Source organism: Aphis gossypii, chromosome 3, assembly GCF_020184175.1.
Source record: "Aphis gossypii isolate Hap1 chromosome 3, ASM2018417v2, whole genome shotgun sequence".
Classification (NCBI taxonomy): Eukaryota; Metazoa; Arthropoda; class Insecta; order Hemiptera; family Aphididae; genus Aphis; species Aphis gossypii.
The window spans coordinates 4,943,711-5,066,306 of NC_065532.1; the positions used below are offsets into that span (position 1 = coordinate 4,943,711).

The 122,596-nt window shown below is 27.9% G+C and overlaps 2 protein-coding genes and 1 long non-coding RNA gene across 4 annotated transcripts; 1 reads left to right on the forward strand and 2 right to left on the reverse strand.

The window, feature by feature from the left end:
• Window positions 1-1,531: 1,531 nt before the first annotated feature.
• LOC114120057 (uncharacterized) lies at window positions 1,532-11,617 on the reverse strand. Its single transcript, XM_027981841.2, has 22 exons — window positions 11,337-11,617; window positions 10,641-10,700; window positions 10,051-10,101; window positions 9,724-9,972; window positions 9,228-9,463; window positions 8,635-8,839; window positions 8,223-8,312; window positions 7,364-7,480; window positions 7,153-7,293; window positions 6,739-6,876; window positions 6,517-6,653; window positions 4,640-4,826; window positions 4,482-4,552; window positions 4,101-4,353; window positions 3,896-4,014; window positions 3,572-3,767; window positions 3,354-3,493; window positions 3,019-3,184; window positions 2,651-2,889; window positions 2,491-2,563; window positions 2,205-2,416; window positions 1,532-2,057 (listed from the first exon to the last, which is right to left on the reverse strand). The coding sequence occupies exons 1-22, from the start codon at window positions 11,425-11,427 to the stop codon at window positions 1,845-1,847; spliced, it is 3,384 nt and encodes a 1,127-aa protein (XP_027837642.2). The 5' UTR covers window positions 11,428-11,617; the 3' UTR covers window positions 1,532-1,844.
• Window positions 4,853-114,876, forward strand: LOC114120056 (uncharacterized). Of its 2 annotated transcripts, XR_007604969.1 has the most exons (23): window positions 4,853-5,274; window positions 24,570-24,640; window positions 29,774-29,964; window positions 30,071-30,194; window positions 30,277-30,394; window positions 31,379-31,540; window positions 31,630-31,759; window positions 35,146-35,270; window positions 83,442-83,681; window positions 83,878-83,964; window positions 84,031-84,128; window positions 84,187-84,526; window positions 84,606-84,791; window positions 84,864-85,148; window positions 85,228-85,707; window positions 85,773-85,916; window positions 85,978-86,089; window positions 99,192-99,370; window positions 99,464-99,630; window positions 100,983-101,274; window positions 101,346-101,473; window positions 103,401-103,480; window positions 112,462-112,611. XR_007604969.1 is itself a non-coding variant. In XM_050203513.1 (22 exons), exons 1-22 carry the CDS (start codon window positions 5,257-5,259, stop codon window positions 112,697-112,699), a joined length of 3,915 nt encoding a protein of 1,304 aa, XP_050059470.1. In that variant the 5' UTR covers window positions 4,864-5,256; the 3' UTR covers window positions 112,700-114,876. The 2 variants fall into 2 exon arrangements, 1 of the variants encoding a protein (XP_050059470.1); XM_050203513.1 differs by lacking the exon at window positions 103,401-103,480 and having other exon boundaries at window positions 4,864-5,274; window positions 112,462-114,876.
• Window positions 100,180-100,653, reverse strand: LOC126550929 (uncharacterized). The gene is made up of 3 exons (XR_007604970.1): window positions 100,632-100,653; window positions 100,342-100,438; window positions 100,180-100,273 (listed from the first exon to the last, which is right to left on the reverse strand). It is a non-coding gene; the product is annotated as an uncharacterized LOC126550929 (long non-coding RNA).
• Window positions 114,877-122,596: the final 7,720 nt, after the last annotated feature.

The following is a 122,596-nucleotide window of genomic DNA, read 5'->3' on the forward strand; positions in this document are numbered from 1 at the left end:
TTGAGTTAGTACTGGAAAATAAATTGTAATATTTTCTAGAAATGAAAATCATGATTAAAAATGAGATTTTCATTATTCGTTAGTGCACAATTATTTTGAATCTTAATATACCTGTTCAATATATTATATAATAATGTATGTATAAGTTTAGAGAATAAAATATTACAATTATATGAGTTAAATATAAGAATATTCGAATTTATAATTCACAACAATTTTAAAGGTATTTTAGAATTTAAATGAGTATCAATTCGTAAATTGAATATTATTTTTTATGAATATATTTTAACGAATTATAAAAACGATTCTGAACGGAGATGATTTTTCAGCCTAGGATATATTTTCCAGTGACTGGTGAAAAAAGTGGTTTATGTTTTAATGACCTGACTGCCCCAAAATTAAGTCATGCACAGAAAATTCCAATTTAAAGAACTGGTGTATGTTTCAAGTTTCTGCAACTAGTAATTTTTAACTTAAACAAAAATCTAAAATTATTGATAAAATAGATCGTTTTTTTTACACGTAAATTTAACAAAATTTAAACTTCAGATAAAATTTTTTTAATTTGCTAACGCTCAACTTTTTTATAATATTATTCTAAACCAAGCTTATGAAAAATCTTGTACTAAATTTTCAATTCTTAGTTACTTATACAAATTTTATATTATATTTATAATAATTTGCAAGTATTCATGAATTTTGTCAATATTTTAACTGCAAATGCTAATAAAAAAAATTGTGCCTTTGTAATTTTATCGGTGTGAGTCATTTGGTCGAAGTCAATTTAGACAACTGTTTAGTGATCAATAAAATATGATCGAATCGTTTTATAGTCGAAAAACGAATGGTCGAGTATTTTATTAATATATGTATAGCCGAAATGTTTGTGCCTGAATGAGTCTTTTGGTCGAAGAAAAGTTAATCATTAGATACTAAATTACTTTATCTATTATCTATAATATTTTTATAGATGTTGCCAGAAATACAATCCTCTAATAGTATAATAGGTATACGTTTAAAATAAGTGCAACAAAGACTCTTACCTAATCCAGGTTATGATTTATTAGAGACTAGAGTACTTTAGAGGAATGGCTCAAAATTTAAAATTTAAATTATCTATACAGTTAAATTTAAACCAATTATTTTAATATTTTAATATATGTAAAAAAAAAATATTTTTTATCTACTTAATAATAACTTGATTAATTTGTTTTAAAACAACATTTTTATTTGTATGGTTTTTAAAAATATTTATTATTATATTATTTTTAGCTCAAAGTGTATGTTTTCTACTAAATATAGGTATATTTTGATTACATAACATTTCAATCACTTTTTTTCGAACACTAGACTTTCGGCCATTCACTTTTTTATGATTTTCCAGCGCTTTTGAAAAATGCTGTAAACTTCTTACTTTTGACCTATATAATGCACCAAAGATAAATTTGCTACCGAAAACCACCCCTGAAGTTTTAAATTGAAGCATTATTTCTACGAGTTATGGTGTACACAGACACAAAAAATACACATGTAGAATCAATACATTTATTACTCCATCTAATATACATATATGTATTATGTATACTATATACATATAGGTATCTATAGGAAATATATATCAAATGTAAAATAAAGTAAACCTATGAGTATGAATAATATGTATCATACGTTCTTATTGTCGCAGTTTGGTTTTCTACTAAATTATAAAGCTTGGTTAACATAAAATAATAAAAATTTAATTATGCCAAAATATAAATTATATCGACGAGCGAATCTAAAAATGTAAACATATTTTAAAAAGTTACTTAAAGAATTATCTCAATGATCTTCTACGTTATAATTTATTATCTATTATCATCATCATACTCATTTACAGTCGTAGAGTCGTAATATTGGGCTGTTGTACTTTCTTCGATTTGTATTGTCTGTTCGTCTTCAACGTCGCTAGCAGCCGAAAATGGCAGAGTTGTCACGTGTATTTTACTAGTTTGTCCATATGACGAAGTCTTTGATAATACACCGATCGAATAAGTGGACCCAGGCTTTAAATCATTTATCTGAAATATGTCATATTTTAATATAATGTTTATAATTTAGAAAATAGTTTCCAACGATCGGCGAATAACTTTTAATACTAATATATTTACCTAAATTTTTCATTGCGATTGATCAATAATCTACAAAAAGTTTCATATTATAATTACCGTGCAGTTATAAGTTGGGAGTTCTTCTGTTACCGGAATTTCTACATCTGGTTTGCTTTCACAACATTTATCGATGTCTTTAGATGATATCTCTTCAATGTTCACTATGAACGATTTCAGTACACCATTGTGTATCCATGGAATGTCCCATTCAAAAGAAACGTATGTAGGGCCTACGTTTGTTGTTCTGAGATTTTCCGGTTTATCTGCAACTGTTTATATTTTTGTTTATCACATTGTCGTTTAGCGTTTTTAAAACATGTAACATTGTATAACATATAATTACATCCATCGTTGAAATTAGTGAAGACTGATGATGTCGAACCACCTGTTGGATAGTCTAGTGACTTGGCTTTTATCTATATAAAATACACATTATTACGTAGTTTTATAATTGAGCTAACTACTAAAACTTAAAATTCTATATAAGCAAAGTAAAACAATACTTTTATGGTGTACTGGTTGTTTGGTATTAGATTATCAATAGTAGTGCAATAAAATGTCGGCCAAGCAATACATCTTTCGGGTTCTATGATAATTTGTTTTGTACTACTTAGATTCTCGTCGATTACGATGACGATAAAACCATCGATGATGTCCGTATCGTTAAAACTCCACCGTATCCCAATTGATTTGCGCTTTAAGTTTTTCTTGTAAACTATTAATTCATCCACTGGTACTAAATCTGAAATGTACGACAGATTAATTGTTACGAGGCTACGTTTAGTGAGTGCACTCAGTATTGTATATGTGTAGGTATAGTATACAGTAAAACTATTTTTGTAGGTACATTAATTGGAGAAATTATTATTACATTTAGATTTGGTTTTAAACGGTATCAATAATCCTTGTTCCAAGTTGTATCCATAATTCGTCAGTACGTGTACTTGTAATTCGTATTTGGTGTCTGGTTTTAATTCATCAAAGGTTATCGTGTTTTCTTTAATTGATTTTTCTTCTTGTGTTCCTTTGATTATATCCTATTCAACACGGTATCATATGTTTTTTAAATTTAATAAAATATTAAAATACTTTTTGATGTCTTGTGTATAATTAAGTCAAGTAATGTTGTTTTATATTTTATATGAAACAAAATAAAACTCAAAATGTATAATAGATGTGTATATTTGCTGTGTGTATTATACTTACTTTTAGTATGATCTGATATCCTCGAAAGAATCCATTTAGTTTGGAACATTCTGTGTTGTTTATCTTCCAACTGAAATATGCACTCTGATTGGTGATATACCAACTATTATTTTCATTGATGATGGGTGTTAAATTTGGTTCTAAAATAATAACAACCATTTTAAATGTTACACAATTTTGGGAATATATTTAAAACGGAATTTATGAATACTACTAACTAGAAATCGGTGTTTTTACAAAAATTATATTAGCATTGTCGTCGTAAGTATATCCTTGAATTTTGGGATCAACTTTTATAACATACTGCGTATTTGGTATTAAATCCGAAATTTCTTTTCTTTTGTAGTAATAAACTAACACCGATGTCCAATTGTTTGTAAGAACTTTGTTAGAACAACTAAAGTGATTGTTAACCTATCGACATATTTATGAACATATTATTTTTAAACTGATATTACTATTTACAGCAGTATAAACTTTTTGTTTTTCTACCCGTATATAATTAAAATGTTAATTTATTTAAAATTATAACATCATTATACCTTGTATTTAATTTCATAACTCAATGAAAAAAATGCATGGCTTTGTTCAACGTCCCACGTTATTATTATCGATGAATTCTGATTCAATTCGGTTTTTATGTTTTTTATTTCAATATATCCTACCAAAAATTTTGATTAATTTGTATTTTTCGGTAAATATGAATAATAATTGTAAATATTATGTAATCAGAAATGTATTACACACCATAAGGCTCAGTATTAATGTATGACAAGCTCGATGAATTAGATTGGCCTGATGACGTTATTGCTGTTACTTGTACGGCGTATCTTTCACCAGGTAATAGATTTTCAAATATATATCCCTGATTATTATTGGATTTTACTTCTTCTACATAATTTAGTGGTTGAAAAGCTGTATTAAAGCTATATGTATTGGTATATATTAGTTTCAATAAGTATTCTGTTATTTTACAGTCCTCTTCATTTTCATCGTTTAGCTACAGGTAATTATTACAAATAGAACCAGATTTATTGTTTTAAAACAAACAAAAAAAAATAAATAACATAATTATAATGAATGACAAGTAGAGGTATAATTGTATGCAATTAGTATTAAATAATTTACCTTGTTCCAAGTAACATTGATGTAATTTGTACCACTCAATAACTTTACATCATAATTTGTACTTCTTGGCACTATATTTCACGAAAATTAATAATTATTACTTTATGTTCTAAAACATAAAAAAATGTCAATGAAGATAGTGAGTATATTGTTTATACATAGGCATTTGGTGTAATAATCGGCTGTTTTGATGTTTTTTATATTGTAATTTCCATCTTCTGAAACTAGAATCGCACCAAAGGTGTACAACATCCCGGGTTTGAGGTTTGTGATTTCAATTACAGAATCTTGTTCTCCAATTTCTTTCATTTCTGAGTATTGAAATTCTGATACCTCCGAAGTCATCTTAAATAAATATAAAGATTTACTATTTTATATACACCAAATAAGTGACCTTTCAAATAAATTATTATAAAAAATATCAAATTGTCTGTTAAAAATAATTTTTTTTTTTAGTCAACTTATTTTTAGTTTGATATTTTATTTTTTTCAATAGGTAATTTATTATTCGTTTTTAAATGGAGTGAAATATCATATTTTTAAAATGTATTATATTTATACTGAATATAATACCTTTTGTTCCTTAATGTTAATTATTGTATTTCCTTAATACATATACATATTTCAATATTTGTGTATATTATTTACTTGTTTTAGATTCTGAACGGAGTGATGAATGTATTGATTTTACAATGATGTATGTTTTTTTTGTGCCTGTGTACAGCATAACTAGTCAAAATAATGCTTCAATTTCAAACTTCGGGGGTGGTTTCCGATGGAAAAGTGCATAGAGGTAAAAAGTAAATATTTTCTACCAGTTTTCAAAAACATCGAGAAAAACAAAAAAAAACGACGGAAAAACGGTATTTTTTACGCAAAACCAGTTTTCGACCGAATCGATTTTTTTATATGGTTGTAATTCAAAAACTAATCACTGTAAATACTTGAAATTTTCACCAAATGTTTATGGTAGTGTTATCTATATACAGTTAAATTTTTTTCCTTTTTTTGAGTTATTTATAGACCACTGAAATTTTCGATTTTTATGCGAATTTTTTTTTTTTGAAGTGTCAGTAAAAATATTTTGGATGACCAAAAAACCTTAATTTGAACAAAAATTTGATACAAGGTTCCTTATGAGTTGTTATTATTGTAGCTAAAAAAATTTAAAAATCGTTAGTCACAATTTTTTTTTATAAGCGTTTATAGTTCAAGTTTTTACGAAATCTGTCGAAAATGCGAAAATTTGCAAGTAATTTTGAAGTTGAAAAATCATAAAATTGTTTGTGTTGATAACTAAGGATTAAAAATACAACACTAAGTTTTACATAGGTTTTTCTTCAAGTAGCTATAGAGAAAACTCGAAGCATCATTATAGGAAAAATTTTAAGTGCGTTTGAATTTTAAATTTTTACGAAATCGCGTAACGATAACGATTTATCCTATTCGTTTGAGGATTCAAACGATTTTAAATATTTGTTATTATTCAAAAAGTATAAGTCGTAGATACTTGAAAATTTTACCAGTTATTTAGATTGGCATTTTCTTTATACATGATTTAATTTTCAAAATATTTTGAATTTTTTTGAGCAATTTATAGACTACTGAATTTTTCAATTTTTCTGAAGTGTTGATAAAATTTTTTTGGCCCAATCAAAATACTTGAAAATTTTATACAAAGTTCCTTATATATTATTCTTATAGTGATTAAAAAATTATAAGAATACTTAGGCACAATTTTTTTTTATTAGCATTTGAAGTTCAAATTTTGACAAAAATTCGTCAAAATTATGAATATTTGTAAATTATTTTGTAGTTCATAATTCATAAAATTGTTTATATTTATATCTAACGTTAAATTATATTAAATTATAAATATAATTATATTCTAGACTGACAAATCATCTCCGTTCAGAATCGTTTTTCGTATACAATGATACCTATCATTGCATTCAAATTTAACCTACCCTAGTCCGAGGTCCACCCCACCCCCTAATGTACAGCAGAGCGGTACACACTTGCCGACCTTTTTTACCTTAAATACAATTTGATAATAGTCAGATTTAACATTGCTACTGCCTTGTATGTTTTTTGAATTCAAGTCAATCTTCAATTTGATTGACTTCAAATCTGACGATTCCAATTGTGGCGGAGATTTAAGCCACGGATACTCTATAATCGCAAAACATATACCATATTATTAATACTAATTTAACATTTAACATTAACAGTATAGATGTTTAGCTTTCCATTTTACTTTCTTTACAATCCGGTGGTATGTAATTTGTGGTACATCCTTTGTCGCAAGCGCCGGTAAAGACGTTACATGAATTGAAACGACATCCCTCTGAGCATTGTTGCTCGCAGTTTGCTCCGTATGTACCACTCGTGCATTCTGTTTGTAAAAGGTTTATCAATAGTATATATTTATTTTTTTATTAATATATCCAGTATTGTTATGGACTAATTATTAAACAATTTTTAATAAGTAAGTTAATATTATATCCTATGTTGTTGCTACAAATCGTTATATAGTTTATAATAATGTAATATTTAAGAAAAAATGTATTCATACAAATACTCGTATATTGTTTATGTAGTTCTGTGCTCAGTTTTAATACTGCATTAAAATCATTTTTTTTTTTAATTATGTACAACTTGTTTTTTATACCTTTGTTGCATTCTCTTCCACTATAACCTGCTGGACACTTGCACCCAAATCCTTTGGTACAAAATATCATCTGCTGACATTGCATTTGGTGCATTGAACACATTCCAGCGCAGTCGGTACCAAATTTGTTCGGTCCACATCCTGTAAAATTTATGTGATGTTATCACTTAACGTAGTCGATTTCAAATTTATGAACATTTTAACGAATTACCGTGTTCACAGTTTTTGCCTTTGAAGCCTGGTGGACATATACACCCGTATTTATTTGCGATTCCTCCATTAAGGCACTGCGAAATTAATGAAATAGATTTTTCCTGTGGCTTGTACTCTAAAATGTCGAACGCATGATATTTTAATAAGATTAGATTGAGTACAGTGATATATATGTGATTTGATCTTTGATAAAATAAAACATTCTAATATAGCGTTGGTATACATCTTACGTAGGTACTTGTTTCGTTGGAGATTCTTTATTTGAGTGGGGCGAATGTTATATAATTGATATTTTATAGGAGTGATGTAGAATTTTAGATTACTTTTTTATAGATTAATATGTTTCTTTAGTTATAACTGTTGGATGAAAAATTACAGATTATTTCTATCCGAAATGGCTTTAAATTTACATCACTAAAGCCTAGTCTAACTCAGTATAATAGTATCGAATATAGGTACCCTCAAAAAAAAATATTTCAAAGATAACTTTTAGCTTATCTATCTATAAAATTATTTACGTGTATTGTATTTCTGTGTTATTATTATAGTATTTAACTGATGTCTCCGTTTTATAAATATTAAGCATGATAAAATTACGTTTAGTTTATGTTGTTAGTTTTGAAATATGGGTGAACTGACCTATTCGCTAACTTAAAAGTATTCATATTATCTGTAATTACAACTTTCAAGACGCATTCAAAATTAAAATTCATTTCAACCTTATGTCGAATCTTTGGAGTTTATGTATTTCTTTTTGTTTAAAAACGTTCTTCTATTAATTATTCTAACAAATTATATAGTACCATTAAGAGAGTATATGAAAAAAATATTCAAATGTTCATTATATAGTTTATTACCAAATGGATAAACATCGGCGGTTAACGAAGTAGAATATACTTCTTGGAATTCTTTGGCATTTATTGTCAATATTTCTTCGTGTTCATTTCCTATTAACAATATATATATATATATTTATAATATATTATTATCATTGTAATATATAAATTGTAAGAGTATATATAAATAATGGACTGTATTCATTAATCATCATATAAGACCGTACGATTCTTGTAACAGGTAATAATCTATCGTTTGAAATTCAAAGAATTTTTTGAATAAATATTGATCACTGATCATTTTTTAATATTTTAATGTAATTATAATTTAATTAAACCTGTAAAAACTATAATTTTTGTCGTCAATCGTATAATCGTAAAGAGTTTAAAACTTAGCTATATATAATTAATAACTATAAATATAAATAAATACCATTTTCATCTGTGCATTGAGATATTCGTTTGATTCCAATCTTACAGTTTTCGGCGTATACGGTTTTATAAGTACTATATCCATAGCTGTCATAATTTCTTATTTTTTTTTCTGATGATTTTCTTTTTAGATTAAAATTTAAAAGATATGTTTCATTTTCATGTAACCAATAATCACTTTTGAATAACACCGTTGTTAGTACTTTCTGTATAAGTTAAAGTTTAAATTAGAAAATCACTCTTTTTTTGTTTACATTTTTTTCTAAATTAAATTATCTCTTTTGCAGAACACAGTTTTTATTATACATATAGTAAGTCTTATCTATTTTTTATTTCTTATGTTTTTAATAACATTACATAACATATCATTAGGTTGATAAAATGAAATTGTTAATTCCAAAAATTAAAAAATTTTAAGCCCATAAAATAGGTGTACAAAAAGTACATAAAATTACATATGTTTTAGTTCTTATATTTGTATTAAAATTTGAAAAAGTGACTGATATATTTTAATAGATTTTATGATTTAAGTATAGTATTGTTTGTGTATATATATATATATGTATAATACAAATAATAATTAAATATAATTACCGATTCTTTTATATTATAAGAACTAATGATTTTTTTATCAAAAATATCATCACGATTTAAGACACTTAAGTCCATTGACAACGTACATTTTGACTCATCTTCTAGTAAATATGATATAGATATACACATTTTAATTGAATTTCTTTGTTTCCATTTTATTTTGAAGGATTCTTCAATGGTGTTAGCTTTCCATATGAACAAATTATAATTGAACTTTTTCGGGGGTATTGCATTATCTGTAATATATATTATGTTAATAGTCAATATTTCAAAAAAAGTTATGTTAGTTTAGAAATTTACAAATGAAATCTGAATGGATTTCAAACGGTTGTGAAAAGGTATTTTTCTTATAAGTTTATTAGAATTTATACATATCATTGTTTTTTTATGACATCATATTATTTAGAATTGTATAATTTATCACCATTTACTTTTTTAGAATTTTCTTACATCTTTTTAAATTTATTTAAAAAATTTAATATTTTTTTTTACTTACCATACATATACATATCTGATATGATCCAATCAGTGGTGTTGTATTTTATTTGGTCATATATATCATGTTTGGTGAACATATAATTGTTAAATTTCAGATAAGTTGAATTATATACTGTGAATTCTAAACTTTTTTTTTCGGAAGTCAAAATTACTCCATTAAACATAATTGGCATACCAACAGCATTTGTTCTTAAATTAATTTTTATGTCATAGCACCGAATACCATTAGCCATTCTGAATAAATATCCTAAAAACAGTTCATTCTATGTTCAATTACTGTTAACAACTATGTTAAATGTTTATTATTTAAGAATATTTTCTTTACCATCATATATCTCCGTTGTTGTTTTACAAATTGCTGTGATGTCATAATCATCTTATAAAAATTATCAAAAGATAAAATTAATGTTATGTAAAGTATTCATGATATACACAAGCATAATATAATTGTCATAAATCACTGTGTATTTAAATTTTAAAACAAATAATCACAGGAAACTGCTTATTCATATTCTAAAATTTGTATTACGTACTTAAAAAAATAATTTATATTATATAGAGTACTCATCTTTATTTTTATATCTAACCATGTTTATACTGAGTTTAATTTGGTTAGTATATTAAATTATATTATAATACTAATAAATTGCGTATTTTTGAGATACGTTTTTAAATATAATATATCTTTTATGTGCCTATATAATTTATAATACAAGGATTAAGTTATCTGGGTTACTATAAAATATTTATATTGGTAGGTATGAATAATATGATGGAAGAGTTTTACATATATGATATATAACACGGATTGATAGTTATATACTTACTTTAATAATTTTAAATAACTACTTATATCACAAAACAATAATTTTTAATCGATTTTTATTTTACATTTTTCATTATTTGAATATTTACCTGTATGTGATTTGTATTCAATTGTTGTACATATTGGAACGAAGTCGCTCAGTGTACATTCTAAAATAAATGTAGAGGTTATTTTACATTCATTGTTGCATAAAAATTAACTTATTCGTTAACAATTAATAAATCTCATATAGTATAAATAAATTACTAAATATACAACAAATTACAATTTACATATGTAACAACATAAATGTATTAATTTATGTAAATTTCTATTTCGTACTAAAAAAAAAAAAACAAATGTAAATTGAAGTCATATAAAATATTGATGACATCTGTATTAGGTACCTAATTAATATGTTTGATTAAAGTTATATATATTGTACTCTTATTTGTAAAAATAATAATTGCAATAATTTTCAAACAACTTCAAGAAATAATAATCAAAGCCAAATTTTTCATTTTACTTTTAATAATGTTTGAAAACGATTTTGAAAATTTACAAATATTTTGAATTATTAAAATGAAAATTATAGCTTATATAATAATGATATCGAAAATCGAGCTTTGATCTGACCTACAAAATGTTGTTTTATTTAAAATGAAAAAAAAATTAATAAAACCTGACTATTTTACAGGGCGTGAGAGTTTTTCCTGTAAGACATTTTTTGTACTAAAAACGCAGCGGTCCCGACTCCCTTAACAAATTAAAAAGAATTTAAAGTAATTGAAAGATTAAATTTTTACTTTTTTCAATGTGTGATTCGCTTCCAATAAATAATTGTCCGTTAATAACGAAAATCCATAAAATCAGTACGGTAACAATTTTTAAATTCATAGTTGTGCCTTGGTATTTGGAAAGAATATGTTTATGTTGTAATAATTAATATTATTAAAAAGATTAAATTTATTTTAATTTCTCAAATTTAAAATAAATAGTATTATACATTTTCAATAATAGTATATCTATGGAGGATACGCTATATTTTGTATTACACTATTGTTCACTAATGTAATCAAGAGACTGAATGAAATCAAAAGAAATCTATTTTATAGTTTTATTTAACTGTGATAATATTTAGATAAATATTATAATATGGTTGTTTTTCTTCTGATTTTTTATTCATTATTTGTTTATTCTTGTTCAATTTATTATTACCTATTTATATATACATATTGTTGGGATGTACTTAATCCACACTTAGATCCCTATTATAATTTGATGGTGATAAATTATTAGTTTATCATACTGTTTATAATATGGACATTGATCCATTTTTTAAACTACCTTTTACTTTTCTCATTTAACGTGTTTTGTACCCTGGACTTTGTACATTATGTACTATATATAATAATTTATTCTGTTCGAACTACGAGATCTCGTTTTATGACCGTCTTGTTATTTTTAACATAAGCAGCATATTGTTGTAATACTCACGAATACATTACTATTTAAATTATAGATACAATTATTTGAATCGATACTTTTTTTTATTTTCTACATAAACACAATGCAATACAAAATAAATAATATTTCATGTAAAAAACTTTGTAATGGCAATGACAAAGTTATTAGATTAGTTTTGTAGGTGTGATTTGTATTTGCATACCAAATCATTGAATGCTGCCATGTCTTATGGCTAGGCGTGTCCACTGTCCAGTTGCTGGAAAGTCAAATTGTAAAATTTAGGTTTTTACACACTACATGCAGTACAGTCTACAACTATCTGAAGATTAACCTAATATTTGTGACTCATTATTACAGCATTACAATCACTTATATTTTTATAAGTAAACATCCGAAATTTATAAAATTCTTGTAGCTTACTATGACAATATAAAATAAAAAATAAAATATGTAATAATGTTAAATAAAACCCGAAGATATATAAATCAAATTATTAATGGTATTTAAAATTAATATCAGATATAATTGAATATGAATGAAGTACAACAATTATTATTAAAACTGATAAATTTATATTATTTTTACTAATAAATTAATAAATATCAAATAATAAAATCACATAAGTAATAATTATATAGTATATTAATTTTGTGTTGAGTTATGTAAGATTCTATAAATTTAGATAAAGTTCCTCTTTTACCGACGTCTTATGTATAAATATCATAATGATTGCATGTATAAATAGTTTTTTTTTTTTACAAGGATTTTGTAAATGTTTTTATACCGGCATTTAAACGAGTATCAACTATCAATACATTTCAATTATAAATCAAAACATACATTTGTTATTAATTTTTAACTCATGATTAATTTTGAAGTATGTAATATTATTAATGTGTGCATATGATTTAAATATTCACTAAGTTATTTATTATAGGTGTAAATTAATTAAATTGAAATTATCTACAAAAACAATACTATAATTATAGAAAAATCTGCCGATATGATATGATAAGAACACAATTTAAAGATTCAATTTATATTGTACTACTTTATATTGTAGCTACTTATGCAATTTTTTTATGAATTATACCTATAAAATAATTTGCAAATATTCAAGATTTTGACTAATTTTTGTCAATATTTGAACTTCAAATGCTAATAAAAAAAAAATTGTGCTTATGTATTCTTATAATTTTTTCAAAAGAAATCTATTAAAATATTTTATAGTTCTATTTAACTAATTTAATTGAAACAAATATCATATGGTTGTTTTCCATCTAAGTTTTTATTCATTATTTGTCTATTCTGGTTCAATTTATTAGTATCTATTTATTTATTATTTAAATATATTGTTGGGATGTACTTAACTTACACTATTTGATCCCTATCATAATTTGATGGTAATAAGTTATTAGTTAACCATACTGATTATTAATACTGACAATGATCCATTCTTCCAACTAAACTTCTACTTTTCTCATTTGACGTGTTTCATTCACTGGGCTCTGTACATAATATACTATTTAATATACTCCTTACGAATTACGAGATCACGTCTTAAGACCGTCGTAGCTGCTACTCCTAACATAAACTCTGTTCATTTATATTATGGACATCACTTTTTTTTTAAAAAAAATCAAATTTTATTGGTCTATATTTCTCTTATTTACTGGTCTTATCTTTCTTAAATAGTTTATATATATAACTTAACTTACACTTTGATCCTTACAAACATTAATTAACTCTGATTAAGTTACTTAGAATAATAGTTTATAGTTTAGATAAGATATTGATAGATAAATTGAGAAAAATGAAAAATAGCTCGTGCAACGTATTTAGGTATCATCATAGACTTGAGTATACTATTTTCTCGATGTCAACAAAAATACTACACAACAATGAACCTTTTTTTGGCATTCCTTTTTTCTGAAAAATTTGAATATATATCGTTAATATCGCTATGAGTCATTAATATAATTCCAGTTTATCGATCGGTATTCAAAATTAAAACTCGGGCCGAAAACGTCCCACGTATTATATCTTTAAGTATACCTATAAATATATTTGTGGGTTAACAAAATTCTTTGGATGACTGCGTTATAATATATGGTCGATATTCCACAAATAGGTTATGTTTGTGGTCGTTGCGGTTACCGTTGATCGACGACTTACTGCTCCACAATATGTGTCCAAATGTTTCGGGCAATCAATCACCTATGTACATACTATAGTAGATGTGCATAATGCACAATATCGTTATTTTGTCTTTTGAGAAATCGTAATCGTTATAGGTATTCTAATTTATAATTTTTATTATTTATTATTAATAATACATAATCCATAAATCATCTTTTATCAATTTATTTAGTGTATTAACTAAATATTATTGTTTAATATATATCTACATTTTTACCGAGATTATAATTATCATTTTCATACTTTTTATTATTTAAGGTTATCATCGAATTCAAATAATTCAACCTCGAATAAAATAATTCTATAGCTGTTCATAAACAATTTCTTAGATAATTTATAAATATTGTATACTGGTATTGACTATTGAGTAACGGTCGACAAGGATAAAAATCGATTTCGATAAAATTCACTCGTGATACATATACTATAATGAGGGGCTATAACCATTATTCAAATTTAACTACTAAAGAATACAGCACTCTTAAGTTAAACTTAAAAAATATTCTCAGGCGGTCGGATGTTGCGATGTCGCCAGGTTCCATATTTTTGTCATCTGGTATAAAATTGCACCTCTCCTCAATGTGGCCTAGTAAAAAGGGTGTTATTTTATACACTACCGTCACTGCATTTTAATGCAAAGTATTACGTATTTGTTCGTTCTATATATTTTTTTAATTTTTATGCATATAACATTTGTTCTGATCTATGGAGATCTATGAAGATCTGAGACAATATTTTATAGCTTTGTTATATGTTTATTGTTTTGGGGAAATTTTAACACTTGTTATATTGCAATAAGTTGTTACGTTTATTTTATTTTCGTCAAATAATATAGTTAATCTTCATTCGCCAGAAAACAAAAGCAGTTCGTATCACCTCATCACAATAAATTCAGTAAATTAAACTGCATGATTTAAGCTGGTGAAAAAAATTTATTTATCAGTCTTATAATCTATTGAAAGTTAAGTAATCCGAATTCAAATAAATATCTCACGTGACTTGAGTATTCAATCATAAAAATTGTTAAATATTCTTCATGTGCCAGCGCAGCTGATATTTTGATATAGCTGGTCCGCGGGGTTTGCATAAGATTTATTGTATTATGTGTAGGTAAGCCTCACATAATGAATTACCATATTAATGACGACGGTAGAAAAATATTTTTAAGGCCCTTAGACGCGTGTAAGCTCAGACAGGATGTTATTTTGACTCTTATAAACATCGAATAATGTATATTGAAGTCGCATAATATTTATAATATTTTAAAGATTGTAGCTAAAAATAATAAATTTTTATCATTTATTTTTTCTTCAAGATTGTACTGTGCGCTCTTCAGAAGTGTCTCTTCGTGGGCATTTTGAGACTTCCAGGTACCTCGTATGTACAAACTAATTACAAGCTTTTGACGACATTTGAATTCGAAATTCAGTATCGAATGACTGACCGTTGACGGCGGAAATCGTCGGAGTTGACCGTTCGCGATTAAACTATATGTACATACTGTACACATATTAAATGAATTCATAATTTATATCGAGGTAGTCGCCTTAATATCATTTTTGTTATTTGCAAACGGATATACGCCTTGATATTTTCTGTCAGTCTGCCCTTCGAAGGAGATTTTGGTATAGTTGCAGTGCGTATCGACAGTGCTTCTTACCACGTCCAACGCGCTCGGTCCGATACTGACCTATTAAAATTGTTACTCATTGTATATACTTACGACTAGATAACCACCACAATTCTGGCATCGTCGGTTAGTCGGTCTGAGGAAAACGCGGTCGTTACAGGTATGTTTCTCCACGTATCGTTCGATTTTTCGATCAAATCGTTTTCCCGCCTTCGTTCGCGTGTGCTTTAATCGTGCAGTGCTAAGACGATAGACTTTATCGGGTTCGAAATCGAAATAATTAATAATTCCATACAATTGTATACCTAATTGTGATCCTATAATATCATCACTTATAGAACCTCGCCACCATAATTTTCTTAGGTTTGTCAAGTATTGTATTGGAGGTAATTTAAACGCGCATCGGATATACCTTTTGTATATTTCATTCATTACTGATTCCTTGCACTTTATTGACTCTCTATAAGCAATACAACTGCCACTTACTATGTTTATTGTGTAGTTGTTCATAATGTATATATTGCGTGTACTTATGACCCATAATATATATATATATATAAAAGTCAACATCTCTATAGAGTTCATAGATCCAAATAAAATCACGATCGTAAAACCAATAATAATGTCATTTAGTAAATTAATGAATAAATTATAATAAAGTCTCTATATAGACTAATAGTTATATATATTTGAGGTATCAACTCAAAAATTCAAAATATTAGAATTTGAGCACAAAAAAATGCAACGTTGAGTGGTCTCAAATTAACCCTGTAAGTATATACCTACAAATTATACACGATGACTATAGTTATGTTTATTTATACGCATTTATATCTTATAAAAGGTCATATAAAATTATAAGATATTTTTATTTTTATTTATTATTTATATTTATTTTTTTTAACTTATTTGTGAGTAAAATAATTTGCAGAGGCCTCGATTTAATAATATAATATATTTTTGTAGACATGTCTATGGTATGTATATATGTTTTTGTCGTTTGGATTGCAGCTCGATATGTACACAGTGTAGACATTTTTTTTTCGTCTGCGGCACTGCTCGTGTGGTTTTCGTGGCCTCGTTGGTACATAGTTAACTAGTTAGGTCCCAATGGTCGCATATATATTTGTATATATTCGTTGCGAAAATCTCGGTATTTCGGAGGAGATATTATGATTTCGATTGAAACTATTCGTTCATGTCTAAAAATTAAACCGCGCTCGGATATTGCGTATAAGGAACCTCATGCTTTCACAACTACGACGCTTTTTTAAAAAAAATAAAAGTATATTTCGTATTGTTTAAAACAAAACAAACCATTTATTATTATTATTTTTTGTTTTGCCAAAACATTGTAATATTGTGTCTTGCGTTGATTTAAATATATTGGTTCTCGTTTTGGAGGTAATTAATTATTATTTTGTTTTTGTCAACTACAAATCGTAATAATGCAATAACAATTAATAATATTATAGTGTTGAAATTTTCATAATTAGTATAACTTATTGATAACAGACACTCGGGAAGTCAGAATTATTAAAATTATAAAAATCATGCTTAAATTTGTCTAGTATTGCAATCATTTTCACTTATACTCTATACTCCGAATCTTTTACGTACTAAATAAGTGAAAATAAGTAAGTGATATATTTTACTAGGAAATTGTCAAGTTGCACGACGCCGTTTCGATTGCTCCATTTTCGTTGGTTTATAGTTTTAATATGCTAATTGCAAATTTGCAAATAATGTAAACATTCATAATTGTAATAAACAAGATAAAAAAGTACGACTGACAGATGCAGATAGTATGTGCAAATCGCACCACTCTATGTTAAATCGTATAATTATTTATATTGACTGTTATACACTTGAGTAGTTGAGTATATTCTATTTTCGCTCGTTTCCCGTTACTCTACGTCTTTACGTGTAGGTATACCTATAACGTAAACGACCGATAAGCATACCTACAATTAGGCTGCACTTGCCGCATCGTTCAAATAAAGTAGATGCTACAATTTACATTTTAAACGTAATCCCACAATTATAGTTTGATCTGTGTCGTATAATATTATACTATATTAGTTTTCGTTTTTTATGTGACATTATATTGTAACTGTATATTTTATGAAAACTTATGCATAGGTAATACAATAAATTATTACTGTTGTGTACCCACATGACATTATGGGCATGAGCTCATGCTTTTACTCAATATTATTTTGTTTTCATGATTGTAAAACACTTGTATGTCCGGACGTTACTTATATAGTATAATAGTTATTTAATGTTACCGATAAACAAATATTTGTTGAATTTAGCTTCTTGTGAAAAACGTTAAATCGTAAAAAATCTTAATATATGTATCATAGTTCGTATTTTCATCGCCTATTCACGTTACATGAGTGTTACGATAATATTAATTAACGTTTTACGTTGTTGCAACACGTCTTATCTCATCGTTGCCCTTCTATGTACCTACTTATCCTGAACAACTGTAGCAATTCCATTCTACAACAGGTATCATATAATAATGTGTAGTTAAACTGTGTAATTCTGTGATAGTTTATTATAGTATAATATAAGTAAATTATCTATAAAGTTACTTATATGTGATATGCGCTTCGTATGTATTATAAAGTTATTATACTTCAGTAGTTCAGTACAGTTCTTGCTGTTGTACATTTTTTTATTACAAGTCATTACAAACTTATAGACTTTGTTAGATTACCCTCGTATTATATTTATTTTCGTTTATTTGTTTACTCTCAATGCGGTCTTATAAACAAATAAGTTATAACGTGAGACTCGCTGTTGAGAAGATTTCTACAAATTATAAGAATTCATAATATGACTAATGAGATAGTTCACTGAATATAATAATTAGAATGGTATACAATATTATAATAATTGTATATGCCACTCAAGCTTCGATGACGTTTTTTTACGTCAATATTATTATTGTATTGACATTTAACATTACAAATCGTATATTATGGTTATCGTAATAAGCGTTTTCGATTTTCACGTGATCATCGCCCTTCACAAAGATGTAGATTTATTATTATTGTTATATTTTGTACTTTATATTATTTAGTTGTAATAAAACGCATCTAAAATCTAAATATTGTTTATTAAAACATATTCATAATTTAACCCCATTCAACATTTGACGTTTCTCATCGCCATTCATATTATTATAGATAGGTACATGTACGCGTCTGGGACCGCGAGTGCACGAGAATTATTCAATTTCTATATGTACAATAATTGTACATCATGGCTGATACAGTGGCGATACAGTAGACCGATTTTTAAAATTCAGTAGATAAGTCATATTGTAAATAATAAGAAGAACAACAATTTATTTTTCTGTATCTATTACTTTATATATTTACAAATAGAGTAATAAATCATAAAATTTTAAAAATTGAATATTTTCCCGATACAAAAATTTGATAAAACGATAAATGTTTGGAGGGGGAGTGAAAAGAGAGTTGTCCGTATAAATACTACTTGCATTGAAGAATTTCAATGGCTCTCATTCCCTCAGTATTGGGGCGACTCAGATGGTCGCGCTTTCTCAAATATCGCGCCGTGCACGTACGGCTCCTAACTTTGGAGTCCAAAGATTATCGGAGCTTCGGTTATGCTACTGCAGTGGTATATAAATATAATAGTACGCCTATGAATACAATTTATGAATCCTTAGAGTGTGCGCAGGATTTAGTGCTGGGGCCACCCGAATTTCTATCATATTTTCTGTTGATCTTGTCCGTATATTATATTATAATATGTATACTCGTGAAACTTAGTATCGAAAGTCTTGTCCGGTGATTATATATTGCCGCCGTATTGTACGTTCGGTCGTTAGAAAATATTGAAATAATATGAAGTCTGTGCGTCGTCGTAATAATGTCACAACGGCGTGTCTATGTGATATAATTGTACATTGTGCTGTTAGATAGAGTCCACGTGCGTGTACCTATATCATATTATGATCATCATAATCGACCTCCGCGGCACGCATCAGCGACATCGTCAAGTAGTTTTTTGATTTATACGCATCCCACTCTCGACGCGCCATCGAGAGACGATATTTTTCCCTCGGCGGGACGTCTACGTCGTTGCATAGAGAGCTGTTGAGATGATATTATTTTTCTCGGCGGTCGTTGACTTGAGTTAATACTTGTGTACGAGTTAATTATCTACAAATCGTTTTAAGTTGTCGATTATAGTATAACCATCAACTTTAATACGCTTTTCGAGTGTTCGGTTTCGTAGATTAAATCAATAATCGGATTATATCGGTTATGTAGTGGTTGTGCAGGCGTGGATCTCGTAATCCAAAGTAGGTACATTGTCTTAGAAAAAAAAATAAAAATACAATTTTAGTACTTAATAAGCTATAGAAAACGCGATTTTATAACAATTTATATTTTTATTTTATGGATTTTAAGACCAATAAACTATTTATTATGTAAATAAATACATAATAATATATGACATTCTCAGTCCTATAGCCCCCTTATTCTATATGGAGCCATATCCGTGTATATAGTTGAAAATTATCTTCCGAATATTCCGGTAGGTACAATATTTGTTGTTAGCATATATTTTATATTATATTAACTCTTATATTATACTTACTATGCGCGTACATATTTTTTAGTATAATGTACCACTATTACTATTTGTCTATACCATTGTATTTTTTTTTATTGTATGTAAGTATTGATATTTTGATTTTATAATGCACTAGTATATTATTATAGAATCAATGAGATTTGGTACACAATGATCTATTTTCATTCTTTTTATATTGTTTGACTTTACACTGCAGGTCCACATATTATTTATTCATAATATGTAGGTACAGTATATACCAGGGGCGGCCAAACAGTCGATCGTGGACAATTTCAAAGTCAATTATGTTAGAATTTATTTTTATTAAGTCCACGCGCCCTATATGATTCTTAATAATTATTATAGTTATTCAATAACAAAAAAAAATTTCTATGGAAGTCGATCCTCAAAAGTGAAGTATATGTTTAGTAGATCGTGACTAAAAAAAGTTTGACCACCCCTGGTATATACTATAAACGTATATACCTAGATTATGAATATATTTTGGAAAATATTTATAATTGTATAGACATATATACGCACTATAATATAATAACTAATACGTATATGTATAATATGTATTATAAAATATAATATATTCTCTCTAATTCGTTAAATTCTAAAATTATGTTCACGAAAGCGTACCAATAAGTTTCTTGCAGTGCTTTAATATTCTGTTCCCATGTTTGTGAGCCGGTTTGTTATATAGTTTCAGTAAACAAAAAAAAAAATATGCTTACGAAAAATTCCATATAATTGTAGATAGAAATGATCGAATTCGTTAAGACCAAATACAAATTTAAATTTATAGATACCTAGGTATAAATAATTATTATTACCATGCATAAATAGTAACGTTTTATTAAATTCTTTAAAATTATACCATATTATATAATATGGTATGTATACGTATAAATATTAAATGATTTGTAATTGTATTATTCTATTTTATTTGTTCATATATAGTATATACCTATATCAATATAATTTAGTTCAACAACGAAAAACTCCTGATATTGACTCTAAATACAAATGATAGACAATAAGCATGGCATTTAAAATACGATTCTATTCGTAAATAAGGTTCGATTAAAACTGTGCAGTTATTTGAAATTTTCGTACTAAAACATTTTCGGAAAATATACTTAAGAAAATTGAAATATTTCTTCTTTGAGTGCATGTAAATTTAAAGGATATTTAAAAAAAAATCTAATAATTCCTATGAATCTAAAATCTATACCTATATACATAATAAATTCAAAGTTCTAAACTTAATAAATAAATAATAATTTAGGAATGTAAACTACCAAATAGGAAATTGATTAAATAAGCAAATTTTATGAATATTTAAAAATTAGTATATATATATATATATATATATAAATAATATATATTAATATTACTATACGCCTATGATATTATTAGTAAAAGATCTGATTATCAGCCTATTATTTTATTGTTTTTATATTTACAAATTGTTCAGGTACATATTTATATGTGTTGGCTCGTGTGCACAGTGTTTAATAATTATATAATATATTTTACTGTACAAACATTAAATACGTTTAAAATGGTTTATCTTAGTAATTATGTGCATGTAACGTTACACATCAATCCCACGCCTTTCCGCTTTCGTATACCAATTATTATCATATGTTTGAGTGTTTTTAAACATGTTCTGCGTCGTAGACAGTGATAGTGAAACTATTATTATAGCCAAGGAAATATTATAATGTTGTATGTTTTTTTTGTGCTTATCTGCATTCAGATTTAAGAGCAAAGCAATGTTTAATACTTTAAAGTATAATAACAGAATTATTTTTTGAAAATATGACGTATTATAACTTGTTTTTGATTCGTATTAAAGAATTTAGGTGTTGCTAATAGTAATGTCTAAATACGTTTATTGAATTGTGAATGCATTTAAGTGTAGAAATGTAGGAATATTCACAATTTATTCTAAGACTTTTATAAACAAAAAAAAATAGTACTTCTTTCAGTATTTTAAGATTGACATAAAACTGTTTATCAAAAAATAAAATAGAAAAACTAGAATGAAATAATTCTATAAACTGTAAAAAAAAACCATTTTACTTAACGTCTAAAAAAAAAAAAACTTGAAAAATCATAAAATAAAAAAAAGGCTTTACCTATGACCATGACGGGTTTTATTCACTTACCTTCACGTCAAAAATTTCCACTGAGTGCAACGTTTCGATTTACTTCTGTAGATTTGTCTTAGTGAATTTCTACTGCGAAATTTCTAATAAAACGGAATAGTAGACATTCTTATAATATATATATATATATCACATTATATTATTGTACAGTATGAGATCGATAGTCAAGCAATCTCGTTTGTATAAATTCTCTATACAGCGTATCATTATATAATATTATAATCATGTGTATTTATTGGGCATTTTCGTGCATAATAGGTACGTGAGTAAGTGAGTTCTGTTTTGTAATATCGATAAAGTTAAATCGTCGCGTAAACTATTGTTGTCCCCCACAAGATGTTTGCGGTGCAAACAACGAACCCCGTCATTATACCGATTACCGGGGCGGCTGTGTAAATGTGACTGTATTTTAGAGGACGATGGGCAGGACTGATGGGTATACACGGCATATCATATTATATACTCGATCGCTTTACCGTCTACGATAAAGAGGTGTATAATATTATTATGTCGGCGTAGCGGTACTGCTCGATAAACAGACCGTTAAAAATTATTACTTATTAGAAATAATTATATCCTATATAGTATATGTATTATACGTCGTTCGCTACAGGAGGGCATATTTCCTAATCAAAGGCCTTTATATATATATATATATATATGTGTGTACATACAGCGTATGTATTATACACGTTGTAAACATGCGAGGGCTATAAATGACGTCATCGCGGCAAGGGTGATATTGCGTGGAGAACGAACGAAAATGCACATAAATTATATAGGTAGATCGAGCTGACGACCCGGAGAGCGACACAGGAAATCGTGGTTTTATATTATACAGCCGTGTCTGTGTGAATTAATTAAAAAAAACATTTTTTGCTTTCGATTTTTATCTATGATAGGGCGTGTACGTATTATAATTTTTTAGAATCGCGTCTTATTGTTTTCATCGTGTTTCATTAAAAACGTAAACCAAACACATCACGTAAGTGAAAACTTAATAATGTTTTACTATGTAAACAATAATATTATAAGTTATTTTTAGATAATATCAAATATTTAATTTTAAAATACTTAGGTTAAATGTCAAACGATCATTTACGGTGTGCACGGTACACCTCATTTATTGTTAAATGTTAATATTAAAATTATCTCAGATTAATGTTATTACCTACCTTTATGTTTTTACGAAGTTTTTGGATTATTTATTTTTAAATAATATTTGTTTGGACTTTTAACTCAGTATACACAATATGACTTTTAAAACAGACTTTGTGTTGTCGCCTCGACATCATCGAGTATATTATATTTAAATATTTTTTATCTTTTGCATTTTGTTAAACATGACTGTTGCCTAAAAATGTATAGGTAGCATACTGAATAGCATTATATTTTTTACTATTCGTAAAAAATAGCAACCACCACGATTGCTCTTTATGTATATTGTATATAGGTACTCGTATAGTATCGGATATCGTATTTTGAAGAGTTATGATGGAGTGAGCCTTGACAATACACTCTCTTGTATTTTATATACGACTTTCATATCGAAGAAAAACGTATTTTGATGATAAATATTTTAGCTTGATTAAAAGTAAATTTTACGTCGAATCGGTGAAATCACTTTAAAAAATGAAAATGACACTCGTATATAGGTGCCGAGGATTCCGACTTGTCTATACATTCTTATTTTTATATTCGTTTTATAAGACAACTGGGGCGTGTCGTTTTGTCATTTCAGTGCGCTTATAGATTAAGATTTGCCATTCCCTCTGGCGGACGACTATCCGTAATTTTTTTTCAAACCCTTTGTGTCGTGGGCATATACGACGGCTGGCTTTTGTATATATAGCTAGTATTGTTTCAGGCGTCATGATGATGCGTGGCATGTGCTAGTGTGAATAATATTAATGTGCATATATGCTTTTTATGTGTTTCAGTACCGATGTCGAACAATCAAAACCAACAAGACGACTCCTCGATCGTTGAAAACCAAAAACTGTCGACACAGGTATTATAAATACATACATAATATATACATATAATATATAAATATTGAAACGATTTCGTTGGAACACTGCGTGCATATAAATTATGCTTACACATTAAATATAATATATTATGCGTAAGTATATTATATACCTACGCGCGTCAGATGATTTAAATATTTCTAACATAGAATTACGTTTAATATTATACGGTTATTTCACCCCTATTTTATCCTTTATACCTAATTATGAGTACATTTATGCAAATTCTTATTTTAAAAATATTTAAGTGTAAGAACTTGATTATACGAATGTATATTATAATATACAAATATAAGACCACAGCAGTGCACTTTTACACTTGCTGGCTTTTTAATATTAGTATACTATATTACTATGTATTATATCCTATTTTTATGTATTGTTTTTAAACCTTAGGATAAATCACTATTATTAGTTTGTATTTAATTTTACTGTTGACATTTTATATTTTCCATCATTTCGTGAGATATCAAATATCAAACTGTTATAGACGAAAGATTACTAAGTAGGTATATACAGCAATACGAAATTATAATGAAAATACTGCAACTATATAGTATGGTAATTTAATATTACACATATTATGGTGTGTAAGCAAAACGACATTTCTGTGACCACAAAATATCATTTTCTCTGTGTCTCTCGTTATCGTGTACTTACACAGTTGCACAAATTATTTCTGTATTTAAAGATATATAATACGTATTTACTTATTTGTATCTTGTGTGTTTAACCTAGTAATGAGATTGTCTGCTTATATAATTAGAGAAACGATTTTATTCATTGTCACGATTACGTTATAAATAATATTTTTTTATTTTTTATGAAATATAACTAAATGATTCTTATTCTATAACAATACCATATATAGACTTATAATATTATCATTATATTATACTTAATATTTTTTTTATTTTTTTACTTTATATTAAGATTTTTTCAATATTGTTGTACTAGAACATTTGTTAGTACGGTTGTAACGACGATAAGAGCTTAAAACATTAAAAGTTTGAAATTTGAATTTTTCTAAATAGCAATTAACATATTATTTATAATATGTTTACCGGTGTAAATATTTTGAAATACTTATTCAAAAATTATATAGATTTTCATAAAACCGAATTGGTTGCAAAATTATCGTATATTAGTTGATTGGATACGCGTATGCAAATGCACTTTACGTGAACAGTAGATCGGATCTAGGACCTAGGTATCCACTTTGAATATATTTAAAATGCATCATATAACAGAGAAAACAGATTAATGAAAATTAAAATTAAAAAAGTGAAGGTGAATGTAAAGCGTAATCTGGTGTTTAGGCGTAGGTATACGTTTAAAATCCATTTATCAGATAGTTATATTATAATATTCGGTATACATATATAATGTGTTCTACTATGTAAGATTCCCATATCGTGGGTTATGCTTCAGGTGTTGAAAATATGATATAGATACTAGATAGGTATTATGTATGTATAGTAATATTGTAACTAACAATTTAAAGAGTATGATTGTAATAGATAACAATAATCGTAAACTATAATTTGATATAATATTTTATATTATTAATTTCACCATAGACGCTTATACCGTATTATTTTTAATAGGATTGTTTAAAGCAGATTATAACGTACTAATGTGACAAGCGTTTAAAAGATACAACATATCAATAACGTATATAATATCTATATCCGCATGTTTACAAGTGGTGTTTTTTTATAAACACTCGAAATAAAATATTCGAATATCGTCATCAAATAAAATATTATACTTTACTCCAGTCTTGAATGCCGTAAAATGATATCGATTTAAAGTGCGTAATTTATATCCGAGTATTTGAGTACACATCATGATGAATAAATAATAATACTAGACTGCAAATTCTCAAATGTGAGTACATTTATACGTTATTACTCGCCCTAATGAATTCATTATACATAATAATGATTTAGGTATAGAACTTAGTAAAAGTAAAAGTAAATTGATTTTTAATAATAAATAATGTTATAGGTACATGTATAAAGTGGTATAGCGTGGTGTTCATAACAAATATATTTTTAACACAATTTAATTCACGATTAGTGATTAATTTATAGACCTCTCGTATATAGTACAACGGTTTCTCGCAATAGGTATCGCGTTCGGTGTGATCTTATGGACAATTTATAACAAACACGGATTTTCTAAACTATTTACTATAGATACCTACCTACAAAGTAGTATACTTTTATATTTTCTTGGCGTATCCCAAATTTATTTTCACCAGATCCGCGCAACCTACATTATAATAGGTGGTTACCAGATAGGTACCTATACGTACTCGTGTGTAATAATAGTGCAAGCAGGTATTAATGATCGAGTAGTATATACATGTTGAAAATGGCAAACAATCTAGAAAGCGTAAGAACGCAATGCACTTTTGTCGACACGGCGTATTAATTATACTATCGTACGTGCTGCAGTTTTGCAGCGTGGTGTTGCCTACGGTATATACGTCGAGCTCGTCGCGTTGACGTCTGAAGGCCGATATCAGCGTCAAAGTTTCGACCGGTCGTCTCGATCACGCCGGTCATCTATTCGTCTTCACGCTGAATTGGTAAAAGCAGTTTTATTGCGTAGTATAAACTCCGTAATCGCTGGCCCTGTTAACGCGATGGGAAAAACGGGACGACACCGTTTGTCGTGTTAACCTGATGTGTGTCCGGTTTTGCGAATGGTCGACACGAACCGAACTATATTACTATTGTATATATTTTGTAATATTATATAATATATAAAACTATTCACGTAGGTGTAAGTTACCTAACCTACGAATCTTTTGTCCTTGTTAACATCCGTCGCCTCCTGCTAGAACTCACCTTTTGCGTTGGAGGAAGTATAATATGATATAGTATCATAGTGATTCGGCTTTCGTTTAGTAGGTATTCACACAAATTAGCAGCTATGTAGGTTAGGTTAGACACTAATAATATCAGATGTTTGAAAAACACGAAAACAAAAACGTTTATTCATTTACATTACAATTTTCATTTTTTTTTTTTTTTTTTATAGCGAGTTTATAAGTAAACTGAAAAATGCGTTCCCATTACGATATCATATATAATATTATAAGCTACAATCTCAGTTATAATATAAACGTTAAACGTTTGCGTCTTTACCCTTTGACAATAAAACATTGAGCATAAATTAGGCAAATTTTATGACGATTATCATAGACAATTTTTCAATCTATTATTAAATCTTGTATTAGAAGACGAATTGTTCGACTATCATCTAGAAATCGGCGTTTAAATCAAACGCAATGTAATAATTTGGCTGTTAAAATATATATATATTCTGGGTACATCGCAACACGCAATTGGCGTAAAACAGGAAGTCTAAGTGTCTGAGCACCCTAAATTAAACACGCAGTAACGGATAACTATCAATAATCGATACCTAACCTAACCTATAGTGTGGTTGTCATATTATAACGTAGTTTGTTTTCCAATGTAATCGGGTCTTGAGAAGTGTGTAAAAATTCTGGTTGATAGTATCACCTCCGAGACAGGCTTGTAGCAAATTATTTACCGGGGTGCCTGGATATAAGATTATTGTATTGGCTCTTCCACTGACGCGATCCGTTGAAAAACGCGTCACTTAAGTAGAATTTGTCTTGCGTGTCGCCGGGAACAAAGTATTTTCATAGAGATTCAAAAAGTGTGTGTTACGTCTATGTAGAGAACGACCGTTCGCTTTGCACATTGCGAAATAATACGATGGGCACTTAAATGTTTTCCATGGAGTTTCAAGGTCTACGTCACACTAAGAAAGAACAAATCGTTCATTCGTTCTTATTCTTGTTAAATGAAACGGAAAAAAATTACAAGTCTCATCGTATTATTTCTGCTTGTGACAATTGTATATTATACACACTTGAAATCATAATTTATCGGTTATTTATTTTTTTGAATTTAAAGACAATAATGGTTGTTGTAAATACCTCGACCAAGGCTGTCGTACGCGTTTGTATACGAATGTAATGATTCACCAAACATGCTTACTTCCATTTTTTCATTCATACAAAATTTATTGGAAGTTTTTGATATTCTCAAAAGGCCGGCCGTGTTTTCGAATTCTAGAATTTGTTTTTTACTACTTAACAGTGTCTCGTAGTGATATCAACTTTTATTTTTCAAATAATAACTCCTTTTTTTAGAGTAAATTATTTAGTAAGCGATTTTTTTATTTTTGGAAATGTTGAAGTACCTAATTCGAAATTCGATAAATAGTTCTTCATTAAACAGTGATCAACATGTTTATTTTTTAGATGATAGTTCTTAAAAATGTTTTTATTTAGAATTGAATACATTTATTTTTAGAATAGAAATACTTTTCTGTGATTGGTTGGTATACATGGTAAGCTTTTGGTATACCAGAAAGCCTATACGTTCTTACCACATATATAACCACAATACCATGAAGTTGAATCTAGTCTAACTATTTCCGTTCCAACGGTCTAATTTGAGTGATAGCAGCAACCACAAATTTAAAAATTTTAAATATGTTAGATATATTATTATTTATTATAATATTAAATCATATTAAATAATTCTTTAAAATGATATTCTTTTAAAAGTTAATTAAAGTGAATTTACACTATGGAGTCGAGCCAAATTATAATAAGTTAATTTATCGCTAAAATTAAGCGCTTACCGTGCTTACCAGAGTAGGTAGCGTGTTGATAAACGTGCACGTATAAACGGGAATCGTCCAGTGGAAACCCACCTTGAGGGGACAAAATGTTGGTATCACGTTATCTATACAAGTTGAAAAAATTTCTATAGAATACCACAACTGCGGTATAGTGTAAAACTTGGATTTACAGTTATCTTCATGACTTTCGCGCCTTTATTGAATTTATAGTAAATATAGCATATAATATGGTAATGTATTAATGTAACGATTTACGTCGAGCGGCAAATGACGTGAGTGACAATCGGACACATTTTTACGATGTTGCCGAAAAATCACTATTATACAGTTAAAACTAATAAAAATAGTATAGTGTACGGCTAGTGGCTACGAAATTAATTTTATACATAGTAATATTATGTTGTTATTGACGTTTTTAGATCGGAGGAGCGTCAATACTGTTGGAACTGCAATAGTCGAATAAGTCCTCGATGCGGCCGACGGCTGAGCAGGCACTTGGCCCGCTCTGTTTCGGTGCCTCCAACGAGGAACGTCCATAAATCAGTGCCATATATTATTAGATCTAAGTCAATGCCATATCGCGAAAAGAACACCGAAAAAATGCCTACGAGTAAGTCGTGTACACGTGTGTATACACCTAGTTCAAAAACTTTTGAACGCGTTTAATATTATAATGTAACGATTTTCATTTGTATTGTTATCTATGTGTACATCAGACTTCGAAAATTCTTCGATCAAGACCTGTTTCTCTTTATCGTCGCTTCACCCCTCTACGGCCCATGTAGAGGATGGACAGCAAGCGACGCAGAGACCGTATAACAGCCTAACCAAAAAAATCAAGTAATTATATTATACCGATATAATAGAATACTATATTCTACAAATTCAGTTTGAAAAAATCTAAAACGTATTAATGTTTTAGGAAAAATGAAAACACAAATCAGGATTGTTGGAGAGGTGATAGTAGTTACGAGTTCTTGTCCAGTCTTAGGACAAGTTATCAGTATCTGATGGACAACAACTTGATCGAAAGCTGCAAAGTAAGCAACACACGTATATCATATTATATAAATTTCAATATTTTTTTTTAAGTATTTGCGAATAAAAATACATAAACTAGTTGAAATGAGTATTAAGTAGTAGGTACTCATATTAATCTAATTGATATTATTGTTATTTGTTATGTAATTATAAAGTTTGTATAGTTGAATTCTACTCAAGTTCACTTAAGTCAAAATCAATTGAATTATAATTAGTAATTCTTATTAATATGTGTTAATTATATTTCTTTTAAAGTTATTATTATTAGTTTAAAAAATATATATTTTACCTATAGGTATTTTCATTTTTAAATTAAGTAATTTAATAAGTATCAAATTGAATTATTAAGCATTTTATTAATTTTTATTTATTTTCAGTTCAAGTTCAATATTTTATATTAAATTAAAATTTTAAATACTTGTTAAGAAAAAAATTCTTATTATTTTATTATGTCATAGTATCATTAGTGTTTAAGTTAGGATGAAAAATGGATTGAGAAATTAAAACAAATATCTATTTATTAATTAAACTAAATTTATAAAAGATCAAAAGTTAAAACAATTTGAATTTTCATTATAATATGTTCTATACAAATTAGTTGTGAATAATTCAAACATCTTATTTATCTTAATACTTAAATTTAACTAATAAATAATTTTAATTAGAAAAAAAACCAAACTCTGTTTAGAGATGGTTAAGTAGAACGAGGAAGTATATGTAAGTTACTAAGAATCAATACAAATGGATAATACAATGACTTGGAATAGATGAAGAGGTTTTAAATATTTACTACTAGGTAGTTTCAAAATATATACTTCAATGTATTTAATTTGTATTATAATTAAAATATTTACTACACAAATATTCAATAGGAAAATAAAGAAATAATATTTTTAAACCTATGATTATATATTTTTTTTATTTGATATGTATAAATAAATCATGTTGTCTACAGTTGGTTAATTAATTAATTTTATTTGCAGGAAGTTGGATGTGACCTTAACAGTGCTTCACCAATTCAGGATTGGAATGTTGAACGATTAAATATCTACATTAAAGAGTTGGAAAAAAGTTTTTGTTCAGGCTCTTCATCAAAACCCAATAGTTGCAATTTGACAGACAATTTATTATCACCTAAAAGACTGGTATGGGATAAAGCAATTCATTAAGATGAAATTACATAAATGTTTATAACTAACAAATTTAATAATTGATGTATATATTTTGTTTTTAGAGTATGAACGAAGAAGTTTGTAGACTGAATATATTGCGTCATATAGCGCAATTCTCCAAAAGACTGCCACACTATCGAGAACCATCATTGAATCAAAGTTGCTCATCCATATATAATGCACATTACTTAGGTTATTATATTAGAATTTTGTTTTTAGTTATGATTTATCTTTAGATAGGTATTTAATTTATGAACTCATTTTCCTATGTTCCAAGTCCTAATTACAATTATGGCCTATACATTTCATTTTTATATTTGTGAATTATTTTGAATGATAAAATGTTCTAATTTAAAAATATTTAAATATACTTTTAAAGTAAATTATATGTATAAGTGGGATCCCATAACTATGCCATTAAGATTGGTTTCTGAATAATAATAATAATAATAAAGTTATTGGGAGTTTTAAATTTTTAGATTTTTACAGCTCAAGTATATAGTCAATATTTTGAAAATTGTTACATCAGTTAATAATCATACTCCAGTCAACTTAATATAGATCTTATTTTTTATATTTTTTTACTAGAACAATATTATGCAACATGTCTATTTACTTTAAGTTGTTTTGTTATTGGAAATATTTTCTTAATAGTCAGTCAAATTGTGCACGTATATTATATTTAGATTTTAAAATGGTTACAAATTATTAATAAAACTAATAATGGCATCTTTAAAGCCTATAGATTGATTCTCAAGTATAATATTCAGTATAATATTTTAATATTCTTAAAAAAAACAAAATTATTGATTGGTTAAAGTGGGCCATGTGTTTTTTTTTGGTATGTACCATTAAAAAATTTCTTCTTTCTTTTGTACCTTATTTTTTATGTATTGTAGAACCCCAAGATAAAAATATATTGGTTTTGTATAAAGTAAAATCTAAGAATAAAAGTTTTCAAGTGTTTTGTCTTTAATGTATCATTTTAAAAATATTCTTGTCCACAACACTAGTAATAATTTAAAAATAATAGAAGGGTTAAATTCTAATTTTGAAACATGATGTTCTGAAAAAAATATGAGTTACTGATGAGGAGTAACTTCTTTTAAAGCTTTCTTAAGAAAATACTTAGTTTTGATCACATTGATAAGAATTATTTTTCGAACATAATTGATTATTGCTGCTTTAAATTGTATTCCTTTTTTTTCTTTCCCATTTATAATACGTAATTTTTTTTTTGAATATAAGTAAATTCAAGTATTTTTATTATTGTTAAAATATTTACTTGAATAAATTACTAACCATTTGAATTAGGTAGTATGGGCAAAAATATTAAAGATATTAAAAATAGGTAAATTATGGATTTCGGAATAATACATTTTTTACTAATATCAATGGAACCTTAACAATAAATGTAAGGTTATATTAATGGTTATTAAAACAATTTTTAATATAGAAATCTGTAAATATATCATATTTATATATTTGAATTTATCATTAGATAGTATACTATATTTTTAAAAGTAATTATGAAAATATTTTAATTTAATTAAAGTTGTATAAAAAAAACCCAAGTTATATTCTAGTTTTTTTTAACTATTCTTAATTTTGTAATTTCAATATAGTTAAAAAATTCTAACGTTTAATATAGATTGTAACTTAGAATACTAAAAATTTAAAAAAACAACTAAATGTTTTGAAAGTCTTAAATATTTAATTAATACACAATTTATAATGTTTGTTAACTCAATGTTAAAATTGAATATTTAATATTAAATAATTATATAAATTTATTAAAGCACATTAGGTAATAATTATTTATGTTCAGTTAATATTTCAAAGCTATAACTAGGGCCAGGATTAATATGGAAATGTATGTTCTTCTACAATTAATCTAGAATAATGAGATTATTATTGCCAATGTTTTATAATTTATAGATTTTATGGTTAATTATTTATTTTTTTCATATATTTTGCATATTTGAATAAAAATACATATTACTTGAATATTTCCATATAGTTGCATACATTTTCATATTCTACAACAGGGGTCTCCAACTTTTTTTTACTGTTAGCCAAATCTGAAAAAACATTTCTTCATTGCTGGCTTACATTTTTAAAGGAATAAGAAGATAAATAAATTGAAGAATGGATGATATATAGGTACCTACTAATATATTATTTTCAAAAAATAAATTATCTTGGGCAAGTGGTTCAAAAACGCTGGTGAGGCAGATCCAACCCATAGGCCGTAGGTTGGAGACCCCTGTTCTTTAATAATAATTATTATAATTCTATAATTATTCATTAAAATAGTCATATTTACATCTGTATAACTACCTAATATTAATTGTAAAAAACCCATTATAATGTACATTCATAAGTTATTGACGGATGACAAAAATTATTGCATTTTTTAGTGGTAAATTTATAAGTACCTAGACATGTTAACATTACATTACAGTCTATATACATATATTATAAAAAATATATTATGGAACACAGTATGTTGTTTTAGTTTAGTCTGTTCATTATCTTGTATAGTGTTTTATGTATGGTATATTTTATCTAAAAATTCTATTTTTTTTTTTTTTTTAATATACCTACTTTTTTACACATATATTTGGACTATACAGTCGATTCTCGATAACTCGAATTTCAAGAGAGGTAAAAATTAATTTGACTTATGTATTTTTCGTATTACAAATATTGCAATGATTGTATGAAAATTCCATAGGGACAAAAAGAAATTTGAGTTATCGAGACTCGACTGTATAATATTTTAACTCATAATTGTACTATTTATTAATTAGTAACAAAAATAATTTTGTATATTTTGTAGATTTTTATTGCATATAAATCCGGACCCTAGTTATACCTAATCTGACCTTATAGTCTTAGAATTTTAAAAATTAGCTTTTGGAAAAATAATGGTTTATATTTTATATTTATATAATAATGAACTGAAGTGAGTCTATAATGTATTTTATAGATTTCTCAAAATAACAATTAAGTAAATTCTTTTTATTATCATTAACTTTTAGAGAATTTAAAATACTTATACATCCTGATCATCCTATGTGTTCAATAATTTCTTACTCATCTAAATTATATTACAAGTACTTTTATGTATACATTTTAAATTATATACAATAATATATATAAATCCCTTCACTATGTAGTGTAAGTCACTGTTGACACTTGACTATTTACATTTCATATTATAATCAATTGAAATTTCATAAAAAATGTTTAAACTTAAGTTCTACTGAAAAATAAACTTTCATCTAGAAAATCAATTGTTAAATGTATAGAAAACTAATAATTTTTCATATTAATTTAAATTAAATTCGGTATATTAAACTCTGCAGATAAAGTATCTTTAAAATTGAATTAGGTACAAATATTGAAAAAAAATTGTTTTTGTTAACAATGAAAAATATATTGTATTAAAATGCATTATATTTTTTATTTCTGTTCTGTATTATAAGCCAAATGGAGTATTTAAATTCAAGCTTTAGTAGTAATAAACAATATGAATTTAGAAATAATAATAACACTTGTTTAATATTTTGTAGAAGTGAAATCAAATTTGAGATCTCTGGATCAATGGATGGCCCAAATGGAATTGCGATTGAAACCCAATTATTTTCGTATCAATTGGAACCGCCGTGAAATTAAGCAAAAAGCAGAAGAGCACAAGGTAAGATTATTTTATTATTATTATAGTTTAACAAATAACATTTTTAATTATCTTAATTTAATTTAATATATAATTACACCTAGATGTAAATATTAAGTAAAAAAACATAAAAAGCAGTATAGTTATACAAACATTTAGGTACGTGAATACACATATATGTTTTTAGTTATTGCATATTTAGTTTAATAAGAATATTTGAAATGAAACTTTTAGTGTTTGGTTAATAAAGACATTGATACCTATAAAAATCCAAATTGTCTGTTAAAGTCACATCTTGTATATACAAATATAAATTTATTGCTTATAGAAAATAATAAAAATAATTTATTAGGCGTTATATAGACATTTTATGTGAGTAGATGAAATTAATGTCATCTACTTTGATTTGTTACAGGGGTAAATTACTAACAATTAAAATATAATATAAGCGTTAATATTAGATACGAATTAAGAAATTACAATTACAATTACAATTCTCTGTATGAAATTTGTGTGCACTTCTATTGGAATTCGCATATTTTAAATTATTTTAAATAATCACTTACCTCAAGATAGATCCAAAAATTAGTTATAGGCTTATAGCATTCATGTGCATTTTTTCTTGTCTTCTTAACTAGGTAGGTACAGTAATTATAGGAAATACGTTTTTTTTAACTTCAAATCAATATAAAACACAAACAGAAGATTTATATTAAAAATCAATTATCACGATTACAATTCTTATTTCCAATGTATGGATTTAAAGTCATCTCGAATTTTATACAGTCTGTGTTGTCAATGAAATATTTAAAAAAGTCAAAAATTCATTACATTTTTTAAATGATTTTAAGTCGTTCAGTCGTGTCTATTATTTAGTGTGATATTGAATTTTAATTTGCAATATTGATGTTAAATTTAATGCTTGACCGTGGATCTTATTTGCGTTATTAAATTTCCGTAAGTTATTAAAGGAACGAAACAATAAATTGTGTTTGAGTGTTTCTGTTTACTATTACCAGTGAATTATATTTTAATTAGTAAAAATAACTTTTTATTTAAATAATGGTTTTGTATAATTCATTGTTGATTATTCGATATTATAATTTTTACTCGTAGACCGATAAACTATAGCTTTGATTTAAAATACTAGTATTATTAATGCTTATGTACAACCATTTATTATAGAATAGTCTATATTTTATAATCAATGGAATAACAATTAACACTATATGTATCCAAGTGTTATGAATAATACGTAATGTATCCTCGTTGTCCTCTTAGTATCAATTTGAACTATTATTTAAACTATTCGTAAACATCATAGTATTGTGTATATTATAATTTTAAAAGAATAAATTGAAATTTTTATAATAATTTAATTATATTCACTTTAATAAATACATTTCAATTCCAGTTAAAATGTTATAAGTATTTGAATTCTTTCAGCTAGAATATGGTTGTGTTTCGACGAAGCCGATTTACCGGTTATCTTTGCCTACCTTTTATGCTTTAGTATTATTTTTTTAATAAATATCGAAGTTATGGGATGAACTACTTTGCAAAAAAATAAATAAATTCTTTTCTAAGACTAATAGCGTGAAATTTAATAGGAATATATATATGAATTACTTACTGCTTTCTTAAATTGTTTTTGAGTTATTGTTGTTAAATTATTTATACTCTTAAAAAAATGTATAGATAAATGTAGCGATTAATTTAATATTGTTTATAGTGGGTTAATTATGTTTAATATTTTTTTGTTACTTTTCTTATTTTATCGCATTTTCGGTTTTTCATTTTAGTTGGCATTATTGTATACAATATTGAATCTTATATTTTACGAATTTTTTTTATTTTGCAGTTTTTTCTAGTTTTTAGACTTTTACATCTTACAATATTTTTATGTACATTAATTTATATAGGTTATCTTTTTATATAATTAAAATTACTTCCTATGTTGTAATGGAGTATGTATGTACATGTTGCAAATTAACGAATCAGGCACCTACCTACAAAAAAACGCATTATTTATTGAACTAGGTATATTTCATTACTAATAAAAATTTAATTAGTGTCGTATACAACTAAGTAATATAATGTATAGGTATTCAAAAATATATAACCATATACTTAATTTATTACATATGCAAATGATAATTATTAATTAAGTATTATTGTACCAAATTGAAATTATTTTATACGAATCCGAAATGTCATTGACACTGTATCATTATGTAATTAACGATAAAATATTTCCCCCCGAGGATAATTCCCGCAATTATGTTATGCGAATGCCTTAAAGGCCAAATCTGTTTTTATATTATGTAAGTGAAGAAACAATATCAAAAAAATATCTTCTGTGGATGGTCTCGTCATCTGTAGTTCGGTTGTTATTAGTTATAGTAGCTACTAGCTACCGAGTCTCTTCTTTGGAAATGAATCAAATCAAATCAATAGCATTGTCTTAAGAAGTTTTATACGGACCAATATACATAATAAACTCCTTAATTGGATCCGCACCAGTTCTTATTAACCCGCGTGCGACAATTTTAACCGTGTCTTTTTTATGTGCCCGTGTTAAAAACAAGATTTACTTTCTCTCGACGTATCACGTAAACCTCATTAAACTGCAGTATTATTTATTTACTTTTTAGTTACTCGTATTGAATTTTAAATTCGCTGTTTACTTCTAGAAAGTAGGTATATATAATGTAGATATAAATGTCAGAAATGACATTCGATCAGCTGATCGGGTTTTTGTGTACCCGCGTGATTTGAAGTTTGAACCTACGAGAAACATAAAACCGTGTCGGCGCACCGACCTAAGGTTATAATATAGTACAAACATTTACCCGATCTATTAAAACGTTCACTATCGCGATGTTCAAGTCTTCAAGGTTAATATCGTTAGATTCGGCCAAACCTGCACTCAGTGTCGTAGGCCTGCAGATGTATACGTTTACAGCGAGATAGTTCAGAATTAATTTTTCGTTGACGTTATAAGTGATTCTAATTTCAATTGTATTTACTGTAATAGCATAATCTGTACGTAGGTACAATACGTATGTGATTTACATAATTTTTGTATACTAAATCAGTACGTTGTTAAACCATTGCTAATTATGGTTATTATTATATTGTTAATAACAGTTTAAACAACTATCAAAGACTATCGGCCATCGGGACCACACTTCCTCTTTGCGTTACTCGGGTAACGACCGTTATTATAACCTATCGTTTAATTGCCAACATTGCCGCCCTAAGGTGTATAGGTATATAAAAATTAGAAATTACCGCGTTTAATATCCTTTTATATACAGTGTACTTTCGTAATACACTATATAATATGTATTTTAAATGATGTGCTTTATTTTCACTGGCGATAGTTGTAATGATGTACATATACCTACGTTAATTAACCGTTCGTGGACTTATGTTATTATGATATCTCACGCTATAATGTTTAGGTCATAACATATTTTTGTACCGGAAAACGATGCTCGATACCGTTGACTATGATGCATTTAACATCGGTATTTATAGTTTTAACAAAATTTTTAATGATTTTTCTTTAAAACGGATGTAAATTTAGCAACTTTATGTTTTTTCCGCTATTTATGTCCTAATATAAATTATAAATTTCAAAACAATACAATATATAGTACTTATAATACTTACCTTCATAATATATTCTTTATAACTGTCCAGTTCTACTCAAGCGATTATAAAAACATAGATAATTTTGATATATCTAAACAAATACTACTTGCTGACTTATTATACATATTTTATAATACACATTAAATTATACTATTTGGGTTCAAAATAATTTGTTCAAAAGTATAATTTAACCTAGCCAATATAACTTTTTTTGTATAGTTCAAATCAGATGAATACCGAATAATTGTTTATCTTTTAAATATTTTATAAATTAGACAAATCGCGTTAAAATTAAGGTAGGTACCTATATATTAATTGTTAGATAGTTTTAGTAGATATTGGCATTTATTTTATTTAATTCATTTCATTATATGATAATAATAATAATATAAAATATTTAGGTACTTATACATAAAATATAATTATTTATCATCTATTTTTCGAATGCTTCATATATTTTGTATTCGTCTATTGTTATTATATTTTATAACTCGACTACGATGGTATTGAACTTGATTCAAGGTCGTATACTTTCATCGCGAAGAGGCGTATAGTGTAGTTGTAGAAGTCAACATTTTCAGGCAAGATATAGGCTGGATGATTAATCGGTTTCTTCAATAGTCTAGTAACAAACACATTTTTGTATATTATGTTGTTATGCAGGCGTGCAATGAATAAATTCTATATAGTTATATTAATATAAAACTTAGTTACCGGTATCTTTGAAAATGAGTTTTATTATATAATATCGTCGTATTATACTCGTATATAATATTAGGTATTACTGCAGGTCTATGATGTACGAGTCATTTTTGGCTTAGATTAAGTTGGTTCCAAAACATTTAGATAAAATTCTTAATTATTTAGAAGCATATATGTATATATACGCATCAAATACTCAACACCTAGCAAGTAGATATATTTTAAAACTTAAAATGTCAAATGATTTATTTTAAATAGTGACTAAAGACGTAGTTATTTTCCACCTGTGCCAAAAATTTAACATTCATATAATAAAGTTTCTGTTAAAAAAAATAATTATAATAATATATAGCTATTACCTACGCAATATCTTATATTATAAAATATTTAATACAAAACATCGAAACACTTTGTAATTGGACGCATAATCATTTTCATAGCTATTATTTTGTTATTTCTTAATTTTAAAGAATTCTAGATATAATAATTTGATCAAATTTATAAAATGTATTCGTATCTAAATAGTAGATAGGTACATAAGTAAGGACTTGTTATTTTTTATGTTGAAATAATTGTATAATAATTAATCTATACGTGACATTTAATTTGTCATCATTAGGTATATTGTTACATTTCACAAAGACAACTATAAGCTCATTATAATTCTTGAAGTGTCTGTTAAAATGATTGTACATTGCATTTCTACTTATACTAAACTATATAATTATGATTAGTATAATTTGAAATAATTGTTACCGACTTGCTTACAAATTTGAAAATAATAATATGTAATGTTAAAGGTGTGTTAATTCGTCGTCTTCTGATTATATAGTTCTTATAAAAGATGAAATATAATCATTACTTCGGTTATAGAATATGTTACAAATATCGATGTATAAAAATTTCAAATTTACTAATATATTGTAATATTAATACAGGTATATATTATTACCGTGGCATATTATATTACCACCAGATATAGTAGTCATACCTATAGTTATAACTTATAACCGTTATAATTAAAAATTCCAATTTGTTGTTGAAAATGATCGATTTTAAAACACTTAAAATTTTTTCAAAAACAGTATATCAATAATATAATTTTATATTTATTATACTTAAACTTTAAATATTTATAATTCATTAATTACTTGCGAATTTCGATTTTTATGTATTGAAATACTTAGAATACCTATATGTTTAAAATTCTACCTTGTCATTCAAAATAGTAAAAAAACTTTAAAATTATATTGATAAAAATATTTTTAAAAACATTAATAGATTTCGCAATAATGAATGTTGTTTCATAAATGATTCGCCTTGTATAGCTCAAATTAAATTTGATGGGATATTAAAATAATAAAATATGTATGAACTTCTGGACTGCAGTTATTATATGTTGTGTGACTAATTATTAACGAAGTGTGTATATTTATATATATATATAATATATATAAGGAACATGTGTTATTCTATGCTTACCTATATGTATAATGTATACATATATATGTATATATTCAAGTTGAGAAAATAAAGTAATCGACGTGTGTGCTAACAAAAGCCTACAACGAGAGAGTGCGGAGAGGGTTTTTTACTGTGTCCGCAGAATAGATTCGATAATAATCAAATAATAATAATAAAAAATTATAATCAACAGATACTTTATTAGAGCCAACTGCAGAAGTGCAGACAATGGCAACACATCTCGTTTGGCGCTATGCGCTGCACAATGGTACCCAACACACTCCCTTCCATGACTATAACATAATATAAATATATACTAGTATAGGTATTCTGCGAAACGAGTTACACTAATGTGATGAGAGGTTGAATTATAATAACCGCGATGACTGCTATTATTATTATTGTTGCTGTGAGAAATTATTTCGTTTTCATCGTGTATAATATATAGGTATATATTTATAAATATGACTTCTGACACGATTTCAATTACCTCTTATCCTTTTATAATGGTGTTCCGACAAATTTGTTTTTTTTTTTTTTTGTTTAATTGTATTTATCGAGACGGAGGAAACTTCTGCACCTTGATGACGCGGCGCTGCAATATGTTCCACAACGCGGAAAATCTCGTTAAATTTTCTGTTTGCAAAATTACGATTAGAATAAACGGTTTCTATGGTTATCTAACAGCCATTAGTAGTTTAATAAGATATTATTCTGCCTTAGTTGTAAGCGTCACCATAACAAATAACGATATTATTTTTTATTAACACCTATACTATACAGTATATTTGTTATCGCACCGTCCGGGCGACAGAACTCTATTGCTTTATTTTACATTTTAGTAAAAAGAAATATTTCGTGTTTAACTACACCGCCGTAGGGATAAAATTTAACTATTAAACATTACTGCGGTATGGTGTTATCAAGAAAAATGTTATAAGTATATTTACATATCGCCGCTGTAGGTAGTGGATCTCATGACCCATACAATGTACTTATTTAATTTAATTTAATTTACTATAGTTAATACTAGTTGCCACTAGGTACTATTATTATGACTGTAAAATAAAATAATGAGTTAGAGAAACTTTAAATAATAATAATGTACTGTCATTACGCCAAATTTGTATATTCACCTTCCTAATAGCTATTATTATGAACAAAAAACCTTTTTGACAAAAAAGTAAAATTTGATAATTATACTTTCTATATTAACACTATCAATATATATATATATATTAAATATATATTTTTTTTCTATTCACTTATGTAAATGTTGTATTTAGGCATAATACTGTACACCTTTACGTTTTTTGAAAAATTTATTTTAAGGATGGCGTTAATATCGCCCACAAGTGCATTTAATTCTAATAACGGGTTGTCGCTTTTATCTTCTTTATGTATAATTAGTATAAATATATAATATATACAGTACCTATATTATTCTGTTTGCATTTTATTTTTGTACACACCTGCTTGGTTAAGATATAGTCTATAGCTGCTATAGGTGTATAAGTAGGTAACTCTTATATTATACTCTTTAGTACTCTTATAATACAATCTACCTACAATCCACCTAGCTGTTGAATTTTAAAATGTACCTACGTATTTGTATATCAATATAATATACTAATACATAATATTATAACGATGACAGAGTATGTATGTTTGAAACCGCTAATTTCAAAAACTACTGGCTCCTCAATTTCAATTAAATTCAGTAGACTCTTTGAGACTTGGAGAGTTAACTTATTTGTTCAACCTCATAGTTGTAGTATAAGATAAATCACCAAGCTCATGCATGAATTTCGTTTTAGTTCATGAAAATCGAGTAATTTTTTGTTAGCGTATATATATTATATTATAAATTCAAAAACTACTAGACCAATTTTGACGAAAATTGCATAGATTATCATTAGAGATATATCAGGCATTTTTAGAGAATATGTTGAACCAAATTTGAAAGTATATACAAAGTACCTACCTTTAATCTAATCCACCACGGGCGTTTTACCCTTCTCGGTCAAATTAGTTCACAAAACAAGATATTTGAAAAATGTGAAAAAAAGATTTTAACGAAGACAAGTACAACGAATCACTCTATAACCAATGCCCATATATAACTTTTAACCTAACCTACATATTATATAATATAGGTGTTATATTATAATTTAGTTTCACACTAAGATTTCCTTATTTTATTTCGTGAAAACGAAACAACACTAGGTATTTTAAAGTTTTCTAAATTAATCCGCGTGGGATATCCTGTGTATTATAATGTGTATTATCAATTATGTATAATGTATGCTTGTTTGTGAACTGTGCGCTTTCCTCGTCTATATACGTTATCTACGTGTTATACACTTATTCTTAACGTTTCAAAATCTTAATTGTAAAAACTACCTTTTTTCCTATTCAATTTTAAATCATTCAAATAGTAGTATCTTTGAGTTATCTGATGTTATTGTTGACGTGTCTACTATAATAAATGGACTGATATTCGCGTAAAAGTCTATCAATAGAAACTCAACGTCTCATAAAAAATATTCCATTGTTCAGTATCTTATTTGCCATCAATGAAATTGGTAACTTTTTTTATCACATATATAATAATACTATCCTCACATCATATATATATATATAAAATGTTACATTGTACCTATGATCTTGACGATTTCGCTTAGATTATTTTCACATCCATTTACATTTGGTCGCAGTTTGCTCAAACAAAAGAACCATGATTGTGCAAAGTGGCTATTATGTATACTGATTTTATGAATTGGTAATCGAAACATATAATATATTAATAAATCACGAAAAAATTATGTGGACGACCACTGTTCTCTCTTTGACCTATTATTAAATTGACCAATAAGTGTAGCTAGTTAACTGTTCCATTAAATTTTTAGTTTTAGTTGTAAATTAATTATATACAAAATATGTATATCATCGGTAAACTCTGTAATCATCCATAGATTTTCATCCCATGAGAAAAGAAAAAGTTTATTTAAAAATTTACATTAGTTTATATCTAAGCACACACTAGATATAATCATAGTGTTGACAAATAAGTATGAGTATAGAAACTTATACAAAGCCCTACCAGATGCAAATCTTACAATTCCGCCTACTCGTCTGACGTCAACATCACATAGGTTTACAACAAAATAAATTCTTCATCACTATTCGCCATGGTCGTAATATGTTCGATGATCTTAAGTACAAAACTTTATATATTTATATTATGCGAAGGTTTTTCATTTCTTTCTCACAATCTATGTATTTTTTATTTCATGATTATAGAAGCATGAATGCTTTTTTTTTTAATTCAATGTATCGAATATTGAATAAAATATTAATTTTTTTATTATTACTAAAAAACAACATGAGATGTGCTCATTTTAATTAATAGAAACATATATTTAAGAAAAATCGGTGTAGTCGCATATTTGAATGGTTCACTTCGTGTGCAAACGGTAAGTGAGTACTACCGTCTGCAAGCACACCGCGCGCTCGCTCGCATGTTTTTGAGACGATGATTTTCCCTACGTTGATCGTATCGCGCGGCCGATGCTGCAGCGTGTACCTATCACGTATTCGCGTACCGTGTAGTTAACAACCAGCAATAGGAATCGGATTTGTTTCACGTGATGGTAAACGTAATAATATTACACGCACGACGGTGATTTACAGTTCATTCCGTCTGTATGTGTATCTCTCTCCACACACACACATACACACACAGGCTAAAGTAGAATAATAATAAGAATAATCGATAACCGCGGCCCGAACAGAGTATGTATATGAATATAATGTCGAAGTCTTACCGCTGCAGCGAACACCTCTCGACACAATATCCGGATATAATATATTATGATCATAATATTGCAGGTTGTATGCCACCGAGTGGTAATTTAAAAACAACCATCATATTATATTATACACGCACACGAAATTCTGCTCTAGTGCCTACCTTTATAAACATAACAATATTCGAGAAAAATATGCAATCGGGTCATTGTAACGGAATTTTATTCGACGCGGTCTATCATTATACGATGATAATGTACATTAATATATAATATTATATTATAATGTACAAATATAGTTGTTGGTGGACGATGGTTTATAAACATCCGGACCCGCGGTATACGGTACATCATAGTATTGTAATTTCGCCCGAGTACCTTGCATTGTTCTCGCAGAAACCGACCGCGGTGATCAGTCAGTGTAAAGAAAAAAAACGAATTTTGTTTCCTCCCAAACACGCATAGTCGTCCCGAACTTGCAGTTTAAGTATTCAACTCTGCGCTGGAATAATATTTTATAAACCGCAAATAACGAACCTAATCTGCAATGAACGAGAAATGCATCGTTTTGTAATAATGTATGAATAATAATACTGAATGATTCACCAAACATGCTCACCCCTTTTTTTCTTCAAATATGTAGTTATTAAAAATATAGATCTAGTATTATCATATAGGTACTAAAGTAGTATAAAAATTTCAATAATTTTAAAATATAGTATTTATAAGTATACTTCAGAATTAAAAAAAAAAAAAAAAAAAAAAAAAAAAAACAGAATTGGAATAGATTCTTTATTAAAGGAATAAATGATGGTGAACGTGTTCGGTGTATCACCCAATATATGAATAATTATGCATGAAACTGGAATTTTCTATCGAATCGTCGTCACCGCAGTGAAGAAAGTCATAATATTACACTAAAAAATGCATTATTATTAATTATAAAAAAAATATTAGTAGTAGTAAATTCGTCCAGACTGTAGGCCGTGTCAAACCGTAAATATGTGTACCTACCTAATCATCATTTAGTTCGTCTCCTATTGAAACTCGCCAGAATTGACGTTTTTTGTGCGTACATAATTTGTATATTTATCATAATAATTTCTATCTCCTGAACGGACACGCAATTCACGGACGATTATTATTCCGTATTGGCGTAGAGAAAATAATTTTTTTATATATATTTATTTTTTACGAATGAGAAATCGGTTTACGACATTTTTAACAATAGCTTTTCCTTGTCGGCAGCTGTACATAAACGAGTATAATATAATGTATATTATGAATATTTTATCGCATATGTAGTTTTCAATAGAAAATAATAATAATATTGTTATTTTTTAGATCGAAACTTTTATGTTTGCTTTAAATTGCAAATTTTATTATATATACAAAGGTACATAAAAAAACAACAACATATATGTTTTTCAGACAGAATAAATTTTTCAGTTTGGAAATAATCCTCCGTTAAAATTATTATTGCACGCCTACATTTTAATTAAAAATCAATAAAAAATATTAGTCAGTTATTATAATTTACATATATAGAATAGTATAATTTAAAGTAATTGATTTATATTAATTAAGTTTTAGGAACCTGTTGTTAATTTATATTTATTATATTTTGATTGACGCTTGCTAATTGTTATTGTACTTAATTATTATATAGTATTATAAACTACAGTTTGGACTGTTTGGAGTATTTAAATTGATACATTTTATGTTTAGATTTTTCATCTTAAAATGTCTTTTCAGTTTTCACAATATGTTTCAGACGCCTAAAAATATTTTTATCCCTGGATTTTCAGGTTCATATATAAAAGATGCGATTACTTAAAATTTAAAACATTTAGTTATAATTTTTATTTCGTTTTATTTTATATTCACTGCACTGGAGTAGATCATTATAGGCAATTTTACTAGTTTTGTTTTTTGTAATTTCGATTGCTTTTTTTCGATATTATTTTTTTTGGACCATAAAAATTCTTTCTATTGTTCGTCGGCAGACAACACTATTCACATCATATAAGTACCATATAGTTTGAGCACATTCCTCGACATGCATAGTCGGTTACAAATAAACATAATATATTGTTGTATTATATATATATATGAATCATTACCCGTTCGATAAATCTAAAATTTCCTTTTTACTCTATGAAAAATAACGGTACATACTATCAAAAGTGTTTATGTTGTACATGATTTTATTATAATATGTACAATTTGTTTTATAATTTTACATATAAAAGCGAGCAAATATTCGTTTATACTTAAAATTTGAACAAATTTAAATTATTCATATACATTGCATTTTAAATGATTCTCGTGTACGTAATGTATTTTTTCATTGCATATATTACTCCACTATATAATTTTAAGACTAAATGATATAAGCGATAAACCTCTCTCAATACCTTTCTATGATCTTTATATAGCTTTATAAACACCTAAAAAATGTACTTAAAATGCCATGTTTTGTTGGATCACGTAGTACGTACGATTATCATTGTCAATATAGTATAGGTAATATTATACATTTTTTTAAAACTTTAATATTGACACACGTAACTCACTATAACATACAAAGATATATTATATCGTATATCACATTAATCAAAAAATAAAATCCTTCTCGACACCATTGGTTGAAATTTTGTTTGCTCGACTGAAAATTAAGAAGAATTGATTTTTCTATTGTTTTAATTGTAAATATGTAAATAAATATTTGTATCCGACTGAGGGTTGATCAATTTTTTTTCTTAACGCGTGGTTCTTCTCCTTGTTTAGATATAACTGTTTGTTATTGTTAATACTTAGTCATCACGTTTTGATATCGGGAACACATTATATATAATATATAAAATAGCAGCTGCAGTTGTCCTTTGTCCATTTTATTTATTAAATCTCATTTTTTTCCCTGCAGGGGTATAACGAAGTACAGTTTATGCCCATGTACACACGATTTATATAAATTTACCATTTAGAATACCACGTTATTATTAAAATGTCATACATATTTTTATACAATAATTATAATATATATTATAAATAACATTTTTAATCAGAATAAACATCGATCCCGTGAATTCATATCGTATTACCATAAAATACCATGAATAGTATTTAACGTGATATTATATCATTTTATTATAATAATAAATCGTCGTGTATCGTTTTAAAATTATATTTTTGTTAACTTTCGATTGTTTATCATACATCGAATATTTAACTTGAATTTACATAATAAAATATTGCGATTTCTTTCTACTCCAAAGTCTTCATTTTAAATTTAAGTATGTATTTTTTTAGTTTTTACCATAACAGATAACGTGTAGATAATATACAGATATTATAATATTTTACATCATTGCTATAATGTTATAGAATCGTGTATTATGTGTCACAATAGTAGGTATACGAATATCATTTCCTGAATCGTGTTATAAATACGTTTCAACTACTCGTTTTAAATCGACTGAACATTAAAAAAATTTATCTTTGAATAATCAACTTTTTGTAATGTGACGTATAACAATACACTTATAAAATATTGTAAAAAGTGCTGACAGTCTTGAGAGTATACTAAAATTTTCGACTGCTAGCATTTTCCTTGAAAAAACCGAACGACGATTTCGTATTCGTTTGTATAATAGCACTAGACACAATATTACAATAATATTATGATTATATTTTTATCTATATTACTTTTATTTTTTAAAGTTTATATTTTCCATTGTTTTCTGTGAGTAAGATGTTTGATCTAATATTCTAACCTGGTTATCTGATTTTAAATCAATTTTTGAATTAAAAATGAATTCTTATTTTTGTATGCTTAGAAGTATAATACATAAAGCTAAATTTTTCAAAACATCTATTAGTATTTTGATTATAATGTTTTTTAATTAAACTATATTATATAATATATATACTAACTCTGTAGAACTTATACATATATATACTTACTAATTGTCGTTTAATCAGCTTTAGTTATATATAATATACAACAATCTAAATTTCATTAAGTTTCCTTCTTCATTTCTCAAATAATAGGGATATATGATTGTACAATCATTTTTATATTTTTATAGATTTTGATGTATCAGGACACCTTACAGTAACTTAGTAACTTATAAAATATTTAAAGTATTATTAGTTATTATATATCTGTGCACTAGCTACCTCAATATATTAATATATTTAATACGGTGTATATGGGCTTATCACAATCGCATACACCTTTCATCTTTGCTTTTATTTTTTTTTTTTTTATTCTTAATCTTTTGAATTCTCACGATCACCGTCTCGACAGCATGCACATTGCACATATGCACTATGTACCTACCCGCTGCAGCCATTAAATATATACATAAGTGTACGCATTGGCGTATAGAATAGAGCATGCAAATGTACAACGGCCATCGTCGTCGCGGTTGTAAACGTCTTTGGCTTAATGATAATTGTTCGTGTTCATGCACGCACGCGTGTATATATAACATATATTTATATATGTGTGTGTGTTCTAGGTACATGTGTGTCGGGATAACTTCACAAGAGGAAAACGGTTTTCTTAAACTTTCACATTATACAGGTAGTAGGTACCTAGTACCTAGTTCAGAGTCTCTTCGGTGTTATTTTCGTTTATTACGTTTACGCATATATCTGATTCGATAAGATTATGCATCTCTCTAAAACCGATACTCGAGTATAAAGCACTATACGCTATGCGAAGTGTCTCGCTGACGTCTTTTTCATATAAAGGATCCCCTATTATATTGCTTATAATCTATTTATTTGAAAACCAATTTTGTTCCTTTAAATAAAGGTTTGTTCTGTAAACGTGTGCAATAAAACTAGAAGCAGAATCTATTTTTTCAAATATAAACTAAAGGATTGGAACTAAAAACCATAAAAATTCTAAGTCCTCTGCACCTGATCCTTAAAGTTAGTCACAGTCATAGACATATACAGTTATAATTGCTATGTATAATTGCCATTTTTCGGTCTTGGTTTACAGTTTTACACTTATTTCGTGTAGCAACTCATTATTATTATTATTGTTGTTGTATAATGTGGAAATGGCGAATGCAAACAAAAAATAGCATTTTATACTACGACGCGGAACGTTTTTCCGCTTTTCTGCGCAACTCTTCTGCGGACTGTTTTTTTTCGGTGTGCTGACGCCGTAAAACTAGAAATTTTCTCATCGTTATATATATCCAATAATGGTATAATATTATACGCGTTGATGGTTATAAACTTATAAGTATACCTATATAAAATAGTGACTATGTATAATATGTATATAATATATTATTATATAATAACTAGCAATCGAACCGAATAAGTCGTCGCGAACGAACAATAGGCCATTGTTTTTTCTTGTTTAATAGATCTTTTTAATCAACACCACCGTGTTCTTATTAATTAATATTTCGTACTCCGCGTGCTTTTCGATCCATACAGACCCGCGGTAAATGTTTCTACTTATATCTATATATAAGCGTGTATTGCGTGTATAATCGATTTAGGCTGTGGACGACGGCGGTGGCGGCGTTTCAATAGGTACAAGTAGCGTATTTCTGTAGTCTGCTGTTACACAACAGACTGCACACATTTTTATCAGACTGCACAACCGTACAATAATAATAATATACTACACAGTTTCAGTATTATATTTTATTATTTTTTTTGGCCGAGATATAAAAATTATGTTTGTATACTTAAGGGGAGGTCCTAACCACGAATGTTGTCTACTCGTCTCCCAACAATCGTACAACAAAAATGATTTTCATTCATAATATTATTATGATATAATATTGTATTATTGTGAGTATTATTATAATAATATTACAGTTAATTAATCTTTTATCAAACTTAAAGATATAAACGGTAACTGTTTGTCGGCTTTTTACGATAGTACAATTTTTGTGTGAGTGATTTAACTGATGAGTGATGACTATATAGAATATTACAGCTTAAAATGCTTATAGATATCTTCCTTAAAAATTTAAAGCAGTGTAAAAAGTCTATGTGGAATCACAGCTAATGTTTTTACATTTAAGTTTGATAGATGTATTCAACTAAACTAAAGCTACTGCAAACAACACAAAAAATTGGTTCGACCGTATGCAGAATGTTGTATGTTTATATTGTTTATAACAACGAGAAAATAACACAATACATGTATGGGTGTCCGTGGGTGAGATGTTCTTTATAAACTATACTTTCAAAAGCTTAGATTATTTACCCTAAATAATTTCTAAACTTGTTAATTATTTTATATTAGTATATCAATTTAAATATTCAATAGAAATATTCTAAGTATACTGGCAATAGTATATTTGTGATATTACATAAAATTATCAAACACTTAAATAATTTTAAAAAAATCTTGTGCCTAACAATTCTTGGACAAAGAAATATATGTCTAGAATATTTTAATATTATCGTCTGAAAATAATCGTATCAGCACATTAAAACTAATTAGATAATTCCAAAAATTTGAATTTGAATACATTTACAATAATATAGTTACCTATTGTATAATCGAAATTCGATGAGCATAGAGCATGCTTAAATGCTTGTTTTGTATAATATATAATATAATGTACAAATATTATGCTTATAATCTCAAATTGAATGATTCGCGAATAATATTTTAATATTGTTATATAGTCTGCTACAACAGCACATTTTAATGCTACTAAATTACGCAATATAATTATACATCTATTTATGTTGCGCTATAGTATGATGAATTTAAAATAAATGGCAGCTATGCCTGCATCATTTTAATAGCAGTGATTTCTTCGATTGAAATATATTATATAACGATTCGGTCCATTCGGTATTGAATATTTCCGCAATCTATGATAAAGTATCACTAACATTTATAATATATCATAATATATATATCTGCACGTCAATATTTTATTTATTTAATAACTGAATATATTTGACTTGTCATTTATTTTCCTATACTTGTGACATATGGGTTGATATTTCTTATGGCAATTGTTGACTGTCGGTGGTAAACAGTACACAATCTATGAATACAATCATAATATTTATTCAATATAATGCTCTAAAGTATAAAGTACAGTAAAATATAAATATTAATAATATGATAGATTGTAAAATTATAATGCATAAACATTATAAATTTATAAACCATATAAAGATGGATTTAATTAACATATAAAATAATACAGTTTAAACATGTTAAGTGCATGATATCAATTTTCCCGTTAAACATAAACAGATACAAAGATACGATGATAAAAAATGAAATTAATATGATATAAAGTCATCACGAATTTTGACACAAGACAAACAAATATATTATAAATTAAAATTACATAATATTCATGTGTTTATTTGGAGTGGGTTTTATGTTTGGATAAAAAATGTTGATGTCTTCTATAATACAATTCAAATGTATCTAAATATGTATTTTGGTTTTTATATTGTACAAAAGCTGTTGTCTTAAGCTCAACTTTTGGACTAATATTCCCATCAATAAAATAAAAATAAAACTAATTACAATATATTGTGTTCGAGAAAAAAAAATCCAATTATGTATAATATATTTCTTGACAAAGTATCTTCACTGAGAGGTCTCTTCAATGTGTTATTCCTCTGCTGTATATTATTATATCAGTTTTAGCATATTGTTTAAACTGTTTAAAACTGAAGCAGTTCCTAGATTTATAGTAAAGAATTATATATGTAAAATATACGTGTACCTATATACAGTAGAAAACAAAAAACGTAAGTTATTAATTATTATTATTTGAGAAAAAACAGTAATTAGAAAATATGTACAAACTTATAAGCACTGTGTAATGTCTGATAACCATATGATAAGCAACAGCCGTAGATTTTTCATCATAGCAGCAGTATAGGTACACTATAGTTATATACATAATATAGTTGCATAAGACTTTCTCGCGCGAAGTAACGATGCATGTTCGAATCTGATACAGTACAAGTCAAAATGACTCGAACGATTTATCCGGTCGGTTTATTGTATTATTTATGTGTTTTTTATTTATTATTATTATTATTAACGTATTTTCTCCACGAGAAAATAATTTACGATTATACGAATGTATAATGAAAATACGGAAATGGTTATGAAACAATAACGATTTAGTTATCACTGCCGTTACATATAATGTATAGTCACATTTAAAGTCTTAAGTCATTAGAGCCTACTAAAATAAATATACTACAGCATACATTCATGATTATCATACATATCCGAATAATGTCTAGTCTCACAATAATTTTAAATCGAAAATCGAAAATTGTAAGTTACAACTATATATAATATAGTTATAATACGTAAGTTATTAGCTATACCCAGCTATAGATGCAGGCTCGTCTTTGGATCATTTTTAAAAGGATTGGGGTGTAATATTATTATAAGCTTATTTATTTAAAAAAAAAATTCAAACATATGTTGTGTTATGATAATAAAAAAATAAATAATTTTTCATATGACATAATGTGAGTGCCACGTCACCCCTCACCACAACAAGTATATATTATTAAGAATAGCTATAAATATATGTATTACAAAAACAATAAAAAGTAATTTATACACTCTTTGGGGACTACGGCGTTTTCGGAAGTTATCTAGTTATCTAGCCATACATGTATGATGTATAGACATTAAAGACCCATATAGGCCGAACAAAATTCAATAAAATTCAAACCCGGTTAGTCTGAACCTTTTATTTAAATGATGTTTAATACTCGCGATGTTCCAATTAGGACTTTCCAGAATGTTTCAATAGAACCTTTATGGTGGGTAATATTAACAAGTTTATAGTATATCATATTTAAAAAACGCAGTCTTATCCGGGCAAAGCTTACACATAAAAAGTTATTTACGGATCAGGCCGTGCGGGGCATCAAAAAAAAAAAAAAAAAAAATTAACCATAACCAGGCCGAACTGCAAATTGTCGACCCGTATACTACATTACTACAGACCTTTAATAGATATATAATTTATTCACCATTAAATCAATATTGTTAATTAATAAATATATAAGTATAATTTTCTTCGATTTTAATTCTCAAAATGAAAACTATATTATATTCACGCTTTCTATGATTTATAATCTTGCGTAGCATTGGTATATTATTATTATTATTTTTTTAATTCACCACGATCAATTATTTTTGCTGAAGGTCGCTTTTTAGAAATTCTATATAATGTTTATTGAACTGGCATTTGGCAATCGGTATCTACTGTCTAGGTACCTATACAGTATATACAATGTATACGTATAGGATAAATATTATTATTTATTATTATTATTATTATTTCTACTCGTATTGTGTGTGTGTTTAATCTCTATCAGTCACACTCGGATTGACGGTCACGTATAGCATAGACTTCGGGTAGTCATTATTTTGTTCCCGGAGAAAACGAGTTAATCAAATTCATAAACCGCACAGGTACGATGTTGGTGTTTAATAACCGTTATAGTTGTACAAGTTTTTATTAAAAATAGCTAACAATTAATTTTTAAAAATTACTAAAACTTCAATGAACGAGACAACACCTACAACCATATAGATGTTTTAATAATTATACTTTGTTTAATCGTATATAGTACGAGTATATGAGTACTTACACGTTTTATTTACATTGTTACCAAAGTTTATGTAAAATTACCGAAAAACTATTAAAATTAATTCGATTTTTTACAAATTATACAATAAATTATACAAAAAAAAATCCTTCTTATTTCTGATGAATATACGTATCTATATAATATAAGTGTAAGTAAGATAAGTATATAGGTTCCGTGCTCGGCCATTTTTTTTTTATTTTTTGATATAATTATCCGATAAGTCACGTAGAGACGAGAGTTGTATTCCGGATACGAACGAAACTTGTTTTCTTTGCCATATTTTATCAGAATCTTCAACATCTTGCGTGGTATAGCTGAGTATAAAGCTGGTATACCACGTAACAATTACAATGCCGATACCGCGATAATGTTAAATTTCTACTCGTGGATAATATGAACTACATAGTTTACATGTCTGACAAGTTTGTCATGAAATCCATATAGTTACAATACATATCAATAATAACAATAACGGTTAAGACTAAAGAGTAATGTTGAGGCGTTTTTCGCCAATAATAGCTGTATATAATAATACTATTACCTATATAATTTATTTTTGATAGATTATTTGAAATATTCTCCTCAATTTTAACTAGAGAAAAATCGATTACCATTTGGTTCATACTACATAGTGATAAAGGTTAATTTTATGTCAATTTTAGGTTTTTTTATTTACTTAGTTTATGGTAATTTTTGATGCCTTATTCTGAACCTCTATTGATTTGCAGAACCGTCAATAGTGCATTTAATTATCGAGTTTTTATTATTTCGAGTTAAGATAAAAGAAATGGCAAAAAATTCTACGAAATTGGTTGACCCTATACTCGACTCTTTTAAACAATATAATATATTATATATCGTTATCTAGCCATAAAAATATTCAAAGAAATATTTTTCCCTGGAGTACGTACGTACGTATATTATGTATTATAATGAAATTAAAATTTCTTACTATAAGTTAAAACTTACGTACATAATATGTTTGTATACCTACTATTAAGTATAATATATACCTATAGCTATAAAAACATTTCTTTTTCTTTAAAAAATCAACCGGATAGTGTTAGAAAAAAATCGTGTTATTGTGTATTCATATATGCAAATCATTTCAAACTTTTCTAACGATATACTTATAATAGATATATTTTTGTGTTCATTTTAATCTAGCTGCAAGTATTATAATATATAATAATGCACGTTAATATAATAATAATCTAGATGTCCAACTTTCACGCAATCGCACGTATATATTATATCGAAATATAGTTCTTTAGTCTGTATTATATACTCCATATACATAATTTAATAATATATATGGTATAATAATCATCCCGCAGACGTGTTTGAACTCGTAAGTGAATAATCGCCGCGTGTATAGAAGGACGAGCGTATATAGTATTAAAATGTGTGGCGAGCATTATTATAATATTATGTACAAACTTACTGGTCTCTCTCCACTCTCTCCAGTGCTATATAAGACTATTATTCCTATATAAATGTTTAAGAATATAATAATATATGTCTAAGGTCTAAGTCACCGCGGATACCTGCGACGCGTATACTTATTATGTATATTATGTGTGTTTATGTCTTAACGATCCTCCCGCGCGTATATTATATTTATATATATCGAAAATATAATAATATCACAAACCGTAATATTATTATCGTTCATTAACAACGTGACCGTTTGTTTATTATAATAAGCACTACATCGTTAACCGTATGTAAGATTTATATATGAATAAATATATGTATTATATTCTTCATTAAACTATCGCGTGATGATATTGTACATTATAAAATTTTACTATATATATCTATAATACGTTGTACTCTATACGTGTTCGGTGATGATGACTGACGCGCTTGGGCACGTGTGTGTACACCAATATATAAGTATACAATAATGACAACGACGTATGTCCGGTACGCACACATGAAGACTTTAGTATCGTAATGATCTCTTTGATAAATCGTCCGAAAACTCGATCGAACTTTCACTTTCGTGAAATGAAACCGACGAAATAAGTCGCACGCCATATACCTATACCTTTAACTGAAATAATGACCGACCGACCAGGTCACATCGCACACATCGATCTTATATTATTATACTATATAGTATATTATATATAGATCCACCCAGTACTTGAGCATTATGACTTACTACTATAATATATAGTAGATAGCTATATGTTTGGTCAAAAAGTTAGTAAACGCGATTATAATATACAGTTATTAAAGTTTTTCTTCGCCTAGTAAATCGACTATAATTTGTTATTTACGCGTTGGACATTGCAGACTTATTATATGATAAAAACAGTATTATATAATATTATAGCATCCCGCGATTTAGAGTTCAATTATTATTTATCTTTAAAAATCTCTAACTTAACGTGCTGTACACAGTTTAAAATATTATGTGTACACTGTACAGGATGGCTCACCACGTTTTTAAAATGTTATTTTGGAGAATTTTTATTACTCTATTGTAGAGTATACTATTATTTAACTATAGAATTTATATACTATATTATATTAGTAAGCTATTAAAACATTTAATTTATACAGAATTGTAATCTATATGACTACGTGTAAACGTTTTAAAAGTTGAACTAAATATTTTTTTTATGGTTGAAAATATCGCATTTGGAAGCGGTGGCCATGGAGAACGATATACATAAACAATAAATTGCATTGTAATGTTACACTGGTAAAAAATGACTATAATATCAGCTATTGAGTTTATTATAATATTCACATAATTATAGTGCGTTGTTATGGGAGTTTTAAAATTTAGTCAAACAGGATGACCGCATGATGGGTAGGTAGAGTTTTATAGCAACGGTGTGTGGGTATACGTGTAATACGAAGACACATATAGATGCACCCTGTAAATACATTATATTCGGTACATCACTATTATACGTATGTGCACTGTTATATACAGTCTTGACCTTGCTCGGCTTTGTCAATCGTGTGTACATAATATACGGTACGTTTACACATATGCTGCACAGCGTGTATACTCTACCCACTTCACACTCGCCCGTGAAGTGAGAACCACTGAACCCGGACGCGGACCCGAAATTGTACTTAAACGATAAAAAAGAATAATATATACGCGCGTTTCACGTCGCGCCGCAGTCATCTATATAAAAGTGGTTTTATTTTTTTTGTCTCATATATTATTATTATTATATCAGCTATAGGTGTAGGTATATACACCGTCCGTATATTATATCTGTACAGTGTACGTCGAATGTCTTAAGGTTGTCTTCTGGATGATTGACATTGATTTCGTGTCGTCGTATAACACGGTATTATAATATTATGTGGACATTCTATATAGCTCCTTTTTATATAGTTATGTATAAAGCCTTGGCGATAAAGGTTGTATCTATAAGTATGTGTATAGTTTGTCGCATGAATGGATATTATTTTTTTGTACGATTTTGATGCACAACAAAAATATCATAATTACGTATTATATACACAGTTACTATAAATAATGATAGTTAAACATTACCACGATACAAAAAAAAAATACTCTGTTGTTTCCATTATTATATAGTTCGATTGTTTCACTTTATAATAATTTAACTTCCCTGTACTTCATCTGTAGTTTTTTATAATCTTAATTTATTTCATCAAACATTTACAATATCATCTAACTTAGTGCCTTTTTAGATTCTGAGAGGAGTGGATAAATATATTAATCATCATATAATTTTTTTTTTTTTTTTTGGTGGATAGGTATGTACACAATAAGCTATCAATAAAATTATTTGATTTTCATAACTTCAAGGGGTAATTTTAAATATCAAATTAGATTTAGTTTGTAAATTAGTGAGGCAAATCTTAAATATTCTCAGTACCTATACTTATTTTTATTATTGGATAAAGCAAACAAAAATCAAGAAAAAACGGGAATTCTATATAAATCCAATTTTTGACAAAATCGATATTGTTTTTTTAATGTACCTAATTCGAAAAACTAATAACCGTAGGTACTCGAAATTTACACAAATTTATATTATCGTTTTTTATTTATGATAAAATATTTTTTTAATTATTTATTGGCATCAGAAATTAAAATTTTGTTTTATAACGTTGATAAAAAAAATATTCTCATATTTGTATGAAAATATTTAAAATAGATTGGTTACAATTTTGATTTATTTTTAAATATTATCTATTTGTAAGTACTATAAATCAATTTTTACTGTTTCACAGTATTTACAGAAAGATGTTATTCAATTTTGATCTATATATAAATCGGTATAATATACATGTATATGTAAATAGTTATTACTATGATAATTAAATATACTGTTAATTTAATATATTATAATATATGCAATATTTTCGAGAAAAAAATATATTTAACTACTAAAATTCTAAAAGTAAAATAAATTACTTTGATAAAACCTTACCTAGTCTAACCTAACCTTTGATACCTATATAATAGTATCTAACTATAGCTTGCTGTGTAGTATTTGTGTATTTGTGCACCAATGAATCCGACGATGGACACGAACGAATTGTGAATATATATATATGCAAATATATGCATGATAAAATCAAAAACCTCCTTACAAACTGTCTTCTATTTTCTGAGAAGCAATTCAGTCGTTTGTATGGTCACCACTCGCCAGCTGCTGCAGCATCAGCTAGTAATAATGCGTAGTATAACCATACGTTATTAAATCATCGTATGGACATCGTAATGGTTACAACCATATTACAATGTGTAATTCTAAGGTTAATCAAACAGCTATTGCCGAGAGACTTGCGACGTCTTGTAAACACAAGTATTGGTCGCCCACGTTTATATTGTGTAGTATAGGTAGGTACTTATACCTACGACTATATACCGTATTAGGTACAGATATCGGATGTTGGTAATCTTCGTATAAGACCGAACCGGATAGTTACCTATATTATGATTATTATCATCATCGTCACTACATTGACTACGATCCACCAGCCTGTACTCTATTTAATATATTTATTTATTCAGTACAATTTTTTTTTGGTCAATATGATTTATTGTCTTTGAAGAAGAACGTATTATAATATTGTATTATTTATTACTGCGATAATATTACAGCCCCAATAGCATTTCGACGAGTATTATATTGAATTATAATAAGACTTATAACTTATAAGCATTAAAGTAGGTATACATTTTAAAACTTTTTCATGTAATTCTTTGTATGTTTTGTCATTATACAAACTAAACCATAATATAATGTATATTATATATATAAAATTTATTAGTCACTGGGTTTTGGTGATTACTATAACTACCTATAATTATTAATATGAGTACTTATTACAACATAATATAGGAATAACGTCAATTACCAATTACCTGTTGAAAACATGATATTATATAATACGTATATGCTATTATATACGTATAAGCACATTGTAGAGTGTATAGTGCATATTGGTACTTGGCACTTCACTTTAAATTATATTGTGCTTCATTTATTTTGTTCTACGATTGATAGAGATATAAATATTAAATTGTTAACAATACTATTCATGATACGATTTTTATCAACTATTTTCTACTTTGTTAAGTTGTTGATTCGTATTTTGAAAGTTAAAATTTAATGATTTATGTAAAATAAAATTATTTTCAACCCTGCAATAATTATTTATTTATTTAGAGTTTAAAATAAAAACTGTATGTAATAAAAAAGTTTAAAAAAATAAAGATAAGTGCTTAATAAGTATTTAGGCTATAATTAAACTAATATATTTTGTTCTCATCATTATTTAGTTGATAATATTTACAAAACTCATCTCAACGTAGTCTAATGATGAAACCCTAAGTTTTTCACATGTCTATTGCCTATCTGTAACAGGAAATCTCATTAAAACAATACTTTGTTCTCGAGTTTACATAATTATTTTACATGTAATATTTAAAGAAAATAATGTTTATTTAATTGTCTATTAAGTGTACTTTTATTACTAAACTATAATAATATAATGCGAGGATTTCAAATTTTTATTGCGGACGAGTTGTAGGTATACTGTATAATATTATATCCTACTATACTGTATATTACAGTTATTAATACGCTATGCCTTATTGCCTAAATATTATTCAACTGTAGTCTGTATTCTATTGATAATGTATGCAATTTTGCAGTAATAATAACATTATTTTGACAAAAATCATATTTACAAATTTAAAATCGACTTCTTACATAGAATTATATTCTTGGTGAATTCATGAGCATAACATATTATAGTATTATATATAGGTTATAGTACTAAACGGCGTGCCAAAAATTATAATGCCAATACATTTGGTGATTAGGATTGTTTTTAACTATAGATAGATCAGGAAGGATTCATACACCTTTCAGTCTTTGATTTTATTTTCATATTAATCATTTATTTAATCGATAAACCAATGTAGGTACTGTTTTTTACAATATTACAATCACAGCGCCTAATAATATTGAATACTTTTTTTTCAAAGGTTGTTAGGTATATAGTTAAAAATTTACATTACAATAATATTATGTCGGACAATAAAAAAATTAATTTAGTTATAAACTGTCTGGTTGGTTTTAGCATGGCTATGAAACGATCTTCAGCGGTTTTTTATAGGAATATGCGTCTCGAGGTATAGGCGGCAATACGGCATGGTTGTATATAAACTAGATTTGACATGATTTTGTAATGAAGAACCATCTGCGGTTTATTTAGACTTTATTTTGATTTGATTAATTAACAGTTTACAGTGATAATCCTGCTTTTGATTAAAATAATCAACAAACGAAAAAATAATTTACCGATTTTTCCGGTCATATCGGTCATATGATAAAAAATTATATGATAACACGTTTAGTAAAGAAGTAAAGCGTACATCTCCCCCGCGAAGACGGTCTAACTGAGGTTTAACCACGGTTTCAGCGTGTACCGGGCAGCGTGTAAGGTTCGTACCATCGTTACCGTGGATCCGGTCCAGCATCGGCGTAGGTGCGCGGAGGGACCGGCGCGGTAGTCACGCGAGGGGGCGCCGCCCCACACCGGCGCGCACTATGCGGTCGGTCTTCAGTCTAGCGTGCGGTGCGGCGCCGGTGTGACGTTCGCTGAGTGGAATATATGTATTATTATTTTATACGTTATACGGTTTTTGTGATAGTGCATATAATATAATATATATATACAAACAACTTCACCGTGCGAACGGAGAATCGATCGAGTGCCTTTGATGAGATCTACCGACGCGTCTTTTTATTCTATATAGTGTGAGGTCCGTCGGGCAAGACGCGTCCACGTCGAAAACCAGTTTCACGTTTACCAACGATTTTTTGTTTTCGTTCCGTGAATTTGGGGATTGCATTCTGATGTCGATACCAAAGGATTTCTGAAACTAGCAGTCTACCACAGTACCACCCACACCTGCCGTTTTCGAACCGCGTAAGTTCCTTATGAGTTATGATATTTATCTCGTAGACCATTTGGGGATTGTACCGAAATTTATTGTAGTGCTATATAGCCATATAGGTACCATAATACTATTATAATGTATTATAATATATGTACATGGAATTAATCGTTATCGAATACTACTAGTGAGAAAAAAAATATTAATTCTACGTTCTGAGTAGGAAATTTAATTATTTGTTGATGTTTTCATCGTTTAGTATAAATTTTAGTTATTTTCAAGATCTTTGTGCGCCTCATGGCTCATTCTGTACCGATATCTCGCGGTATTTTCTTTAGTACCTATAAACATGTTTTATATACTATACCGTCTGGAGATGTACACGACTTCGTTCCCGCAATTTCATCGTTGTCAAAACAATCACAATACGAATAGGTTTTTTAAAACTTATCTAAAACAGGCGTTTTTGTGCGTATCGCGTAATGACGTGCATGGGTACATGGCCTGCGCGAAGCTGTATGCAATATTAAAATATTATGTACACGGGTATAAATTTATTATCTTAAAGTAGAAAAAATGGAATAACAACACGGTTTGTAACCATACGAACCAAAAACATATTATTCTTCGTTTATTAAGCTCGTGTGATGCTCGGGACTAGTTATTTTGTGTTTTTATTTATCACTTTCATCGAGTTTAGGCATCTAATATGTTAGCTAGTTCCGCTTGAATAATACTGCAGTGATTAAATATTATAATATTAAATATTTGCTATTTTATTTCCTACCGTATTTTTTTTCAAGTTTCATAAAATGTAAACATCTCAAATTCTTAAAAAATAGGAATAATATTAAGGGATGATAATAAATCATAAATACTTTGAGAGTTTGAACTAAATGCTTAATAAAACTTAAGTTGCTAAGTTAGATTATTGATAAAACTAAAATAAACCTCAACTTAAAGTCAATATATCAATAATATTCTTATTATTATTTCGTTATATAAAATTATTGATTGATAGAAAAAACTTATGTGTATCTAATTAACTTATTCATAAACCTATACTTATATCAATTTTTCCCATTGTACTTCATCACTAGTTATAGATTAACCGTTTACAGGTAATTTACTATTGATCTGGTTAATAATAATAGTATAATATTTTTGTTGTTTGTATTAAAAACTGTAAATTAGTATACATTTACTAACTGCAAATTTCCTAATTGATTCACTTTGGATCATTATAATGTATATATTATGCGTAATAACCTCGAATTTATCGTTTCGACTAATATTATATTAACATAGGACAATCGACGCGGCACGCCTACTATATACGCTTTTCACCATTTTTTGTGTCCACTACAGTTTTTGTTAAAATGGTTTATCACTTGTTGAGGCATTCGTTGGCTATATTAAATATACGACTGCATAATTTACATTTAATTAAACTGCTGGTCGGGTTGGTGGCGGAGGGGTTGTAAACGGCCGATAGAATCCCATCGCGACGACGACCATTAAATAAAAAACCGAGGAGCGTATTATATAGTATTATTGTTGGAAAAGTCATTGGTTCTCAACATTTAAATAGCCACATTGCGATGAAGTAGTTATAAACGATAACAATGATATAACGATTACGATTCGTCATTCCAATATGTATTTTCACTTATCAGTATAATATATAATATTATACGTATATAGTATACAACGTTGATACATGACTGTAAGTATTTGAAACGAATATAGTCTACTGCATATCATTATAATAGTATGTGTATTTACGTATTTTACATTAACCTAACCTTACGAATTATGTGCAAATTTGAGTTGATAGGCATTCAAAATTTTGTAAAATAAAATTTACAATGTATATTTATTATAAATTAATAGTATACAGGTCAGGTATTAGTAAAAGATACGATGTAATATATATTTTTGCATTCGAGACAACTGAATTTCAATGAGTTTTAAAAATGGTTCTTAAAATTTAAAACTACTGTTACTTTAAACAATTTTTCAGCTAGTGCAATTGCCAATTAACAATGAAATAAGTAGAAGTGTTCTCAAAGTTCTAAGGAAAATATTTAACCTAGTAATTTCTTAAACCGTATAATAACAATGTGTACGTGCCACAATGCATAATTCGTTTTTAATACGATTATGAATTTTACTAGGGCTAGTCATTGAGCATAACATATTAAAAATTTGAAATGCTTTCCATACTGCATATTTTTAAAAAGAAATCACATTTTAAGTAGTTGAATACGATAGTGTTAAATAAAATTTCTAATTTGTGTTTACCTATAAGTAATATTTTCGTCTACTTATTTTTTGACCCTGATGTGTAATATTTTCTCATCTGTTTTTACAGTAGTATTCTACGATAATGCTAATTTTGTATAGCAATAGGATCAATTTTTTTTTTATATAGATTTGAATGTTAATTACTCATATTTTATATACCTACTATACATTTATAATTATATCTGTATCTATATTTTAGGTACTATATTTCATAGTGCAACAAATTACTAAAATCACATGATTCATAATAATACTATATTGTATTAATTTAAATATTGTTATTTCTTTTTAAGTATTTATTTTTGTCTCTAATACATACTGTTAAAAATGTATAACATTATACTTACATAATATTTAAAGTTTCAATAAAATGTATACTATTATATTAATATACACTTTTATATTGTATTTAATATAAAATATACAGAACACGCAAAAAAATAGTTATTTGATTTAAGATCACCTATTGTTTGGTAAATATATTGACCCTTTTTTTCTGATCTCTGCTACTAACATTTTAACAATAAAGTGGCCAAGTTCATTTTTAATTTTTGTCTTGAATAGTTAAATTAATTATAAATAATTATACTAAATCTGGTACTATAGATGATTTCAGCTATTTATACTTGTAACATAAATATTGATTTATAATAATATTTAGATGTAGACTGTTCGATTTAGAAATTTGCATGACTTAATGTATGATATCATATTTTTCAGTAAATTGCACGATATTCGTTTTTTATTCCTATTGCAATAGTGTAACGGGATGAGGTCAATATGTGGTCAATATTATGTTTGATTTATTATTGGATGCCTAACGGGGAGAAAGTATTGATAGAGAAGATACAACATATCTTTATCAAAATTTGTCTTTATATATAAAATAATATACAGTATTATTCATTTAACGCATGAACTCGTCGGGTATTGAAGTTTACTTTTCTCTCAATACACTGTATAAATATCATTGTGAAGTGACTATATAGGAACAAAATATGTATATAGTGAAACGCTGCATGTGTTTGTTGCAAGATGACATGGCCTTAAAGGCAAAACACCTCCCCAACCAGTTTTCCTAAAATGTCTTCGGGGAATCGTTCTGCAGTCGAAAACGGCATTCTTCAGTTTCATAATTTTATTTAGTATTTTTAATTCAAAACTGAAAACGAGCATGATAAAGTGTGAAAGCGGATCCGATGATAACTATTGTTTTAATTATTTTACATATACCTGTGTGTGCTCGACGGTATTTTGTTGACATAAATAGATTAGTATTTTATATTGAATTTCATCGATATGTACTTACAGATTTGATTTCTTCGTTATAATTATTGTATCGTATATAATAAGTGTTTGAGAAATCATATATAGGTACCTACACTATGACATAGAATGGTTAGGGAGGATGGGAATTCTTAACTGAAATTTAATTAAATAGACATGTTAAAAATCGATAAGTATTTGCTTTTTTTCTCCAACGTTAAATGATATAATATACTTTGCTACCATCGATTCTGTTATGAAATAAAATTTTTAACTAACATTTTATCGACACGAAGGTTGCATATTTTATTTTTCAAATCATCATAATCATCGTGTATATAATTTAATATTATATGCGTTTTATGTTCATGCAGAAATCTAGCATTCGTCACTATCGCACGATTATATTGTAAAATTATACTACTTATAGCTAGTATATTTTCCATTACCTATGTTATTATTATTATGTAGGAGAAATATTCAATTTTATTTCAAACAATCGCTCACTCAGTTGGCACTAGAAATTAATGAATAATTTAAAAAATATATATTGTATGAGTTTTGGACATTTGGTGAAATAAAATAATCAACGATGCATGTCATTTTTATGGCGCGGAATAATACACTTTTTTATATCATTCGACATAATACAACATATAATAGTATAATAAAAAATAATATATACCGGATGCGATATCGGCGAACGGCGCGCGGTTGACCGTTGGTAATAATACCCATCGAGGTATAATATACGGAATCGAGATATAAATCTACGTGATATGGAGACGCACAACGTATCTAGGGAAACCACGCCGCAAAGGGGAGGTATTAATGTATTACAGGTATATAAGTACTTGTATACAGGTTAAATCGGTATTTAATAACTAGGTACGCGATAAAAGCTCTATATAGGTAATGCTCCGTGCCTACGAAACAATACAATCGTAGGTATAAACTATATACTTAACATATATAATATATGTATATAGTTATGTACACGTCCGATTGCAGAGAATGATTGGGGAAATTATTGCTAGAAGTTTACTAGTGCTACCGGGTGATACGTACATTATCGTCGTCATGTCCTTTCAATTATTTAAACAAAATGATTTTAAGTTATTACAATTTTTAATATAGAACGTATAGTTCCAATAAACTTGTAAACTCTATTATTTACAATTTGTCTGCCACAAATCACATTAATAGGATTAACTAAATAAATTAGGGTTAACTTCTGCACACACGTTTCGTTAAGCCACCTATAGTATATGATACATACATTATTTGCTCAGATCTAAACTACAGGTGGTGTCTGTATATTTTTTAATTCTTTTTTTTCTATTTTGTCCTCCTACTTCTTATAAAACTCTAATTAATTGTTAATTAAGTTCATATTTATATTCAGAATTATATATTGTGTACAAAATTGTATTGCTAAATAATATATCATATTATGTTGGTATAGTTTAACAGTAGTTTGTTTCCACATTTAAAAACATCGAGTTGTATAAATGTGTACGAGATCCAGCTCATCGTCATAAATATTATAAATCTTTTTTTTAGGGTTCATTTTTATTTATGACTTGTATTCCCTATTCAATAACTAATGTAGGTGTGTAGCCTATTGGCCATTATTTTATAAATCTGATATCAGTGATACATAATATTAATATATATGTATTTATATATAATAGTATGTAAGTACAATGTACATCAGCGATTAGCTATTATGCACACTTGTGCATTGGACGTCGATAATAAATAATAATTATAATACCTATAGTTGGAAATCAGACAGCGAAATATACTTATATATTCACATCCACGTACATACAATATACTCACCCTGTCTTCAGTGCAGCACACCCTCTCAATGTTAACATATAAATTACGTATAATCCGGTGCCCGATAAACGATGTCACGATTGCAATCATTTTCTGTACATCCTTATATAAAATTATATACAATTTTTTTACATTGAGCACAACCCGTGATAGTCCCAGTCGGTAGTATGAAATTAATAATGTATGTTATATTATTCAAAATAGTAAAAATGTATAAATTATAACTATAAAAATTGTTGTTGTGTTGTATAACGATATTAAATTAATTTAATTCATAAAAAAATTACATTCATAACTCCATTCAGAATCTAAAAATATTATACATTTTTTTTTAAATGTAGGTGTAGAACTTAGCGGATCACCTTGTATATTGTGCCCAGTTATATGCCATCGACAACAGCAATATATTTAACAGGTCGAAATTTAATATCGTAGAGCTACAGCAACATTGCTGTAAAGTTATTTATCGTTCATATCATGGCTGACCATCATAGTTTAGTGTTTTCCACCTGACATGAAGTTTTTACTATTTTCTCCGTCCAAAAATCCACTCCGTGATGACTGAATAGTATAATATTGTCTACTTTCGCGATTAACTACGGTGATTGGTGTGGCATATATACAATATGCACGCATGATAAATTATTATAATTACACTTATATAAATTGAATTATAGATAAATACTTTAAATTATATATTTATATATTAGAATTGCCTAGTAATTCATATTACTTACATATTTGCACCGATTTTTGCGATTGAACCAAATTTTTTTCTAAGTCGATTTTAATTTGTAATTATTTATAGGTACCTAAATTTCATTTATTTTTTGGACCATCGATATGTATATCACTTTATCATATTTCAATCGTACACGCTGATATTCTCGTATACTCGAATAACACAAAAGTATAATATAAACTTATCGGATCTATATAGATTGTAGAGCGTTGTCCTTTATCACAATGATCGTCGTAGAGTCTTGCATTTTATTTGAAGCGGTTTCCTCATCGTCGTGTGTACCTATATATTAGATAATTTGATGGATAAAATTGTATCGCCCGAGGTGCCATGTAAATGTTGTATACCTAAGGGTATACGTCGCACTTGTATATTCCGTTATGTTATAACTTATAGCCTATAGCCTATAGGCTATTTGCACGCGCGATTGGTGTCTTTCGTCGTTATACAATATTATATATACTGACGGCGACTGTCGCCGCACTGCGATCTCATTGCTATATAAAAGTGTACAAACGAAGACGCTTCCTTTGTATAGAACGCACGCACGTTTACTACGCATATAATATTATTGTGTAGTTGATTCCATCAATTCGTTAGACGGGCACGCACGCATATTATATAGATATACGCAGGTTTGTCGCTATGCGATTCTTTCTGCAACGGGAACACAAAGTATATATAGTATAGATCTATAGTAGGTATACAGAAAGTATAAAGTGGATAACAATTCAGATTATACACGCTGGTTGTTTCTATAGGTCTTATGAACGTAGGTTCTAAAAAGCACATTATGTGAAAATTAAAGTGGTCCTAAAATAACTTAATTATTAAGTAAATACGTGTCATGCTTCAGGGCCGGATTAACCGTCATTAGAAATTAAAGGTACATTGTCGCTAGCCTATATACAATAAAACATAGTATGAGTGATTAAACCGTGAATGAAAAATATATACCTACAGGAATTGAGTACCTATAAATTTATTTTTTCCACTTTTACCTGCTTAAATTTCATATTTTTTAATAAATAATTTAAAAATGCGAGTCCCTGTATACGTGTCCTAGTTCTTATGGGCTCCCTAATGGTTTGGATTTTATAAGTGGCTTTGTTTAGGTGCACCTGAGAAATTTTTTTTTCATCTTTAATTTAAAAACTGATATTGCTCTAAAGATAAAAGATGCCTAGTTTTAAATAAGCACCTCCGATACCTTGCATGCCGGCTAATATTATTGTACTATACCAGCTATACTATTTATGCGCCTATATATATATAATGTAATTTCATTATAATTGTTTAGGTGTTTTTAAATATCCTATAGCCAATTTTTACTTAAATTTCTAATCATAATTTTTTAAATATCACAAAATAGTTGCGATTGAAAACCTAATAATTAGTTTCTGAATAATTCTATAATCTGATAGATATATAGAAAATTATTAACATTTAATACTATCGCACTTTTCATAAAACAATGCAATATATCCATAAACGTGATAAAGTCGTAAATGCGCTTAATTGTATATAAGTTAATGTAAACATTGTAAACACTATAGAAAATTTTTCAATGTTGTTTTTTCCTTGGTAAAATTCGTCATCTCATAAAACTGTGACCGGCAGCGGCTCGAAATGTGTGTTTTCAGTGTAGACTGTATACATATACGCATACTAATTTCATCGTAAGTATAATCAAAGCGATAATTTTTCGACCCGAGACAAATTGGGACGACTCTGCCTCGTTTATGCAGCAGAGGTGAAAACCACCGTAAACACTTAATTTCATACTAGCATGATAACGTCTTTTCCTTAGGTTTCTACCGCAAATTATTGCACTATTATAAAAATAAAAAAAGTCTTCTTTACTGATTTTCGGTAAAAATTTGCCATATTTATCTAGTTATACTTGGTACGGTGACTGCATAATAATACAATATAAATGCAACTATTACAATCTCGCTAGTAACTACGTATATATACACCTAGAGGTGGAACTGTCTTTATATAGAGATGGAGTCGGAGTCTAAGTCAGACAATCAATATATATATTTTTGATGCTTCAATATAATATATGATGAAATAATAAATATGTATAGTATGTATACATTTTTAGTAGCTATATTGCGAACAATTTTAAGTTTTTTAACGTTAAAATACATACATTTATTTTAAACTTAGAATATTAATCAATTTTTTTTTCATTTAAAAATAAGGTTACAGATTTTGATTTTGTTTTAGTTTTTTTTTTTGTGATTCTCATTAGTTTGGTTCCGTTGATTTAGCATTCTCAAAATAAAACAATAATAATAATAAATGTTATTGTATACTTGCAATTTTTCACTCGCTTTCCTCAGATTTTCACGATGTTTTCTTATGCATACGCCGTGAGATTAATCTCTAAGATTCATCGCTATATTGATCCATGTTATATAATAGATATTTGTGGTACGCCATGTGAGTTACATGTATAATATATAAAATATATTAAGTACATTATGTACATTGTACATCATGAAAACAATGAAAACACATGGTGGTTGGTGAGGGGTAAGTTAAACAGTGAATATTCACTTATATATATGTATATATTTATATTGTGACTGGTATAATTATTTCTTATTACTGATAGATGTTACCTGTGTATATATATATATTACATACGTGTGCATAGATTGGTCAACGCTCGTCGTGGAGAGAGCGGAACGAATGGAATTCGACTCTGTAGTAGCAGCGATTTATTTTTGCGCGCGGCCTCTGCCCGTAAGCCTCCGCCGTTATATACGTATATTATTATTGTTATAAATATAATACAGAATTCAGTAAGCATATGATAAACTTACACTGTACCTACGTTTGTTCATGAACGTAAATAATTTCCCGATGTACCATGTCCTGGTGAAAAAAAATTGCATTGAATTTCGTGTATTTCGGCGGCTTGTTAAAGTGGTCCTGCGATGGCATACCGCATACGTGTAAGCTATAAGCAATTTATATAATATTATATATATATATATATATATATATATTATAGAAATAAAACGTCTTGTATAAGTTATATTACCAAAGGTACATGTGGTACGTAGATTTTTGTATGAAAATATTTACATACATTTTCAATGAAAATAGAAAAAGCTTAGTCTAAAAGATCATAATATAATATTATATAATAAATTTGAGATTTCATTCTGCGAAAATAAATAGTTTTGATTCTGATCATCACGCACAACTTATTTGTTTGCAGCATAAAAAGTACTTATACTAAATAAACAGCACTATATGGCCTATGGACGACTTCAATACTTCATATTATTAACTGTAGTCTGATAATTCTAATAGCCAATTTTATAGTTTTTCTAATAAATACCGTGTAATACTCAACGAGAAATTGAGTAGGAATAACTATATGTACCTAAGTACTAATTAAATATTAAACGCAAAAAAATCATTACGATCAAATATTAAGTGTGAATAGTCTACAACTATAACAATAATATTATTAATGTCGGGGTTATTGGCCTCAATATCGTTAAATATATAGTTTAATACTTAGCCTTATGGTACACACACACACACACACACATATATACATTTTAAATTGAAACTGAGCGATTATATTGTGACGTATTTACGCCCCGAGCAAAATTGTGCTGTTCGTGGACCTGTAGATCATAGCTTGGATATAAATATAGATCATATTTCGTTGACTTTATATGGAAATTCTAAATGACTGGTTCTTGTTTATTATTTATCATTTTGATCCCGCACTGCTGTCATGCAAAACATATTTTTGCGCGATATAATAAAGTTATTCACTACAGGTTAGAGTTTTGATAAGTTATAACTTATAATATAAGAGCCGTGTCGAAAATTTTCACAATGATCTGTATTTAATGAATTATAATGTGTAAATAGATATGCAGAGTGACAAAATAGACGCTGAAATTTTTGCATCGTAACTATAGTAACTATGTATATATATATATTAGAATCATTGTCTATTTTTACATTAGTCATAACCACGACATTTACATAAAAAAGAGAAATTTTCTGTAAAAGTCGTCACCATTGTAGTAATTGTCGTAAAAAAAAAACGTTTAAGTTTTTATTTAAATCTTTAATAGTAGTCACATAAAATATGTCATTAAGTCATGTTGATCCTACTACGCTAAGTTATTGGTACTATTACTACTTACCGTTCGACGCGTTTAATAGAATTATTAATATAACTAACAATTTAAGAAGCTATACAATATGGAGTGTAAGTAGTACTGGAATTTAAATTTAAAGAGCTGTTTCAAATCTCAAATACTTAATAGTGAAATTGATAAATTAGTCTTCAAGGCAGTGATCGGTTCTTTACAAAGAGGTTATAGTTAATGTATCATCACAAACCTACCTATCGGCTATCAATTATGGTCCGTTGAAAATTATTTCATTTACGTTACGCATGTGTTCAAAGCTATTATATATAATATTTATTTAATTGAAAAATTAATTGTTATGTTTAAAAACTAATTGTAGAAGTTTTGAATTTAACCATCTACAATTTATCCACTTATCGTTTAAAATAAATTATTATATATCAGATGATATCCTATGAGAAATTATTAAATCATTAATCTGCAACATGCTCAGAACCCAAGTAATTTATAAACTTCTTTCTCGAAACCTTTTAGTCTTTTGAAAAATGTTTTTAGTCTTACAAATTTAAACATAAATTATACAATTTTATGTTTAGGCTATGTAATTTTCTGTTATCATTTTAATTTAGGTCAAAATTACAATGCAACTGTCCAGTAAACGATGTATAATAGCTTTTAATTAAGTCTTGCATTATATTATCTTGTAACTAGTTTACAGTAATTGGCTACCGTTATCGTGTGTTAAGTTATAAATTCGATATAGTACGTAATACGAAATGAAAAAAAATTACTAAAACAATAACAAAGATTACAGCTCGTACACCAGATTACACACCATAAGTTGTAATTAAAATATTTTTGTTGATATTTTTGAGCATAAATGAGTTTATTATAAAAGCTTTTTTAAGCATCCTTAACAAAATAACGCTGATTAATCCAATAATGTTTACTGTGGACTAAATTCGGTCTTACCTATATACTTATAATATACTATACATTAAATATAGCAATTATTATTATTATTAATACCTATATTATACAAAAAATAGAATAACTCACTATACTTCAAATTCGATTCTAATACACCAAAAAGAATAATATATACATATAATACATATATACTCATTGCTATAAAACTTCTAGAATATAGCTGAACATAAACTGTAAATTTACAATTTAGTGCATAATTTTAAGCAAACAAATGTGGATTAAAAATAACCTCGTATGGTCGTAAAAAAATAAGAACTCCAACTGTAGCGACTGCAGTCTGCAATTATTGGCGGTTACACAATGTTTCGGAACAATCAGAACCACGGTATATTTAATAACGGAGGTATATTCAACATTTCGTGCCGCAATAACGATTTAATTCGCAGTGTTATTATTTTATAATAGCCCGCGCGTACTACCAGCGGCCGTGTGGGAGTTGAGGTCGTATTTCTACCGCGTGGTCTGAAAACTAAAATATTGCCCGCTCACCGCGTGTTATTATTATGTCACTCCCGGTGAATTATAAGTGACACGCAATATCGCATAATAATAATAACTATAACGACACTAATAATACGCGCGTTCAGTATTGCGCACAGCTTCTCGGCGGCGGTTTTCCTTTAGTTATAGCATACGTATGTTGTCATCGTCATCTCGCGACGGTTTTTAATTTCGTTTTCTGAGCCCGCCCGGCGACGATTTGGCAACGCGCATCGCGGGAGTTGCGTACGGAAATAGACAAATAGTACATAGTAGTTTGAGACGTTATTGTGACGTAGTCAGAGATGCAGGGTACGTCGCGTGTATTATTTTAATATATTAAAATATATTATATTAGTATTATTATTAGTTAGCCAATTGAAATCCATCCATTGTAAAACCAGCGCCGTTCACACCGAATCATAGAACTCCTATTGTAGCGAATGTATAGTGTGTACGTACACTCGGCGTGTAGAGTAGATGATTAAATTTGAAAAACAACCCCACAACAACTATTTTAATACTAAAAATAATTTAAACTTTGTGCTAATTGCTAATATCTTAAAACGAATACAGATAATTAACCAAGAATTAGTAAGATTTTAGTGTCTATATGCCACCTCCTCGCTCTTTATGTTCTACAATATCTTATGTCGGTATGTCAACATCTTATTTTCTTCATTAAATTCTGAAATATTGTCTTGGTTTACTATACAGGATAAGGTGACAAACGATAGTAGGCGAGGCGAGCTTAATCATGTATTATGTTATTGTTTAGTTTGTGTTTGCACGTCTTATGTATTGTAAGTACTCAAGACTCCATCACTACCAAATATATTAAAAACCCATCATCTTTGTATGTCACTCAACCCTGCTTTGCGGACTGCCCGGACTTATAGTTATATATTTTAAATGCACGTGCAATATAATAATAACAACAACAACAACAGATACTATGGTAATAATAATAATAGTATTGGTTCATTGTACTCGAGTCTTCGAGCACTTATATAGTGTGTGTGTGTGTGTGTGTGTGAGAGAGAGAGAGAGTGAGATAAAGATAGCGTACGAAAAGGTTAAGTCATTGCAAACCAAACACGTTCTTCGCGCGATGTCCATAATTCGGCAATATCGTTTTTTGTTCTTTGCACGGTTCTTTATTATCATCATAATACCATAGATAATAAAATAATATTACATACTTTATTTACTCTAAATCGAATTTTCCAAACGTTGAAACAACCACTTTTTTGTCTGATTTATTTTCTATTTTTTTTTTTTTTACGAGCTACGCAGAAGATAATATAATTGACATGTACGGTGTATATACGATGCGAGTTTCCGCTCGGCCGCTTGCGAGTGTATACTTACCATATGGTACACGTCCGTGATGATGCACGTCCCACGCTTTTCGAACTACGCGTATCGCGCGATGCAGTGGTACAGAGATACATATTCCGTGTACATGTACGATGTACAAGCTGATATTTTAAATGCGCACACCCTTGCACTATATAATGAATATACTTTTATTCAAATTTTAATTTTCGGAATTTTCTAGTATGCTCAAAGACCAAAGATCATTATCGTCGGAAGTGTAGACTATAGGTATACTATTTGAAAAAAATGAAATAACTCGAATGAACTTGTAACTTGATAATATGGTTATAAACTTATAAATTAAATAATTTTAAAACTTCTAAATTAGCATGATGCTTTTATACATTTGCAATACAAAAAATATAAACATTATATGATATGTTCTAAAAAATATTTATATGCAGATGCTAAACTTTTATCCTTATAAAATAAAAAGTATAAATTAAAAATTCAATATGGAATTAATAAAAAAAGCAAAAAAATTGGATAATACTCTTTAAATATCACCTTATATATTTATATATATATATTATAAACACACTGTGTTTACAAATCGACTTTTTCTATACATATTTCAACATTTTTTTTTTTTACAATAAAGTTATAGCTTAATCAGTGTTTATACATCACGCGAGGCCGACGAAAAAAATATTAAACGTTTTGTTTACACGTGCAACAGTGAGACGGTTTACAGTAAACTTCAACGAAAATATCTGGCGGCAACCGTGTCACGACCCTAATAAAAAATATGTATATTTAGTCGTCCGTGATAAGACCGTTTTTGATTTTGAAAATCGTGCGTGTAAATCATTTATGTAAAAAGCTTGTTAAAAACCGTTTTTGAGTCGTAAAAGAATAGATTAATTCTAAATGTCTAAAAAAAACCTTGCTACATTATTCATCATTATATTTTATTAATTATTATTATGTCACTGCCAGCGTAATGTGTTTTATTTGCATTTGATACAGTGTGTATATAATATATATTATATATTGTAGGTATATGTTATTCGCTAACGTATAATGATATGTGTAATTAAACCAACCGATACAGTATCTATACTATGTATACATCGCATGCATGTAATTGTTAGAGACCTTATGTATTATATTATATATCTACAAATAGACTATAGAATAAGTGTAATTCGTTTTTTTCATAATCAGCAAAATTAAGACACTATTATATTTTCCCGCCGGAAATTTAAATTCATTAACGTATATACCTGCAGTTATTTAACATTTAAGAGTAGAACTCGCAGTTAAATTACCTATGTTTTATCCGATTTGATAATAATATATATTACAAGCAATGATTTAAAGTATTGGAGCACAGTAATATAAAATATTAAAGTTAAAGAAAATGTACATAATATAATATTATCGTTGAATGTTCTCTTCTCACTGCGATGTATACACATTGATACTTATACATGTTATTTAATTCGTTAAACGAACGAATGATAACTGTATATATACGACATGCCTGCAGTTATATGAAAAAAATATATACCAACTAAATAAATAAACCAATGGCTTAGAGAAAAAAAAATAAGAGAAATTAGAATTCTATACTTAAAAAACCCATTAAGATAAAATCGATATAGACTCAGTAGATACTGTTCACATATTTTATCCTATGCAATGTATAAGTTAAATACTTAAATATTTTAACACATTTTTATGGATTTAAAAAAAATATGCTTATTCTATGTTGTATATATATACAATATACAAACCGATAAAGTGTGAAGTGAAAACGCGTATGAAGTTTTTCAGATCATATTGGTCTCGGTAGTGATCGGCAGTGAAACTGGATTTTACTATAGCGAATATAATAACTTCATATTGTAAATCATTATTTTAGAGCTTAACCCTATATATAGGTTTATGCGTACATTTATATGTTTATAACATGCGTTTATAGACATATAAAACAGTGTGTGATCCGTGTTTGTATATTATATTGTACCCGAGGGCTTGTATATACAATATTAACCAAACCTTACATGTCTGTATACACTTACCAAATACAATCTACCTGTTTATGAGGCTCTGGACGAGATAATAATGATAATATACAATGCAGTTAGTTCTTATAATGTAATTTTTGTGTGTTTTTATATTTTCTCTATACTTTCGTTTACATATTGATATTAATCACCATAATAATATATCTATAATACATATTATTATAACATATTATATTACTGCGAGGTCGATCGCCGTCACCTGCACTTGACCTCTTCGGTCAACATCATAATGAAAAATGCGTCAACGTTACTGGTCCAGGGTCGTGTGCGTGTGTCCATATTTACACAACAGATCGCTGGCGCCGACAAGAGTAATTATTTATGTATATTATAAATACTTATTCCACTAAATATCTCTAAATGGATTTCAAGAATTTTGGTTGAAAGTCGTCTCTATAGAGTGCACAAAAAATGATATTATCTTAGGGAAAGAACGAAAGGGACATTGAGTGAGGTATTGAAGAATGTTAAAAATAGGAAACGTCGGGATTGAAAATACATAAAATATTTAAATATATGATATAATAATTAATTCAAGAGGACGTAGATTACTTTTAAACATATTTTCTAAATAATTTATAATTTATAGATACCTGTTTTAATACAGTTTACATGAAACGTTAGGGTTGGGAGTGCCTCGCCTGCTATAAATACGCGTTAAAAAGATCTGCCGCTGCGCTTATAATATTATATTATATTATAGACGCGTTTTATATGTATAACCTTTATAAATACCGCCTGCTGCGAACCACCTGCCCCAAATGCTCAAATGGTCTACCACGTGGGTACTTTACATATTATATAGGCAGGTATATATATATAATTGTTATTTTTAGGCGTATTACACTTACACGCCGTATTCATTTAATGTAGGAGACAAACAATTGAGGATTAAGATGTATATTATACTGCTGGCGACTATCGCACACTAAACAATAATCGTCTCATCTCTAATTTTTATAATATGTGAATCCTCATGACGTTCGACTGTTTTACGAATGCATGATCAGTGCGATAACAATTGTTTAAATACATACGAAAATAATAGTCATGAGTTTATTATAATAGTTTTTATAACGCAACACGTTTGATTTCTTTAATATATTAATTTATTTAATAGATACTTCATTTCTTCTAGTTTTTTCGAATTATGTAGAGAAATTACCGATATTATTAGATGTCTAAGACTATAACATAAAGTAATAATCTCATATTCATAGTCGGAAACCAATGTGGTAGTAGTTATAATACCATAAATAATTTAAGATAATATTATTATTATGTATATTGTTACGTGTAAGTGTAAGTGTAAACTTTACATTTACATGGCCAGACCTGTAAAATTAGCGGTCCTCTTTCCGCAACGGTTATACCACCATCAAAACGTCGTTTGGAGTTATAAGTGTATTTAATTTTTAAAAAAAGTTTTAAAAAATAATTATAATTCTACTGAAATATAAATATCAACAAAATAAAGGATCAAAAATAAAAATGTTTATTATGTATATTCCATTTTTAAGAAACTTTTCTCGGCCATACCTGCGAACGAATCCTAGACACGCCTATAATGATTCTATGTTTTAAAGTTATATTACAATGTTTATAAACCGGTACGCCCTAATTGCTTTTAACTTTGTTGTATTCATAATAATAAACTGTTATTAAATTTACTTTAAAACTGATATTTCGTTTTAAGAAATTAAAATGTTTAAAGTTGAAACTATTCGTTGTGGGTAAAAGTATCGACGACAAACTGGTAGGTACGAAGGAAAATTATGAGTAAGAGCATTATTCCTCAATAATTGTCCTCGGTGATTGAACTTATTGGAAACAAATAGTTGAATTTATGAGATAACAATTTTGGTTTAGAACTCATATTTTATAACATAATAAAAAAATAGATAAAAATAAATTTGTGAGTTTTAGTGATTTTTATGGGAAGTTGAAGTAACCCAATTTGTTCGCCCTTGTGTAACAAAAGTCGAATCATATGAGCAATAAGCAGTCAATCAATTAGATAGGCGTACAACACTAACAAATTTTAAAAATCAGCGGTACCTACAGATACTAATGCCGTAGTTGTAAAAATGTAATGGATTTATCATTATAATAAACATTTCATACTCCAATACAATGCATTCACTTGACCCATAAATGGCCCATACTACTTAGTACAGTAAAAATAATAGTATTTGAACGGGAAATGGTTGGCGATAAATAATAATATAATATTACTCGTTGTGCTAATGTTTCGTCTACCGTCGTATGTACGATCGCTTATAAATCGTACTAAAGTTCGAAAAATATTGATCACAATATTTTGTCATGTGAGACGCACGCAAAAATGTCGTAGGTATAAATCATCCTAAAAATTGTATAGGTACTAGCATTACATATTAAACAATAAATACTATACACCAGTAGAAAAATATGCAAAGGCTAAAATAATTTGTCTCTGTCAAATATTTTCATCGTGATAGATGTGGTCTGCTGTAAAATTCGCTTATTACTTATGTTAAAAATAAGAATACCATAATGGTCGCGTGTCGAAAACCATTTACATGCGTTATGTTTTTAATGTGTTAAAAATTTTACGTTTCCGAATGGTTGTTGATGTATATTATTTCCAATAGAAACATACAATAATATAATTACGATGGCGACGCATGTATTTATAAATTATATGGTCGGTTTTAGTAACAAACTAAAAACAGAAATAATTATATTTTTAAAAAAACATTTAAAATATTACACGTGTCTCGAGCATACAGTTCGCTCTAGTTTTTCAGAACTGTCATCGAAGTGTTACCGCAGCAACCAAACTTCTATGACCGACTACTTGTATACGGGGTGTTTCATTAAACTAATAAACATTATATGTTAATTTCAATGAGCGAAGCATAGAAAAAATAGTAAAGTATACCATTAAAAGTTACGGTCACATATTTATTTCATATATTATACACAATTTGTTTATAGCTGCAGGTTATACAAAACTATGTATTAAAATGTTGTTGATATTCATAATATATAATCATCAAAAATTCTATAAAATCATTCTATTTATCATTATGAAATTCTAAAAAAAGATTATTATCATAACAATTTTCTAATTAAACCATTAATAAAAATATAACAATATTTATTTGCTTAAAACACAAACATTCAGAACACAATTATAATCAGAACACCCTGTGTAATATACATATAAGTCACAAACTTCGTTTAGGTCCACCGGCACGACTACACGTGTTTTGAAAATTGATATCGATTAATACGCAACGGGCCTATTGGATATGTAACAGGAAATGAAAACGGCGGGCGCGTTAATTGTGTACAATTGGAAAGGGGAGGGTCATGCCTACTATATTTTAGGTCCTGCACCCCTGTATTATAATATTTTACAACTGCCGGGCACGAAAGTGAATATTATTATACATAGGTATAACTTTATTTTAAATTGAACACGAAAATTATATGATCATTTTTGCGCCTAATGCATAATATAATATTTATATTCTATAGATCGCGTGTTTATTTCGGCGTTTCGGCAGCAAAATACAAAAAAACTCGTTTGATGAACCTGCACGTATAATTATTATAGTTAGGTCTAGAAGGAGGTGTACCAACGCTTTCTATTTCTTCACGAGTACTCGGGTTCGTGTAACACATCCACATACATCACTCATAAATAAATAAACAAATATTAATAAATGTATGTTATAGTCACCTTCCACCGAGTCTTCGATTATTGTAGTTATACCTATTATGTTATGCTATATGGCTAAATTTTCGATTGTATTTACATATCTACGCGGTTCGATCACGATGAAAATAATACGACAACGAAATCAATTTTCACCTTATAAGGACTTCGAATAAATCACCTGGCGGCAGTACTTATTCGATACTCGTGTTCACACGTGGTGCCGTTCGAAATATATTATCGTATAAGTACGTGTACTGGACACCGCTTGAAACGTATTAGCTTAAACGTTTTGTTTTCGATCGCACTTGGAGATTACCTATACGCACGACGATTTGTGTGAATTTACTTAGGCATTTATCATTTACATAAATTGACCGTAAATAGGTATCAGAGGTTTTTATTGAGTCATTGCAATTTTCAAATACTAACAATGAGAGACCTTTAACTGGAAGTGTGCATGTAGCGCGTAGTAGATAATTTAATACACATGCACCAACACTCGAATAGTAGACGACCGTCAGACTTTGAATAACATTTTTATTATTTTGAGAAAAAAAATACAATTGTAAATAACACTGACTAGATGGATAATAAATTAATAATATTAGAAACATAAAAATTTGTTAATTAAAGTGGAATTAGTACAGTCATAGACCTTATACTCTTATACAGTAACAATAAAATATACTCATACAATTTTAGTTTTATACTATTTTTTCATCATTTATATAGGACTTGAGCTATTATGACAGTACACATAATAAATATATAATAAATACATTACTATAAATTTTAAATTTGATTTTAATTATTTTCTTTTTTTATTTAAGACCATTGTTACTTATAAATATTATTATTTCATAAAATTATAAAAATTGTTGCATATTGCATAGGTATACTGTTTGCCAAAAACAATCTTAACCTATAACTTATCAGTTAACAATATATCAAGATAAATCGTTTAAACTATAAGTTTGGTAACTCATAACTGTCTAAAAAATATGAACATCGCACCGGAAAACCATAAGTCTTATAAAACAATAAAACACTTTCAACACGTTAACGGATGGCTACCGTAATTCTTTTTTGTAACATTGAATAATTGCTATCTCTTCAATACTGTCGTACAATATAACTGCATATTACATTAATACATTAAATTACTATATGGTTACACTCCGACGGCCATTAATAATAAATATATATATAATAACAACACTGTTGCAATGGCGGTCGTAGAACTCGTCGTACGGACCATGACCACCCGAGAAAATTGTCGGAGTTTATTTTTTGTTGTCATTTCCTTTTTGTTGGCGTCCGTCAGACGTTTTGTCGAGTTTTGTGTTTTTAAAAAACACGTACGCACGCACGTACGATATATATATAAGTATATACCTAACACATTTATTGCGTTTAACGAAATATCCTTTCCCCGTAGTTGGGCCACATGATGATGTCGTCGGCAACGCCAATGATGCAGTGTCTACGTGTGGCGTGAAAGGCACGCTGGATTTAAATATATCTGGGCCATCTCTTTTTGTATATAGTATATTCCGCCACGTTTTATATCATATTTATGACACGCTGATCCAGTGGTGCTTAAAATGTTTGTCACGATTCAAAACTAAAATATAATTAAATAATATGTATAATATTTTAACGTAATCGAAACAATAAATCTATCATATTATAATATAATCAACACTGTGTGTTATTTAAAAAGAATAATATTTATTTTATAATTGAACGGATATCCTAAACCATATTTTTATTTTTATTTATTCAATAGTTACACTATGTGAGTTCCACAACACTCATCACGACTTTTTTCACGTCAGAATAATATTGTTTGTTTTAATATATTCATAATTTCATATAAAGTATAATATACTACATCATGATATTAATTCAAATCCAGACATATATGATACATCATTAAAACTTGTTTCATTTCGAGTGGGCCTAAAACAATGGACAATGATGATCGAAATGTATATTTATAAATAAAGTTTATAATGGAAAAATGACGACTTATAGTGACTCCACGCGAAGAAAAATATTATTTAAATTGGTAGACCACAGTGTGACATTGAATAATAAAACAAAACAAAAATGTTAAATATTACTTAATAATAACTAACTGCATAATATTTGTCAAAATATTAATTTAACTAATACTCGTAGAATATCAAGTTACAAGGGTATATAAATGTTTATGATAATATTTTCAAGGAATTTCCTATACAGTTATTATAGAGTATGTTAAGTTAGGTTAGGTTAAGGTAGGTAAGTATCTAGAACTATACAATTAAAGACGATAGAGTACGTGGTTAAACAATAACAATATATTGATTTTAATGAAGCGTGTGGCATAATATAAAAATTAAAAATATTAACAATAAAATCATGTTAAGAATATTCTCCTGCTCGGTGTTTGGTTAAGTTTGGTAGGTTATATTCATTTATCTGTCATTAAAATTAATATGTTATCTGATTTAAGTGGTATACATATTCAATCAATAAATGTATAATGTATATATAGCTATAAATTCGTCCACTGATTATATAATTATTATTTTGTTTTGTTTTTAGTGTATCCACAGTGACATTGAAACAAAAGGCAAGTGCATCCGGTTGGTGTTGAAATACTGCAAGTGGCTAGCTGACGAACATCATCAACCCACTACTCAGGTACATCTAGAGTTGGTGCAAACGGTGCCACTGCTAACCAAAAAATCGAAGAATTTTGAACATCGCTGGCAGCTGTTGTACATAAGATCGTTAGAGTGGATTTGCTTCATCGAAAGTCTGGACGTGAAAAAATGTCGAAAGGTATGTCAAATTAATTATCCAGAATGACTGCTAAAGTTTCAAAGTAATCCATCCAAACGGAGTTAATGTAACGTTACATACATGTACGAACGTACGTAATATAGGATTTACGTCGTTCTCTGTTACTTTATACATTGTATACAATATACATATATAGGTATATATTTTTTTAAATGTACATTTATTTTTATTATAGGACAGTAATAGTTCTTCTGATTGCGATGAAGAACCGGTTCACAAATGTCCACGGTTAGTCGATCATAAGTTGTCAAATTCTTCAGACGTAAGTTACCACTGTACATTTTTTTCTTTTTGAGAAATACATTATTTAAAGCGTTTAAATATTTAGGATAAACAAGGTAATATTGAAATGGAAACAGAGACTTCACCATCACCAGTCCTTCAATCTGAACGAATGTCATTCGACGATACGGCCAATTTTCACAGGTAAATCAAATTACACAGAGTTGATTGTTTTGAGTTTTTTACATTTTATTATTTACAGGTCGGATAGAAAGGGCCCAAACTTGGCAACTTTCTACTACAGACATTTAGATACGGATTCGGAACAAGAATCCCAAAAAAAAGCTATTGTGGAAACTGAAGTTAAAACGTCGGAATCGTCGGAAGAAGAAGAATGGACATACAGTTCTAATACAACAAAAGAAATTAAGAAACCAGAAGTTCCCGTGTCATTTGCAGAACGAGCGAACATAGAACAAATTAAAGCTTTGGTTGAAAACGTTAATTGGTCGGTTACCAAGGACAAACACTCTGAAAAACTTTGGATGTCTGGTAGTGGCATAAAAAGGAGAATTTTCCGACAAGAAACTGCTGATCCTGAAGTAATATACCAATAGTTCTTTTCTACCTATGAAATATATTATATAATTAGAGATTTCATGTCAATGTATTTTTTTTTAGAATGAAGAATTTATCGGTGATAGTTGTGATGCCAGTGGTGAATACACTACAGAAGACGACGATCAGCATTTCATCTTAGATAATCATTCTCATTCTTCGCGGTCATGTGATATAACCGTAGTGCAAACTCAGGAACTAGATTTTTGTTCAAATCCAGGAAATATAAATGAATGCAGTTCCCCAAAAGTAATTAGCTAAATTACCATAACATCGTTGTATAATTACTATTATTGTTAATATATCGATTTAAATTTACAGGTTGTGTTGAGATCAAAAACAAATGTTGGAAATACGTTAAGACCGGTCAGCATGTCTGGTCTTCCTCAAAGTAGTCCCAAGGCTAGACTTCTGACTGAGTCCTGTCAGTTGTCTGTTTCCGAATCGGCTCTCAACCATATTTCTCATGAACAAGTGTCTGTAAACGGCAGGGACTCGTCTACCATCGAAGAATCTACTGCGACTCAAACGCAAGACTGTTGTGGATCTTACAACACTAATTCACTGAGACGACGTAAACTAAAACACAGAAGAAAGAGTACCATGGTAAGAAATGGCTGATAATTGATAAATATATAAAAATACTAGACCAATCGCATTATATTATTTAATTTTGTAAACCCAGGAAAGAAAAAGTAAAAGTGGATCAGCTGACAGTCTGTCGTCTGTAGTTAATTCTGTTGCCTACAATGAAATGATTAATTCTGGTTCATTTTCTGGCTCTTTGTGTGGCATTACTCAAATTGATTCACAACGAGTGGATTCAGAAACCGAAGAAGAGGTTACAAAAGAGTCGAAACGTCCTGCCGTGCGCAAGCGTCCTATGAAAATGCCAGTGTTCCGTCTTGGCGAATTCGGTGCTGTCACTCCAAGAGAAAAACGTTTTCCGTTGACTGCTCAACTTCCGTCAGGTACGACCACAGATTTTAGTTCATTTTCTGAACAGGCATGGGACAGCTATCAAGAAAAGTATTTGAGTGAGCCGTATAGTGAGGACCCCCCAGATCCAGAATCCGTCAGACGATTATTGGACTTTGGTGATGATTACAGAAAATGCTTTGATAGTCAATCTGACTGCGCTTCCAGCATTGGTAGACCAAGTTTTGTGAGTACTATCGAGTGTTATATTTTATAGAGATTTTAATTTTTTTTTTTATTATATTATTTTAGCTCGATGATGAAACTTTTGAACAAGATTCGTCAGATTCTGTTCGTAACCTCATCGTTAAAAGTCGATTACAATTGAACTACTTGGACCAGGTACTTTCTAAACTCGTCGCGTATCCGAATTCAAACATTACGATTAAAGAAATTGTAAGTAGACAACTACTATAAATTTATTTTATTGGCATTAATAATTTTTATTTATTTACAGGGTCAGTTAAAACAACGATGCAGAGAAAATGAATATTGTCTCCGTTTTTGTTTAGAAGGAATCAAAGATAGTCAAACGTTTGTTTCAGCCAGTGACATAGCCGAAATCGAAAGTAAGTAATTAATTTTATTGTATTATTATAAATTCATAGGTAAAATTACATTCCAATTGTATTTAACAATTGATTAAATAGTTATTTCTGAGATGAAGAAGGTGCACGTAGGTAATTAAAAATATTTTTAACTTTAGTTAATTTAAAGTTTACAGCTTAAAAGATCTACACATACAAATCTATTTAATTAAAACACACTAATATCAATCTATTTTTTTAAAAATGTTATAAATATTTTTCATGATTAAACTAGAGTGTTAATAATAAAGTATATTTTATAATGTCATATTGAACAATTTGACACGTTTTAAATAAATAATTTAAAAAATGTGACCTTGGTCAATAACTCATTACTAATGTCTTCAGATATTTATTTTTTATTTTTGTCTTTACGTAATGAACATAAATATTTTAATGACCTTGAATTATAAATGTTTGTATCAGTCATTCACTCGATAATTAGGTGCTTAAAGTACTTTGATAATTAAAAACGATTTTAAAATAACAGTAATAATATTAATAATAGTTATAATTATAAAAGAACCTACATTACATCCTTTTAATAGTATACTATATTCACACAAAAATAAAGTGAAATGTTCAAATACCACCCCGCGGCATATTATTCGAAAGAAACCCAGTTCTAACGGGTTTATATGGACTAAATTGAAGACCAAGCCTACATACGATGGGAGCTTTGTGATATTGACAGTAACTCGAGAGTAACGAAATATTGTATTGTATCGCCACGACGAATACAATAAATCATTTATTAGTTTATCAGCCTAATCTATAGTCTTATCTAACTATTGATGTGCTAGATTTTTTATAATTGTAACGTATATCCGTAAATGTGTAATTCAAGGTTAAAAATTATATATACACCGCGAATCTTAATGATAATAAAACGACTTTGTTGTGGTCTATTTTCGTTAGTTGTGCAGAATTTTATGATGTACTTAAATTTACAACAAAACTTTCTAAGCAGTTTTTGTAGACGATGAACGACTACGAAAAACCTACGAACAGAACTCGTCGTGTCACCATGGTGACCCCTGTAAACATAATATCTCGATTCTTCCCCTCACGACCGAATGAAGAAATCGATCAGATGGCGTCTAGAGTTTTCGTCGTGGTTATGTTATACCTATGAATACTTGTACTTTTATATATTAATATTGGTCCATGGTTCTGCATTTCAAAATATATTTTTTTTAAATTCCTATGGGTTGTAAATTGTTAATTTGACAATTGTTTTTAAAATATCAATGTATTGAAATCGAAATTTGAATAAATAAATCCCGAGTTTTTTTTTTACTATTTACTAACGAAAATATTTAAATTTAAATAATACATATGATTATATCAACACATAAGAAGTTAATTAATATTTAAGACTATATATTTTTATCAAAGTATAGTTTCTGGACCTAAAATTATTTATTATCAATTCGTTAACTTGACTACAGTTTTCTTCGGTTGATATATACATTGTTATAACGATAATCATATTTATAAATATACGTATTACATAAAGAATTAGAATAGCAAGAAAACTACTAATATATCAGAGGTGTCACTATAAAATGGAGTCTTCGGGGCAGACAGGCAGTACCAAATAAGTGTTGGTTCCCATCTATTTATGCTATCAAAATTCTAAAAATTTTAATTTTTTTAAAAAAACAATAGTTTGTACTTATTGTTTGCTTATTTAATTTATGAAATTTTTCATTGTCTCCATTTACTTCAATTAATAATAATATAAAAGCCCAGCACTGCCCGTACTCTTATATAAAATATGATGTTTTGAACTTTTGCCTTGCCATCCTGTAGTCACGCCACTGGTATGACTACGATTTCGACGCTTGAAAATTTGTCGCAGAAAAAAGGGCAAAATAAAAAGGTTTTCTCGATTGAAAACGGGGTCATCGAGTACATTTGCATATCAAAATTCCAAAAATCATAACTAGGGCGAATGCGTTATTTTTGCATATTAAAATGGAGAGTCGGTTGGGCGTGTTTGAAGTTATCGCCTGTAGTTACGCTGTGCAGTATTCAATATCGTATTATCGCGACTATAATGTGTATATAATAAATATATTACTCAAGTGCCAGCCGCCAAGTTATATATGAATATAATATGTACAGTGTACACATGTTATACCTATTCCTAAACCATAATATTATGGTATTATTCGTCGGGTCGCGGGCGAGCGACGGCTGCGCCCCACCTGTTCCGTGTAGCGTCGCGCCTGCATATAATATGATTTATACTCGCGTGTGTGTTCGCACAAGAACCTCTCGCGGCGCACGCGTTTCGCGCGGTCCTGGTAGTATCGCCATCACCTGTTCGGTGATTGCGCGTTCGCCGCTTACACAATATTATATTATAATCTTGTATGACACTCAATAATAGCTTACAATAATATTAAATTGGTAATAATTTTAGAGGTGCGTCGTCGTAGTACACCTTCACAATAATAATACATCGATCGCTTTTCGTAGATACTTCTACGTCCGTTCTCCATTCGTTGTTACCGCTGGCTCATTGTTGTCGCTACCGTTTCGCGCTAATAAGTATAATAATGTATGCCATCATGAACCAGTTCGTCCGCAGCGCCAGCGCAGTGTGGTACGACGGCCGAACGCTACCGTATGTCCGTGTATAGTTATCGTCTGCAATTTGTGCGAAACTTAACTGTTGAAATCTGATATTCTTCGTTATTATTATTATTTTGCAATATTTCTCGTTCACCTGTGGTCCTAACCAACGGCACTCCATAGATGGCAATCCGCGTGGAAGTGGCGCACGCAGCCACGCAAACCATGATCAAAGGTAAATAATAATCATTATGTGCCTATCAATTTTTGTCAATCCAAACCCACTGTCGTATATGGTTAGGAATATATATTATGATAGCGTGTCCTAAACTCCTGAGTTAAAAACAACCGATATTATATTCTGTCTTTTTCGCCACCGTTCGTCACCCCCACATCACCGGCTATAGCAGCAGTAAGTGAATGACCGAGAAAAACGAACAATTCTCAACTTTCGAAAAAAAAAATATAGATAATATGCCAACTGTCAATCTCGTTTTTCTGTATCTTAATTTCGGCCTCGAGCTACCGCCCACCTTTAAACCTACGTAATAGTTTTGAATTCTAACGCTAATGTAAAATACACTATCCCACCAATGAGGTGACTATGATCAGTTTTAGAACTGTATACAGTATACAGCGTATATATATAATATATACATTATACATATACCTATAATATTAAGGTGTTAGGTACCTATACTATGCCATATATAGTTTTACGCATGTATAAATAAGCGTAGGCAGGGGTGGGCTGGGAAGGATCTAGCCCATTATCCAAGGTATAACAGTGGTCTATATTTATGTATCGATATAATTGAACCACTTACAAGGCACTGGCCCAAAACCCAGTCAAAGACAGGATCGCTGTTCGTCCTCTATAGCACAATAAATCACTGGGCTAGTCAGCCCCTGAGCGTGGTAAAGATTATTTCTTGTTTTTATAGTTTGATAGAAATTAAATACTATAATTCATAATTTTTATTTTTAAAAAACTATTATATTATTTTATTTTATTCGTTTTCAAATTTATCTCATCTTATTTAAAAAAATATATACATGAATGTTGTATCATAATATGTTTAAATGTTCTATTGTAATATAGTTTTCTTTGTAATTATTAACAGAGCTATGACATAATTTCCAATTATGTACTCGTTTAAACTTTTATTTTTCCATTTTTTTTTTTTTTTGTTTATAATAGGTATATAATTGTCCTTTTCGGTTTTTTTTATTTTTTTACCATGTTCTGACAATTTTGTCGATTTCCATATTCCTAACCTTTGTACACCTTATTATTGTGTATCAATACGTCAATACTGCTCTGAACCAATTGTCTATTGTTAAGATTAGAAAAGATCAATTAATCAAAATTTATTTAAAAACAACTATTATATATTTATATAAATTTCAAAACGTTTATTCATGTATTTTGAGTTTCTATTTTTGAATACATTTTTTTTTGCACCTTTTGAAATACATTTTAATAGATTTTATAATAGTGGAAATATGTATAGTAGGTATATGTTTATGTATAGTTATAAAATATGATTATTTTACTATGCACTATGCAGGGACAAACTACTAAACTCTATTCATACAATACTGCAGTCTGCAATTCTATGATAAATTTCACCGAAAACGATTTTTATCGATCTATGATTTGTATACAATACATACTTTTTGATGTATGTTAAGCCCGTTATGGAAGTATTATACTTAGTATCGAGTATTCGAGTTGTCAACCCAACATTACACCTCACCGTGGCCATTAGAGCGTGATTTATATGGACATATATAGTTGTACATTACAATAGAACAGAAAAAAATGTTTTATTGTAAACAATTATAACTGTTACCTCGGAACGTTGGCTCTGTATATGAGTGCTAAAAATATAATTATATCTCAGGTTTATACGTTTTTTTAAATAAAAAAAAAAGTCTCAACGCATGGTTGCACTAATAATTATGTTGGTCCAATTAAGTTTCAACATAATGTATTATATATATAAAATAAACGTTTTTTTTTTTAATGCTCTCATTACTCATTGGTCGTTAATACAGAAATTGTTTAAGACATTAATAAACAATTTTTAAAAATACAAATTATAATATATTATATTTTTATTGAATAATGTTGGTTCATCGTTATACAATACTTACTACTTTTGACATAAACATTGCGGCTTTAGAGCTGCTGGATCTTAAATGTTCATGTAATTTACACTAGCTATATAATCTTACCAATGACAAAATACATTTTATATAATAGGTACACTCTAGTACTTGAAATTTAAAACTTATCTTTTATGTTATTTAACCGTCACTGCACAAGAATAATTGTTGGCTTTGCCCTGATATAAAAAATGATGTCAAACCTAAATGATATTTAATTTCATGTTAATTAGCAATTACCTACCTACCTACCGACCTACCTCGTATGTATAATAACTTATGCAACTTAATTATATTTTATAAATTAAAAATCAGGTATTTAGGTATGAACATTTTTACAAAATAATAAGTACCCGGTCCAAGTACCTATACCACATTTTCCTGATTTTCATGAGGTTAATAGAGGAAAACGATAAAACAAGGTAACCCACCCTATAAATTTTAACTGTATACAAAATTTAGGATGTTAAATTAATAAAGTATAATCATATAAATAATTTGTAAATAAATCTTCATGTTTCATAATTGTCGTGGAATATATATTTCTCAATAATAATAATATGATTTACAATGTAATGTTTTTATAATATACCTATTACCTACATATTATAGGTACATAGTGGATATCTATTATACTCGTACTTTACACGATACATATAAAAATGTATAAATACATTTAAAGTACCTACTATATTTTTATTTTATATACATTTATGACATACATATTTGATCGAATATAAATGCATCATGAATATATCACTCTGTATATTCATTTAAATCATGGTATCGTGTTGCTATTTACTAAACATTCGATTGTTAAGTTTTATCAGAATTTATATCTTAGTATAATAAAGTATATCAGCACAATATTACCTATATATGTCAATATTCTATATATTATCATTAATATGATTTCATTTTACATCCAATAAACTAAATTATCTATATAAATATTTTTTTTAAGTAATTATTAACTGCATGTTGTAACTCGTTTAACACTTTATTATTCAAAATTATAAGTGTCTGATCTCTATATATTTTATTATTTCCCTAGATTATTGTAATATATATAACCTAAATAGATCATAATGATCATATAAATGTATAATAATTGAATAAAGTAAGTTAAGTTGTAGTTAAAAGTTTACTATTTTAAATTTTGATAGTCTTCCCAGTTCCCTTTAAATCTATAAATCACAATAGCCTTTAATGAAATATTTGCATTTTTGACATAAAAAAAATACCACTAGATACCTATATGTATTTTTATATTTATATTTTTTAACTTATCTGATCTATACTGCAGTCTGCAGGTACAAATACAAATAAATATAACTATAGTAGTAAAATAATGAGATTTGCGTTTCTGTAAATGTCATTTTATTATTAGGTATAGGTAATTAAATACGTAGATAAAAAAAATTTAAAAGGGGCGCAGAATCTGGTTAATTGTTTCCAAATGAAGTATATGAACGAGTCACCGTAGTAGTTACAAATGAGAAAAGGGTAGATGATATAGAGTATGTCTAACTTTAAATCTTAAAATAGCCCCATGAATAACTATAAATTCACGTGGCTATGACATCTCTGGATTCTGAATAATATATTTCGGTAGGTATACTAAATGAGGGCCTATGAAAAAAGTTTAAATTCATCGTCGCCGCCATTTAAATCGCATTGAATATAAAATGTAATTACACAAAAATACCCATTGCCTTGTTGATATAATTAAATCGAACCGAATAGAATCGCGTCTTCTATCTTCTACCACAAACTTTAATTCAAAAACGTTCGCAGTGTTATTGTTTTGTGTAATAAATAATATACGAATCTATTATTCGATTTTTTTATATAGAATCGAATAAAAGGTATTGGAAAAGTGCTTCTACAGACGCTTTAATATTTTTAGCAATAGAATTATGTACCATTTTGCTGGATCACTTGTCAGTTGTCAACCATAATAAATTGCAAATGTGTTCTAAATTATAATCACTAAACCAGAAACCCGTTTAACCATTTTGGGGACCACTGACGGTGGTGCGCGCTAATAAAACGCATGTCCCGCTCGCTCTACCCCTCTTATGTGCTTCCGTTTGATAACAACGTAATCGACGGAATCGCCGCCGAGATGAATTAATTTATTGTTCTCGTGGACCCTCGTGCGTGTACGTTTCGACCACGGTTGAAGTTGGTAGACTTTGCCGAACCGCGGTTTTCGTCGGAACGCGCGCGTGCTTTATGGGCTGCCGTCGCGTTTCGTTCGCCGTCGCCACTCGCCGCCGCAGCCGCCGCCTTGTCGTCGGGCCACACTCCGTAATTCAGATAACAGATTCAGTCAATCAGCAGCTGCCGAACCGTTCGTGTTCGCGTTGCCGGTCGTTTTGCAGTTTGTTCAACGTGCGACTTGCGTATATTGCAATTATTAACGCTCTTAATATTTTATTTTTTTTGGTGCTTGTGATTAAATATCGTTTTTTCCGTTTTTCATTATGTACATCTAATCGTATTCTCGCGTTACGCAGCAGTCGCGTTGCATTCAAGTTTGTAAATGTTATCACTTTAGCGTCCTAACCAACAACGACCGTCGGCATCAGATTTATAAGCTTTAATCCGGGTTTCCACTATACCGTTTCGCGTTGTGTTAAGTATAAATCATATTATAATATTATGTTTGACTTGTGGGTAATGTGTTACCTACGACATGATACTCAACAAACAGAACACGATACGACACTGTGTAGTGGAAACCCGGCATTACGTCGCGAGTTTTTCCTATCGTTTTGCTTTGTCAATTCCGATAGAATGCGATTACCATGTTATTAAAATATTACATCGACGACGGCCATTATTATTATTATTATTATTACCTACTGGCTATTATGAGAACTACAGTACACACTCGTGTCGCTGGAGTCAATCGGGAGATAACAAACGAAATTCACATAACTGCGTGTTCCAAATTCCAATAATTTTGTCATAAAAGATCCGTATCAAAAGTTCGATTAAAATCAAAGTGGCGGGCGTCGGCGACGAGATCATACCAATAAGGCATTTGAATGCTTGCTGATTTTTTGAATTCTAAATATTAAAAACTATCGTTTTTCGTTGGCTCGATATTTTTGATACTCATGTAAACAAATTAATAATCGACTCACATCGCTATGCATTCCGGGGATTTTTCCCTCTCTGTGTTTCACCGTCATTGTCCACAACTTTTACACCGTAAGAATAATATTCCAATGTACCGTATAAACATGTTTTAATTTATTAACCGTGTTCGGGACACATTGCAACACGTTATCCCGTGGACTACGACCTCTCATACGTCTGAATTTTGTTTACGCATTCGGTAACCGTTTCATTAAATATTCTCTCCCTCCTCTTAAACATCGCCACCGTTCTGTCGACGCGTCGTTAAAGAGTCGACGGGGACGTTTTTTTTTCACACGCGAAGGGTTAGTGTTATAGTGGTAATAATAATAATTTTTCAAATAATGTGTTATGCACTTGTGTGGCTTCGTCGGGGCTTGGCACAGTCATCATCTCCGAGACGTGGTTTTTTATTACGCTTATTAATTATTATCATTCGTAAACGTACGCACGCGACAATACAATATATATTTATGCCGGCGGTCAGCATATACACAAAAATAAACCTTTGCAAACACGAAAAAACCGCATGTTAATCGGTGCGGTCCATTTTGATACGTTTTGTGTTTTTAATTTTATTTTTCCTTAACAACGTACATAATAATATTTACAATGTACTCTATATAATACCATAATAAGTTTTATTATGTGTGTCAACAACTTTGCGATGACAGAATAATAATAGAAATGATAATGGCGTTCTGAAATCTCGTCACGCGCAAATGTTATACTCTGCGAACAACGCTCATTTTTAGCATTCGGTACGCACCACGTGCTGTCTCGTCAGTACCATAGAAACGTGGGATTTACCTACCACCTGGAGCCGCTGGAATCAACAGGCCTCTGACGCGTAATCACACACGACCAGTTTGTACCGTTCGACCCGTGATAATCTCCTATATTATAATATTGCATAGTTTTATTATAACAACACTCATTGATTTATGATTTTTAATTGATCGTCCAATTAAGTACTTACCTATATATTATGAATATTCGTTTTTAACAGTACTTGAGTTGATTATATTTTTTAAAAATTGAAACATTGAAATCAAAGTTAATTAAAAAAATATTTTTTCTTAACTCCGTCATTGTATAGTATCGGATACGATATATTTTTTTTTCATACGATGTAACTATTATTATTTATTGGTTGCTTAAATAATTTTTGTTTCTATAGCGTGATTTACAATTTGCATAGTTCGTATGTCATATTGCCTGTCATTTAATTTCGACTTTCCTGTATACCTACACATTTTTGAGAGTATTGTTGGTAAAACTTCCTATTCAATGTGTTCGAATATTATTGGGTATTATTAACGTAATTAATTGTTATTGAAATCAATACTTATCTGTTGTCGTTATTGTATGTATTTATCGGGCATTATAAAGATAATTTTGTAATCGCCTAGTATGATCAATAGTTATAATATAGGTAATCATCTATAATGTATTTAGATAAAATATGAATCCAAAATGTTTTTAGTTAAGTTCCACGTATAAAACCCTCCTCTAATTCTTTGACTTGTGCGTTAAAAAATTATATTTGACTGAAATTCTTAGACATAGGCGGTCAAGCGAATATTTCTGCCAAAAGAGTGTCTTCAATGTTCAATCAATGATGTAGGTGTCAATGTGATAAATAAAATGATTCAATTTTCATTAAATCATGGTAACATAATATAGATAATCCCGTGCGTCGTCAAAACTCATAAAATATTCAAAGTTTAACCCATTATTTATTCAAATACTCATACTCGATTGAAAGATAATATATCAGATATACATAATGTGATACATTTAATAATTTAACAACATTCTTATTTTATACTCTGTGTACACTTCCGACCTTCACTATTACGTGTATCAATTATATTGAATAACATACACAATACACAATAAATTAATATTGGACATTAGTCTAACTTCAATAACAATACATTTTATAATTAACGCCCTTTCATAATCTAGCTCCAGTTAAATCATTTTTAAATACGACATCCTTTAGTTAAATGAAATAATTAAATTGAACTCAATATAATCGATTATCCATTAATAATAACGCAAAGTATTATATTTTTCCCATAGTAAACTGCACCTACTACCTTTGTTAATTTTTGCTATCACATTTTTTATTAAAAACTTCAATATGCAGTTTACCCTATGAGCTTTATAACTTACTTCACATCCCGTTTTTCCTTTAATTTGTTCTTTCGGTAGTTACACTTTGGCCTTTACGTCAAGTCTTGTAAAAAAATTCAATGTTATTATTTATATCTGGCCGACAAGATTATTATATGGCCACTTCCTGTGCTTTTTATACATATTATATAACAATAAATCATCTATTCGAGACCCCCCCTCACTATGTATATAAAATTTAAACATTTCAAGGGCCCTCATCGTGTATGAAAACACAATCATAGCCTCGCAGGAAATGTGTTTTTTTGATAAGTCTCTTAGTTAATAAAGCCCTTAGAGCTTAGTTCTATACATTTCAATCACTAAGTGGATATTATATTAATAGGTAACAAATGGATTTTTCTAAAAATGTTTTTCACTTAATCCTTATAGAGCGTATACATATAGATCCGTTTTTATATTTATTAGTTATTACCAATGAGTACTTTTATACTATTAAAATCACATCTGTTTTTGTTATCGGTCATATTATTCTGTAGTTATTATAAATGTATAGAACATTCTAATCGTTATTATATTTATTAAAAAAAACCATCGAAGTATTTTGTTAAAAACTATTCATAAAAACGTTCATTTTTTATTTAGAAAAGTGACCAGTATTTAATTTCTAAATCGTCTTGAGATTATATTTTGGTTGAAATGATTGTTGTTTTTTTTTTGTATAAACAGATATAAGTATGTGATTTTATCAAGACTACAATTAATTCCATTGTTTAAATTGTTCATAATATGATATGTTATTGTCCTATAATACTCCTATATAGTTATGTATTATAAATTTATGAAATGCGTGTATACTAAAAACAAATAACAAACCTAATTATTTTCTCGAATTTTAAAATATATACCTACTTAATTTTTAAATTATTTTTGCAAAATATCTATTTAACTTCAGCACTTTTACTAATAAACAATAACACATACAATAGTTCCTAGCGTAAAGATGCCAAAATTATATACTGACATGATAGTGATATAAAACAAATTAAAATTCAATTTAACATTTTTAGTTTTCCATTTTCTATAAATAGAACACATATTTTTCAATGTGTACATAATATATCAAGATACATCATACATAGAAATCTTGTAAAATAAATTGTTGATATACGTTGTGGTTATAAGGCCTATAACTTATAAGTTTATTACACTTGTTACTAACATTACGTTTTAATAACTATCGATTAAGTAATAGTTATCTCTATAGTGAAATCTCTTTATTTTCAAATATTCGGACTAAATAATATATAGGTAGGTAACTAGTAAGTTCTATTACAATATGACCATAAGATCTTAAGTATTGTATATTATTTGAATGTTTATTTGTCATTGTACAACAATACAACATTACAATATCCATTTTATACATTTCGAACCTTTTGTAAATTTACATTATATTTTTTTTATTGGATGTGTACTAATACTCAAAATAGTTGTCGCCTGTTGTTGTCCTGATTTGTAAAGGAGAATGTTAATAATGATTTAAAAAATTACAAATTGCTATGAGTCAATATTGTTAAAATAATAAAAACTACAAAAAACACAGAATGGACCGTACTGTGTTATAAAAGTGCGCGTGTTTGCATAACACATATATGATTAATATTTTATAATAATAATGTATCTTACAGAAAAATGTCAATTTACTTATTACTTCGTGCGAATGATGACAAAATAACCTAGAATACGTTGGCCTAGAACCGCCAGAAAAGATATTTGTGGTATATTCCATTCTATTTATAAACAACTACTCTGCGGTGCTGGCGGGGTCGTAAAAACAAAATAACCGCGTGCGAATCATCAAGTATAATAATATAATAAGTCCACATGGACCGCAAACCGGACAACGACGGCGGCATGTCCGATTTCGAAACACCGTTGTTCGACTTAGAGTCGCAACGGTTAGAATTCGACACAAGCGTGGACGAGACAGATTCTTCCAGTGTTTTTGACTGTAGCCTAGACGAGAGTTTCCAACAGATTAAGAATGACCTAGAACGACTTCACCGGTCGACCCCGAAAAAGACAAATTTTTATCGAACCGCAGCGGCTTGCCTCGATGAGTCGTCTGCTGTCGTCGACGACGATTTTCCTGAAATCGATATCAACCAGAGGTTTGATGTCATGAAAGACAGGGTTAGAAATTACCGATCTAAAGAGACAGAAACGTTGAGACGATGCATCATCGAACTAAATAATACTATAGCTTGCGTAACTGACAACGAAGGTAAAAAAACGTGTGTGCAAGACAAAAAAATGTTATTTATCTATAAATGCGCGTTTGCCACGTTAGGTGTCAATACAACATTTTACATACTGATTTTTTTCCTTTAAGAATTAAAATACAATTCGATATTATGGTTGTATTCTAAGTAATTTCTATAAATAAAAAATATTTAGTTGATTTATAAATTAAATATTTTAATAACATTTAATATTTATACCACCTAGTATATAGGTATAATTGATTAATGATTTCATAAACGTTAGAAACATACTTTTCGATGTGTGTTGAGTACTTATTAAACAAATACATATATATTTTTATAAGCATTTAAATTTAAAATATTTAAGTTATTTTGTTTTCTTTTACTAATGTATACACAATGTGTAAATCTGTCCTTAATAAGTTCAATAAGAGTATTAGCTAAAATAATAAAATTACATGAATACTTGATATAAGAAGCCACCCAATAATGACAATTTTAAAATGTAGGTTATTAAAAATAATTTTAATAAAAATGTATTATTGTTAGTACTTCAGATTATAAAGGTAAAAATCCAATCTAACTCACGTGCACTTTTTCATTTTTTTTTTTTTTAATTTAAAAAAATTATTTCAAAGTTAAATAGAACTTTGTGCCTTGTATAATGTATAATATTATTTTATTTTTCTCATATTTATTATTTTCTTTACTGTAAATTACTAATTTATAGTTAACTTAATATTAATTGTATTATCCGTATCTGTTTTTAGGTATGGTCAAAAAATGTGAACGTTTGGAACTAGATATTTCAAAACAGGAGAAAATCCAATTGCTAAAGGTCGACATAGCTGCGATAAAAAGTCGTTTGATGTCGTTTTTGCGAAATGATCGATTGGATGGTAACGTACAAAACAAAAACGAACTCCAAGCCCTAATCCACACTGCTAAGGTATGTTAAAAAATAATATATCTACTTTGATTTTATAACAATCAAAGTATAGGTTTGATAGATATGTTATAAATTTACACTTAATACTTTTAGACTGAATTATCAAGTTTGGATACTTATTGGAATAGTCGCAACATAGTGAACATCACCGAGGAATTAAACAGACACTTCAATGAGTTGAACGATTCTAATAATGTTTTGAATCATATGAGCAAAGAAGTCGCAGATCTATATTCTATTTATGCTAACACTCGACAGAAGTAAGCTTACCTTTATAGTATTAGACATCTAAAGTCTCTTTTTAAAATATTTGGAATTAGTGATATTAAAAAGTTTTTTTACTGTTTGTTAAACTAAAAACAAAAAACCCTCAATATTGTAAATTTTAAGGATTTGTCCCAATGATTTGTTTTATCCAATTCACATATTTCCAATTTAAAAACAAATATCTGAATTCTACATCTAAATTTCCACAGTCTATTTTCATTGCCCAAGTCCTCCAATTATATCTTTGACTGGCAATTCCAATTAATTGATTGTCACATATCATTGGACAACCTATATCTTCTTCACAAAATTGCACATCTTGTCTTATTGGACACAACCATTTATTTTCACTGTTAACGTCAATAATATTTTTTAAATGTAATCTGTTTAATATTTTTTTTATACATTTATTATATACCTAGCTAATTCTTTACATTTTCTTTTAATAGTAATGGTATTGTTTGACATTGTTGTCCATTTTTCATAGTAATTTATTGCCATTCTGTTTGATGATTTTATACTCGTGCCAAAAATTGTGCATTGTTTTTTGTCCCAAAGATCGTTATTATTTTCAATAAAAAATGTGTTATAATAATTTGTTGTTTCATTAAAGAATGTATTAGGAATTCCATTTATCTTCATACAGTTTTCATCAAACCATTAGTATATTTGTATTTATAATGTTTAAGATCTAAATTAATTACCTACTTCAATTAATAATACTCCATTGATATCATTTTCAAACTGAGGTGTGTATAAGGCTTGCACTCTATATTTGATTACTTTGTTGCAACTTTGAACCTTGAAATTATTTATTGAGATTTATTTATTTTTTTCACATTTGTGTTATGATTTTTAAAATTGTATATAATATTTATTGGACAAAAGTGTAAACAATATTTAATTAATTTAAAAGAGTGTTTACTCATTAGTTTAAGTATATGTAACATACCTATATTATTTAATTGATGAAAACTATTTTAAATGCATTTACTTTAATAAATTGTGGATTAAATTTTTTTATGCAAACTTTCTCAGTCAACATAAACCTGTTACTTATACGACTTGCACAACAAATCGACATTTCTGGTAGATCAGGATGTTTTTCATAGATTCTGTATATATTTTGTAAGTCCAGTGGGCAATACTTAGTTGTTGGTGTATTTGATAATAGTTTATGAATTCTCATATTTTCTGATATGCAATAACTTAAATTAAAGCAAAATAATATTATACTGGAGTAAAACATAATTAAAAGAATTTATCATACAAATACTTGATTAACTGATACTATAATGTTTTTTCTTATAAACAATTGTATTTAAATTTGTGTTCATGGTTACAGATTAGAAACTGAGATATTAAGATATCAGAATGCATTGATCACATGGGCTGAGTGTGACAAACAGCTAATGGAGCTTGAGATGAAATTCAAAGGTTTTGGTGGTGATGGTGTTGTTGGTGGAAACCAAAAATCTGGATGTTTTGGATCCGCTTCTGATAGTGGCATGTCAGATTCAGGTTCAGAACATGAGCTTAATGAACATGAAAAACGATTAGTTAACCTAAAACAACTAGCTAACAATTTGATGACTATTATGACTCCAGGCAGTGAAGCACTATCATCAATATTAGCTGTAATATAAAATTAAATATACTCATGCTTTAAGTTATTTCCAATAATAAAATAATATTTATGATTTTATAGAGAATAGAGAATAATGAAAAACAGCTGAAAGAACTACAGCAAACCTGTAAAGACCTTATTGGAAGATCAGAATTTTGCAGTGATGATGACAAATTGGATGGCTGTGAAAGTCTTATTAACACCGATATGTAAGTTTGGTATATCATAAACAATACCTAATATAATACAATTATTATGGCAATAGTATTATATTATATTCAACCAATTTTAGTTATACATAATATTTTTATAAAAATAATTATTTTCCCATTAAAACATAAATTAATTACATACCATACACGAGTTATAAAATTCTGACCATTTAAAATTTGCGTAAAGTTTATATTTGACACAGAAAAACATATATTATATTGTAATATAGTTGAATATTTAAATATGAAATAGTTAGGCTTAATCTGATTAAAAAATTACAACTGGCATATGTTCTTTCAAAAGAATCCATTTTGTTTAATTTTAAAATTTAAATATAACAGTAAAATAATCTATGGTCAAATCTTAGTTAAGAAATATTATATGTGTTCTCACAGATTGTTTTTTTTTTTTTTGGGGGGTTTAATTTTAAAAATAATGTTTAAGGAATTAAAGAATTAAAATTTAAAAATAAAGTACCTATTAAAATAGGTAACCACTCTACTATAGGTCTTGTAAGTGTATCTCATAATTAAATAAGCCATTGTAGTATATATTTTACAATTTGATGTATGCATTTAATATATTATACATCAATAATAAATTAATCAATCCATGATACGAGAAACGATTTATTCTGAGTGAAGAGTCTGTCTGCTGTTAGCTTAAATTACTAATTATATTGCTATTAATTATGTATAGTAATTTATTTTACTATTATTAGTAATATAATATATTGAATTCATTGTTTGCTAAAAACATTGCATTTATTATAATTATAATATTTAGTTATATAAATTTCATTAAAAACTAGTTTTGCATAAAATTCTTATTTTTTTTTTTCAAATTATTTTTAAAAGTACTGAGAATTCTTAATTTTTATCACCCAAAAGTTATAACTAGATTATCTTTCCTACAATCAAAGATATTGATGTTGAAAATCAAAGAATTTTTTTAATTACTATAAAGTATATACACAAAAAAAAGTTAATAAAATCAATACATTCATTACTCAGAATCTGAAATGTTACAACTTGCTTTAAATTAAAATATTAACAATAACTGATAAGAGAACTTATATAATAGTCTCAACTTAAAATAAATACATACATTTTTCAAAATATTATAAATTTGTAAGAAAGAAATATCATGGGCATTACTTCTTAATTAAATGGGAAATTATTTTATTTTTTAGTGTTTTGTTAGCTAATATACATATTTCTCCCTAAATGCTTAAAAGGTACAACTATTTCTGTTATTTTTAATTATACATAAATAATAAGATTAATAATTAAAAAGCAATTTATATTTTCTCTAGATGAGCTATGGCTATAGTTTTATTAATTTTAATTGTACCCAAATTATTTTAATGTTGTTAAAACATTGTTTTCCTAAATTATTATAAAATATTAAAATTTTATATAAGTGGGAAATTATAATGACAAAGGAAATATATTTGGAATTTTGGATATCATTCATAAATTATGAGAATAATAATCTTTTATAGTATATTTATTATTAAAATATCACGTCAAACATTCAATTTCTTTTCTATCATTAAACTCACAAGAAAAAATACTTGTTTAATATAAACGTTTAAGGGTCTTCCTATTTTTATATGGTCTGCAATAATGTATTTTTATTATTACTATAAAATAATATTAAATGTATCTATTGAATGTTGGTACTTATGAAGTATAAAACCTATTTTAGCCTGAAATATTGAATAGAATATTGTTATTTTAATGAACTAAGAAAAATATAGGCAGGTAGAATAAAGTTTTAACTTTATTGCTTGATAGATCAGATTAATTATTAAAATTTTGAATAAATTGATGTTCCTCTTATGCCAGAAAATATTTGTTTTGAGTCTTAATTTAATGTTTTATCATATGTTCTGTATTTCATGCTATCCTGGGTCTCCAGGTAAGCTGAAAATAATATTTATTTTCCGCATGTTAACCCTTAATACAGATCGACCGTCAATCTTCTACAACATTAATGAGGTACTATACACAAATACAGATTATATACTGAAATGTCTTAATTATATTTTGCTTATTTCCCAAACCACATCATCATATATCAATGTTTTTAAATTAATAAATTATTCTTATTAAAGAAAACAAAAATCAACTATAAAAATTAAAATATTAAAAATGTTCAGAATTATGAAATTCAGGTATTTCAACTGTCACAACCTTGAGCTTTAATTTTGCATGTATCACTAATGTGGATGGTTGGTCTATTAAACATAGAATTGTAGTTAAAGCATTGGCAGGTTATCTTATTTAAATAGAATAATATATTTTATTCTCTATTCATACGTTAAATAATTATTAAATTTTGTAATGGTTTTTCAATATATTTTAAATTTATAATTCATTACATTAACAACTATATTGTGATGATTTAATATAGTTATCCTTCATCTTCTGAATAAATAATTAATTTTTTTCTTAGGAATTTAATTTTTTTCAAAAACACATTATTTATTTTTAATTATAATTATTAAATTCTTTAAAATTAAATAAATTGTACAATTTATAAGATATTTTAAGTTCAGTTCTATGAAACGATGTGTAATGTGTATCACTTCTAAAATATAAAATTATTGTGGTCTTATACTTAAATAAATAGGTAGATAGGTACTAAATTTAATTTATTGCCAATATTTTAACATTTTGAAAATATGCTATGCATGCAATACATTATTATTGTTTCTGAGTGTTATTTATTTTTATTTCTGTATACGAGTATGTTGCTGTATTACGAATGTCCAATTGTGTTACAATATTTTTAATGTATTATAATATTATGTATTATTGTCCTTTGGTTTTGTTATTGTATGATAGGTACATTGTAATAATAATAGGTATCTATTGCTAATTACTTTTTAACGTAAAAATTATGATATTGATTAATACGTCGGAAATTGGATAAATAGTAAATAGAATAATCCTATCTTCTATAATATTTTTTCATACGTAGTTCTATAACATTATTTCTTATGAGCTACTAAAAATGAGAATATTAGTAGGTTTGTTATTATTATATTTCTTGTCGTGTGCGAGAATTGTTTTGCAACAATATTTGATATTGTTTTCACGTTAGACGGCCGTCGATCTTTGGCAATCTTCACCTTTAAATTTACGTGTCTATAAGGTTAATAAGTTACACTCTGTACTTATTTTCGTGTTTTTCTTTTTTTACGTGCTTTTAATTGATAAACCATTTAATATTTTTTTATCGTGTTGATTTCTATTTAAATATAGTATCCATCGAAGTTTATTCCTTAGTTTGTTTCTATTTATCTTATTTGACTTACACTTTTAGTTATTATTTCAAATAAACTTTGTATATTTTCGTTGATTTCGTTGATCAAACACAATAATATTTAAATGCTCAAGTATACTGCGCCCGTGTCAATCTAATATTGTATTAAAAAAATAAAAATATCAGTCGGACGCGTTCCAAAACATCTTGTACGAGTTAATCATAAAAGTAAACGTGGGTCGTCTTTCATGTGCAGAGGGTGTAACTGAACGATTTTTTAGATAAGTGAACAATTTAGTATCTACCAGATACACCCTATATACATTTTCTGAGCTCAGAAACTATTATATAAATTGTTGGCCCGAGTATAATAGTAATATATAGATATGCTCCTATAGAATTACGCTTATTTAGGTGATATTTTACTGTGGTTATTTAATTTGAATATCTTATTTTACCATTATTTGAATACCATTTTATTCTATATAGATAACATGATTTTTTAAATGAAATATAATTAATGTTTGAGCTAGTTTAGCTATCCATTGCATGTTTTCTTATATACGTACAATATTATTACTAATAATATATTTTTTATCTATCCCATCAGAAGAATATAGAAAGCGTTAAAAAATTGAGTCAATCGCGTGTTTCGGGGGTGGGGAAGCGTTTATTGGATTAGACTATACTGAGTTGTGTCCTCCGTGAGAAGAAGTTTAAACCAGTTATATTCAACGTGTGGAGATGTACTATGTATAATAATAGTATTATATTATAATTTATAATGTATTATGATGTAACACGCAGGCGGCGGGCCCAGGCGTAATTCTCGCGCGCTGTCGTCCGTCTGACTAGCAGTTCAGTACTTTAGTGTTTACTGTTTAGTATAATTCTATTCGCCGTCGCAGTCGTATCGCCTCTGCGCTTATAGTCAGATCTATCGTTACTTGCATTTATACCTAATCAAGTTTAAACATTTTTGGTTTTTTGACCTTTATTTATTTTTTTTTGAATTTTTCCATTTTCCGTTTGGTATTTTCGTTATTTTATTATTATTTTCGTACTAAAATATTTCGGTGATATGCAGACTCAAATTTCGCTCGTGGCTGACGAATCATTTCCTATAATCATCACCGACCAACCAGACTCGCTGCTCATCGTTCGGAGCCCTTTACACTACTCCAAAAGCGTTGTCACCAATGTCCTGTACTTTTTGCTATCAGTCTACTTCTATTTAGACCTGCAAGGTGGCATGTTTTTTTCTTAACGCCAAAAATGTTGATTAAGGTAAGGTACTATAGTAGATATATATTTTTTAAGTTCTCAAAAACTTATTCAATATCATTTCTAAGTCCAATTTTGTGTCCAATTGTATTAAAATGAAATGAGGTTTTTACCGCTGACATTACATACCTATGTATTTTCGCATAAAAAACCTTAAATAATTACACTTTGCAATTAGTTTATTTTTGCCTACTTTTGTTTGCTATTTTATAGTATATACATGACATCTACATAATTATATATGTGTATGTACGGATAGCATATGCTGTAGTTGGTATTCTCTATAAACACCTATTTAACATGCGTGGGTTAACTGGTTGAGTCATTATAGTAGTAACTATATAGTGATTCTCGGTTTAAAAAATTATGCAAAACTGTAGGTTTCGCTTAAAATGAGAATACGATGATATCATATACGCATCACTATCACTCTCACTCATTTTCATCTGTGTGACTTCTATATTGTTTGCTGGGAAATAAAGTTTAAAACTTAAATTACTCGATTACTTGAAGATAGTCCATGTAATACTATTTATGTAAATGATAATACTTATATTCAAGACGGTTATGTTAATGAAAAAAAGTTTTTATTGAAATAGTTTTAAATATTTCTCTATCTAATTTTTTTAATTTCATATAAACTAATATAACTCATATAAGCTATTTTCCTAAAATTGATGATGCATCAAATTTTAAATTATTTTTTTTGTTTTTAACATAGCATTATTTAATCTCAGATAAGTGGAATTTTAATATTAACCATACAATTTCAAGGTATCCTGACTATTCTTTGCATTTCAGTGATTATTTACTTATAAAAGCTATGTATTTTATTTCTAAAATCTATATAAAAGTTAGTTTTACTTTGAATTACGAAATTATTAATTACCTAATCAGAATTAATCTTCAAAATAATTAATTTTTTTTTCATAAACACGAACATTTACTTATAAGAAATGTTTAGAAATTCCTTGTGTATACACTATATAGCCATTAAAATATAACTCAAACCATCATAATACTCACGCTTTGTATATATTTTTATTTGGCTTCAATATAATAACAAAATTATATTTTAATAATTAAAAATTATAATCCAGTAACTGTAATCGTAAAAATGTGATTGTATCACTATGTGATACTATCAAATGATTTAAATGCATTACAATTTATAGCATTTACGGAACACGCTATACAATAAATATCACAATGTACAATAATATTTTTATCACAGTGGAAATACCTTGAAATGTGTTATATCTCCAACTCCAAGTACATTGTATACGAGGTGATGACGTACATCGTAAATATATCCTAATGGTAGTTATATGCGTTAGGTAATGCTTTTGTCAGTAAAATAAGGGGTTGGTAAGTATAATACCATGTAATATCTTGTGTGTATGTGTCTTACATTTTTATATATTATTCTGCTGATTATTGTTGTTATCGACTTATTGTTATTCTGTCTCGTCCCGACCCATTTAAATGGTTAGTAAAAATACGCGATCGGATTTCTTTACTCCATTATAAGTTAAAACATAAATAATATTATCTATAGAATATATTAAGTTAATAGGTTTTTCATCGGATACAAATATTTTATTCTCATGATATTCAGTTAGCAGTTTTTCTCTTGACAATTTTAACATGCAGTTAAATTTTATATTTTATTTTAAATTCATTTAATCATCATACAAGTATGTATGAATATTTTAAATAAAGTACCTAGGTAGTCACATTTAGGTGATAAGCCATAAGTACCTTAGAAAATCTTATTGGGACCGTGTTTTCTTGTTATCTATTTTAGTTACAAAATTAAGTAAAGAGTTATCATCAAGACATTTTTAGAATTGTTAAGTTGAGAATAAAAATAACCATTTTATAGAACATAAAAATATAGTAATAATTAATTAGTTTTAACATTTTTATATAATATTTTATCATTATTTTTTCTGTTTGAAAAATTTATATAGTATTATTTTTAATAGAAGATCTATAATTTTACTATTGACAATGATTATCAGTTTTTAGTTGATCAATCAGTTATTTTTTTTATAATATTTATTCGATCATAACCCATTCTCTTACTCCGAATGATGTAGGTCATAACATGGTGAATGTGCGACTATATCGGTTTATCGTATATTATTGTTAATAAATACATTATACAGGTTCCTGCATAATATAATATATTATGAGACCTGCGATTATTGTACTGCATACAGCCCACTTGTGCATTGCCTCCCAACTGTTCTCTGTATTATTAGGTACTACAAGTAATTACTGCTCGTCTATGACAATTGGGTTCGTCCTGTAAAAATCGACGACGACCAAACCGACAATTTCATAATATGACTAACCATAGTCGGTAATAATACTGCAACTTTTATGTAAAAAACTGAAGGTGATGTTTATTAACTATGTAGTTTAGGATTTCTCGAAAAAAATTGTATTACTACTATAACCTATAATGTGCAGTAAAGCTGTTATTTGTATGTTTTTTTACTTTTTGTTAGGTATTCGTTAGTGGAAGTTGATTCAAAATTTGTATTACATCACTACTAGATACTATTGCGGCATTAGACAATCTGCGAAATACTCTTACTTTTTATTTCATATTTTAAAGTACATATTTTTTTGCATTTATTTTGAAATATTTAAGTACATTCTTATTCAACAATTTAAGTGTATTTAACCTTAAGACTTTCTTGACTGTAACTTAATAACTATAATATGTATTAACATCCCTTCTATAATAATTATTTCGGGTTAATAAGTTTCATACCGCGTGCAGTTGTTTAATTTTGTGTGTATATAATACTATGAAGAATACCGGGTACGGGTGTCATTTCTCTGCGTTCGTGACCTTAATCAATTCTACCCGTAGTCTAAAACAAAAACCTATACGAGGTGAAGACCTTCGTGTTAATAATATTAAACACATTTATATATTATTACATGTTATACTCATCCCACATTGACCTTGGACTTGTTGTTTTCTAAACCGTTGTCGGTATAACGTTTTGCGTATACGTGTACGAAAATAATTTAATATTATCTATAAAAACTAATAATGTACAAACAATGTTTTATACTAACATATTACCGGAATTTAAAAAAATTAACACTAGTACCCGTGGAATTCGGTAATCTGCAGTTACTATACAATATAATATTAGCCCAGATAAAAAAAATGTCATAATAAAAAAAGGACTGATATTTACCCACCAACCCATTGACGACCACCTCACCCTAAATTTTAAACTTAATTAACGATTTATCAAAATTGATTCAATATTATGCCATTTTCTAACGTTGGTTTAAAATATTAATTAATATATCTCTATCACATCACATGTTATTCCTCTATCAATATATACCTACAGCATATTTTAGAATTTAAGCCAGCTATGTATTTGCTTTTTTTTGTCTGATATCACGTCTTGATGTAGAAAATTTACTTCAATATTGAAGGTAATTTTTTTTATAAATTCTCAGTATTTTTCTTAATAATTGAGTAAAACTAATAAAAACATCAGAAAAACAAAAATATTTTTAATATCCCGTCAGGTTAGGTCTTAAGTGCATTTATTATTTTTCCTAGCATTTCTCTTTCATGAGTAAATCTTACCAACTACAATCATGTAATAATTCATCTCTTCTGCAGTAGTTTAGTCGTGTCGTTTTTCTACGTCTCGACCTATACACCTATATACTATATACTCGTCGACCTTAAAAACCGTCGTTTCGGATGACCGTGAACCGTCTACGTGTAAGAAAATAATATTATTTATATAACTTCGGTAGATATGATGTTTTCACTAATTTATGCCATCGGCATAGGCCATAGCACTATCTTTTTATGAATATATTATGTTTATTCATACTTCAGTTTGTATACAACATCAATTGAAGTATTCGAAACAAATATATAATTTTGTGTTATCATTATAATGTATAATAATATCATCACGACTACACAAATAAAGTGTACTTAATCTAGTTAATAAGTAACTATAGGTACTCTGTTTTAAAAAAAGCCTGGAATATTACATTGATGATCTTAATCTAATCTCTCAAACTATAAACATTAACCTACATTGTAATATCACATCACTTATAAGTTATAATAACGATCATAATACCTACTTCTGTTACGAAGAATTAAATATATGGGAAGATAATTTCGTAATTCATATTTGCTCGGTCGATTTTCTTGATTTTTAAATTTTTCAAATAATCCAATTAAATTAAATCTATTTTCATGCGAAAAAAAAACCTCTCCCATACAATAAATGTCTTCTCTCATTAGTTATTAGTCATTACTGCTGTATGAGGAGAGTAGGTAAAAGACATGTTTTTCAACTTCAAGTTTATACGAATAAATCCATTTCCATTTATTATAAATCCAGTTTTGCAATTTTGTGCACTAACAATTATAGTTGGTATAAACACTATAAACTATAAAAAAAACATTTTGACTTATTCTATCTTAAAGGTATTAAAAACGAATGTATTAGTTCTAAAGTTCTGTGCTTATAAACATAGGTACACTATAGAGTCGTTGAATCGTTAAAAAGCTATAGTTTTATACGTACAGTACATTGCACGGTTTTGAAGTTCAATCTTATGGTACATATGGATTTTATGCAGAGCTGAACGATTATAATATACCTGTGCAAATACTAAACGCACGTATTACAACCACATTAAGAAAATGTCTGCAGTTAAATTATAAAAAACGGCGTTTAGTTCCTAGTGTTCCTAATTTCTAAAATGGCTTTTATTAAGTATTATTATTGCTCCTAAACAATATTTTCACCAACAGAAGCCGACGTTTTCTGCCGCTTTGTATTGGTTTGCTGCGTTTTCATATCGTATTTTGAATATTTACGCGGATTGTAGGTATTTAACTAGTCTATTTAAATATTGTATGCGCTCGCGCTGTATTTTAGTTTACAATGATGAAACAAACAGAAAATTATTAATTAGGCACTGCCGCCGCAGTAAACGAATTCAATGTATACCATACAACTCAATGCGTATTTTTAGAATAATGTTTATTGTAATATGTATGCCGATTAGATCTGCCATACAATTTTCTCATTATGCGAATCCATACGTTTTAAAACCATAAAAACATATCATAAACCGTATGCCCTTTAGAATAAATTATTATCTTATTAATTATAATTTTTTCACTAACGAAGTACCTAATGCAGCTGTGTATATCTGCGAACGTGATAATAATATTACGTCATTCAGTAACATTAATCCATAAAATAACGTATGTTTTATTGCTAATTATTATTTTATTTGCACATTTCCTAAATAAATACTTATATTATAATTTATCATTATAGCATTGATTATAGAATAATCTATTCGTCTATATTCTATGATATCTCAATGTAACATATATATTCTGTGATGATAAATATATTTTATGATATATTATGACTTTTATAGAAAGTATATTATAAATATTGAAAATATTGAAAGTCTAAAAAAACATGCTATGATGTATATTTTCTAAAACATTCACTTTATCCGTATGGCGTATTTAGAATTATTATATATGTACCTAGTTAATTGTTTATACCCCGAACATGTAGGCATTAACTATATACTCTGTCCAGCGAGAAAACGCGCCGCAGACCGACCAAAATCGGGTTTTCTGTGCATCCCCAAACGCCACCCTGCTATAAGGAAACCGATTTCGATAGCAGGAAGGTGCAGGGGGATGGGCAGAATCGACGCGTTCTCTCGCTGAACAGACTATAACATAAAAGTTTAGTTTAATATTTATTTATTTATTTAAACGGACAAAAGTCCAATTCACAATATATTTGTAAAGATAACAATAATATAATATAATTTAAAATAGTAAAATATAACACAATAAAAAATGAAAAGATTAATATATCGAATAATAGTAATAATAACAATGATAATGACAACAATAATAATAATAATAACAATAATGACAACAAATAATAATTTTACAGCAAATCAGTATAAATACTATTAAAAATATGTTCCGAAAAATCCGATCGCATCTTATATAATATATAGGTAAATTCAATCTAGTCACCCACTAATGGGTGTTCTGTCCTAAACATACCTAATGCTATAAGTTATAGTATAGTAAAATACATATTGCTAAAATCAAACCAACAGGAAAAACCAAAACTAAAATATTTAGAAATTAAAGGCTTGCAGCTCCATCGACGGTTATTATCATCAATTATCTATTTGACTTCATATAATGATAGTTGACTTAACAATGTTTTATGATTATTCGTCCGGGCTAAAAAAAATGTATGCTCGCAACTCGGTTGCAGTATATTTTATGCACCGTACCTGTCACTTTATGAATTTTCCGATGTCACTTCACTAACGTACTCTATTTTTTTGTTTTTTGCAGTGTCGACGCGGACGTAGCGGCGGAGGAAACTATTACGGAAACACCTCTCAACAAGAAGATCAAGGACAACACTGCGTTACTCTGGCGTACGCTCCGGATCGCCGTACCGTTCTACCTGGCAGTTATGATCCTGTGCTCGATCGGCTGGCTGGAACCGCAGTGTTGTGACCTACAGAACAATTACAAGTGGTCGTTTGCGTTAGGTCTCCGGTACATGAACGGACCGCCGCCAACGTGATTCTCGGGACACCGGAATTCGACGTTACTCCTTCCGAATTGTTTTTGTTTATTATTTCCGTATTTGTACATAATTACCTATACATACTATTATTATTTGTTATTTCATTATCGCCGTCAATGACGGGGACGACGGTTCGATAATTGATCATTCGAGAGGATTAGTATAGCGCGCATGCTATACGATATTTTCACTCTCATCCGACCTAATATATCATGTCCTCATCAAAATCAACAACATTCCTAACAATTATAATTTACCTTAACTATATATATATATATTAAAGAAATGAAAATGTTTTTCTTTTTTCTTTTTTAATTATTATTTGTATGTATATTTTGAATGATATATTACTATTTTTATTGGATATCGTTTTAAACGAATATTTGCAATTGTTGCGAATCTTATAAACACTTATTTATCATCATCATAACATACTTATATATAGGTTATTTATCGAATGAGATAAAATCTATTCGATAGTTTCGATTAGTTTTTTATAGTTTATTTTGGTTTTTTTTATCCAGACCATTACTTTGGTGCGGCGATCGATTGATTTTATTTATACATTAATGTTTTTTTTTTAAACATGAGAATTTCTTGTAAAACAAATTTATTTATATTTATTTATATTATACTTTAAATTTCGATCTTACGCACTCGGTAGTACTTATTATCAAGTCAAAATTTTTTTTAGTTGTGTGTGGGACACTCAGGTTTTCAATCCATCTCGTCGTCACTATATAAGTATATATTATATGAGGATATAGTTTTCCGAATGTTATTTTTTTAATTACCATTTATTATAGTTATCCATTGTTTTTTTTTTTTTTTTTTTTGATATCCGCATGTTACCAATTTAATTTTAACATTATCTACAGAAGAGTACAAACGTTAAAAACCTAATTATAATATTCTTGTCGAGATGAGAACGTTTCTTTTCACCCGATTTGATTTGTATAAATAGTTATATAATATTATATGTCTTCCACAACGCGGATCGATGCATAATTGTTTCTGTCGAAATACATTCTATAAGATGTAACACAATAATTCGATGACAATCTAATTCAGTGATCATATTTTTTATTTTAGACGTAAGTTTACAATTGTAAGTTTACGATTGAAGAATCAAGAAATCGATAATATAATATAATATTATTGTAAATATTTATTGGGAATGAACAAGAATATTATTTTGTAGTATATATATATATAATATAATACGCGTGTGTAGTTAATATATTATATTATATAATATAATTATAAAATCGGGTAAATATTGCTATAATATTTTATGTGCTCTAGAGTAAAACCATATTTTTGTCAACGTTTTGATGTGTATGTATTATGATTATTATTATTCACTCTTTCTACTCCCACAATATATCATAAATATATATACATATTATTATTTATCGATGGCGATAATTTTATCTCAATTTTTTATGATTTTTCTAGTCTCATTATTTTAATTTTTTGTTTTGTTATATTATATTATAAATCTCGTTACAACAAAGTTCGCTCATACGAGTGAGCATCAATCACGTATTCAGCATATGATTAAATACGATATAATATATCAGAATTAAATATATAATATTTAATCGATGTAGTACAACATTAAACAGCTGGTATAACGTTTAGCCGAGTTATTATAATACAATTTTTAAATATATCGAAATTGCAAATGTGTATTATATAATATACTTGTGGGTGCAGATAGCATTTATGAATAAATATCATATATTTATGAATAGATATATTTTAATGTCTAAACCTAAGTTTTTTTCTATGTGTAATAAGGTATACTAAATTTTTTTTTAAGTCGCGCCCTGCAGCGACGGTAACATAAAATAATATTATTTGTAACTGAATTTATTATTATTAATTGTATTTTTTAATAATATTATAATGATAATAATAATAATATTTTGACTAATTTATTATTATAATTTCGTAACGCGTAAATCAAGCGTACATTAATATAAGTATAGGTAGTCGGTTGTCCGTATAATACTTGTACTTAAATATAAATTAATGAATAATAATATAAAAATCGTTTTGCATAATATGAACATTGCAACGATATTTGCGTTTAAGTAAAGGGATTTTTTTTTACTTAAAATGTAATTCATCTTTTATTGATAAAATAAAGCAATTGTTTTACACAAACATTACTGCGTTTTTTTTTCACAGAAACATGAATCCACTATTGTTGAAAAATATGAGGATACTGCAGTACTGATCAATATTAATCAAGAATATATTTCAAAATATTTTATAGATGTAGAAAAAATGTATAGAATAATATTTATGTTTGAAATATTGACTGCTGAAAAAAAAAGTAATAATATTAGATATAGGTAACAATAATTGTATTCCGTTTTTATTAAATGTGAAATTTGTTTTATTTTACTAATTTGTGGCAATTCATATTTAAAACTGCAAAATAAACATACATTAATCCTCCCCCCCCTAAAAAAAAATCACTAAATGTATTCAGCCTAGAACGAAAAACATTTGAGGAACTGGTCAAATATTGTGTTTCAACCGTTTCATGGCAGAATTTCATTGTACTGTACTCCAATCCTCACTGCATATATAAAGGTAAGGTGACTCCCATACCCGTATTTTGCTCGTCGTTTGTCGTTAATTGTTTTTTCTTATTGATTTAATTCAACATTAATTGGAATTAATTTATATTATATTTGACGTTATATACCCGTCGGCTGTCAAATAACTTTTGATTTTAATTATTATTCAAAATTTCAAACCTAGTACTATAGGTATACTATTAAAACATGTAAAAATATAATCCATTTACGTTGCAACAACAAAATTTGTTAATTTTATATGAATGTCTTGTCGGCTGAATAGCAACAATATTATTATTGAGCCAACCTATTTTATTGTTATAATAAGTGTGGTATTTCTTTGAGTGATCTGGTAAACTAAATGTAGATGCAATAAATAATTAAATGCTCGCATTCAAAAAAATGGATAATTATTGTTATTTAATAATGCGTTTTTGAGAAGTATATGAATGAATGTTTATGACCTACTTTTATGCCGTTGGACAATTACTGACTTAAACATATTCTGTTGAATTATGCACAGCCGTTCAACCTACGCTAAATTAAAAAATATATTATATACTAATAAATAATAATAATATAACATTGTTATCGAAAACGATAAATCGTGTATATTCCATTGCGGTTAGTGATCATACAAACCTCCTAAATGTATAGCTCCCACGTAAAATGACCATGAAATAACATTAAAAGGCGAGCATCGCAAACAATATAATATAACTGAGGGTTAGATGGTTAGAACTTAAAACGACTAATTTTCAAAGGTCATGGAGGCCATAAGCCCATAAATATATAGTGCTATTTGGTATTTAATTAAACGTTTAAATAATCTTATAAGTTTATTGTTTAGGTCACAGATACGTTTTGTTATTATTGTTACACAATAATCATTATTATATTATAATGGCGATATAACTACCGTGGGGCTATTGCCTATTGCAGGATGTCCCAGTTTGGTCGAGACTACCCGTTGTTAATATATATATATATATATATATATAGTGACTGTAGTGTCCCGTTGTCTCGGAAAAGTTTTTCGAGTCGGCCAAAATTTTACCGGAATAAGGTAAACTTCAAAAATGTATGTTAACATACTTTCGTCTTAAACTAATAACTAAAAATTTCTGCAGTGGGGAAAAACGATATTATTTTGATAAATTATAAAATATATAATAAATTGAAATGCATTTAAAATAATTAGGTATTTTCCTGTCTCAGTGATGACAATTGACTATTGATAAATAAATACATTGTTTTCCTGTTCCCCTGCAACAATTTTTATTACAAATTATATTGGCTTACCTGTCGCTAATAATTGATCATTTTTGTCGATTAATCGTCAGTCGTCATTCCGATTTGTAACATAATATAAGTTTTTACCTTACAAACGTTACGTCGTAGAGTGCTGATCACTGTGTGTGGTATTTTAGTTACGACAAATAGTGTGCTAAGACTGTATAGTGGTCGACCGTGGATAAGTGGTTTTCCCTATAAAACGTATACAACAAAATATATTTGTACCGGTTTAAGTAAAATTATTGACAATCCTCGACTGTAACACTGCGGGTTAATAACGTTTTTCTTTAAACAAATTCCGAAAGATATGCGTCCGATGGCATGTATGAACGCGCTCACGTTTACATCATATCCTTTATTTCTTGTTTATAATAATTATTTATACCCCAAGGGAAGGGGCACCATTTCATTTTTAAAATAGGACTGCCAAAATTGTTCACCACCAGATCACTATGTAGTAGCTGGTAGCCTGGTAGCTGGTAATAACAGTGAAATTTAAAAGTCATTTCAGACTTACCAGTGATGAATAGGTATAGTACATATTTTCAAAAAGCCTACTATATAATAAAATTAGGCACAACCATAATAATCTTATAAATTTCTATCTCTTTTAAATTAATAGTAGAAATATCAGTATTCATATTGTCCGCTGTGTTATATCCTGTGTTACTTTAAATCTTGATTACACAGTCATCATTATCCATCAATACAATTTAAATATTAAATTTAATCATCGTAATTTAAAATTACTATAATACCATAAATTAAAATCAAATTTTTAATTATGCAAATAAAGTAATAAGCAATAAATTATAAAAATCAATAGATTATTCGAAGTTTGATATTAGGAGTTCTTAAATAACGTGAAATTGATTTTTACTAATCATATTCTATCAATTTATAATAATTTATACTTACATCACACTATTCACAATCTTAAGAAACTAATGAGACAATGATAAATAAATTTTTAAATTTTGAACCGTGTGAACCGTGATTATAATCTTACTACTGTCAAGACGTAGGTAATGTCAACTACAATAAAGATTAAAACAATAAAATATTTATAAAATATTTTTCAACAATTATTATTACATAAATTATATTTATTACATTTTAGCTGTACCAGCGCAGCATGAAATTGAGGCAGAACAATATTGTACAGGAAAAAATAGAGCCACCAATTAATAATAAAAATTCATAATTATAAATTATTATAATCAGCATTATTAATTTGGATAATCAAAATAGTGCGGACCTCGTAGTCCAGATCTTGAAGTAATTTAAACCAATATATAATTTACTGCAGTCTGCAGAACATAAAAACCACGTTAAAATAATTGTGATAATTTTATTTTGTTACGCTGTAACCGTGTAACTGTTATTTAGTCGTATTTAGTCGAATGAATTTTAATTATTATTTATTTATTTTGTATTAACAAATACTTTAATACGCGATTATACAACATAATATAAGAGTATTTATATTCTTACTACCTGTTTTTTTAAATTATTTATACACAATTAAAATTTTAAAATATTTTTTACAGAAAAAGTGAAAAATGTAATGGAGATGCTAAATTTTAAAATGCACATACAGTTATATCAATGATGGAAAATGGTAAAAAACCTCAGTACCTATATGTATTGATTGCATAATGTGTAAAAGGTGCAAACATTGACTAATAAATACAGATGAAAATATCTCGTTTCATTCGTCAAATCTGCATGGTAGACGTTATTACGATTGAGTTTAATCGAAAATTGTAAGCTCTAAACAATATAGGTAATATAGCCCATGTTACAATCCCAAAAATAAATAAAATTATTTCACCGAGATGTTCTATAGAACATTAGAACTTTGATTTCCCTAGGTGTAACGAATATTATATCACTATAGTGATGGTCTTTTTCATTATATACCCATGACAAAATTGTCATGATTATACCTACATCACTAAGAAATACTTTGTTTATTGGCCTGATATGAGCCAAATAAAAATACATAATATATATAATATTGTTATGCTCGTCTAGCACGCAACCTTGTAAAGTACTTAGGGAAAACTATAAAAGTATTCAAATAATACTTTTTGAGTACCCAACAACTTACTCTGCAATACCTACGTATATATTTGTTTTTAAAATCTAATATTTTTCTTTTTAACCCACAATTTTTTTTTAAATTCAATCACGTTAAAAAAACGAGAATAAATGTGTCGTTCGAATCGGAAAATATATTATCTATTACTTATAAGTTATAAGTAATAAGAATATTATTCTACATAAAGTATATAGCTAGAAAATACAAATTTTTAAATAGTTTTATTTGTAAAAATTGTAATATTATCTACAAAATTAATGTTGAACATGAAAATATTAATAAAAACAAAAAGCGGGTAAGTCGTGGGTACCGCTCTGTTGTACATTAGGTGTCGTGTGGTCGTGTGGATCACTATTATAGTATTAGGTATATATTATAGAACTATTAAATTTGAATCCAATGATAGGTATCATTGTATACGAAAAACGATTCTGAACGAAGATGATTTGTCAGCGTAGGATATAATTTCCACTGGTTGGTGAAAAAGGTGCAGGTTTATGTTTTAATAGCTTGCAGAATACACCAAAATTTAAGTTCTTTTATAATTATTGTAATCTAAACTTATGAAAAATCGTATTAAATTTTCAACTCTTAGCTACTTATGCAAACATTTTTATGAATTGTACCTAAAAGATAATATGCAAATATTCATCATTTTGACTAATTTTTGTCAATATTTGAACTTCAAATGCTAATAAAAAAAAATTGTACCTATGTAGGTATTCTTATAATTTTTCAATCACTATAAGAATAACTTATGAGAAACTTTGTATTAAATTTTTAAGTATTTTGACTCGTCCAAAACAATTTTATCGACACTTCAAAAAATTTTTTTCAGTTTTCTATAAATAGTTCAAAAAAAGTCAAAATATTTTGAAAATTAAATCATGTAAACAAAATGTGAATCTAAATAACTGGTGAAATTTTCAAGTATCTACGACTTTACTTTTTGAATAATAACAAATATTTAAAATCGTTATCGTTATCGTAGTTACGCTATTTCGTAAAAATTTAAAATTCAAATGCACTTAAAATTTTTCCTATAATGATGCTTCGAGTTTTCTCTATTGCTATACCTACTTGAAGGAAAACTTATGGAAAACTTAGTATTGAATTTTTTATTCTTAGATATAAATATAAACATTTTTATGATTTTTCAACTGCAAAATTACTTGCAAATTTTCGCGATTTTGACATATTTCGTAAAGTTTTGAAGTATATAAACGCTTATAAAAAAAAAATTGTGACTAACGATTTTTAATTTTTTTTAGCTACAATAAGAACAACTCATAAGAAACTTTGTATTAAATTTTCAAGTTTTTTTGGTCATCCAAATTTTTTTTATTAATTTTACTTAGATATAGGTTATAGATAGATTTTTGTGGAACCACTATTCAGCACAGCAAAATTCAAGTCACGTATCAAAAACTTTTAGCTTCCCCAAAAAACTTGAAAATTTAATACAAGGTTCTTTATCAATTGTTCTTATTGTAGTTAAAAAAAAATCAAAAATCGTTAGTTACAATTATTTTATAAGCATTTATAGTTCAAATTTTTACGAAATATGTCAAAATCGAGAAAATTATTGCAAGTAATTTTGTAAATGAAAAAACATAAAATGTGTTGTGTTTATATCTAAAGTTAAAAAATTCAACACTTAGTTTTACTTTTCCATAAGTTCTTCTTCAAATAGCTATATAGGTATAGTCTATAGAGAAAACTCGAAGAGTCATTATAGGTAGTCGCTTAATGATAACGATTTATCCTCAAATGATTTTAAATATAGTTATTTGTTACCAACTGCATCTGTGTGCTTCGCTCCCGTTGATGGTTGATTGCAAATTCTAAGGCTCTTTTATTGGTTTATAGTTATTTCAACCATAAAATTATATAAAGGGTACCTATACACACCTAATACATACGCAAAATAATAATATGTAATTTAATATGTTTATAAATTGTCGTAAAATATTCTTAGAGTATAATAAAAACAATTTTTTTCTAATTATTTTTACATCCGGTAAATATATTAATAATAATATTATAACGTCGTTAAATGAATAACAATAATAATAATGATTATTAAACAACAACAGTGGGCGTGGCATTCTGTGGGTCTTCTCACATACAACCAATCAGAGCGCTGAAGACTTACTGTACTACTCTCGTATTGGTTATTAATTATTATTATTATTAGATGCGTTTAACCTACCTTAGCTACTTGAGTCTCAAGATCAAGTTCGTCAGTCGTAGTTCGAATGCAGTGATCAACACTTCAGAGCTCGCAGGACCGTTGAAAGCACCGAGCCGTCGTCGCATCTCATATATACGTGGACAATAATAATTGATTCATCGTCGATCCTGTATAAGTACCTACCTACATATTCTGAGGTGAGTCTTGGGCGATTGCTTAACTATACGCTTTAAACAGTTATTTTAATATATTATAGTATATAGGTATAATACATACTATACGTCGGTTTTTAAATTTTATAGGAGAGACATAAAACTTATTTCGCGTGACCGCTATTACGATCTCTTTTCGAAATAAATAAAATATAGATACTCATATGGGTATTGTTACTTTAGGACCACGTAGATATGTTTCGTTTTCACACCAAATAGTTTGTTTATGTTTTTTGCTTTTATAGTGTAGATTATTCAAAAAGTCGTAGATTCTTGAAACTTCACTGCAGTTATTTAAATTGGCATTTTCTTTACATAATTTAATTTTCAAAATATTTCACTTATTTTAATGCTATATTTATAGGCGTTTGAAGTATTCGTTTTTGTTTAGTTTTTTTTTGTTTTTTTTATAAATATCGATAAAAATTTTTTGGCCGAGTCAAAATACTGAAAATTTATCATAGTTTCTCATTAGTTAGACTTATATAGTGATTCAAAAATTATAAGAATACATAGGCACGATATTTTTTATTACCATTTAAGGTTAAAATATTGACAAATATTCATGATTTTGACGAATTTTTGTCAAAATTTGACTTCAAATGTTAATAAAAAAAAAATCGTGCCTACGTATTCTTATAATTTTTTAATCACAATAAGAATAACTTATGAGAAACTTTGTATTAAATTTTCAAGTATTTTTACTCGGCCAAAAACATTTATTATAGTAGCTAAGAGTTAAAAATTTAAAATATAAGATTTTCTATAAGTTTGGCTTACAACAATTATAAAAGAACTTAAATTTTTGGAGTATTTAGATCATTAAAATAAAAACAACTTTTTTCACCACCCACTGGAAAATCTTTGAATTCAAATTTAATACATCCATTATAGTGTCCTATACAACAGTGTTACTCACTTAACCAATTTTTTTTTTAAACATGAGATAGAGATTTAATTTTTATACAAAAATGCGTTGATCGTCATTCTGATTCCAAATAAAAATTATTCCAGCTGTGGATTATTATTAAAAAAGCATAAGTCGTAGATATTTGAAAATGTCAGCAGTTATTTAGATATGTAAATGTTTTTTTTCCTTTTTTCAGTTATTTTAGCGGTAGAATTTTAATATGAATGTTATGCTACCTATAGTAATAATAATGAAAAATAATTAAATAAGAAATGTAAAAACCCAGAATTCGGACTAAATGTTTTTATATTGTTTTCGTTATCGAGGGTTGTTTATTAAATAATATAATATTAAACATATAGATTGCATGTCGATCTGCATAGCCTGTAGTACATAATAGTCCTATACGATCAGTATGCCTTTAACATCGATATAGAACGCATACAATTTAAGATTTCGTGTTGTAATTTGAAACCTCTTGTTTGAAGTATGCCCTGATCACTTCAGTGGATGTAAAGAGTTCGTTTTCTTGGTTCAATGTTAAATATTCTGTCGGACAATAGTCAGTTTCACTTTCACTACTG

Bases quoted from the DNA above. Each gene is read 5' to 3' on its own strand.
- LOC114120056 (XM_050203513.1), top strand. The intron at 29,965-30,070 runs GTAAGTCGTGTA...TGTGTACATCAG, and splicing joins CACCGAAAAAATGCCTACGA to ACTTCGAAAATTCTTCGATC. The intron at 84,527-84,605 runs GTAATATACCAA...ATTTTTTTTTAG, and splicing joins AAGAAACTGCTGATCCTGAA to AATGAAGAATTTATCGGTGA.
- LOC114120057 (XM_027981841.2), bottom strand. From the start codon at position 11,427: ATGAATTTAAAAATTGTTACCGTACTGATTTTATGGATTTTCGTTATT. The intron at 9,973-10,050 runs GTAAAGAAAATA...AACTGTTTTTAG, and splicing joins AACAACGGAGATATATGATG to GATATTTATTCAGAATGGCT. The intron at 4,553-4,639 runs GTATAAACAATA...CGTGAAATATAG, and splicing joins TTATTACACCAAATGCCTAT to TGCCAAGAAGTACAAATTAT.